Source organism: Cavia porcellus, unplaced genomic scaffold (genome assembly GCF_034190915.1).
Source record: "Cavia porcellus strain 051 isolate PalLab524CR breed Dunkin Hartley unplaced genomic scaffold, mCavPor4.1 scaffold_16, whole genome shotgun sequence".
Classification (NCBI taxonomy): Eukaryota; Metazoa; Chordata; class Mammalia; order Rodentia; family Caviidae; genus Cavia; species Cavia porcellus.
The window spans coordinates 30598561-30717129 of NW_026947499.1; the positions used below are offsets into that span (position 1 = coordinate 30598561).

At 41.7% G+C, this 118569-nt stretch overlaps 1 protein-coding gene and 2 non-coding genes across 3 annotated transcripts; all 3 read left to right on the forward strand.

Moving 5' to 3' along the window:
* The first annotated feature begins 1411 nt into the window (after window positions 1-1411).
* On the forward strand, window positions 1412-68047 carry Mroh9 (maestro heat like repeat family member 9). Its single transcript, XM_063227068.1, has 23 exons — window positions 1412-1462; window positions 4325-4371; window positions 14610-14689; window positions 15643-15778; window positions 16370-16456; window positions 22629-22733; window positions 25988-26123; window positions 28602-28720; window positions 31452-31601; window positions 35120-35274; window positions 38503-38668; window positions 39756-39898; window positions 40903-41040; window positions 43220-43340; window positions 44684-44821; window positions 50663-50839; window positions 52021-52170; window positions 52288-52404; window positions 53475-53577; window positions 64698-64760; window positions 66442-66634; window positions 67537-67596; window positions 67774-68047. Exons 2-22 carry the CDS (start codon window positions 4360-4362, stop codon window positions 67589-67591), a joined length of 2544 nt encoding a protein of 847 aa, XP_063083138.1. The 5' UTR covers window positions 1412-1462; window positions 4325-4359; the 3' UTR covers window positions 67592-67596; window positions 67774-68047.
* LOC111754063 (U6 spliceosomal RNA) lies at window positions 32779-32885 on the forward strand. The gene has a single exon (XR_002788791.1). It is a non-coding gene; the product is annotated as a U6 spliceosomal RNA (small nuclear RNA).
* Window positions 68048-82572: 14525 nt separating the features above from the next.
* On the forward strand, window positions 82573-82709 carry LOC111754013 (small nucleolar RNA SNORA2/SNORA34 family). The gene has a single exon (XR_002788750.1). It is a non-coding gene; the product is annotated as a small nucleolar RNA SNORA2/SNORA34 family (small nucleolar RNA).
* Window positions 82710-118569: the final 35860 nt, after the last annotated feature.

Genomic DNA, 118569 nt, shown 5'->3' on the forward strand with positions numbered 1-118569 from the left:
ACCTAATATCCCTTGCTTTCCTTCAAGTTCTATTTTTAAAAATGCCCACTTCTCTTTGCTCCCTACAGATGGCCTTTTTGCCCTCTGCCCGCAGTCAGGCACAATAAATTCCACACCGTGTTGCCTTTATGCAAGCTCAGTGGTCTCAGCTGGTCTCTGCCTCATGCCATTCATTATATTATCTGTCTTTTGTTGTTTGTGCTTTTGGTGTCATGCATTTCCTAGTTTCAGCTCTTTCATTTAAAGCTTGATCTATTTTGAGTTGGTTTTTCTATAGAGTGTGGGTTTGCAGATATTCTGAAGGTAGAGTCTCAGCTTTGGCGATGGTCGGGGACAGGAAGAGAGTGGGGAGACCCAGGGGCCTGGTGCCCACTGAGGGGTGGACCAGGTGGAGGAAGAGCGATTTTGGGAGAAGGAATACAGGATCCTTCTCTGGCTGTGAGATGGAGTATGAGTAGTATTGGGGTGTAGTGGGATTTCTTTAAAACACAAGAGGGGTGTCTTGAAGAGCGACCCCAGAGAGTGACATAGCCTGGAAAGGAAGCTCTGTGGCTGCCCAGAATGTGCGGGGAAGCTGAGAAGGAGCAGCCAAAGGAGGAGAAAAACTGAGGCGGCCTCGGGAAGAGGCTGTGAGGAAGGGGATTCGGTATCCAGTCTTGGGCTTCCTGACGCTGTGTGTTCTGCGGCAGGTACCTTCCCTCTCTGGGCCTTGTCTGGGCAGAGTGTGAATGAAGCTTGTGAAAATGGTGGAGTCCCGTGTTTACCAGCTGTGACTGTTTCCCCAGTTAATAGCTGAGTGGAAGAAGTGGCAGCCAGACTAGCGGATGCATCCCATCCTTGCACATTTCTCTATGTGTGAGTGTGCACAGGGGTTTGGGTGCAGGCAGAATGTTCCAAGTGAGATCACCGGGAATGATCACTGACAGAAATGAGGCTGGCTGACGTTTGTGGAGGCTCTTGCATGGCAGGGACTTTGGAGTAGGGTGAGTGGAGCCAGGATCCCCGGTGCAGGCCTGCCCCCTGCTGGCTGAACATGTCACCCAGCTCTGTATATTGTTGCCTTTGTGGCTCAAATCCTAGATTTGACCTCTAGCTCACCTAAATTCAGGCCTTGGGGCGCCTCGCCTTGGAATGGCCTCATGTTCTGATAAACTCAGAAGCTGAAAATACAAGTCAAAATGCATTCAATACACCTTTATAAAATAAGCTATGAAATTATGAATGATCTAACAGGGATATTTTAACATCACAGAGCAAAGTAGAATGCAGTGGTTTCCACTGGTCATGGGACAGAGTGTTACCTGATGAGGGTATGTCATGATTTAAACTGCACCCCCTGAACTCACTTGTCCCCGCTTTCTAGAGAGTGGGTTGGGGAGTGGCCCCTTTAAGAACCCCCGTGAGGGTGAACGTGGCAGTTGGAGCCTGGTGAAAGAAGGACCAGGTGGCAGGGATTCATCAGGTGTGTACAGGGTGTCATCAGTTGCACACAGGGAGTCATCAGGTGTGAGCAGGCCCTCAGCCATTGCCCCCTCAGGCCTGCAGGCGTTCCTGGGAGTTCACCCAGCCACAGGGGCCCTCTCTGAGAATGGATCACCCCTCTCACGTGTGCATGTACCGTAGAGCCTGGGACACATGGCAGCGGGCGAACGAAGCAGAGGGAGCATGCTAGGGAGGTTGGAGGGGCGTGAGGTCAAGCTGGCCACCCTGCTATACCTTGAGGAATAACGCAGTTAGAGGAGGGACCTGAGCAAACAAGATTTTCACCTTGTAAGAAGGTGGGAAGCCTGATGTTAATGGAGCAGAGAAATTGTTTTTTGCCTGGGTGTGTGAAATGATCAGGTGGGGAACAGGGAACAGGTGGCTAGGCGAGGTGACTAAGTCAACGCTGGAGCCCTGGAAGTTTGGGCCCTGGTTGACTATGTGGCCTGGAAAGTTCCCTTTAGCTGCAGAATGGGAGAGCTTGGAGGGGGCTGGACAGAAGGTCAGTCAGTTCTCCTGCTGAGGAAGAGTCCAGGCCCAGAGTGGAGAATGTAGAGGGGCAGCCTGCAGGTGAGGTAGGTGGCCTCAAAGCCTGACCTCACTGCCTGGTACACAGAAGGTTCTCAGTAGATACCATCTGTATGGTTGGTTGACTGAACGTTTTTTGTTTTTTGTTTTCCTGTACTAGAAATTTGAACCCAAGGCCTTGGGCATACTAAGCATGTGCTCTGAACCACTGAGCTGCACTTCCAGCCCCTAATAATTTTGAGAGGGCCCGAGTCCTTTGAGCTCCTTCCTGTACTCCTAGAACAATGGGGTACATGTGGATTTCTTGACTGTCAACTCAAGAAATACTATCCCTAAGAGTGCTTCTTGTATAAACTAATAGAAAAGGAAGTTTAACCCAGCAAGAATTGAAGGAGAAATCCTGGAATCTATTTGAACAGAGCACTCAGTGACCTTCCCTCTGGTTCCTGCCCTCCCCGCCTTGCCCAGGAGTAAGGTCCCTAGGAGTCCTGGTGAGTCCCTCAGAAGCTTCCTAACATTTCAAGCTGCCTTTTCAACTGACTCCACTTTGTGGCCTCCTCTGATGTTTTGCCAACATAACTATAAGACTGCTGGGTCCTCGTTGTCTCCCTTCATCTCCAGTTTGTCCTTTCCATCATGCCCACTTATCTGTTTCTTGCTGGAAGCAAATGTCCTTTCCCACACTGGCTGCTCTGCGTCAGGCCCTGAGCACAGTTCCCAGGGAAATATGACAAGACAACAGCCTGGCTCCTGACCGAACGAGGACTTAGGGCCTCCCCACAGACAGCAGAGGATTTCCCAGTGTATTAGTTTCTTTAATTTAAAAAGAAATGTATAGTGCTAAAGCATAAAAGACAGTAAAGTTGTATTAGTGAACTGAATGTAAATACTGTATAGTAAACCATGATTGATTTCTTCCGTGAAGCTAAAAGTCAAGGAAAGATACAGCCTGAAGCTTAGAACAGGATGAGAAATTATCCTCATGATTATGCTATGCATCATAGCAAGAGGGATTCTGCATCTGTAATCAAGATTGCTAATCAGCTGTCCTTGAGTTAATGGAGAGGCAAATCATCCAGTGGGACTTGATTCTTTTATGTGTTGATGTTGTTTTTTGTTCTGTTTTGTTTTTTGTTTTTCTGGCTTTTGAGACAGGGTCTCACTGTGTAGCTCAGGCTGGCCTTGAGCACACAGTGATCCTCTTTGCCTCAACCTCCTGAGTTCTGGGATTACAGGCGTGAGCTACCACACCCAGCAGATGGAGGTTTCTAAGCCATTGTTTGTGATAATTTGATAAATAGTAACAGAATATTAATGTAATCTCTATATCATATCATAGAATTGGAAGTGACAGAGCAACCAAAACTATTTTACATTTTTCTGTACTAATTCTTAATACTCTACTGTGGCATGTAGCTGACTTTAATTCACCTCTGTCAGGAGGGAAAGTCATAAAGAGATCCAGAAACAAGTAAGACTTTAGGACATGAAAGAGGGAGGGAGGGAAGGAGAGAGAGAGAGAGAGAGAGAGAGAGAGAGAGAGAGAGAGAGATGTGTGTCATGTGGAATTTCTATCTGTGAAAACAAATATATGTTTCACTTAGTATCCACAGAACAGTCACAAGGGTAGCGATACATTTGACTAGAAATTTTTGTATAGTCTAAGTAGAAATGACAGAATTATTCTCTGCTTTCAGTGCAAAGAAAAATAGAAACTAACAAGTTCAATATATGTGATTCTTATATTGAACTTCCACAGAGGCTGGATTTTCTGTTATCACATTAAGACATTAGTCATTGATTTATTAAAAATTGTTGGGCTGGGGATATAGCTCAGTGGCACCTGGTAAGTGCGAGGTCCTGCATTTGATTCCTGGTACCTAAATAAATAAATACACAGTAAAAAAATTTTATCAAGAATAGATTTTAAATCTTACCAAAATTTTTGCTTCAAAAATTATGTTAATTTTTCTTTCTAAGCAATTAATATTAAGACCTGTATCATGGGTTCTCTTTTTATTGAACTTCCCTCTATGTTCAGAATAAGTGACACGTTGTCATAGTGTGTTATTCTTTGGATGTGATGCCTTACTCTGTTGTTAATTTTTCTGCAATGCCTATAATGGATTTGTCTGGTTGTGTGTGTGTGTGTGTGTGTGTGTGTGTGTACGCGCGTCCTTGCTGGGCTATACTATCAAGGTCACCCTAGCTTCAGGTTTAGGGATAAGTTCTCAGTAAGGGGTAAGAGATTGTGTTCATATTGCTCTTAATTAGTTTCTTTCCTTTTTTTTTTTTTTTTTTTTTTCCTGCACAGTGATTTCTTCCCTGACACAGCAGTGCGGTTCAAAAATGGACAATATGGTATGTGATATTCTGTGAGGATGTTATAACTCAAGAGTCTCATGAAAACAAAGCAAAACAAATCCTGTTTACTGACTACTAAAAGAATATTCGCATTAACATTTAAAGTGTGTGTGTGGCCAAAGAGGAAAAAGGCAGCTTGGTGGAAAAGTGTCTTTACCTTGTTCCCCTGCTGCAGTCTTGTTCCTGCTCCTCCTCTTGTGCCCCTATAAATGATCTTAACACTTAATCAAAATGTTGAAGTCCCGCCACCTCAGCCTACTGTTTTTCCTACCCCTCTCTAACATCTGTGCAATCTCCTTGCTCCTGCCCTCCCCTCCTCCTCACCCAGCCTGTCGGAAGACATCATTTCCTTGCGTGAGAGCGTCGAGACTTTACATTTCATCTTCTCTCTGTTGCCAATCAGCTAAGAGTTCTTATGCTTGATTCCGGTGGAAATCATGAATTAGTAAAGTGTAGGTCTCCTAGCAGTCCTGATGCCACCAGATGATGCCAGATGATACTGGATGCAACAGCTGGCACAGCTGGCTGCTGGTCACTGCCACTGCTGGCTACCATCAGCTTGTAGGTTAATTCTGCTGAGTGCTATTCTATGCTGCTGGTCTTTGTTCACTGCTGATCTCTGAACTTCTTTAGGGCTAACAGATCTGAGTGTTTATTGCTCGCTCTTTTGAGATGATGGTTTGGCTCATGCCTGAATAAATGTACATGGGCTTTGGAGCCCACACTACCCTATAAATAAATCACAAGCAGCTTTCCAGGACTGCCAAAGCCAGTCTTTATTAGGACACTGGAGGGGGCCCCCCAGGCCAACTCAAGAAGATGTGAAGAATGCTGCTTATTTAGCAGCTGCACGCCTGTGATTGGACCAAGTGACTACAGGGCTCCAGGACAGCTACAGCTGCAGGGCAGAGGTTCAGTGAGTGTGTAGGATGACAAGTTGTTTGACTGACAGCTGTCACTCTCTGGGGAAAAATGATAGGGCTGAAACCAGGGCTAGCTGGTTCAGGGACATTTGAAATATTAACAATTTCCCCATATTTCTCCTTCCCTGATCTTAATCATGCCAGCGTGTCCCCCTTCTTCAAAGAGATGGCAGTGGCATGTGACATGGGAGCAGAGGAGGGGCACGACAGGTGAAAGTCCCTGTAGCACCATTCTGGAGGAGGATGATCCCTAAATAACCAGGGAGGACACCGAGGAAGTTGTCCCAGCCCCTTTGGCAGGGAGTGTGTGAGGGAAGTGGCAGTGGTGATGGGGAGACAGCCTCTGGTCAAACGTGGGCAAAGCAGACTCACCTTTATACTGCATTTTCTTCCTAGGACTTCAGCTAGTTTTACTTTCTTTAACCAGAGGGCAGACACTGAGTATGCTTCTTTAGTTTCTGCAGGGTGTAGCACAGTGCTGTCCTAGTGAGTATTCATCTGCCAAGTTGAGACAGGTTCTCACTGGTTTTAAACTCGCTCCACCCCAGGTTGGCCTTGAACTCACAGTGATCCTCCTGCCCCAACCTCCCAAGTGCTGGGACTCCAGGTGTGCACTACCACATCTGGCTGATGTGGCAGTTTTTAAAAAATTATATCAAAATCTTGCCAGGGTGTGGTGGTGCATAAGTATAATCTCAGCATTATGGAGACTGAAGCAAGAGGATTGCCTACTATCCTGTCACTGTTTTGTTTTGTCTCACTGTTCTGTTTTACTCCCTTTAAAATAAAAAACAAAAAAACAATTGCAATAGATAACCTGCGGTGGATTGACAACTGGTGGGCAACTTGTAACACCCAGCTGAACTGCATCAGTGTGGTGCTGAATGTGGGTGGCCCACCTGAGGATTATGCCCAGCAACATAAGAGATGAGCATGGGAGAGGAACAGTGTGTTGCTGCTGGTTCTCCTGTTGCCGTTGGTTCTCTTGGAAGAGCTTGCTGAGCATCTTCCCTGATATCAACTTGGCTGTTCTCATCATCGGAGGAGCTCAGGACCTTGATGTCACAGCTGAAGGTGACTATGGTTCTTTTTGGCGGAGTTCTGGTCCTTTACTTGAAGTGTTACTTCCTGGCTCCAGTGCAGATCCCTCAGCCTACTGGCCCAGGTTCTTTATCCTGCTGGCATAGACTTTCTAGCTTCCACCAACTGACCTTTGGGCCTTCCCTGTGCAGATTGATGAATTGGGCTCTAGGCCTCCAGTTGTGGGGGTGCATTGTCATGGTGCAAGTCTTCAGCTGGACTCATGCAGGACATTGCCAGAGATCGTGGCCCTCAGCTGGATTATTTGGGGTCTTTAGTGTATGGACAGATTTCCCACACTTTTTGTGTTTGACACTTTGGGTGACTATTATAAAATAATTCTGTGAATTATATGTCCTGTAGTAAATTGTTTTTCTTGCAAACCCTGACTACGATACAACCTAAGGGTAAACTTTCTAGTTTACTTTGTTTAAGAGCTATGCAGATTTATGGGCAGGCAGAGAGAACTGACCCTTGCTCAGATTCTACCAGGTGGCCCTCCTTTCCAGCCCCAAGGTCTATACTGGATCCGTGGGAGAATTCACTTATTCTGTTATGTCTCATCATTAGTTTAGTTCTTGCTATTTGGTATGGCTTCCTCTTACCTAATAGCTTTCTCTAAAAGTTCCTAGACCATTACCTTTATTCAAATGTCAATGTGGTCAGTAACTGAATTGGTATCTAACTTGAAATAGATGAAGAATTGATTTGGAGAGATTCCAATGGGATTCCTGGGAAATTAGAAGTTGGGAATAATTTTGGACTTTGTAGCTGATCCAACTTCTCAGTGACTTAGATGGGTAGAGGGGACCACCCTGCAACCAAAGGAATGCAAATATTAGTGTACAGCAAAAGCAATGGCATATTGTGCAGCTCTTTGTTCAAGTTAGGGACTTGTGCACATCACTAAATAAGACTGAATGCTTCACTTTCCCTGATTTAACACCTAGAGAGCTTAAGAAAAAGTGCTGATACGATCATTTTTCTAGACATGATCACCAAAAACATTGAGAAACTTCTCAGGAAAAGGTAATATGATATGTTTTGGGAATGGCTAGCAAGCTGGTTTGCAGACATCCTGACTAATGTTAAGCTTGGCTGCTTAGTGGTTTCCTAATCTTTACATTTCTTTTAGTAGACCTCCATGTGACTATGACTATATTACCAGACTAACCACAAAATTGAATCTCTTTGGATTAGACCATTTTGCCTCATACTGTAATCTTCACTTTCCATCGTACACCATACATCATACACCATAGTCTGATTGTTCATCAGACTATGAACAATAGGACTTAGATACTGTTGAACTTCTGTTTATTTATGATTGACTTGATTTGTGGATATGCCTTTTAAAGTGTATTTCTCTTAATTTTTTTGTATCATATTGTGGTCTCCAAGAGTTTAAAATGTCTGCATACTGATGTCAATCACATTATGATTGGAATAATAAAAATATAAGAGTTGCAAAGAAAGAAAGAAAAACAGAGAAAGATAGCCCCTGTTCCTGGATAGGCAGGACCAATATTGTTAAAATAGCCATACTCCCAAAACTAATCCACAGATTTAATGCAGTCCAAATCAAAATACCAATATAGAATTCCTCCTAGTACCAGAGAAAACAATCCTAAAATTCATATACATCATAAAAGACCCGAATAGAGAAAGTAATCCCGGAGAAAATGTAAATCAGGAGGCATCTCAATGCTAGATTTCAAGTTATATTACAAAACTACAGCAATTAAGAAAAAAAACCCACATTCAGCCATTTGATCTTTGACAAAGGGGCTGGAGGAAATATATCAGCTTTAACAAACAATGCTGGCTATATACATGCAGAAAACTGAATTTTTTTTTTTTTTTTTGAGACAGGATCTTACTATGTAGTTCAGGCTGGTCCTGAACTCACTACATAGCCTAGGCTAGCCTCAAACTCACAGCAATCCTCCTACCTCAACCTCCCAAGTGCTGAGATTACAGGCATGCAGAAGATTGAATGTAGATGCATATCTCTAACCATATATTAAGTTAAAATCAAAATGGATCAAAGAGATAAATTATTAAAACATAACAATCTACTAGAGAATAGGTAAAAGTCTTGAAGGCATAGACATAAGCAAAGATTTTCCCAGTTGCACAAGAAATAATGTCTAAAATCAGTAAATGGTATTATATCAGAGTGCTTTTGCATCACAAAAGAAACAACCAACAGAGTGAAGAAATAACCTACAGAATGAGAAAAATCTCTGCCAGCTTCTCTTCAGATAGAGGGCTAACATATATAAAGAAAGTTTAAAAGTTAGACACACCAAAAAAAGAGACTCAGTCAAAAACTAGGCATCTAAAATAATAGACATGGGCTGGGGATTTAGCTCAGCAGCATAAGTGTCTGCCTGGCAAGTGCAAGGTCATGAGTTCAATCCTCAGTACCAAAATAAAATAAAATAAAATAGAAGTGCAAATGGCCAATAAACATGTGAAAAAATATTCAACACTCTCTACCCATTAGAGAAATGCAAATTAAAACAATACTGGGATTCCATTTTATTCCAGAAAGAATGCCCATCACTAAGAAATAATAATAAGAAATGCTGGCGAGCCCATGTGGGCAAAGAAACCCTTCTACAATGATGGTGTAGATGTAAACTTGTGTAACCACTAGGAAATCAGTATGGAGAGTCCTCAAAAGCTAACACTAGAAGAAAGAAATAAGGAAAGAAGGAAGGAAGGAAGGAAGGAAGGAAGGAAGGAAGGAAGGAAGGAAGGGAGGAAGGAAGGTAGGGAGGAAGGAAAAGAAAGTTCAAATTGGTCAGTCCCTATTAAAACACTGAATCTGGGCCATGCGTGGGCTGCCGCCAAGTGGGAACAACCAGACCCAGGCCTTTGAGTCAGCGCCATTCACTGACTAGGGGGAGAGAGAAAATGGCCATACCAGGAAGCAAGCCCAGTCTGGGAACCAGTACCATGCGCAGGCTGCCACCAGACCCCAGCCCCTACCAGCATGCAGGCTGGCAAACAAGAAGTCCCAATCCCCCTCACCCCACCCCGTAAGCGACTTGCTTATCCAGAGAAACACAAGCTGTGATGATAGCTACCCAGGTGAAATGCAATGGATGCCTGTGGTGCTTTGGTGTTTGCTAACACTGCAGGTCCAGGGCCAGTGGGCTGATCATAGGTTCAGAGGATAGCGGTACACAGAGTGGCATCTAAGGATCCTCCTTCTGAGGGTGGTAGCCATTGTTGATTCCCTATGGTCTGGTTTTATAATTCTATATCATTTCCATTATTTTATTGGGTTGGGTTTTATTGTCTTTTGTTTCATTTGATTATGTTAAATTCAATGGCAGGAGCAGCTATTTCAAAAATAGCAAGATATCATAGCAATTTTGAATTTACTATTCACTTGTTTTGAAGTTTCTTTCCACTCTGTTTGATTTTTACTATGTCCAAAATTATCTGCAACTATTGTGAAGACATCAAAAGGCATTATTATATTGTTGATTTTGTAAAGTTTTGAAGTCTTGTATCACTTACACTGGTTTGTTTTGATTGGTTTTATCCTGTTTCATCCTCTTTAAAATAGAAAAAAAAAGCTAAAACTAGAAATTCCATTTGACTTGGCTATTTCCCTCCTACATATCTTCCTGAAAGGATTAAAAATCATATTACAGTAATATATACAGATCCATGTTTACATCAGCACAAGTCATAACAGCTAACTCTTGGAAGTGGCTTATATGTCCATCAACAGATGAATGGATAAAGAAATTGTGATATTTACACATACTGTTTTGCTATAAAGAAGGATGAATTTGACTCACTTGTAGAAAAATGAATGCACCTTGTGACCATGAGGTTAAATGAAATAAATCAGATACATAAGCTTAAATATCAAATGTTTTTAATATTAAAAACTCAAACTTTAAATAATGAGAAAAATGAAAGATAGATATAGGAAACAAGGAGATCTTTTGCAAAAGGAAAGGGGAGAGGTGAGGAAGGGGACATAAGAATTAAGATGTGTCACTTACATGTACCAACTCCCCAGAATGAATATAATCATTATGTGTTGCAGACATGTGCTAATAAAAATTCAAATATATATTTAATTTTTGAAGGCATAATATGCATTGTTTGCTGTTTAGTATGCCTTCCTTAAAAATTCTGATAGTGGTCTAAGTCTATGACTTTTATCATCTTATTTCTCTTTTTAGAAGACTTTCATCTTTGTCTTTAGCAAATTAAAATTTTGTAGCAATGTGTCTAGGTGTATTTTTACTCAAATATAGTATGTAAGATTTCAGACACTTCTCTCTCTTGCACTATAGACGGCATAGTGTTTCTGTCTGCATTTCCTCTGTTCTTTCTCGTGGACCCCCATTAGTTAGAAATTGAATTGTAACATCTGAAGAAATCCCACAATCTGATGGCTTTGAACAATGAGAAGCCTAATATCTGATACGTTGGAAAACAACCCGGAGAATCAGCTCAGCAGAGCTAGGTGTTTTTTGATGTGACTGCATTGAGATGTGTGTATTAGTAGACTGGCATAGCTAAATGTCAACTGAGAAGACCAGTGATGCTCCAGGAGGATTGTTCGGGAAGAGACTGATGCCTTGAGTTTTCATATGGTTGAAATGTAGCTGTGTGGTTCACTGTAAATTTTGCAATTCAATGTAATTGAATTTCCAATTGTAATCATTTTTTAAATGTGTGCTTATGAACAAAATCACTAGACCAGTACTAATCAGTACACACTATCTTGCCCTAAAGGGTCACTGGGCTATTGACTGGGATAGTTGTGGTTCTGCACACATCGGAGTTTCTAAGTCAATATTACCACCTCTCAACTGACCAGACAGCATTGGCTTACAGGTATAACAACACTGACTTTTTTTGCCCTTTAGAGATTTATAGGTTTAAACTAATACCAATACTAAATAGGGAAGCTATTTGGTAATATGCTCTACCTAAAATTTAGTACTATTATGTTGTCATTAATATAGACACTACATGAAAAGTGGAAAACTAGATTTCTAGATGAGCTGATTAAAGCTGACTTGAAAATGTCCCAAAATAAGTGCCAGAACCATAACCTGGGAGTAGAGATTCACTAAAAAACTTTGAGACAGAGAGACAGAGAGAGAAGGTTATTATAGATCAACTAAATGACAATGTATTGCTGTGCAAGAAGCTGCAGAATTGTGTAAATGATTTACTTAAAAAGGTGCTTCTTAAAATGGCAAGTGTGGTAGCATGTGCCTGTATTCCCAGCACTCAAAAGACTGAGGCAGGAGGATCACTGCGAGTTTGAGGCCAGCTTGGGCTGCAAAGTGAGTTCAAGCCCAGCCTAAACTGCATGGTGAAATCCTATCTAAAAAAGAAAAAAAAAAAAAACCTTAAAGAGTACTGATTCTGGGACCTCAAGACATCTCAGGAGGCACAGCTTTGCAACCAAAATCATTATTTTTCAGTCACTTGATATACTGTCAGCATCCACAAGTGATTTAGGACATTGTAAATATTACAAATTAATATGGAAGGATACAACTCAAATTAGAACCTACTTTTCACCTATGTGAAAAGCTCACTAAGCCAACAGCTTTGCACAGTTGTTACTTATATAAAGATAGAATATTGAGTTAGTTGCTGCTTGGAGAAATGGGAACTAGTAATTAGTGGCCAAATAAAATGGTAAGTAGAACAAAAATTAGACAAATTACTGCACAGTTTCATTTAACAGTGAGAGCTGTCTATCACATGGCAGATTTTATGTTCTCCAAATAGTAACATGTAATATGCTAATAAGCGACACAACAAAGAATCATTCTCCTAAGATTACATAAAATAATTGGTGTTGTAAGGAAGTGATAACAGACACAGGTATAAATATTTTAGAGAGAGGAGAATAATCTCTCTACAACACTCACCGTGAGTATAGCACAGTCAGGAAATGTTTAATGTGCTGTGCCCTAGAAAAGATATGCATCTCTCGTGGGAATGCCATTTTGTTAGCTTAGATCCTGATCAGGAAGCTTTCTATCTTGTTAGACAGGGAGCTCTATGCATAGAGATAGCTCTCACCACACAGAGGCAGAACACAGGTCCCGCAGCACCCAAGTCTGGAGACACGGAAGGAGCTGTGTACAGATGCAGAAAGGCTTTAGTAAGTGATTATCAGTAACCCTTGGTAGACATTTGCCTCTGCATTAAAGGGAAGAAGTCCTTTTAGAAACAGCATTCTCATACAGCATATTAAAGTTCTCGAAGGAAAAATTTTGAGCTATTTCAGAAGTAGAGACCAGGGGCTGGAGATTTAGCTCAGCGGCATAAGCGCCTGCACTACAAGCAGGCAGTCAGTCGTGAGTTCGATCCCTGGTACCGATAAAAAGGAAAAAGACAAAAAAGGAAAAAAAAAACCAGAAGTAGATACCAGGAATTTCAGTGAACAGCATTAGTGGCCCGAAACAAGAAAGTGACATTGCAAGAGTGGGACATGGAGGAGAAAAGTAACACCATTCCACAGTACACGTTCCATTTATTCAAGGCACACGTCATGATGATTCAGTATACATATACATTCTAAGTGGCTGCTGGGGTAAAATTCATTAACACATCCATCAACACACTTCATTAAAATTGTGTGTGTGGTGTGTGTACTCATAAGTGTGACAAGGACACTTCAGATCTACTCTCTGGAAATTTCAAGTAAAAATACAGCATCAACAGTACAGTCATGCAGATTAGCTATGGTAACCATGCAGTATGTTAGATTCCCGCAAATTCATCCAGTATCTATCCATTCCCCTCCTCCCACCACATCCCCAGATAACCACCATTCTGTTTTTGGTGTCAACAAGTTCAATATTTTTCAGATTTCACACGTTAAGTGAGGTTACGCAGTGCTAGATCTGTGGCTTAGTTCATTCAGCACAATAACCTCCAGGTTTATCCACACTGCTGAAAAATAGAGGATTTCCTTCTTTGTACGGCTGAATAATATCCAGCTCTAAAACTGTAGCACATTTTCTTTAGGCAGCCATCTATCAAGAGACGCTTAGCAGGGAGGTGGCACGTGTTTGTAATCACAGCACTCCAGAGGCTAAGGCAGGAGGATCGCTAAGTGTTTGAGGCCAGCCTGGGCTACAAAGTGAGTTCAAGGCTAACCTGAACTGTATAGTAAAACTATATATCAAAAAAGAAAACAAAAAAAAAAAAAGAAAGAGAAAGAAGAAAGATGGATAGAAAGAAAGAGAAAATTTTAACACCATAGCTAGACTATCGTTAGAAATGTTGCATACAACACAGGAGTGCAAACATCTCTCTGTAAGAGTCTGATTTCATTTCCTTCGAATATATAATCATAGGTGAGATTGTTGGATCATATATATGGTACTTCCACATGTAATTTCTTTAGGAATTCTCATCCTGTTTTCCCTCATGTCTGTACCATTTCAAACTACCACCAATGCTGTGCAAGAGTTCTCCTTTCTGCAAACCCTCAACATCTATTATTTCTTGTCTTAAGAATAAGCATCCCGGGCTGCAGATTTAGTGGCATAAATGCTTGCCTGGCAAGCATGAAGTCGTGAGTTCAATCCCCACTACCAAAAAAAAAAAAAAAGAATAAGTATCCTAACAGGTGTGAAGCGATGTCTTCCTGAGGTTTTGTTTGCTTTTCCCTGATGACATTTATTTTTTCACGTACTGATTGGCCTTATTTCTTTGTTGGAAAAGTGTCTATGTCAGTCCTTTGCCCATTTTTTGATCAATTGCCTTCTTTTTGTTATGGAATAAAGTTCCTTTTATATTTTAGATATTACCAGATAGATAGATGCTCCCATTTCACAGATCACCTTCTTTTTGCTTTCTTAACTGTTTCTTTCCTTTGCTGTGTAGAACCTTTTTAGTTTGATAGTCTCTCTTATTTTTGCTTTTAATTGGTTATGATTTTGATGTTACAACTCTAAAGATATCAAGATCAACATCAAGAAGTCATTCTTCAGTAGGGCCCGACTTGTCTGTAAAAGGTCACCATTGAGACCAGCATTCTATTATGAAATCATAGGGATTTTTTGTTTAGTCTCAACACTTCTATGAACTCTTGGGTTTAGTTTTCAGTCAGCTTTGGTCCCTTTTCTCTCTGTAAAAGGGAGGTACACGATGCATGAGTCTGGCCGGTCTGTAATCACTGATTCTTTTTTTTTTTTTTTTTTTTTTTTTGGTACGTAGGAGAATTTAGCTAAAAGCCTATGGGATGTGTATGCAGCACTGCTGTGTCATCAGTCCCTAATCCTGGCCATGAACTCAAGGTATGGAAACTGCAGTTTTCTCTTATTTCGCTCATTGAATATCTTGAAACTATTTTCAAAACATGCCTGTAATTCCAGCACTCAGAAGGCTGAGGCAGAAGATTGCTGTGAGTTTGAGGCCAACCTAGGCAACGCCGTCAATTCAAGGCTGCCCTAAGTGCTGAGGATTTAGATCAGTGGCACAGCCTCTGCTTGGCAAGTGTGAGGTCCTGAGTTTGATTCCCAAGTACAAAAAAAGAAAAAGAAAAAGGCTGCTCTAAACTGCACAGCAAGACCCAGTCTCAAACAAACAAACAAACAAAAAGACATAGTTGTGATAAACAAAAAATGACCCCAAATTCTACCATCTTAATTCAGCAACTATTATTTCTTTCTTCTGCTCTTGCTCAGCTTTCTGCATCACACAGATAAGCAGATTATCCTTCTAAGTAATGATGGGCAGGTTTACTTGCCATCAATTTGAAGATACATTCCGATATCAGAAACACTAAAATGCCAAAAAGCATGATTAGAGAAAGCGTGATGATAGTACAGTTCTACTGTCTAAGGCTTACTATGGGTTTGTGAACTTGATGGGAATGTAAGCACTTGTTACATTGTTATGTTTATGACTTCTAAATAACTGATTGTAGGTTATCCTTACAGAAGAACTCTTCATATTTAAAGCATCATTGTTCTTTTTTTTTTGAGACAGGGTCTTACTATGTAGCTCAGGCTGCCCTCAAACTCATGGGGATCCTCCTGCCTCAGCCTCCCAAAGTGCTGAAATTATAGATGCACGCCCAGCTCTTAAAGTATCATTGTTAAAAGAACATTTAAGACTCATGTGTCATAGCCAAAAACTGGACCACAATATCTAGTAAGCACTCCATAACCACTATGAAAAAAGGCCAGTAAAATTAGAATACATTTTAACTCTCAACAATTTAATAATGATATCTTTTTCTTGTCAGCTCTGTGGATCCCTTACCACAATATGAAACTCAGTTGGAGATAGTAAAGTCATCTTTTAAAATGGTATTTAACCTACCAAGTTTTGAAGGAGGAATGTATTGGACCACTGATGAAGAGGATGTCGACGACCTGGAGGTGTGATCTTTCTTGCTTATTCCTGAGGTGACGTTTGATACACTGAGGCCGACCCGCACGATGTGCCTTCATAAGCCATAGACTTTGCTTTCCTCCTTCACTTCATGTCTTCTCCCTCTCTTATCTTAGCTTTAGTGGATAAGTAGGATTTTTCAGTCCTGGCTCATGCCTTTGAGTTCCTTTGTGAATTCTATATGTGATGGCACATAATAAATTGCATAAGGTTCATAGGAACAAATAGGTGGAGATATATTTTGTCTAATTGACTTAGCAAAGGGCAAGAAGTATACTGGAAAGAAAAAAGAAAAAAAGGAGAGAAAAACTGACAGAGCAGAGCTGTAAGCAAGATTAGGGACATGTGTGATCTCTATTTCCTCAGCATTGCTACACAATGCACTTGGTCTATAAGCTGGAGGCGCAGAAAATCTATGGCATATGGTATTGGGTGAGGCATTACCATCATAGCCACCTTGCTTTTTTCTTACTTTTAGTACATGGGGAAAATTTAGGATACTGGAATGAAGAACTACACGTTAGGTAAAAGTTATTAAAGGCTGATAGGCTGGCTTTGCAAATATTTTTGTATTTCAGGTGTTATATAAAAGTATTTTAAGTCTGTTTGAAGACACGCTTCTGATCTTAGTGTCTAAAGACCTCTACAAACTACAGATCTTAAAGGTACAGTAAAGGGGAAACAAGCAGTGTTGTTTGTCCTAGATCTGAAGAGCTTGCTATGCTTCACTTGTTTCTAATTTGCCGCATATCAATGTTCCTTTAAGCATTTGGTAGGTGAAATCTTTTCTGTTTCCAGTGGAGTAGAATTACTTGCAAAACAGAATCACTTCCTCTATTTCAAATATCAAAACAGACTTTTAAGAAATCAGTGTTAGAGGCCATCAACAGACACTTGAGAAGATAAGTCTTGTGTGGCACAGACTGGATGCACACAGGATGGGGCAGCAAAGGATAGGGCTGGATGAACTACCTCCACGTCCACATGACAATGCTGTGCTGTGACAGTGTCTATGAGCACGCCTCCCTCCTCATCACCTTCGAAGCGGGGAGTCATCCGGACAGCCTGTCTTCGTGAACGCCACTTGCTGTGCTATGAATGTGTGCCCCAAAGTTCGTATGTTGGAATCTTAACCTCTAAAGCAACGGTGTGGAGAGGTGAGCTTGAAGAGTTGATTGGGGCCAGGCCTGCCGTCGTGAATGGAAGTGGGTTCTTAATTAAAGGGTGAATCTACCCCCGTCCCTTTGCTCTTCTTCTGTGCTGTTTTCACCCTGCCTTCTGCCATGGAAGGAGGTAGCAAGAAGACCCTTACCAGAGGAAAGTTCTTTGATCTTGGACTCACCAGCCTCCAGCAAGAGATAAATCTCTGTTCTTTATAAATTACTTGATTTTGGGCTGGAGGTTTAGCTCGTGGCCCAAGCACCTGCTTGACAGGTGCAAAGTGCTGAGTTTAATCCCCAGTACCAATCAATCAATCAATGATTCAATCTCGGGGCTGGGGATTTAGCTCAGCAGCATAAGCACCTGCCTTGCAAGCAGGCAGTCATGAGTTTGATCCCCAGTACTGATAAAATAAAAAAAAAATAATTCAGTCTCAGGTATTTTGTCATGACAATACAAATGAATAAATACAGAAAATCAGTACTAAAAAATGTGATTGTACCTATAATAGCAGAAAACGTGAAAGTGGTCTTGGAACTGAATAAGACGTTGAGAGAATTTGGAAGCACAGGTTAAAAAAAACTTAAGATTGCTATGGATAGAATACTAAAGGCTATTGTATTAGTCAGCTTGCCTGTTGATGGGACCAAACATGTAAAGTCACAATTTACAAGAAGAGGTTTCAGCCCTTGGTCAGCTGGCTCCAAGGCCCAAACTTCACAACAGAGGGCATCCCACAGCAAAGCTGCTCAGGGCACGACGGCCAGGAAGCAGAGCAGAAGGCATCAGAGATGGTGTGTGTGTGTGTGTGTGTGTGTGTGTGTGTGTGTGTGTGTATGTGTGTGTGTGTGTTCCTAGGCAATCAAGTTGACAGTGATGGTTAATCATGGCACCCCATCCCTTGTCAGCTTGACACCTAAACATATCTCCTTAAACAATACTTAATTTCCAAATAAGTATGATAACAAGTTAATAATTCTGCCTAACATGATGTAGTTATCTTGCATTCAACAAAGCATTAATGGGCCAGAGATGGTGACACACACCTGTGATTTCAGTACCCCGGAGGGTGAAGAAAGAGGATCACTGCAAGTTTGAAACCAACCTGGGCTACAAAGTGAGTTCAAGGCCAGCCTGAACTGCATAGTGAAACCTTATCTCAAAAAGAAAAAGAAAAGAAGCATAAATAATGCTATTATCCTCTCTCCAAAGTCTCAACAGTTCCAATATTGCTCAGTAGTTCATGTCCAGGCTGTTCTCTGGAACTCAAAGAAACTCTTAGCTGTGGATCCCTATAAACAACCAAAAGTCAGTTACATTATTCCAGCATACAATAGCACAGAGTAAAATTCCCATTCTACAAGTAAGTAATGGAGCCTAGAAAATAATCAGATGAAAGCAAGACTTAAGGGCTGTGTATGTCCAACATCTGGAGTACACAGTGATAAGATGTGAATTTCAGGGATCTTGGGCATCTCCACCCCTGTGGCCTTAAGGTTGAAGCCCATACAGCCTCTCTCTTGGACTGCAGCTTTCCTTGACAGACAGCCCATGTCCTTAGCATCTCCAATATCGTGGGTTCTCCATTGCATTTTTGGCTTTATTCCCACAGCTTCATGTAGGGTCTCCTTGCCTAGCCTCCTAGGTCTTCCTTTGAATTCTGGGTGGAAGCCTCCCTAACCCCACAACTTTTATACTTTGCATGCCTATAAAGTTGGCATAATCATGCCAAAGCCTGCCATGAGCTTGAGCAGTAGCCACACCACCTTGGACTGTGGCTGTAGTGGGTGGCTTCTGAGTACCTGGCTTCTGAACATTATAAAATGAATCCCAGGGAACCAGTTCTTTAGGTGGCCCTCCTTGAGCAGGGGGCTCAGGGGTTCTCTTCTGAAGTACAAGGTTTATGCTTTTGTACCCTAGAACCTGTGGTGGGTGCAGTCATACTGATTCCTTAAATCCACTCAAAGTATCTTTATTCTTATCTCTGATCAAAGTACTTGGTTTCTTTTGAATGCCATTAATCTCAACAACCAAACTTCCTTTGATCCCAGTTTTATACAAGGTTCTCTGATACCAACTTCAATGTTTCTGCTCTGCTTTTTGCTCCTGATTTTCACTATAAACCTTGTCAGACTGTAGGTGATAGTGCACATCTGTAATCCCAGTATTCTGAAATTCTGAGGCAGGATTGAAAATTTGAACCTAGACACGGTAGTTTAGCAATTTAGCAAGACCTGGTCTCAAGATTAAAAGAGAGAGAGAGAAAAGGTCTGAGAATGTAGCTTAATGCAAAGGCTCTGGGGTAACACACACGCATGTACACATCCACACACACGCTTGTGCACATATCCAGACACTTCTGGTCAAAAGCAGCTACCACGCCACAGCCTGAATGTTGGGCTCTCTTGAAACTTCCTCTCTCAGATAAGTTTATCACCCTTAAACCCAACAACACTTTGCCTGTATCTCGAGATTCCAAGTCTCCTGACATGAGAAACATGCAAACCATTTTTTTTTTTGCCAGAGTGTAACATCCATAGCCCCTTCCCAACAGAGTCCTCACTCCCAACTGGAAACTCATGAGCTTAACCTTTACTGTCCTCATTCATATCACCCTTCTGGTTCACTGGACTCTGACTGAAATCACCCTTTCGGCTCTGTTTAACCAGTCTAGAGCTCCTCTAGCCCACTTGTACAAACTTCCAGACAATTCAAAATCCACAATCCAGTTCCAAAATCTAAACCATCTGGTCAAGTAGTTATAGCAATAACCCTGCTTCTGAAGTATCTGTTTTCTATTAGTCAACTTTCCTGTTGCTGAGACTAAATATACAACACTCCCAATTTAAAAGGGAAAAATATTTTATTTGGTTCACAGTTTCAGAAGGTTCAGTCTATTATTGACTGGCTCCAAGACAGAACATCATGGGGTAAGGGCAGGAAAGAATAAAACTGCTCAATTCATTACAGCTGGGAAGCAGACCGGAGAACAGTACCAGAGAAGAAGGACCCAAAGACGAGATATTATTACCCCAGGTCACCTTTCCATCCTGACCCATCCTGACATACCCAAAAGTGTACTTTACTATCCCAAGGTAGCTCCCAGCAGATCAAAATGACAATAAACATCAGTATCCAAAATCTTCTTAGGGATTACTTAAGTGGTCGTGATCAGAGTGGTGGTAGAAAAATGGAAAATAAAGACCATTCATGGGATCTTGAATGAAATGAGGAAGCAGATAGATAAACTGGAATAAAGGCCATCTTTGTTACACAGTTGTAAAAACACAGAGGAATTTGTGTTCTAACATCTTCAGAGTGATGCACTAGGACATGTGGCAGATGAAATCGCTGAGCAGTAAAATGTTCAAAGTGCTGCACAGTTTCTTTCTGGCTGTTCACAGTAAAGAGAGGAGAGAAACCATTTAAAAGTGAAATTTATGAAGAAAAGGGAAGCAGAGTGGAAATACTTGGATGTGTGAAAAATAAAGTGGAGAGTAAAGAAAGATGTGGTCAAGCAACTCTGTGCTAGAAAGGTTAATACAGAGAGAAGACAGTAGGAGAAAGACCTTCAAGGTCATTTTGGAGACAAGCTAGGACCTGAAGGACAAGGTTTCCAGAGAGATGCCCACAGGACCTCAGCATGCTATTCCCTACCGACTGGGAACTCTGTTCCCTGAATTCCTGTACAGCTCCTGCACTATCCAGGCTAAGACTCAAGGAGGCCCACATGTGACTCAACCCACCCTTCTGGAAGGTACAAGCTTCTGCAGGCACACACAGTACAAGAGCTGTGGTGCCATGGTGGCCTTTGCCTGTATTTCAAAAGATGTCACATATCCTGGAGATGCAGGGAAAGACTTGTCACCGGGGCAGATGCACCGCAGAGAGCTCCTGCTAGGGCAGTGCAGAGTGTGGCCACAGCAATAGGTGGCCCCAAGACCACAGAGTGTGTGGCCATCAATGTGAAACTCCAGCCAGGGAGAGTCACAGGCACGAGACTCAACCTGTGTGAGTTCCTGGGTGATCTCGGGCCAACAAAACAATAGGACGGGGCTGCCTGATGTCCTGGGGACCCCATTACCACCTCAGTGTGACACTACACATCAAAGGAAGGCCAGACTAACCAAAACCCTTCTTCTCACAACCAAGAGCTCACTGCATTTTAAATGTCCCAGCCAAAGACAAGGATAGCAGTGATGTCTTAAGTTCTTAATTTTGCATTCCTAACATGATAGCACCAGAAACACTAAGAAAACAGATCCATTTATCTTCCCCGAGAATCCACGGGGTATGCAGATATATCCAAGCAAAGATGGACAGGTGTCCTTGAAAATAAGAAAGAATTTGAAGGACAACAAAAATGTGGAATGTGGCCAAATGGAGCCAGATGTTCTTTGTTAATTTAAAGAATGCTATCCTCAAAACCCTTTAAAATGATATTTTTTCTCCCTCTCTCTCTCTCTCTTCCCCTGCATTCTCTATCAACCACCTTCTGCTGCTATCAAAATAGCTCTCACTTTTTGAGCATTTTTTGTCAGGCACTAAGATGAATATATCAGGTTATCTCATTTAGTCTCTAAAATGTTCCTATGATGAAGTTGCCAGTATTTCTCTCATTTTGGAGTTAGGAAAACAGAAAGAGGAGCAATAATATGTGCCATGCTAATATTATGCGAAGGAAACTGTGTAACTTGGGAGTCTTATTTAACCACTTTGTTTTCCTAACTGCCAAGCCTAAGAAAGCTTGGTTCTCACAGAGAGCTGAAATCACTCCCTGAGAAGACAGAAGTGGGCCTTCGGAGATGCAGGCAGGCTTCCTCCTTGAGAAATGTAGTTCAAAACAGTATGCCAAACAGGAGCAGATGAAGCGGATGAGAGCTGTCCACTGTTGGCATAGATACAATGGACTCCATGGTCTGCCTGAAGAAGCCATGGTTGACATATGGACCATGCGCAGTCGTATTCCCTCCCCAACATAACGTATGTGCCTGTGTGTAGTGTTGAGAACAATATAATGAACAGAAAGATTTGAATCAAAATTAGAAGAAAGTTTCTAACTAAGCTGTGTCCAGTAATGTACTCTCTATCCAAGAGTCAGGATATTTCGGGGATGGGATCGTGGTGAATGTGCAGAAGAATTCTGAGATAGGATGACATTTTAATCTCTTTTAAAGCTGCAAAGCAGACTCTATGATTTTTTTTTAAGACAGTGTCTCACTATGTAATGCAGGCTGACCTTAAACTCACTTATGTAGCCCAAACTGGCCTTAAACACACAGCCTCAGCCTCCCGAGCGCTGGGATTATAGGCATGCGCCACCACACTGGCTCTACGATTTTTAAAAAAGGAGACTATGTACTTAAGAAAAAGAAAAGTGGAGCAGCTGATTACCACATCATAGCCTCGTACTAAACTTTCCATGAGGCCTGACAAAGTGACTGTACTGGATGTGAATAATTTAGATAAAATAAATAAAATAAAACCCAGGTGAAGTTACTATTGTAGGTGAGATAGTACACCAGCTGCTTGTTGTCTGTATGTTTGAGATAAGATTAGGCTAAGTATGAATAAATGAGGAGACCAGAGGGACCCCTGAAATGAAGGTGGAGGGTAGGAGGAGGAGGCCTGAGGACATGGAGCACCATGGCTCTAATATGACTGCCTTTTCAACAGGAAATGACTGTGTGGATGAGTGAAGACAAATCGTACCTGCAAGAAAGAGTACTGGTGATCATCAAAAGGGTGTTAAGATTTGCATCCAAGAAAGCCATGGAATATGTAAGTCACAGAGCTCAGTAATGCCACCTGAGTCTGAACTTCTATGGTGCTGCTTGCCACGCCTTAGGCCTTAAGGGTGCTAGATACCTGCTTGTTATTACTGTGCCGGAAGTTAGGGTATCTGGAATGGAATCAGTATCCTACCCCCAGTAGGAGTCAATCCGAGAGAGATTTCTCAAAGAATTGGTTAAGACGCACTGTCCTGCACAGAAACAGGATGAGTGTGTTAAAATCAGGTTTACAGTGACTCTCTAGACTGTCCTCTGTGGCCCACAATCAGTGTCATTTGTAACCTTATAATTTTTTCCATTTTAATCTTCCTATGTTTTTCTTTTTTCTGAGACTTTTTAAATCGTTGTTTGTTTTAAATTTATACAAGCAGTTCTCAAGAACTTTCGCTGTAAAACATTAGAGCGTAAGTCTATCTTTACTTTTTTGTTTTCACGCTGCCCCAGCCCTGTCAATGTGATGTGGTCAGCCAAGCCCCTGCTGTTTATACACCCACATGTACACACACACTCACACACATGCACACACACACACACACACACACACACACACACACACACAGACATATGGCTTTATTGCCTTGTATTTCTTTATAAAAGTCATATCATAGCTATAGATAGTTCTACAGTTAATATTTTCACTGAACGCTGATGATTTCATCTTAAAGTCTGTAGATTATTTCATTCTTTCAGACACATTATACATCCCATAGTCATTATGCATTAGCATCTGCTTAAGTACATTTCAGTTGATGAATAATAATTTGAAATTTAATTTTCTCTACTTCAAACAATAAAAATGACCATCTTTGTGAAAGTATATGAGTGTGTACTCAGAAATGCTTAGAAAGATAATGGGCAGGTCAAAAAGTGTGAGAAGTTTAGTAATGCTAACTGTCCTTCAATTTGTACTCTTGTGACTATTGTGATGCCTTCCACAACTTCACAAATATTGGGGTATTATAAGGTTCTTTAAATGTTGACTTCTATATGGAGAACAAGTAGGTGTGTACCGAGGTTTTCTGAACTTTGGCATCATTCTGCTTTCTCAGAAGCCTCACATTATGTGTATATTTGATATTACCATCTGCTTCCAACTCACCCTTCAAGGGATGTTAAAACATACTCTACTAATTGCATGTGTGGTTACTTGAGTAACTTCAGAAGTAGTTATGTATACAGGGGGTCACAAATAAGCATTTGTTATGCTGCCTTCGCATACTGCTATATCATGTATCTAGATGTTCCCCTAAAGGCTCAGATATTCAGAGCTGGTTGGATCTAGGGTGTATGATACTAAATTAGCCTGCTGATTGGTTTGGCATAGTTCTGAGTATGGATAATGGGAGGGTCCATGATGGGTGTAGATAGCACCAACCAAAACACTTGTAGCCTGGATGGAATAAAAGGGAAAGGGAGGCTTGCTGCATGTTTGCTGCCTCCTGCCTGCTGTGCCAGGGACTATTTCTCCTCTGTGATGCCCCTCTTCCATGCCACCTTGCCTTAGACCCAGCTGACTGCTAACTGAAACATCTATAAATTCTGAGCTAAAATAAACCTTTTCTTCTCTAACATTGGGTGTTGTATATTTTGTCTCAGAAATGAAACAGCTACTAAGACAATATCCATTCTCCTTGTACAAGTAGATACCAGATATATAAGACAATAAATCTAGATCAGAGAGCTAGCAGTGTAGCTCAGTGGTAGAGTACTTGCCTAGCATATGTGAGGCCCTGGCTTTAGATCTTAGCAGTGCAATGACAAAAAAGATGTAAATCAACCTTTTAAATTTTCTCTTCATTTTGCTACCAACACTTGCTCTCAAGCACCAAGCTACCTACCTAGGAAAAGTAACCATTCATGTTAGAGATAAAAGCACCCTGCAGGCCATGCCACCAGTTTTCTACAACTGCGTGGAGAGAGGCAATTGCTGTTTATAAACATGCAGGAGAAAATTGGTAAGGATATCCATAGCTCCACAGATGTGGCTTTCTCCTTGATCTTTCCTCTTTTTCTTTCCATCTCTCTTTCATTGTTCCCCTCTTTCTTTCTATCTGCATTTCCTTCTCTAATTACATTTGACCTGACCAGACATGTCTGTCAAGATAAAAGTCCTAAATATTTGAGCAGCCTATGTGTCAAACAAGTGGTCAGAAGAAATACATAAATGCTGTGGTAGTAGTTTTTACATCAGGAGCAAGTGCTTTGAATTTTTAAGAAAATGAATTTCTTTGGAAAAAGTCAGGTGAACTCCAGGAAAAAAAATCATATTTGTACTGCAACATACAGAGTCACCTAAAGTGTTTCATATGTGAAAAGGGAACATTAAAGATTTTGGAACCAGGCATGGTGGTGCATGCCTGTAATCCCAGCACTTGGAAGCCTAAGGCAGGAAAATTGACATGAGTTCACAGCCAGTCTGGACTGCATAGTGATTGAAGGCCAGGCTGAACTACACAGTGAAATACTTTCGAAGAAGATGAAGACAAAGACGAAGGCGAAGATGAAGAAGAAGACGAAGAAAAAGAAGATGATTTTGGAAACCCACGCACTACACTACTCCACAGCTGTTGCTGTGAGCCAGTGTAGCTCTCAATGTTCCCGGGGGATGGACAGTGAGAGGACGGGAAGATAAAGAAAAGAGAAAAACTGAGGTCAGGTGGAGCCCTCTCTCCTGATGGGAGAAAAGGAACTGCCCAACCACTGTATGCACTCAGGGGGAGGATGTCAACTTCAACCCTTTTGCCTAGCAACTTGTTAGCCTGGTGGGCCTCGGCCTTGTGCCTTCTTGGAGCTGGAACAGCTTGGTCATGTGGCTTGCTTTGGGCTCTCCACGTTCTCAGGGCTGGCCTTTCTTAGGTGCTAAATGTATGATCGATCTCCAGCTTCTGCTGCTCCCTATAATCTGTACCTACAAATTGCTACCTGCTTTATGGAATATAAACTAACACTAGTTGATTACTATTGTTTTCAGCACTTTTCTAGGACTGTGTCATAAATGTTACCCCTTTGTCCCCTCAGGAACTGTTACAAGGTGGCATTTGTTTGCCTTCATTTTACAGATGAGAAAATTGAAGTTCAGTAACAGAACTAGGATTTGAATACTGACTTTAAAACTCTGAGGTTTCCCCTGTAATCCTATTCTGAAAACTAGGAGATCAGATGTAGACATTCACTGTGGATTGTGCATAACAAATGAATTTTCTCTTTTGTTTCTATAGACAATTTTTAAATTTTTTTTTATAGATAAGTGTTGATGCTCCATGTGTAGGTATCCTGGCAGCAGAGCTGTCTCTTTCATATTCCCATGGTGATTTTGCAATTGTACATCAAGCAGCCCTGGCAATGTATTACCTCCTCTCCATTGCAAAACGTCAGATGGGTAAGAATGGGTCACCATCTTTTCTACAGGTCGCTACAAATCTGTCTCTAATTCTTGTATTCGTAAGTACCTGGAAGGCTCTGTGTCTATGAATTTCTAAATCCTGCCTTACCATAGCTTTGCTTCCTAGGGTTTTGGTTTTGTTTTTTTTTGAGTCTGTGTGTATGTATGTGTGTGTTTTGGTTTGGTTTGGTTTTAGTTTTTTGAGGCAGGATCTCACTATGTAGTTCAAGCTGGCCTTGAACTCACAATGTAGCCCACGCTGACCTCAAATTTGGTTTTTGTTTTTGAGGTGTTTTTTTGTTGTTTGTTTTTGTTTTGGGGGTTTTTGTTTGGTTTTTTGTTTTTGGTGCTAGGAATTGAACTCATGACCTCATGCTTGCCAGGCAGTTACGGCCACTGAGCTGTATCCCCAGCCTCTAACTTGTCATCCTCCTGTTGAGTAGTGAGATTACAGACATGTACTACCATGCCCAGTGCTCACTGTTGTTGTTTTGAGACAGTCTTGCTTTGTAACTGAGGCCTCAAACTCATTATGTAGCCTAGGCTGGCCTCAAACTCCCAGCCATCTTTCTGCCTTAGCTTCCCAAGTGCTGGGGTTACAGATGTGCACCACCATGCCTGGTTACAGCTTCACTTTCTAAAGTGTTATTTCTTAAAGTTTTTTTTTAGCACACTACTTATGTAAAAAAGTAATCAGTTATTTCTACTGCATGGGAGACAGTATTAGTAGGTAAGGCAGGGACTAGAAGAAAATACTTGCAATTACATAGCTGATAAGCTATGTCCAGAGTTTAAAAAGAACATTCAAAATTCAGTAAGAAAAGGGGCTGGGGATTTAGTTCAGCGGCATAAGTGCTTGCCTTGCAAGCAGGCAGTCGTGAGTTCGATCCCCGGTACGGATAAAAAGCAAAAAGACAAAAAAAAAAAAAAAAAAAATCAGTAAGAAAAAAGATGGCCAAACCAAAAAATCATAACTGAAGTCATTTCACCAAAGGAATGCAGGTGGCAAAGGCACATCAAATGATGTTCAACAAACTGTATAGTCTTTAAATATAAGTAAATTAAAGCTACAGTGAGACACTGTTATTAATGCATTAGAATGTCTAAAATTGAAACCATACAGTGTATTATTTAGGATATGTTACTAAGGATGTGCTATTGAAGAAGTATAGCATACACTGTGTTGCTAAGTATGTATAACAACTGCAGCTCAAATACTTCCACATTGCTGATGGAAACTAAGTTAGCACTGTCCTAAAAAGTCAAACAAAAACTACCATATTATCTATTCATTCCACTACGTGGTATGTCCCTGAGAAAATGAAGGCAAATATTCATACAAACGGGGGCTGGGGATTTAGCTCAGGGACATAAGCACCTGCCTGGCAAGTGCAAGGTTGTGAATTCGATCCCCGATACCAAAAAATAATAATAATACTCATACAAACATTTGCATTTCAATGTTTGTTGTACCTTAATGTGTAACAGCCCCAAATAGGAAACAACACAAATGTCTATCCACAGGTGAATGTATAAGGAGGTTGTGACATAGAGAGGAGTATTCATTGGTTAAAAAAAAAAGGAATGAGTTCCTGATACATACGATGATATGGGTCAATCTCAATAGCTGTGATGAGTGAAAGGGGTCAAAAAGAGCACATGATTTACGACTTCACTTACATAAGATCGGTGAACCCAACCTTGGCTGCCCTGGAGTGAGGGGGCAGGTTGGAGGAAAAGGTTTGAAGAAGTACAGGGCAGGAAGAATGCTGGGGGCAAGAGACATGTTCATGTTTTGACTGTGACAATGTGTTCAGTTGGGTGCATATAAACACAGAACTTACTGAGTTGTGTATTTTAATTGTTGTATGTCAATTAGATCTCTGTACAGCTCTTAAAAAACAAAAGTCTTTGAAACCCACCTTTATTGGAACTAAAAACATCAGTAATCTGAAGCTTTTACTGAGAATTTCTGACTTTCCTGGGATATCATTCCTCAGCTCTTTTCAAAATGTCTCTGACTTTGTACATGGTGTGGTAAAGCATGGCTGTAATCCCAGTATTTGGGAGGCTGAGGCAGGAGGATCACCAGGAATTGGAGACCAACCAGGAGAATGCATAGTGAGACCTTGTCTCAAAACAAATAAACAAACAGCCTCCAGCTTTGCTCTCTGATGAATAATTTGGCAACAGTTTTTTCTAGTGCACTGAAGTCTACTGCGTTTGATGTTTAAATGTATATGGTATCAGTGAATCCATTAAAATTATTTATGTCCTTCATGCATATTTCACATGGCTTCCTTTAAATAGTTTATAAATTCTGGCTCCGTGCCATCATGATATTTTATGCGACTAAACTATCTGAACAGTCAAACATCTGAAAACTTCAGATCTCTAGAATTGGGCAGGAAAGAGAAGTTGGAAATAGCGATGTCATTATCAAATGAAAACCTGCAACCCTTTTCCTTAGTACAGAAGACTTCCAGAAATACAAAGCTACAATGCAATATGAGTGTGGAAATTACTGCTCCCTGATTTCTGATTCTGAATTCCGACAGGCAGTCTTGAAACACGACCAAACTAAACTTGCTCAGGTATCTCGGCCTCCACGTTATCCCATGGCTTTTCTTTCACGTTATTATTCTTAGAGGCAACCTCTTTCAACATAGTTTATGTTTTTCATAAATATTTTTTCATTTTAAAAATATAGTTGAGGCGAAGGGTAAATAATATACAGAGCACTTGGTTTCCTGATTTTTATCCCTATTAATAACAACAGTGCCTATTTTTCTCAAATATAACCATTTATATTATTTAGTGGTTGTACAACACTAATGAGTAGGTGTTTCATAGTTACATTTCTTTCTGTTTCACTAAAGCTGGGGAAATTCTGATTATTTAGCAAAATTAATGGAGTCACCAATCAAGAAGCTTTTCAAAACTATAGTAATTTATTTAGCAAAAATCAAAATGATACTTTGACTTAGATTTTAATTTAAAAGAACTACAAGAGTTCAAAACATGATAATTTACAGTCAAATCTTAGTGTCAGGTGGATGATTTCTACACTGTTGTATTCCCTATGCCCATGAAACTGTTCTGAACCCTCTCTCTCCCCGAGATCGATCCACAGGCTGAGATATCATGGAGCAAGGCCCAAGCCTGCTGTCAGTGGGTGGGGAGCTCCTTCAAGTTAGCTCATTTTATGGGGTGGGAGGGTCTAGGGGCTTCTCCTAAAACTCCATATATGTCAAGTAATGTTTCTCTTCCCATACTGAAGTGGTAGAAATTGTGGGAGGTTGAGAATTTGCTGAAGCAATGATACTTCATGGTACCAGCAGGTGGAACCCAGGACCTTTGTACTGAACTGCATCCCAAGTTTTTTTTATTTTTTATTTTTTTTTTAAGATTGGGTCTCCCTAAATTGCTATATTACCTAGGCAGGCAAATTTCCAGAGTACTGGGATTGTAAGGGTGTGCCAACACATCTGGCTCAGTCCTTGTGTTCTTAGTGAAGGTAGTAAGCCAACACACACACAAAAAAAGCTTTGTAGAAGTGAGAGAACTTACTACAAAAAGGAAGTGAGCCAGAACATACACCCTCATGGGAGAGGGCAAGCAAGTGCCAAGATGGCAATTGCTCCAAATAAAGGCTCAGGCTCCATTTATCTGATTCAGTAGACCTGCAGGGAACATCATTCCCTCCTTCCACAGTCATTATTCTGTTATAAGGACAAATGGGTTTATTTTGATTCACCTTAAAGAACCAGAAAGCTGTGTAGGTGGAATATTTCCATTTAATCATTTTGAATCCTGGCACTGGATCTTTTTTTTTTTCTTTAAAAACTATAATTTTTTATTAAGACTACAGACAAATAGATCAGATATTTATGTGTGATTTATAAAAATGCAAAAAAATTTTAGTATAATGGCACTGGATCTTATCAGCATGCTCAGAGAAGGGTATGTTCTTTTGGACATAGGTTAAAACTAAAAACTTGTTTGGATTATTTATAACTAATAATTAGGAGGGAAAATCCCATCTTCTTTGCTTTTCATGTAGTCTCCTCTTGTAATCTGCTGATGTCTAATTTCCTGCCTAACATTCCCTTCAACAAGAGTTCAGACCCTAAAATCACTTAGAGCACTAGAACGCTGTGTCTTTTTGTCTACCTCCTGCTAAGGAGAAGGAGTTAAGGTCCCTACTCTTTATTTTATTTTATTTTATTGTCTTTTTGAGACAGGGTCTCTCTATGCAGTTCAGGCTGGCCTTGAGCTTACTTTGTAGCCTGGGCTGGTTTCAAACTTGCAATGATCCTCCTGCCTCAGCCTCCCGAGTGCTGGGATTACAGGCAAGAGCCACCACACCTGGCTAAGGTCCCCACTCTTGCTGACTGTCATGCCTGGAGGGTCTATCACAGAGCTCCAGGTTTATATAAAGGTGAATCTTTGGGACATTGTGCCATGTGAAGATGAATAAATTGAACACGTAACTGTAAATCTCCTCAGGTTTCTCCTCTTGTTGATTGTCAGGACTTCATCATCCTTCTCCAGTAGGTCAGTGTAGAGGCCCTGTGAGGATGACTGAGATTTGGGATGTATTGACAGCTTGATATCCTTGAGAAAGTCTCATTTGTAGGGGTTTTTTGGTCTCAATTTTGGGTGATATAAATTTAACAAAGAGGTTAAGCAGGCCAAGAATACAGCTCAGCGGCACTTGCCTGGCAAGTGCAAGGTCATGAGTTTGTCCTCAGGATATCCCCCCTCTCAGTCTATCGGTGTGAATCACCACCCAGGAGTGTCCCTGAGTATCACTGTGCAGAGTTTTTGTTGGGCTGTTCTGACCTCAGCGCATGACTAAGTCATCGAGTATTCAGCCAGACTCCTCCTCCAGCACTCTGGCTGCTGTCACGTAGCCCAAAGCCCCAACACTCAGATCCCATAGTTGCTCTTTCTGGTACAGCCAGGTCCCATTCTGAAGCCAGTTAAGTGCCTCCATGAGTTGCCATCTTAGCATAAATTCGGAAGCCACCAAGAAGAGCAAAGAGTTTCATCTTGCCTCAGCCTCAGAGAGCTTTGGGTTTTAAAGGGTATGCCACCATGCCCAGCACACTTGTTTCTGATTTAGCAAATTTATTTTCAAAAGTGAAGAAGTTTACCACAATGCTTGAACAGTTGAGTTGTTTTAAAACCATGAGAAAAAAATTAAATCATTTTTAGATTGAAATCATCTTTATACTAACACTTGTAAAAGGGACCCACATAGCCCATGAAAATTTTGTGCTGTCCACAGGCCAAAAGTCACCTTTGTCTTCTTGGTTTTAGATTCTAGGACAAATTTTATTGCCCTCCATGCTGACAGACTTTGTGTTGCATCTCCTGACGAAACTCTCAACATCTGATCAAGATACGACAATCAGAGCAGCAGTGATACTGAAACTGACTCTGAAATGCCATGCACAAAAGATCACCAGGGTAAGGTGCTTGACAAAGTACTTGACATTTCCAAAGTGCATCTATCTCTTAAGCATTTTACTTCCCCTCCCTCTTTCTGTCTTCCCTTTCCCCCGTTCCAGGTCCCCTTCCCATCTCCAGAAATTTTACCTCCATTTTCTATCCATTTATTGCTCTTAATCATTTAAATTTGGGTTCCTCATATAGGAGAAACCATGTGATATTGAACCTTTCATTCTTGCTTATTTCGCTTAGCATTATGGTCTCAGGATGTACCCATTTTCCTAAAATGACTCAAATGTTTCCTTTTTATGGCTGAGTGGTACACCATTATAAATGAATATCACATTTCTTTATCTGTTCATTTGTTGATGGGCATACAGACCGTTTTGAAAATTTAGCTGTAGTGTAGTTTTGACTTTGTTACATGTCTATTTCTTTTCACACACATTTGTCATTGTTTGTTATGTCACTTTTATAAAATGAGGTTTTTTGTGAAATATTTCAAGCATGCAGGAAATTCTAGGGACTAATTTTCTTTTTTGTTTTTTGTCTTTTTTGTTTTTATCGGTACCGGGGATCGAACTCACGACTGCTTACAAGGCAGGCACTTATGCTGCTGAGCTAAATCCCCAGCCCCTAGGGACTAATTTTTACCTGCCAACCATACTAAAGTATAATATTTTATTATATTTGATTTAGTTTTTTTTTAAATAAATGTGCTAGTAACAATAACACAGCAGAGTCATGATTAAACCTCCTGGATAGCCCTTGAGTTTCAAGGACCTTCACCTTGATGCAGGGTGACTGGTTTGTGAGACTTAGTACAGAATGAAATATGGGACTGTGCCCTCATAATGTAGGGAGAACTGTCATCGAATGGCTAAGCTTGTGAAGTTCTCTCTCTCTTTATCCTCACTCAAGTCATCAAGGACTTCTTGTTTGCCATTTAATGTCTTTATAAATAAAAAAAAGAATAATTAAAATTTTAAATTACTAGTACAGATTTGCTATCCATGTTGTATTATCTAGTGCTAGTTGTAAATGTAAATGCAAGAGCATTTAGGTGGATGTGATGGTGCACTCCTGTAGTCCTAGTACTTTGTATCGCTCAGGCAAGAGGATCATGAATTTGAGCTCAGCTTGGACAACTTAGTGATTCAGCAAGACACTTTCTCAAAATAAAAAAATAAGAAGGGCACTCATTTCAGCAGCATATATCCTAAAATTGGAACAATGCAGAGAAGATTAGCATGGCCCCTGCACAGGGATGACAGATAAATTTGTAAAGCAGTCCATATTTTTTCACAAACATGAGCTAAATAGTAATAACAACAATAATAATGATAGTGAAGAACATAGGAGAAAAGGATCCAGAGCGGGAAAGAGAATCAAGGTCTGCTGAGAACATATATTTACTCCCTATAAATGTAAACAACATATACAGTAAACATGTACTAATAAAAACAGAACATTGATGTTAAAAACATAAAAAGATAAAATTAAAAGAGCTGAGGATATAGCTCAGTGCAAAGGATCTGGGCTCAATTCCCAGTACAAATAAATAAATAAGCGCATTTAACTCACGTATACAATCGCTAAAATAATGCAACTGATATTTCATACATGTGTATGGATTTCATTCTCTCCAGAAGCAGAAAAATAGAACACTACACAAAACTAACTCAGTTGCCAGGTATGGTGGCACACGCCTGTAATCCCAGCCCTTGGGAAGCGGAGGCAAATCTGAGGCCAGCCTGAGTTACATAGTGAATCCAAAGCCAGCTTGAACCACATAGTGAAACTTCCGTCTCAAAAAAACCAAAACAAAAAACAAAAAAAGCCTGACTCAGCTGTTTTTATTTCACTTCTTGTCATTCACATATTCTGTTAAAATTGTTTACCTCATTGGTGTGCTAGGAAAGACCCCAAAGCATGATTGCTGTTTGTGTTGCTGTCATCATGTGTAAACTGTAATGAGCAGAGATTGACGCATTTGCACTGCTGCAAATGGGGAAGAACGCTTCTTGATACAGCAAGAGAAAGGGCAGAGCAGAGAGGAGGGAGCCACTCTCCTCCTTTTAAGAAGAACCTCCCCTTCCAGTAACTAACCTACTTTTGTAATAACCACATTAATCTGGGCAGGCGGGGATTCAGGAGAGGGTACTGGGAGTTCAGCCTCCTGTCCCCATCAGGGTGTGCTCCTGGGCCTGCGTCCTGTACATTGCACAGGGCTCCAAGTCAGATCCCCTCAACTTTGTTTAGGGTTCTGTGGTTGCCATCTTGAAAGTTTTAATGATTTTTTTTCTTGGGGTTTGTGTTTTATAAGCTAAGCCCATGGGACAATGGAGCTTAGAATACACTTGCAATAGTAGAGTCTTCTGTGGCTCTTGTGGCCCCCGTCATTAGAGCGCTCATGACGACTCATGCACCTGGAATTCAGTGAGGTGTCAGAAAGCTCCACCAGGACGGCCACTTAGCTGAAACAGTGATGGCACAGAAGGCCAGAGAATGATAAAATGCCATGAACCGTATGTGCCCTCCAGGCCTCAACACTTGCTTTGTGGATGAAGTTCCTGACACATGAGAGGACTGGGTGTGGGGCCCTGGCCGCCTGCCCAGATTAATGTGGTTAATCGACTTAAATGATCACCACAGCTCTCACAAACAGTGAAACTACTGAATAAAGTATATTCCTAAAAGGAGTTAAAGTCGGTTATAAGGAAAAATTGCATTTGGTTAAAAATGTCCTGAACGTCTCCTAAATTTTACAAACAACACATAGGCTTACAATCGTTAAGTAAATCTAGTGCATTAAGTCTTTCTTTGGGAATTCAAACAAACCACCCTTCCTGTAGTTGAGCACACAGTGACAGAGCTTGTTTAGAGATTTCCTACATCTAAAATAGGAGAACAACCAGGAAGGCCTAGAAGTGAAGAGGTCCTGGGAGCACCTCACACCTCAGTGATTTTTCTTTTGTTTTATTGATGTAAGACAGAGTCCATGCCGAGGTAGAATTCTCTTTGTTCAAGAGTATACAAATGGGAAAAAAATTTTTAAAAAGTTAGCGTGGGACTTGTGAGTAGAGCATGCGAGACTACAGTTCAAAGGTTCAGTGTTTCACCATTCCCTCCTTCGCCTGTCCTTGGCTCAGTACATGCGTGACTTCAAACAGTCTTTACTTTTTACAAAGTTGTTTTGGCATAAATTCTTTCATTGCTATTCTACTCAATTGTTTTGAGTTTCTTCTTAAAGGATTTGGACTAGGTATGCATTTTCTATTACTAATCTACTTCTTATATAATGAAGACTAGCCTCTTGAAACAAGTATCCCAATATCCATAACTACACAGCTTAATTCTTCATTTAAATAAGCGTTTTGCATCATGTAAGTAAATATACTTTCTGCTTGTATTTCTTGTGTATTAATTGCTATTATGCTCATACCAAGAGAGACTGGACTGTTACACCCAAGAAATGGCTTGATATCAAAGTGACCACAAAGCAGACTTGTTGACCTGCAAACTTTCTCTTTCAGGTGTCTCAGATGGTGAACACTATTCATAAGCAACTGAATGGAAATCCTTCTTACTTTGTAAAGGACGTCCTGTTGGAGGTTGTCACCTTGTTAACACAAATATCACCCAAAGGTGTCATCTTTCAGCTCGTGGACTATCCAGTCCCAGCAGACAGGTATGGCCTCCCTCACCCTTGTCATGTTTGTTCACCAGCTCACAGGCAGAGTGACATGGGCTCAAGTCTTGGGCTGTCTGGTTTCTTTTTTGAGATCTATTTTTGTGCCATATAGATGATTGTAAGACTTAGATACTGATAGAGGGAAAATGCTAGATGTCAAATACACTGAGTTCATGCTCCCCCAAGTCGAAGAATGAATTCTAAGGAACAATGGAGGTTAAGAGTAGGAAAATTTATCGAAGAAAAGAATGCAGAATAGGAATAGCTCCTGAGAGACAGGAGGGGTCCTGAATGAGCCTGCTTCTCAAAGGAGGTTTTGTAGAGCAAAATCATGAGTCGAGTACAACATGGGTCAAAATTATGATCAACCAATAAGACTGCAAGTAATCACTTAGGTCATATTGATCGAGTTATAGCAAGGACATATGGATGACATCATTAACCTTGGATGGTAATCTAGTTTTAGCTTTGTCTTTAGTTTTGTCTCCCCCGCGCCTTGGTACCAGGGATCAAACTCATGACCTCACGCTTGCCAGGTAGGTGCCTATGCCACTGAGTTAAATCCCCAGCTCCAGTCTTAGTTGTCAAAGGCTTTTAGTCTTAGTCTTAGTCATGTAAGAGAGGATAGCTGCCCCTAACGAGACAATTGGGAACTCTCAAAACGGTGATACCAATAATTGCAAACCTTCATTCATCCTTTAGGAAAGTATGTAAATCTAGCCATTGTAACTTTAATCTTCTTCAGGTGTACCTCCAGCCACAGTTTCCATGTATTCTCATCTTCTGCACTGACTTCTGAGGGCCCAGCCCTGTCCAACTGCCTACAACATTTCTACCTAACTTAGCTGTTTATAATAACACAATCACAAATGCTATTCATGCTTTGGCTAATAACTAGCACATAGTGGGCCCTCAAGACATGATCAGTGTCATCTTTAACTGAGGCTTTTGATTATGTTCTGTTGCATATCCTCCAGGAACAAACCTGTCCTCAAAGTGAGAATAGATTTTTTTTCCCATTTGGTGAATTTACTCTTTTTTTCTAAAGGAAAACAAAATCCACACATAGAGTGGTTTCTTTTCTTGTTTATTAAGAGTAGACATAAAAGATTTCTATCCACCAATAAAAAGTGAGACATTAAAAATTGCCAAATATAATTGGAAGTCTCCTGTCCCTTGATTGTTCATCTGAAATTCGTGGTCCAGGATCATAAGAAATATTTACCAAAAAAATGCTAATGTGAGCCAGTGGAACAGTATGACTCTAATGGATACAGTGCATTAGAACTTCAAAAACCACATCCCTCTACTTCTTGCTCATGTACTGGGAAGATATAACTTCCTATGCAACAGTGCTTGCCACAGGACAGCCAATATTCAGAAGAGAGCCTGAGTGTGGTGGTGCATATCTGTAATCCCAGTACTTGGGAGGCTGAGGCAAGAGGGTTGCCAGGAGTTCAAGGCCAGCCTGGGCTACACAGTGAGTTCAAGGCCAGCCAGAACTGCATAATGAGGACTTGTTTCAAAAAACAAACAAAAAAAGTTAGACAGAAGGGAGACTTGATAGGATGAAAATCAATCAGGTTTTATTCCAAATGGCCAGGCTCTTATCCTAATAATCATTTCAAAGAATTCAGAATACAAAGAGTCTTTCTGGGCAGGACAACAGGGCAATAGACTGTGTTCCGAGTTGATTATCCAACCTCTGGAGAGTCATCTTTGTCACTCAAGGGATGTTTTCCTTTCTTTTAGTTAGAAAATCCCTGTGATTACAGATGGTTTTTCCTCTCCTTGGCAAATCCTGTAATCCTTTAGATTAACACCTTATTCTTATGCAAATTAAACATTACTCTTCTTTTGATTAGAAAACAGGATAAGCAAGACCTTCTAGCCCTCATTTTGATGTTATTTGAAAAACACCAGGGAGGCAGGGGTATGGGGAGGTGTATTGTGGAACTTGCCTGTAATCCCAGCACTGGCTCACAAGGCCGAGGCCCAGTTTGAGGCCAGCCTGGACTACAAAGTAAATTCGATGTCATCCTGAACTACATAGTGACATCCTGTCTCAAGGAGGGGGCTGGGAGCCAAGATTTGGAGTTTAAGCTAAACTACAGAAAAGAATGGAAAATCTGACCAGCCACAGGAAGTGAGAAAATGAGACCCAGCAAATGAAACTTGGTGTCCACGTGGTTCTCAGCATGAGTCCTGCAGGAAGGACTAGCTGGGTACTAGGTTCTACAGAGCTGGGTATATCCATGTTCTGAAGGACAAAGCACTCCTGTTAGGAGCCCAACTACAAAAAGACTGAATGGTGGATCAGTGTGGTTTCATAAGACATCAAGATTCTACTGACACCAAGATGTGAAGCAGTTTAAAATGATCAATAGTCAGTCTACTCACGAAGTGAAGCGTGGCCATGTGGGAAAGGAAGGAGGGGACCAGAAATCCTTACATCAGAGCTCCAAGCACCTGGTGTTACTCATTAAACATGTGGCCTTTGGCAATATGCTGTATGCCTCGGAGCTCAGGTTTTCTTTTGTTGTTGTTTATTTAGGTTTTATATAAATTTATCTGTATATTGATGATTAATTCATATTCACATATCAATCTTTAAATATATCACTATTCCTGGACAAGCAGGCTCGCCTGGTGGAGGAGCAGAGTACAACATGCAGAAAATTGACCAGTTTTTGACATTTAGTTAGATATAAATTTAAATCTCAGCAAGAAATGAACTCACAGACTTTCAGACTGTATTTACCACATGCTGTCACTGAAAATCTTGGTCTGTTTTTTTCATTTGTTTGTTTGGGGTACTAGGGATCAAACTCACAACCTCGTGCTTGCCAGACAGGTTCTTGTGCAGCTCAGCTAGATCCTCGGTCCCTATTTTTAAATCCCCAGCCCCTGTTTCTCTGTTTTTGAGGCTAAGACACTTAGGAAATCATTTGTACATGAGGATCTCAGCTCATTTTGGACTTGTCTGTACTGTTTTTGCTCTATTAAAAATAAGATACATGTCACTGTGTTTAGAATGGTCTATAAAAATGTGATCCGTGGCGTGGGGCTGGGGATTTAGCTCAGAGCATAAGCGCCTGCCTTGCAAGTGCGCGGTCTTGAGTTCAGTCCTCGGTACCGATAAAAAATAAATGTGATCCATGTCACTGAAGTAGAGAATGATCAACTTAGACTCTGCTTGAGTTCACAGCACTTTGTGTTTTGCAGGGCTCTGATGATGATGTGGCAGGCAGTGGGCATCAAGCCACAAGTTGCCCCGCAAGTGCTGAAAGCAATCCTCTTGGTGTTGAAAGACAAGCCTTGGGAAGTGGTGGACAGCCTGCAGGAAGAGAAATACTTCGTTCTGGATACCACCAACATGATGCCTCTGGCGGTGATGACCACAATGAGTGTTTCTTCCCAGTGTTGTTTTCCTCCCTTGCTGATCCTATTTGTGCAGACTTAGTCTTTCCCCTACATAGTTTGCCCTCATCTGTCCACTCATTCAGCACAAACCTGTTGTGTGCCACGCCCTGACCATAGGGCTTACATTCTGCTAAGAGACAGAGACGAGAAAGACATGTGTGTGTCAGATGTCAAAAGAAATCTAAGACAGTGTGGAGGGAAAGAAACTGACAGGGATGGTATAGGTGTCTTGGTTGGGTGTCCAGCCTCCCTGATGAGGTGACATCTAATCGGACACCTGCATCAGGCGAGAGTGATCCTTGGATATACCCAAGAGACAGGAAGGAGACCAAAAGCCCCGTGGGAAGGGAGGTCAGTGAAGGCATGTGGCCTGCAGAACAGGTAAGCTGAGCAAGGGAAAAGTAGAAGCCATGACGCCAACGAGGCAGTGGCTAGCTGTCTTATACAGTTTTATAGAGTGTGAAGGCCTAATTTCACTTCTGTCCATCATTATGTGTCTCCCAAAGACCCAAATCATCATGCCTAGCAGTAAATTCAGGTCTTACAGAAATATAATAGAACAACCTGGTAGGGTGGAGCACACTACAATTCCTCACTCAGGAGGCTGACGCAGGAGGATTGGTGAGACTTCCAGGTCAGCCTGCACTACAAAAAAAGACCCTGTCTCCAAAAAAAGAAAAAGCAGTCAGTATACCAAAGGATCTGTGGACAGCCTGGCCCTCCTCCCCTCCCCTTACCTGCCCTACTTCCCTGGATCCTTTGAGAACAGAAAGGGCTATTCTTCATGTCCACTTATGAAGGGAAACTTAGGATGTATATCCTCTTGGGGACCAGGTTGTTTCTCCCTGGTCTGGCAGCCAGGGACATTCAGTTGTGCTCTGGAAGGAAACACCTTGCCTGAGAGCGCTTTGCATGGTTCTGGAGCACAGCTGGCTTAGTAACTCAATGAGAGAATATGTGAGGAAGGTTACAGGGTCCCAGTCTTCCTTTCCTTGGTAAGAGTGGGTTTACAGGGATAAGCTTCCCTCTTTAATACCCTTTTCCTTCCCTTGCAGGCATCCCAGGCCCTGTGCATACTTTTGCCTATAAAGTCATATAAGCAAACAGTGGCCCAGTTTTTTCCTGAACTCTTGGTAGCCCTCATGCTTCAACTCCTCCACATCCATCAGCTGAGAGTGCAGACAAAGGACAGGCCTCTGTGAGAGCACTGGTTAATTCAGATCCCGTGTGAGAGGAGCCGCTCCTTTGCGTTCATGTGGGGTTTGTGCACTCCTGGGTGTGGTGCATTCAAACATAATGTTCTGTCTTCTGAAAGACAGATGTCTTCAGAAAACTAACCATCCCGAGGACCTGGATGTCACATAGCATGTCCCTTGTGTGTGTACACAGCATAGAATGAACCACAACTATAAAACATTGTTCATTCTTTTTTTTTCATCAGCCGTAAAATGTGTAACATTGTTCATTCTTACTATGTTCCCTGTCCCATCTATAAAGGAGGAGCGTTAGGTCACAAACCACACTCTCTCTCTGACGGCAACCTCCCAAAGCTATTGTACATATAAATCAAGGTGCACAAATGTGTGTTGGGGACTCAAAAGCTGTTTCATGGTTGAGAATGGGATGTGAGGACTTACAACATGAGTCCTCTGTCCTTATGGGGAAAAGTTTAGGATTCCCTTTTGCCCAAGAGAACAAGTTGCTTGCGCTGCCCTCCAGAAGACACTCAATGCAACTGTCAGCTAATTGCCTTGCCTGATGTGGACATTGAAGCCTGACAGAGCTCTAAAACATGGTTTTATTAAGATACAGAATCTACTCCTCATGCTTTAAGAAGATATATATACACGTAATCACTCTGAGTAGAGGAGAACATGTCCTATGCATTAAAGGCATTCTTTGAAAGAAAACTGACACCTTTTGCAAGTTACTATTTTTTGAAATCTATTGCAAATAAGCTAATAAATTAGTAATGTACTCTGTGATTAATCCTAGCTTTTATGAGCTATAATTTTAATTTTTAAAAAATCTTTAATTTAACCACCTGTCCCATGTACTACTAATCAAGGGAGATGAAAGCTTTTGGTCATCTCCTCACTCTGGAATATCCCATTTCTCAAAATCGGTACTGTAGAAAGCATATGTACTTGGGTATGTGAAAGTCATTGTCCCAGGATGATGCTCTTTTTTGGGTCCTTACAGCTACGCCCAGGAGGCACTGAGACTTCTGCTAAATTGTTCTGGACTGCAAAAGGTGGATATTACTCTAAAGAAAAGTTTCTACTGGAGTCAAGCTTCCCTCACATATGCTTACTATGAAGGGGTCCATCTCATTGTCAGGTAAGAAAGAGGGCTCTGGGTGAGATTCTTGGTCTCTCCATCTTCCCTCAAGTAAGACCCCCAGGAACACAGGATCTATTTCAATTTTTAAATGTCTTAATTATTTAAATTACCATTTGATTTCTACACCTTCACATATTTAAAGAGGTTTTGTTTTGTTGAACCCATGACCTCGTGCTTGTCAGGCAGGCATTTAAGGCCCTTCAAGAGGCTTTATTGAGGGCTGGGGATTTAGCTTAGCAGCATAAGTGCTTGCCTGGCAAATATGAGGTTGTGAGTTTGATCCCTGGTACCCCCCCCCCAAAAAAAGAGGTTTCATTTGAGAATATTTCCCCAATATTTTCCTTCCCTGTTACTTGATGACCTAATTACTCTCATACTATAGAACACATTTGTCTTCTTGATACAGGACTCAAGGTGAATCTGGATTTCTTCCCTTCTAGAATTTAGCTGACATCAGATAGTTCTGCAGCCTTGTTTAAAAGAGTCCCAGTAAAGACCTGTGTTCAATGAACCAAACAAATTCAGGGAGCTAGAGAAAAAAGAATTTTATGTTTTCTTTTACCGGAAATGGGAGTTTTTTCACTTGTCCTTTAATGAATAGCAAGCTTCTCCAATTGTAGGGATCAAATTTTCTGATTAAGAATTAAGATATAAACCTGGCATGATGGCAGGCATGTAATCCTGTAATCCCAGCACTCGGGAAGCTGAGGCAGGATTGTTGCCAGTTCAAGACCAGCCTGGGCTCAAAGACCAGCCTGAACTACACAGTGACATCCCATCTCAAAAAAGGCAAAAAAAAATTAAGATACAATGACTTGTCAGCATGACATACTGTTACATTGTAACTTTATGGTTCATGGGTTCCTGGTGCTTCTAAAAATGGCATTTTTCTGAGTGTGGTGGTACACACCTATAATCTTAGCACTCGGGAGGCTGAAGGAGGAAAATCACTGTGAGTTCGAGGCCAAACTGTGTTACACAGGGAGTTGAAGGCCAGCCAGGACATACAAGACCCTGTCTCAAAAACAAAACAAAAAAGTCATCTCATTTGTACTTGTGTTTCCTAAACACATCTCACTGTGTAAAAGTGTGTGCATCTGCATGCCACAAGTGGTCACTAGCTCAGTGTCCACTCTGTACTTGGGACCTTCAGATCTTCTTAACCAAAGTTTGATCTATAAAGCAGCAAAGCCCCATCCAGGGGTTGATTAAGAGCATGGTGTTAGGGCTGGGGATTTAGCTCAGTGGCATAAGTGCCTGCCTTGCAAGCAGGAAGTCATGAGTTTGATCCCTGGTAGGGATATTAAAGCTCTTGAAGTCCCTCCTGAAGCCTTGAAATGGAAATTTTGCCACATCATCCTTCCCAATTGCACTTTGCCAATCTGATTCAGGTCTGTGTCGGGACAGCTCTGAGCCTGACCTCTGTGTGTGTGTGTGTGTGTGTGTGTATGTGTGTGTGTGTGTGTGCACGCGCGCGTGATGTAATGAATCAGCCCTCACAGCCTCTTGTAAGTTTTTTGTGGTACTTAGTCCCAGACTCTCTTTGTCATTGTATTACTCACAAGAGGAATGAGATCAAACTGCAAAGGTGACCTGCATAGATAGCTATTGCAAGTTGACCTTTAGCTATTTACTACTTCTCCGTCTGGTCAAGGATTGATGGGAGATTGTACCCAAATAGGACCTTTGGCTGTGTGGGAAGGGATGTAAGACACAGGAAAGGGAAGTGACACTAAGGAAAGAAATGTGGGCAGAGGTCCAGGTATATATAATCCCCCAAAGATGGAGTAGAATTCATGGTGAGGCTGTCGTTTACCTTGGATTAGGAAATACTAGGAATATCTTCTTTTTTTATTCTGGGAGGTGAAAACTATGAGGCTAGTGTTCATCTTTTTTTTTTTTTAGAGCTAAGAATTAAACCTTGAACCTAGGGCCTTCACACTGAGATATGTCCCCATATATGTATTTTTAAAATTTTTTTTAAATTTTGAGACAAGGTCTCACTAAGCTGTCAAGCTAGGTTTGAACTTGCAGTGCTCTTGCCTGAGGCACCCAGAGTGTTGGAATTACAGGCGTGCACCATCACGCCCGGGTTATCTCTGCATCATCATCAGTGTTTGCTGACACAGCGCATGTTTTCTTCTTTGCTAATTCAGTGCCTCCTTCTCCTTTACAGAACTCTCTGTGATTATAACTTCCCACAGTTTCTAGAAACCTTGTATTATCTCCACAAGGTCTTAGTGCAAGGCCCTAGGAGGCCAGAAGAGCATATCATCATAGTAATATTCTTCATCAAAGTAAGTTTTAATAGGAAACTATGAATAACACAACTGTCATTTTCTTTTCTTACCTAAGTTTAACACTCTAGCATCTTGTCTCCCCTTCAGAATATCTGTTTTGACCAAAGTTTAAAAGAGAATGAAAAGATACCTGAGGATGGGGAGGGAGTAATGGGATGAGTTACACCTGGATTATGGGAGAGATGCCCCTTTAGTTTGCTGTAGAAGTTGGCTTTTTTCTTCTAGAGAGTGTGGATTTGCACAAACATTATTTTTATAGTGTCAATTCATATATTTTGCATGTCTGCTAAAGCATAGCAAGGGTAACTGGGTTTTCCAAAGGTAGTAAGTGACATCTGGGCCTACATGATAATTCACTCTTTTAGGAATAAATAGGAACTGTCCAAACAACTGGATAAAATTAAGATGTGGAGGCATAATAATTTGAATATAAATAGTAAATTACATACTATAATGTCATAGTGAAATCAAGCATATTGAGGAAGTCCTTTGGTTTATAAAACAAGGTTGCATAAATTGAAATTATCTAATTCAAATGAAATTATCTAATTCAAATTTTTCTATAAAAGTCATATTGTAGAGGTGTGATGCCCAACATTTTTTTTAAAAATATGAAATGATTTCAAACAATATAGCAAAATAGTTTATTAAAGTTCTTACACACTAAATGGTGTACCTCTAAAGTTTTCCGAAGTGTGTGTGAGTCAACTTAACACCTCACTTTCTCCAACGGGCTTAATCTTTTTGCCTCTCATTAGTTTTATTTTGTAACTCAATATTTTCATTGTAGTCACATTTAAGTAACTATTAAATAGTCCTAAAGTGGACAGAAATCAAGTCGCCTATAAAATGATATATTCAAAAGTAATTTACAGCTGGGTGTGGTGGCTCACACCTGTAATCCCAGCACTCGGGGGGCTGAGGCAGGAGGATCATTGCGAGTTCGAGACCAGCCTAGGCTACAAAGTGAGCTCAAGGCCAGCCTGAACTGCACAGCGAGACCCTGTCTCAAAAAGACAAAAAAAAAAAAAAAAAAAAAAGTAATTTACAAACTAAATAAGATTTATATTGGCATCATCAATGATAGTTTAAAGAGGGTCATTTAGTTTCCAATGATGTAAAGAAACTATCAAAACAAGAACAAAGCAAAGCATCTTTTCCTTATCTGAGTGCTGTGTGCCCCACCTCTGCGTGCCCAAGGTTATATGCAGGAATGCATGTAAGTACTTGGGAGGTTTGTGTGACTCGGAATACAGTCCCAACTTCCATGACGGACAGAAACTGTGCCCTTTGGCCTGACTCCACTCATTAACTGGCTTTGTTTTGTTTTGTTTTGTCAGATTCTGGATAAGTTCTTCAAGGACCCACTTCCAGAATTATTTTTGATCTTCCTCAGAAACTGGATCAGTGATTCCAACCCTGAAATTAGCATATTAAGCCTTCAGAAAATCACCAGCATGGCCCCAGTTATCAATAAGGTATATGGGTGGAATTTGTGTCTGGCAGCACTTTTGAAGTCATAACCTGCATTTTAATATTGCTCGGTGTCTTTATAATAAAACATTGGTTTTTCTTTAGTTTCTATATAGTCAAAACCATCTCATGTTTTTGTGGTAAGAAAACTGTTGAATGGAGAGGATGTAAGCCACTGTAGTGGCTTCATTATCTTTCTTATAATTTTTTCCATAAAGTCATTTATTGTATTCAGAATTCACTTATTATCATGGCCCTACATAAACACTTTCCTTACAGACCAAACCAAGAGTAAATGAGTTTATTTCCCAGCCACCATACACAGCGTACTCATCGATTCCCATCTCCACAGCCCGGCTCTAGTCTTTTTCCTTTGCTCATAGCACTTCTCCCTGTCACCAGTTCAAGCTCACATTTTTCTCTTTCTTCAGTAATGATTCCTAGGGGACTCACTCCTTCAGAGCCATGCCAATTTATTTGTTATATTTTATATTGATGACCTTCTTGACCACCAGTATCAACATCAGCTGGACACCTAGACCTGCAGCTGTTGGCCCACTGCCCCCAGAGTCAGGGGTTCTGTACTGGAGCCCACTAGTCTGTGTTTTAAAAGGTCCTCAGGTGACTCTAATGCCAATTCAAGTCAAGAATCAACATCTTACATCATTTCTTTCTGAATCATGTGATTACTTTCTATTTTTCCAAATCGATTAAATATAATCACATCACTACATTGTGTTATTGTTGCTTGGGGTTTCTTAAATTTGTTTTGTTTTGCTTTTTTGAGACAAGGTCTTACTTTGTAGTGCAGGCTGGCCTCAAATTCACTAGGAAGCACAGGTGGGTATCAAACTCTTGGCGATCCTCCCACTTCAGCCTCCCAAGTGCCCTGCCACACCTGGCTACCTCTATTGAATTCCAAATTCCAAAATATCTTGCACAATGCTGCAATTTTAGACACTCCATAAATCATTGCTGATTTAATGATAATTCCCTGCCTCTCCCTTGAGCATAGTCTCTGAGACCTGAAAGCCTGTCCGTAGATCTCATTTTACACTGAAATAGACCTCACCTATGGCTCTTTTGCCTTAAGTGAGTCATACAAGTCCTGGGATTATTAGTAGTGTACAGTCTTTCAGGAAGCAGTAAGTGATTTATTGCTTTGTCCAGTGGTCTTTCCAATGCTGTTAACAACTGGAAGGGAGATTCTGTGTCCAGGACGGCTACAAGCGAGAGAGAAGTATTGGGGTGACCTGGACTGAGGTTTTGCTACTGAGCAGCCAGACACACGTAGCCACCAGCACTGAGAGAGGCCTGAACTCCGTTTTATCTCCTTAAAGCTACTATATTGGCAAATAATGAGTGATGTGAACGCAAGACTGAGTGGGCACCCGTGTGCCGGCTCCTCAGGGGTGTGAGGCCTGAGCACAGCCCTAGGACTGAGGCCATGCAGGGGCAGGGCACCTCCATAGCACTTCCTTCCATCAGTCCATCTTTGGCTACACGACTGGTTAGAGAGATCTGAAACCTTCAAAAGGGCATGAACTTCTTGCTAAAGTGAACACCCTTCTGCCATGTGGAAAAAGAAATACATGCAAAATTCATTTGTGACATGGACTTCAACTGGCAGGCTCAGGTCTTGTTGGCATTTCAAGGAACTGTGGGAGACCACTGAGTCGTGCTCTTCTGAGAAATGAAGCCCTTGCCTCAATCCTTTCCTGACCTCTCCTTCATCTCTGTTCACTGAGACATGCAGAGCTGACTATATTAAAACAAGTGTTCCCTTAACTGGGTAAAAAAAAAAAACGTGATCAAATCTGACTGAGATGCCAACTTACCTCATTGCACCACACGGGGAAGAATTGACCCCTGCTGAGGCTGGAATAGGGGCTTGAGCAGGAGGCTGTGTGAGATCTCTTAGCTGAGGCCATGGGATTCAATAAGAATTACACCTCCCTGGCAGTAAAGGTGCCAGCCTTGCATACATCAAACTATTCAGTGCATGGCTAATTGGAGAGCCTTTATGCCTGGTACCATTGCTCTGTTTCTCCTTACAGTCAATCCCTGCAAAGTTTTTTTTCCCTAGCACTCTGCCAAGACCCCCACTCACCTCCCTGATCGATACCAATAAAAGTCATAAGTTTTTGGACTCATGACCTTTTGTTCCACAGACAACGTTGGCCATCCCAGAGCACCTCATCTGCACAATTTTCCCTTTGTCTTTACTTGCGTCCATGTGCCATATTGCTGGGTGGGAGACCTGAACCTCCACAGGGGTTTGGGTAAGGAACAACAGAAACCTCTTTAGTTCACCTCCTTGAGGATGGATGCCTCCTTACACACTGCCAACTCCTCTCTTCACCAGGACCTGCAGCCAGCAGCTGAGACTACAGTCCTTCAATGGGCACTTGGACTCTGGAGCCACCACTAGATCCAGTGGCATGTGAGATGCTTCTTGGACTCTGCTGCCTCTGAGCAGTATGTGCCTGTTGCTTTTGAAATTTTCTTTATGAAGAAGGCTGCATGGCTTTGCTCTATAAGAGGTGTCACATGGGACAGCCAGTATAGCCACAAAGACCTGAAAAGTATTTACAGATAAAAGAATGTCATCACTTTTAGTTTGTGAATTATTCATAAGACTGTTTAAGGATTTTGAAGAATCAAATTGAAGACATAGGGGTAGGTAGAGAATTCATGAACAGGAATCTAACCACGGGAACTACTTCCCAGAATCAATAGCTGGGATCACATCTTATTATTAAAAAGTTTCTGCATGTCAAAAGAAATCTCCAGCATAGTGAAAAGAAAACCCACAAACTGGGAAAAAATCTTAGTGAACTGTCCCTCAGACAAAGGACTTCTGTCTAAAACATATGAAGAATTTTTAAAAATCAGACCCCCAAAATTCAAGGACCCCATCCAAAAATGGGCATCTGAGATGAATACACAGATCTCAGATGAAGAAATACAAATGGCAAATAAGTACATGAAAAAATGTTCATCATCATTAGTCATTAGAGAAATGGAAATTAAAACAACACTGAGATTCCATCTGACTCCAGAAAGAATGGCCAGGATCAAGAAAACTACCAACAATAAATGCAGGAGAGGGTATGGGGGAAAAGGAACTCTCCTGGACTGTTGGCAGGAGTGTAGATGGGCACAACCACTGTGGAGGTCACTCCAGAGATTCCTTAAAAAGCTGGGATTGGAAGTCTTATTTGTTCCAACTATTCCACTTCTAGGCATATTCCCAGAAGAACTGAAAACATCATACCACAGTGATATATGTGCACCCATGTTTATAGCAGCACAATTTGTAATAGCCAGATCTTGGAAACAACCTAAATGTCCATCAACTGAGGAATGGATAAAAAAGTTGTGGTATTTTTATACAGTAGAGTACTACTCAGCTATAAATAAAGAAGAAAGAAGATATTTATAAATAAATGGGGGGGCTGGGGATTTAGCTCAGTGGCATAAGCACCTGCCTTGCAAGCAGGCGGTCGTGAGTTTGATCCCCAGTACCGATAAAAAGCAGCAAATAAATAAATGGGCACAACTCGAGATCATACTCATAAGTGAAATAAATCAAACTCACATGTATAAATATCGTATAGTCTCCCTAGTGTAAGAAATGATAAGAGTACATAAGAGTTTATGGTAATCATGATTTCCCATCACATTGCTTTGAAGCCTTATAATGTTTTCATTCATTAGTTGGAATGGTTTTAATCTGTTTTGTTTGATTTTATTATCTGTGATGGTATGAACAGCTATTTTGAAGAAAACAAGTCATTATAATAGCCAATGCTGATTTAATATTATCTTACTCTGAAGTCCTACCACGCTTCTGCTCTTCTGTTTCCTTTGGTTCTATCATGTTGTATCTTATGCAATTGTATTATGTGTGATAGTTTAAACAAATTTTCTGTGGAAAATGAGATAATATAGTAACCATTGTTCGTTTTCTGTTATTTGGTTCTGAATGCCCTGTAATACTTTCATTCTCTTTAATGGTTTTATACTATCTTGTTATATTTGATACTATTATATATGAAGTTATGTTCAACTATTACAAAGAAAGAGACATTATGGTAGCCACTGTTAATTACCGGTTGTCTTCTGGTGAAATACTGTGTTGCTTACATTATTCTGTTCTGATCTGCTTTGTTATGTCCTGTTTTGTCTTAATCTCATTAAAATAAAAAAAGATTTAAAAAAGAATCAAATGTACTGTGTTAAGACAGAAGACTATTTACTTCTTATTTTAGATCTCTGTCTTTTTTTTTTTTTTTTCCTATATGTGCCAGGGATTGAACTCATAACCCTGAGCTTTCCAGGCAGGCACTTATGCCTGCTGAGCTAAATCACTGGCCTCATCTTGTTTTAAATCTTTTTGTAGTATAATCATTTTTTAGCAAATGTAAATTTTTACTTTTATTTAAAATACAAGGGAAAAGTATCAGCACATTGCAATTAGTTGCATGGGATGGCTGGCCAGGCACTTCTAGCATACAGATATATTCCTTTGGATTAATTTTATCATTAGCACTTATCAATAAATGTGTGCTTTTTCAAAACAAGAAGAGTGTGGTGGCATACATCTGTAATCCCAGCACTCAGGAGGCTGAGGCAGGACGATCACCATGAGTTTGAAGCCAGCCCAGTCTACATAGTGAGTTCAAGGCAAGTCTCCACTCTACAGTGAGATCCTATTTCATAGAAAAACAAAACAAATAAATAAAACCCTGAGGTGAAGAACAGAAGAATCTTTTTTGTTTGTTTTCTTTTCTTTGTGCTGGGATCAGTCAGAGGGCCTTGTGCCTTATGCATGCTAAACGTATGCTTCGCCATGAAACTACAGCCCGTGCCTGAAATGAAAAAAAAAGTCTTTAAATCTTTGATTTCTCCTAGTAAATTATGATCAAAATATTAAAATCATTCAGAAATCCTGATTCATAGAACTTAACATTTTATGTTTAACTGTGAATCACAGAAGATGTATCATATCAGTCCAGAACTTTAAAGTGCTCTTTCAATGTTTTTACACATATTTTTATACCTTCTTTTGGAGAAATAATAAAAATAATTCTTTAATGAAAAAAATTAAATGAAATTAATATTGTAGCATACAGAGATTATATTGTATTTTTGTATCTTAACATTGAGTCCTTTGGGTTCTATCCCCAGAAGTGTCAAAAACATGTTTAAAAGGCTGAACTTTAAATTCCTCTTTTGTACAGTTGGTAAATAGCCACAATTTTAAAAAAGAAAATTGAAGCATGTGATTTTGCTTCTGATGGTGCAGAGATGGGCAGTGGATGAAAACTTTGCCCTTCTGCTATCACTGAAAGCAGTTTAAGAGATTTCCAGAGCAAGGGGCAATGCCGTGCCAGAGATGTGAGAAGTGTGTCTGGGGAAAACGAGCAGTGAATGCAGACTAGGAGTAACGATGTTAGTCAACTAAATTCAGCGGCAAACCAAAGGGAAGCAATGAGTTTTATGGTTTATCAATTTATTATTTATTTTTGTCTTTTTGAGACAGGGTCTCACTATGCAGTTCAGGCTGATTTGGGCTCACTTTATAGCCCAGGCTGGTCTCGAACTTGCAACGATCCACCGGCCTCCCCAGTGCTGGGATTACAGTAGTGCACCACCAGGCCCGGCTGGTTTAAGAAATGTAAATCCTTTGGATAAACTTCTTTTTCGACATCAGGTCATATTTACATGCGGATGTTCACCCAAAGCTTTCTATCCATAAATATATCTAAAAGAAAACTAAATGCCAACTCAAGTCTCCTTCCAGTTCCAAATCCCCATCATTTTCCTCCGCTTACATGCAGATAGAAAATGTCTCCATCTTACTAACATCCATCGTGAATGCCTTCGTATCCAAAGACAAGACTGTTGTACTTCAGGCCTTGCTCACCCTCCGAAGACTGATAGAAAAACTGGACAAGGTGACCTACTCCTCACTGTGCCCTGGAATTGCTTCCAGCTACTTCCGTCTGATGGATCACGTGAGTCACACTGTTACATGTGTGAGATCCTTAGGTCTGAGGGTTCAACAGAAGCCCAGTTGCGGCAATGATCTTACATCCTAAAATAAGTTCACAGAGGCCAGATGTTTTCTTCAGTCACTACTGTTTTCCAGAGATGCTAATATAGGAGGCCCTTTTTAAAAAATGACATTAACAGTCTGAAAAAAATCTGTTGATAAGGAAATAGGATGAAAAAACAACTCCTGTGCTTGGATGAGAGAGAAATCACAGCTTGGTGGCTACATATTGATCGGCCCTGGATCTGGACTCTGTAGGTTCATGTCCCTATTCTACTCTTATGAGCTGTGATGTCATAAGAAAGTCCTTTCTATGGGCCAGGGATTTAGCTTAGCGGCATAAGTGCCTGCTTGGCAAGTACAAGGTCATGCGTTCGATCCCTAGTACCAAAAAAAAAAAAAAAAAAAAAAACTTGGTGCATCAGTTTCCCTATCTGTAAAACAGACAGCAGGGTGTGCAGGCATTTTGATGTTTTGGTGTATGAGTACATCATGAAATTATAGACTCAACTAATTAATATATCCATCATCTTAGTCATCATTTTTATAGTGATAACATTTAAGATCTAATTTCCTAGTAATTTTCAAGTACATACTATATTACTCCTAATTATAGTCACCATGCTATACATGCTAGATCTCCAAAACTTAAATCAACTACTAAAACTGTACATCCTGAAATCAACCTCTCCGATATCCCTCCAACCCCAGCCTCTGGAAAACATGGTTCTACTCTGTCCTTCTACCAGTTCAATTTAAAAAAAAATTGTGCATATAAGTTAGATTATGCAGTATTTGTCTTTCTGTGCTTGCTGATTTTACTAACCATAATGCCTTCCACTTAGCATAAAATCTCCCCTGGGATTTTCTTCTTTATTATGATCAGAAGTATGTTTGTGTGTGTATTCTTCACCCATTCTTACACTAATGAGCACTTAGGTCAATTCTATGTCTTTCCTATTATGAATAATGGATAAGCAAGTATGCTAAAAGCAAAACAAGAACTGACTACGTAAGCCCAATGTCTTCTAAAAAATGATCATTTCACACATATGTGTATATAGACATATGCAGCATATATATTTATATTTTATATACATACTAATATTCTCATACGAGGTCTTTTTCTTTCCTACATTGCAGTTTTATGGAAATATTCGGAACTTGGCCATCAGGCACTTGGCAGCGTTACTCAAGGATACGAGCCATCAGACATCAACTTTGAAACATATCCTAGGAGGCTTCACACCCCTCATCCTCTGTTTAGAGGACAGGGATGGCACAGTAGTGAGTGTAAGTGTGAGTAAGTGAAAGGAAGGCCTTTGTATATTTCTTAATTTTGCAGAAAAGCACAATATTTTATGGTACAGCATATAAACAGACCCTCACTGCCCTTATTCTCTCTCTCAGGCATGTAAATATGCATTAGCAATCTGTGACTCCCAGCTAGAATGGTCAATATCCAATCTGCTTAAAGATGAAGACTATAATTTTGAGGTGGTGGTTTTCCACATCTGTAACCGTCTTGTAAGTAGCCCTTGAGTATTTACTACTAAGAATTTTTTAAAGATTTTTTAAAAATTTTATTTAAAAGGAAAAAGAGAAAAAAAACAAAACAAAACAAAGCAGTGTAAGGGTACAAGTAATACAGAACTACAAAAAAAAAAAAACAGAAATCACCAGTTAATAGATTACATATTATTATCTTAGACATAGTTGCTCAAATCACAGTATCAGAGCATACAAAGTGGACATTCAAACAGTGAGACTGCAAACAGTTGTGTTCAATGATCCAACCAAAAACATTAATATGGTCAGCTATTTAACACCCCTAAACACACTTGCAGTTGTATCCTTTAGAGCTCTTTTTTTCTCTCTCTTTTTTACAACAAAATTTACACATTTTGGGTTTTCTTACTCCTTAGTTCTTATTACTTTTTTGGGGGGGAGAGAATAAAGTCAAATATGGCAAAACAAAGCTGTCAGTCCAAACCAAGGATAGACATAGCACATGGTGTAGAACAGAGTACAAGGTTATAAAGTTGAACAAAACAGTAGAGAACAAGACCAATAAAACTTAGGCATTGTAAACATTACAGGACTTCCAGAGGAGACAATAGTCAAACCAGAATGGGCATCTTAGTTACTACGAAGAATTAAAGACAAAACGTAAAGGGCATCTGAAGTGACAAAAGGTGGGGGGAGGAGGGGGAAGGGGAAGACTGATCTTGAGGAAAGAATGTGAATAAGACATGAAATTACAGCTAGAGATTGAGATGAGAAAAAATCAGAATTCGCTACTTCTTCATCTACTTTGATGAGCCAGCTTACCCTCTTCCACCAAAACACAAGGATGAAAGAAGGCATGCTGACTGCAAGTTGAAACCAAAGTTGAATTGGAAAGGCAAAGCTGAGTCTGGGAATAACAAATAACAGCTGCAAGTAGGTAGAAAGAGAAGATTTCATGCATAAAAATCCCCAAAGCTTTTATTGGTCCTGATTTTGTATAAGCGGTCAGGTTATTTGGTCTTGCAGCTTTTCTGGAGAGCTCATGCGCTTTTTCACCAATTTAAAGAGGCATTTTCTTTTTATCCCAGCTCCTTTCCCATGGGGCCGGCATTACATCTTTAGTGTGTGACACCTTGAAGTTCCTGGGGAGTTCCCAAGTGCATCTGAGAAGAGCAGCAGTTATTTTACTAGGTAAATACATTTAACCCTTACTTAATTTATCTTTAAAGGTACAGAACAGTTAGCTTGGAGTCTTCATTAAAAATGTATAGAGCTAGGCGAGGTGGCGGACACTTGTAATCCCAGCACTCAGGAGGCTGAAGCAAGTGGATCACACAGAGTTCGAGGACAGTCTAGGCTACAGAGCGAGTCCAGGCCACTGAACTACACAGCAAGATCCTGCCTCAAAATAAGTAAATTAATAAATAAATAGTTTTTGTTCATGATGATGGATATCACCTGTCATGAATACCTGTGATGAGAATAGAATTCTATTTTATAATATGAAGTAAGCTTATCTGAAAGACATAAATTATTACCCAAAATGTGCTTAACAGGATGGATCTCTAATTAACATGTCACAGTTCATCTTTCCCCTTCACGTCTTAAAAATCACTATCTAAGGAATAAAACAGCTTACATACAAACATCTTCTTCAACAAAAAGTGGAAAATCTGTGACCATAAACTACAGTACACAAACAAATGAAGAAGAGGTACAAAATCCATTTTTAAAAAATGTAGAGCCCAGAGCAGTCAAGGAAGCCTAAGGGAAGGCAACTAAAGGCACGATCCCCACCTCACATAATCCTGATAATAGTATTTTTTCCAATGAGCTCACTGTGCAGATCAATGCTAATAATCCCTTAGGTTAGGCCGGGGACATAGCTCAGTGGCATAGAGAGCCTGGTGAGAATAAGGTCATGAGTTTGATACCCGGTACCCAAAACTCCGTATGTGGGCGTTCCCAGCTGAGTAGCAGGCTCTTCCCGGATTCTGTCCAGCACCACGGACTAAGGACAAGGAGAGTGGGCACCAGGGCTCATGACCTGTGTTTGTGGAGGGGATCAAAGATTCATACGTGCACAGACAGAGAGAAAAGCCCTGTTCATGAGCACTTTACTCCAGACCAGTAAGAATTCCTGTTGTCTTGAACGCTACCCTGCAACTTTTCTGAATATAACAACTATGAGATCTAAAATTAAGTGATTTTTTTTAAACAAAGGAAATGCATTTTCTCTCTATAGAGATACTTTGGGGGCTCAGGCAAAGAAAAAAGAAAAATAAAGTTCAGAAAATGTTTCTACAGAGCACAGGAACTTCATCCTAACTATCTGCCATGAATCCAAGCCTTTGAGAAAAAAAAAGATGGTACGCATTAGTGACAAACCTGTGGCATGAGTGCCAAGCAGCCGGCCAGCCTCTACCACTGAAAGCTCTAAAAGGTTCACCATCGCTGATCTAAAGCATGTGCGAGACCTCGGGGAGTATGTGACAGGGCAGTGGGGGCCCAGGAGAATGAGCTCCCAAAGTAGAGTGGAAGGGGTGAGACTGGGAGAAATGTGGAGCCAGCACAGGAAAGGACAACCACATTGCAACCAGAAAAAGAGACAAGCAATACAAAAGCGAGAAACTTTTTTTAGCATTACTGGGGATTGAACCCAGGACCTTCACTACATAGCCAGCCTCTGTGGTTGTTGGGGTGTTTGTTGTGTTGGTATGATCTCACTAAATCACCTCATTGCCTAGGCTGGGCTTGAAGTTTTTTTTTTTTTTTTTTTTTAAACCGGTACCGGGGATCGAACTCACAACCATGCACTTGTAAGGCAGGCGCTTATGCCGCTGAGCTAAATCCCCAGCCCGGACTTGAACTTTCAATCCTCCTGCCTCAGCCTCCCAGAGTAAGGGCATTACAAATGTCCACCACCACACTTGACAAAGGTGAGACATATTAGCAAAGAGAAATGAAAAATCAGTTTTACAAATTAACCAGTAATAGTAGAGAGATGACATGAGAGAACGGGCATCAACGATACAACTGCTGAAGAAGAGAAATAATTACAACTAGAAAGTACTCAAAGATATAATGTCACAAATGAGAAAAGCCATAAATTGAGATGAAAAATGATTTTTTACAGATCATTTATACAGAAGGAAACATAAGGCATTTCCTAATTGTTTTGAGCATCTTGGTAGTGAAGTAGGTAACTATAAATTTTAAAAAGTAAGTTTGGCACTAGACTCCAATTGAATATTCAATGTAGAATAAAATAAAACAGGGTCAACAAAATCGTGACTGGAGAGAAAATTGTGACTTAGGGTCACAATTCAGCAAAATTATAGCCAACTATGAAGAGACTATAAAAATATTTTCAAAAACGTAAGAGCTCAAAAAAATACGATTCCTTGGTAAAGAAATTATTAAAGGATAGAATTCATCCAGTTAAAGAGTAAATGAATGGGGGCTGGGGATTTAGCTCAGTGGCATAAGCACCTGCCTTGCAAGCAGGCAGTCATGAGTTCGATCCCTGGTACCGATAAAAACGAAAAAGACAAAAAAAAAATTTAAAAAAAAAAAAAAAGAGTAAATGAATGAACTATTATAAAAAGACATGTGGGTACTTAAATGTAAGACGCAGCCTATTCTCCATTTTGGTTTTTTGTTTTGATTTGTGCTTTTCTCTCTGCCTGGTGGCCTCCACACCTGAAGCCCCACTGCCATCTTGCCTTCAGCAGGGGGCAGCACTTAATGATTATCAAGGCGTTCACCAGGCAAGGGCAGGAGGAGATATCCTTGGGGGAGAATGGGAAAGTAGCTACTAATTCCACCACATATAAAAATTTAATATCTAGCTACAGAATTTTAGACAGTCTGTTACTCAAGGAAAGACAAGCAGACCTGTGGAAAAGTATAGGCCTAGAAACAAACCCGCCCATATATGTAAAGTATAATCAGAACTAAAGGGATCTGTCAGATCAAAAAATGACAGACTTTAGGGCCAAGGATTTAGCTCAGCAGCATAAGCGCCTGCTTGGCAAGCATGAGGTCACGAGTTTAAGCCCCAGTGGGGGGGGGGGGACAGACTTAGCTGAGCATGTTGGTACACATCTGTAATCCTAGCACTCAGGAGGCGAAATCTTGTCTCTAAAAGACAAAAAAAAGAAAATGGACTGGCTAATAAAAAGTTGCCAGAACTAGGAACACACATGAGCACCACACACACACACACACACATGCATGCCCACATGCATAGATTCCTGAGAGTCTACTCAAAAGTTAACTCCAGGAATAGCAATGTAATATAAAGCACAAATATTTAAAATGTTTAGAAAACATAGGATGATATCTTTATAACCAAAAGTAGGCAAAATATTTTTTAAAAACATGAAAAGCAATAAGCTAGGGTAAATATTTGTAACATAAGCCACTATAACATTAATATTCAAAGCATATTAAATACAAGAACTCAAGAAAAGGATAAAAATCCAATACACTAAAAAATTAAAAGCATAAAATGTATGAAAATAAAAACCTTTAAGAGGATTTCATAGAACAGACACAAGAACAAATAACCATATGAAAAGATGTTTAGCAACATTTATCATCAAAGGCATGCAAATTAAAGCAGGAATACCCTATTAAACAACCAAGAAAAGGGCACGATTCTTTAAATGGAAGACAAGAAAAACAAAGTTTAAAATTGAACCTTGGGGCTGGGGATTTAGCTCAGTGGCATAAGTAAAGTACCTACCTGGCAAGCACAAGGTCATGAGTTTGATCCCCAGTATCAAAAAAAAGTTACATTGAAGATGGAGGGGCTTTTTCGTTTTTTTTTTGTTTGTTTGTTTGTTTTTTTGTTTTTGTTTTTTTTTTTTTTTGGTGCCAGGAATCGAACTCATAATCTTGTGTTGCCAAGCAGGCATTATGCCGCAGAGCTAAACCCCTAACCCAGGGCTGGAGATTTAGGTCAGCGGCATAAGTGGCTGCCTGGCAAGCACAAGGTTGTGAGTTTGATCCCCAGTACCCAAAAAAAAATAAATATATAAAATAAAATTGAACTTTATCAAACAATGGAAAGTAACTACCAAATGGAAGAAGATACTCGTATCTTGTGTATCTTGACAAAGAATCATATCAGAATAAAGAATTTATGCAAATTAATAAGATCACCCAGTTTTTAAAAAAAAAAAGGGTGGTGGCTGGCATGACATATCTCAGAAAAGGATATCCAAAAGGCCAATAAACATTTTAAGAGGTATTTGACTCCATCAGTTACTATGAAAAGGTAAAGTAAAACCATTATGAATTCAACAGAATTCTAGAATAGACACTGACAGCACTAAGTGTTATCAAAGATTTGGGGCAATCAGAACTCTCTTACATGTGTTAAAAGTGAAAATCAAAAGCCACTCTGGAAAACAACTGTATCTGTTAGAGCTGATACACACATATCGTGCCTCAGGAATTTTGCATGAAAGCTAACAGAAATGTGTGTTCACAAAGACTACATACCATAATATGCAAAGTACCACTGTTAATCATACTTCAACCCTGCAGATAACAATTAGATGACTATATTGTATGTAATAGGCTCACACGGTGAAGAACCCTACAGCAGTGAAGGAGAAAAACTTACAAACACTTGGCACTGATGTGAATGAGCCTTACAGACAATTGTTGAACAAGCAAGCCACTTACCCAGCGGAGGTTTAGCTCAGCAGCACAGGGGCCTGCCTGGCAAGCACGAGGTTATGAGTTTGATTCCCAGTACCAAGACAAAAACAAAATCCAAAAACTGTGTATGTTGTATGATTCTATGGACATAAAATACAAAAATAGTAGAACTAATGAGTGGTATTACTACTCAAGGTAGAGGTTATTCACATTTGTGGAGAGATGGGCAGGATGCCTCAGAGGGGATTTCTGGGTTACTGGTAATATTTTGTGTCTGTACTTTAGCCGTGGTTAATATCTGAACATTCTAAGAACTGTAAATTTATCGAATATGTACTTTATGTATGTGATCTCAAGATCTTTTTTCCAAATTCATTTTATTTCAAGGAGATCCCTAGATTTTAATTAATTAAAATTATGTCCACATGTACTTAAAACAAGGACCAAAAAAGATATGGAATGTTAACCATAGTGGTAGTAGAAAATGATACAGGAGCCAGGGATTTAGTTCAGCAGCGCAAGTGCCTGCCTGGCAGGCGCAAGGTCCAGAGTTTGAGTCCTAGTTTAAAAAAAAATGACACAAACATTTGGAAATAATTTTATATAATTTTCTAAACTGACATTGAGCATAATATTCCTGTGACTCAGAAATTTTAAAGTATATACTGTAGAGAAGCTCTTGCAGAGACACGTAAAACAAAACTTGTTATAATTTGTAATGACAGATAATTTGAAACAAAATGCCCATTACAAGTACAGCAGATGAATAATTTTTGTATGGTCCCAAGTGAAACATTAGGTAACAAGTTTATTTTTAAAAAAAAAAAAAAAAACCACTGTAGCTCTATTCACCAAAATAGATAAATAACAAAAATCAAATTTTGAGTAATGCAGAATATAACCATTTAAGTATAAGTCAAAGTAACCACAACCAAAAGTACATTATTTGGAAATTTATATTAATTTGCCTGAAAACTATATGGAAAAGCAAGGACACTGTCCACACAAATTCAACATAACTCACCTGGAAGGAAGTAGAAAAAAACTGTGTTTGTGGAAGAACACACAGAAGATGCCAAGGCTCCAGTATTTTCAAATCTGAAATCCATCCAGGGAATATGAGTGTTCAATTTAACATAATTCTTTAAAATACACTTCTATTATGTGCACTGTTTTGTGCATACAGTTTTAATTTAAAATACGTGTTTCAAATTTCTAACAATGATTTCCTTTTACAAAAAATAACTGAGCCATTAGAAAATATACAAGAGAAGAAATTCCAGTTAGATAAAAAAGAAGGAAAGAGAATGAGGAAAGAGATAGGAAGGAAGAAAGGCAGGCAGGGAGGGAGGGAGGCCCTCGGCAGAGGGAGGCATGAATATGAGAGAGGGAAGGAAAGAAGGATGGACAGAAGGGAGGAGGAAAGATAAAATAAGCTTTGAAATGTAGGCAACATTATCTACAAAGAAAATTTGCAAATAGTACTGAAGGACACAAGTCTGAACAAAGACAATGCTATAAAGTATTCTGGTAAAGACAGACTTGAAACGACAACAAGTTGTTCTTAAATCTATATATGCAATATGATTTTTTATCAATATGATTTGTTTTTCAAATCGACACATTGATCGTAAAGTTAATGTGGAAAAGTTACCATGCAAGAATACTGGACATTCTAACCATGGTGAACCATCCCTGCGTCCCTGGGATGAATCTCACTGGATCATGGTGTACAGTCTTCATGACGATTTGCTGCAGTCTGTGTGCCAATTCTAACCAAAAAGGACGAGTGAGGACTGTCCCTATTAGATATAGCATAGCTACAGTAATTAAAATCGCATGGAATGAACAGAGATATATGGAAGGAAACATCTAGAAGTCACCTCTAAGATATGCAATGGTTTAGAAAGTAAATCTTGGGCTTTTAACTAGCAACGCTGAAAATATGGAATCCTCTTTAAACAGTACAGGGATACTGAGGAAGGCATCTGGAATTTTTTATTAAAAGTTATTCCCTTTTTAAAAAACTCCTCACATAAGGTAAATTCCAAATGTTCAAAGATTCAAATGCTAAAAAAATGAAACCATAATTATCAATAAAATAACGTGGAAATTTTATCTTATAATCATGAAATAGAAAAGACCTTTATAGATAAAATAAAAATCCAGTACCATAAAAGAAAGACTGACATCCATGTAAAAATAAAACATTTTTGAAGGTAAAACACCTATAAACAAAGTTAAAAACCAAACTGAGTTGAAATATCTACACTTATCACTAATAGAAGGCTGAATTCTCATCACCTAAAGAATCCTTACAAATATGCAACACAGTGATCAACCCAGAAGAAAAGTGCAAAACATGAAAAAAATATTTGTTTCTTAAATATAGAATTTTCGCTACTTCACGTAAAAAGCGATGCAAATTAAAACGCTGCAGCGTTCCTGCCTGGCCTCCTTTGGCTCGGAGCTCGCACCTCTGCGAAGCCACCGCACAGCCACTGGGTCTTTGCTCCCCGCGGCCGCAGGCAGCTGAGCACCGCGGCCACCGCAGGGCCAGCGGGGAGTGGCCTGGGTTTTCCCCTGAGCTGCCGCCGAACAGGTCTACAGAGAAGTCCAGGAGGTACAAGAAACTGCCTGACGAGTCACGATTTCCCAGGGAGGTCGCGCCGTAGGGAAGAGGCTTGGAAGATGGGAAATAACACTAAAGGAATCTGTCTCTGAGAAGTCGGCTGCTCCAGGATGCGCTCGGATCCTGGCCGGGCCGGGCGAGGGCTGAGGACACACCGCGCGGCGAGGAGACCCCACACACAGCGCCGCCTGCAGGAGGGACCGGGAGCTGCCCTCCGCGCCCTCCCCGCCAGCCTGGAACCTGCGGCTGGGAGACCCCGCTGGGAGATGCTTGGCTTTTGCAAAGAGCTGCGCCGCCTGTGGAGCTTCCAGACCATCCGTACCTCTGCTCACTCCTCTCGGGTACAGAAATCTCTTGCTTCTCTGGCGGGGGAGTACATAACTGACTCAGGTTGTGACTCAGGAATCTAGATCTAGGTGGATCTTAAAAGGCGTATACAATCAGGGCAGGGAGGTTTGTATCATTCTTAGGATGTGCCTAGCTGTTTTTTGTTTTTGCTTTTGAGACCCAGTCTCATTTGGTAGTTCAGGGCTGCCCTCGAATTCACAGCTCCTCCTGCCTCAGGCTCCCAAATGCTGGGATTAAAGGAGTGCACCACATGTAGTATTTCCTCCACTCCTTTCTTTGAATAACACTCAAGAGTGTTTCAACACTGTCAGGCAGGCTGCAGTCCATGGAGAGAACAACTTCTCTCATGGTAAACCCTAAGATGCCTTAACTAAAGCAAACATAGTGGAGATTTACAGAAAGAAGATGTTTCTGGCAGCGCCTCTTCTGGTGAGGGAGGCACCTGCATCCCTCACACGCTTTCATCACATTTGTTCAGTTGTGGCCATGTTCCCTACCTTGGGTTGAACTTCTGAGCAGATACTAATGCTACAGCTTGCAGCGAGGAGCCTGGCACAAAGTATCTGCTTAGGCAAGGTGTGATGGCACAGGTCTCTAATCCCAGCATTTGTAAGGTTGAGGCAGAGGGATTGCTGCAAATTCGAAGCCAGCCTAGGCTACCTAGTGAGTCCAAAGTTAGCCTGAATTACACAGCAAGACTTAGTCTTTTTTTAAAAAAAAGGTGTTTAATACATATTTATCCAAGTAAATGTACTTTTAAAAAAGATGAAATGTTTCTGTCCATGCAGTTGATGAACATCAAAAGATTTACACTGTACAGTGCTGATCAGGTTGCAGGAAGAGGACAATTGCATTAATGGTGACACTCTCAATTGTTGCTCTTCATAAGAGGCACAGTTTGGTCACATGCATCCAAATGTGAAATGCGTGTTTTTGACTCAGCAATTTCCTCTCGAGGAATTGCTACATTATCCTCAGACACACTGCACATATGAGAAATGCAGCATCAATGGACGTGCACACTGCCCAGCTGCGCAGAGCCATCTGTCCTGAGCCTGTGGCTGTTACACTCATTCGTTTTTTCTTTAGAAAGAAAGGAAATAAAAAGCAAAGGGCAGTACTCTCAGCATTCTGGGAAGCTGAGGCAGGAGGATCATGAGTTAACCTGGACGACTTAATGAGACCCTGTCTCTAACTATGTAAAAAGTAAAAGGCTAGGGACGTAGCTCAGTGCAAAGGCCTTGAGTTCAATCCCCATTACCAAAAGACCAAAACAAAGAGTAAAGGCAAAATTGTATGTTTTCTAATTGGGCTTTATGAAGCTCTCTTTGAAGTCCCAAAAAGTGATTTATCTTTCAGACCCAGTATCACCATTTGTCCTGGAGTTGCTTGAAAGTATGGTTTTTCACATGGGCCAAAAGAAGCAGTGATATTGGAGTGACAATTAACAGAACATAGCAATTGTCAACATTTAAAATTTGAGAGCTTACATCTAGTATCTGGGGTCTCAGTTATTTATTTTGGGAGGATATAAATGGGACTTGCACTACTCTGAACCCACACTTACACCTGCTGGCAAGAGGGTGACCCTCCGATCTGCAAGTAGGTGGAACTGCCCCTCCATGCCGGCCAGTCTGTGCTTTTCCTCCCACTGGGGTTACTTGCTGACCTCCTGGACATCTGTGACATTTGTTTGGAGTTCATTTCTGATTTTGAAAAACACAAGTTGAGTAGAATTAATTTGGGGTATTTTGTCTAATTTTTTCGTCAGTTTTTTTTGTTGTTGTTGGTAATATTATGCTTATAAAAAAAGTTCCTGCGGTGATTAGAAAGTGTGTTTTGTTTGAATTTAAGGAAGGCTTAATTAATACAGGGCAACTCACAAAGATGGGAGCAGAGGAGGGGACCCCAAGGGCAGAGCAGGTACCCTCAGGTAGAAACAGACCCCTAAGGGAGGTGATTAGAGAAACAGTCTAGAGGGAGGAAGTGACCTTAGGAACAGGGAAGGAGCCAGGCTGCAGCGACCCCACACACGTCCCTGACCCCTTTTCTCTCCCTTCCACTCTTGACACTGTCCACACAGAAGTGTCCCAGAGCAGGGCCAAGAAGGTTATAGATGAATCCGAGGGGCAGAGACTCCTGATGCGGTCATCGCTGCAGCGTGGGAAGCCAGGACGCTGCCCTCTTCCTGCATGGTTAGGCTGGGCCGTTCTCCCACGTGTACTTCTCCCATCTGAACCTTTGCTGCCTGCTTGCCTTACTGTGGGTCTGCAGGGGGACAACTGGCAGGATTCTGATCCTGGCTGTGAGTTCCCTCCTAGGGATCTGTGCAATCCGTAACCCCCACTTCACTTCCAGGGCAAACCAGGGCCAAGGGCAGAAGGCTGGGCCAGATCCTATGATGTTCCTGAGAATCCTCCATTAGGACAGCACGAGCAGCCAGGACAGCACTGGACAGCAACCTTTTTACCTGCAGGACTTTGGGCCCATCCCTGGTGACAAGTCCTTTGTCCAGCACCTGCTCTGTGCCACATCTTGAGGGTGTAGGAGCCTATGCAGGAATGACTTAACCTTGAGTTTGACTTAGCCTTATGTGGTAGAGGGAATGATCCACTTTCTCTCATGACCCCAATAGTTACAGCCTGAGAGTCCAGTCTGACCCTTCTCCTGGACAGCTTGCTTCTCCCTGCTGCTGAGGACACTCCACCTGTGTGTCTCCTCCCTGGTCACCTGTCCATGGTGTGAGTGTGAGTCAGCACTTGGAGCCTTGTTCCCAATGAGTTTAGCTCATCTCTGCCTGGGGGTACCCACTCCCCATTCAGGTGTGTGAATTGGTGAAGCTGAAGCAGACTAGCTAGTTGAGAAGAGGAATGTAGAATTTCTCAGTTTGGGTCTTTGGGGGGGTGTTTGTTTTTGTGGTGTTTTTTGTTTTTGTTTTTTTGTGGGGGATTGTTTTGTTTTTGAGGGTTTTTTTTGTTTTGTTTTGTTTTGTTTTGTTTGGTCTTTTTGAGACAGGGTCTCGCTATGCAGCTCAGGCTGGCCTTGAGCTCACCTTGTAGCCCAGGCTGGTCTTGAACTTACAATGATCCTCCTGCCTCAGCTTCACAGGTGCTGGGATTACAGGGATGTCTCAAAGTTTATTAATCACTGAATGCACCTTTGAAAGTTATTAAATGGATTTCCTCCCTTGAAGAAAAATGTAACTATTATCTTAAGCAGTAAATCCTAGCCTTGTCCAGATGTATGTTGTGACCCTTCTGATAAATTTTCCCCCCTGCTGGCTTCCTAAGGTTGGCACCAACCCCCTGACATTATTCATAAAGAGCTGAGTCCTTTCACATTACTCTGTAACAAGATCTACCCGCATCCTCCCTAAATTCTGACACGTCTCATACCCCAGATTAGACCAGATTGTGATTAGACCAGATAATTTACCCACACCTGGCAAGACTCTGTGTGCCAGCCAAGATAAGCATACTCCAAACCACCTTCCGTCTGTGCTCGTGTGTATGTTGCAAGACTGTGCAGAGGCACGTTCTCCAGAAAAGCCTGCTTAGCTCTGCCACTGAAGAACCCGCCTCTGAGAGAGAGAGAGGGTTTATGTGAACATATTTTCATGCTATGTTTTGTAGTAACTTTAGTTTTACTTTGTATACAGGTTACTTGGCACAATTAGGTGGACATTTATTATTCAAAAATGAAATTGAAGTTATGGCTGAAGGTAAGTCTCAAAGTTATAATAAAATCTTTATGCAGAGGAGGGAATTGAAGAAGGGTAATATTCTAGGAAGATGTTTGGATTTTAGGGTTCTCTGTCTCTCTGTCTCTCTCTGTCTCTCTGTCTCTCTCTCTCTCTCTCTCTCTCTCCCTCCCTCCCTCCCTCCCTCCCTCTCTCCCTCCTTCCCTCCCTTTGTTCACTATCTCAGCAGAGTCAGAATTCCGAGAAGAGAGCCAGGTGTGGTGGCACACACTTGTAATCCCAGCACTCAGGCTGAGGCAGGGGGATCACAGTGAGTTCGAGGCCAGCCTGGGCTACATAGTGAGCTCAAGGCCAGCCTGAATTGTGAGACCTTGCTCAAAAACAAAAAACAACCAAACAAAAAAAAACAGAATTCCAAAAAATGAGATGAAAAATAGGGTGCCTTACTCCCTTCTGGTGGTGGTGGGGGGTGTTTGTTTGTTTTTTCCGCTTAACTAGACTTTTGCTGAGCAGTTTGGGTTCACAGCAAGAGGGCGCTGGAGGTAAAGACTCCGTAGATTCCCTCCCCACCTCCTGCCTCGCCTTCTCCACGTCAGCATCTTCCTCCAAAGGCAGATGCCTTCAAGCCTGCGCCGCCGGTCAGCGCCTGCTTCCTGCTGCTCCCATTCGTTCACTGGCATTCACTGCCTGTCAGACCCTGAGAGCTACAGTTTTCCAAGATTTTTTTTTTTTTGCCTTTTCTTCTCTTCCTCCTGTTCTTTCTCCTTTTTCTTTTCTAAATGCCCTCTTTATCTTCTCTATTTCTCTCATGAAGAAATAAAATAATTTTTCATGGCCCATTATTTGGATATGATACTAGCATTGTATTATCTCAGATTTTTCAAAAGAATAGAGGCTACTACATATTTATCATATAAATACGGTCTCGTATGTAGTTCAGGCCGAATCTGAACTCACTATGTAGCCCAGGCTAGCCTCAAACTTATGGCAGTCCTACTGCCTCAGCCTCTCAAGTGCTGGGATTACAGGTATACACCACCACGCCTGGCCATATTTGTCTTTTTAAATGATCATCACCATTTCATAACTTTTTCACCTCCTCATATGTCATAAATATCTTTCTATGCCAAGGACTGTATCTATCTCATTATATTAAAAAAAAAGTGTGTACTATTTCATTTCATAACGAGGATTGAACCCAGTGCCTTCATCCTGAGCTAATCCCCAACCCTTCCATATATATATATATAATTTTTTTTTTGAGACAAGGTCTCACTAAATTGCCCAGGCTGGGCTCAAACATGCAATCTTTGTGCCTCAGCCTTCCAGGATGCTGGGGTTACAGGAAACCATCATCACATCCAACTATAATGTTAATTTTTAAGCAGTTTTCTGTTGATAAGAAGACCAGTTCCAACTTTTTATTATTATGACCAAAATGTGTGTATGTTTGTAAATGTTTTTATGAATATATGTTTATGCTACTGAGGATAATGCTCAGCACGTAAGAGGTACTGGGTAAATGTTCAGTGAATACTTCCTTTCTTTTAATGGGATGCCTTTCATCAAAATAAAGAAATCAGCAGGGATAGTGAGAGAGGGAGGTGGCAGGGAGGACTCTGTGATGGGGCTGCTTGGAGCAAGATCTTCTGGGACTCTGAGGCAGATCCACCTCCAGCTAAGGGCCTCTCTACTGTCACAGCTATTGAACGAATGCTCTTGGATGAAGACCATATGATTCAGAAGTTGGCAAAAATAACCCACGAAGTTTTAAAGCAAATAGCCAGTAGATCAAGATCCACGGCTATTAAACTTGCTATCCAGAGATTCTTTAAGTTCACTTACAGCAAGGAATTGAAGCTTCTTTATAACTGGAATAACATGCAGTTGACCGTGTAAGTTTCCCATCTTGACAACCTGAGTCTCTTTGTAGATGCTTTTCTAAAAGATGGAATGACCTTTTAGTTTAGCTTAGTTTAGTTTAGTTTGGTTTTTTGATACTGGAGATCGAACTCCTGACCTCGTGCTTGCCAGGCAGGCACTTAGGTCATTGAGCTAAATCCCTGGCCTACTATGAACTTTCAAATTCTCTATTAAAATGTATAAATCCAGCTACTAAAAACTCTGGTGCCTCTCTGGTGTCTGGTAATGAGCAGAAACTCTACATCATTCAACCCCACTAAGTCAACTGAAATGACCTAAGTCATTGCTCAGGACTAGGGGAGATTAAGTTCTGGGACTCCAACAGATCCAAAACCTGGGACCCTTCAAGTCCCTTATGCAAAATGGCACAGTATTTACACATAATATACATATATCTTCCCATATATTTTATGTATTAGATTATTCATAATGCCTAATACAATGTGCATGTGATATGAGTAACCATTATATGACCAAAATGTATACAAATTTAGTGTACAGACACATGTATTCTAATTTTTTCCATTCATGGTTGGTTGAATCCATAGATATAGAGTCCACAAATATGGCTTATAGCCAACTCTATCAGCACAGTTTGGGTGAGGGGCTCTTGAAAACTGGCTCAGTAAGCCTGTACCAAGCACCTTCTACGAGCCACATGTGTTCGAGACAGTGAGGATGTTTGGGTGAGATAGACAAGGTTTCCACCCTAGATAAGGGTGGGCAATCCAGAGACAAGCAGTGTGTCATCTCCATCTCACTGGGAGCTGAATGCCCCTTTTCAAGCCCATTATGATGTGGTGTTTCTGTAATGTGTCAACTTGCAGTTCATGTGGCTTTTTATTTCTCCTTTATTTCTTCACAAATGAAATAGAGACGAGACAGAGGATCAGCAGTCACTCCTGTCCTCTGTAGCTTCTGACTACTGAGCCAGGTGGGTTGACTTCCGTGGGAAAGGATGCCGCCTCCTCCCCCAGGAACCCCGTGTGATGAGCCTCTGTGGTGGAGGCAGAAACCTCCGCACACTCTTGTGCTCATGGGATGTCCCTTGTCCTTCCTTCCTCCACTTCACACATACCTCCCCGCCCACTGCCTGCCTCGCTGATTTCAGGCTCCAGAGTCAAATGAGGATGATAACCTGCAGAGACTACTGGCTCAGCTCCCCCAGCTGCATGAATTCGGGGCCTTGGTTCTGCTTCTCTGATAGGCCCATGCACACAGTATCTGGGATAGACTTTCATACCTTCTTGCTTCAGGTTGGGCAGATGTTGCTCCTATGATTTGTCTTAATGCCCTGTGACTGTACCTTTCATTACATTTATCAGACTGCAATAAAATGAGTTATTTTCCATCTGATCCACAGAAATAAAGTTTCTTGAAAGCAACTGTCATATTTTATACTTAGTTGTATACTTTGGAACTAATGCCTAATTAGGTGCCTGACATCTAATGTATGCTTGATGAATATTTGCCAAATTAGTAAAGTACTAACAACATATTCTTCTCATACTTTAATAAAATGTTTCACTTATTTTTAAGTGCTATTTAGTGGAAACACTGAAATAATGTATCCTTTTCATTTATCCCTTACCCCATGTCATTTTATATTTCTTAGAAGTTTCAGGCTCACCATTCAAAATCTGGGCAAATTTCCATTTCCAGCTACTAAACTAGCAGGCTGCCTAGTGAATCAGGTTAAATAATGAGCTCCTCAAGGATAATCAATTCCTACTCCCCAGAACCCCTGAATATATTGCTTTATAAGGCAAAAGAACCGTGTTCCTATTCAACCCTCAAGCAAAGTCATGGTAATAATAGTTGATCAAACTTGGTTGGCTATTGTATGTCAGATACTGGTTTTGCTTAGTATCTCAGCTGTCAGCCATCATTCCCGTGCCCACTGGACAGACAAGTAATCTGAGCTGGAGTTTAGCGATGGGGCAAGGGATGGATGTATTTGTACTCAGGGACTCCAGAACCAGGGTGCTTAATCCCTCCACCATTGTATTTGCCTTATATGAATCAGGTTTTTCCCCTGAGTAGCACACTACAATCATTTGGATTTTTTAAAAATACCAATAAACAGACTTTACTCTAGATCACTTATATGAGAATCTTTGGGCATGAGGCTCAGGAATTCATGTGTTTCAAGAATATAGGTGAGGGCTGGGGATTTAGCTCAGCGGCATAAGCACCTGCCTTGCAAGCAGGCAGTCGTGAGTTCGATCCCCGGTACCGATAAAAAGGAAAAAGACAAAAAAAAAAAAAAAAAAAAAAGAAAAAGAATACAGGTGAACCCAGGCATAGTGGCACATGCCTGTAATCTAAGCATTCAGAAAGCTGAATGGGAGTTCAAGTATTCAGGAGGATTGCTGTGAATTCAAGGCCAGCCTGAGATACACAGTAAATTAAGATCAACCTGAACTCAGACAGAGTCTCTATCAAAAAAAATTTCACAGGTGGGGCTATAGAACACAATATTGTGAGTCAATGTATTAGTCTTTGAGATTGGATTGCACCTAGTACTGTGCTTGGCATGGAAGGAAAAAACTTCAAAAAATTATGTACAGTTTATTCTACATAATCACTTGTTGTCCATTTCCAAGTGGCAAGTAGTAGGAGCCAGACATTTATATATTTATACACAAGCATTTATTTAGTGCTAAGCATAAGCAAGGCAACACACTAGGAAATACAGGTATAAATTAAATGTTTTCAAATGTATACTTCAAATAAGGTATTGACTGTGCGTTCTTTCAAATTAGGGTAACGTTTGGAGAAGAGGCTGTTTCCATATAATTAAAAAAAAAAAAACACGGCTGGGAGTAAAGCGTCCATGTTTGAGTGCATGCTTAGCATATGTGAGATGCTGGGCTCAACCCCAACACCAAAAGGAAGACAAAGAAGAACTAAATTCTAAAGACAGTCACTGTTTAGGCTTACAGATTGCCAAGCATAGGACAAAGATGCATGATTTGCATCTTAATTTGTTTACTTTTCAGCATATTTTACTTTTTTGCAGTGTTTAAATAAACATTGGTGCCAGGATGAAAAATGGTGAATTGTGTCCCTTACAGTGTTCACATGGATAAAACAGAGGCCAACTGGTAGATGGCTTTCTGGCAGGACAGTGTCCTATAGTCTTGTAGCAACAAATGAGGAACACTGGCTCCACACAGAGACCACTGCTATAACAGTCCTTAGCACCTAGCTTGGAAGAGCCACTGGTTTAAATCCTGGCCTTTCTGCTTCCTAGCTGGGAGGCTTATATGATTCCTTATGCGGTTCTCTCACTGTGATATGGAATTAGTGTCCCCTACAGCAGACCCAGGATATTAGCAAGCTTTCCTGTGATAATTATACAAAGATGGTTTATTTGTTTATTTATGGTACCGGGGATCAAACTCAGGACCGCGCGCTTGCAAGGCAGGAGCGTATGTCGCTGAGCTAAGTTCTCGACCCGATTTATAAAATATTGGAGATGTAAACACGAATCGTAGCCGTTGAGTCGGGGAAGGTCCTGCCTCTCAGCTACCCACCTTCCTCATTTGGCCCCCTGATTCAGCCGGCAAGAGGTGCCGGGAGCCTCTCCTCCCGAAGCGCCTTCTCCGCGGGCTCCTTCCTTCTACCCGCAGCCCAGCGGGGCAAGCTTCCCGCGCACCGCCTGTCTTGCTGGTTTGCGCACCGCATCTCATGACTCCGAGGCTCATTGTGTTCCCAGACACCCCGGGAGAAACCTGGGCGCGGCACTCTCATGATTGTAGTGCGCTCTTTCTCCAATAGGAGAGACCCAAACTAACATAAAGAGCAAAATTTAAAAAGCACCAAAAGAAACAAGCAGATGGACTCTGTAGAGATGGGCAGGAGCTCTAGGAAAGCAGACAAAGAGGAGGGTGGAGGAAAAATGACCAAGATGCAATGTTTATACGTATCAGTCCCCCACTATGCTATGTGCAAAAATGGAACACTAAAAGAAACTGTTAGAAATTCTGTTTAGAGTGGCACACCTTGTATCTTTCAGTCCTGCTTACCTTTCTAGATTCATGATCTCAACTCTTGCCGCCGACGCCCTTCCATAGAAGAATCACTTGCAGTTGCGCAAGCATAGAGTGTGTGTGATTTGGATCCAGGCAGCCTGGATTTCCAACACACACACACACACACACACACACACACACACACCCGCCCCACACACGCTGGCGCGTCCAGTCTGAGCATCAGCTTCCTCTTCAAATATCGGATCAGTGATGGTTTTCAACTCAGAATCGTTTGGAGCTCCGTTATTTTCGATGATTTAGAAAGTTGTGCTGAGAGGGCCCGCGAGAGCGCGGCGAGCCTGGGCGGGCTCGCTTCCCCCGGCGCGGTCCGCTGCATCTGGAGCGCGGCTTCCCGCCCGGGGAGCGCGGCCGCCGGCAGATGGCGCCCTCCTGCAGATGACTGCGAAAGCGCCCTCGCAGACTACCGTGCGTCTGGCGACGACTCGCTCCTCTGGGTCAAAAGCCAGAGACAAAAGTGAACAGAGAAAAGAGCGAGGAGCTGCACCCTGCCGCCATCGGAGGTGCCCGGCGAACCGAGGCGCTCATGCGAGGGCGCGGACATTAACGTCAAGGACTTTGCAGGCCGGACGGTGCGATGTGAGGCGTGTCACCGGGACTGCTGAGATGTCGCCAAGTAGCTGCTAGCTTTAGGTGCAGAGGTGACTAAATGCCTTCGGACGATGCCAGCACAGGTCACTACAAGGCTGGCAGCTCCCCACATCCCTCCCACCACTGCTCTACCCTCTAACTGGGGGACCGTCTTGCAGCTCTGGCTTCCTACATCCTAGCAAGCCTTCCTATTTTCTGGGTATCAAGAGAAGAGTTATTCCGCCTCTGCCTTGAAGGCCCTTCTGTCCGTTCCTAACTTCCACTCCATGGTGAGCACTTCGACAATCTCCCACCGTTCTGAGTACAGCACCGCCGGTAGCACATTACAGACCCTCCTCTGCCAGATGAGTCTGCTAGACTTAGCAGGTGAATGATGGCCCCCAAGAGGAAGGGCAGCAGCACACTGTCGTCACTGTGGTACTGTTTGATTTGGAAGGCAGGTCCAAAAGCCTGGAAAAATGAAAAAGCTGAGCGATATAGCCAACGCACAGCATGACAGAATAGAGCCTAGATGTGTGACTAGCCCAGGAGCTCAACCTCTTGGGAAAATGGCTGCCTCCAGGTCTGAAGCAAGGGACACATGGCCTGCATGTACCACCCATAGCTGCTGGACAGCAGGTTGCAGAGATGACTGGAGTCTCACTAACATCATTTTCAGAGTCCTTGTGAGATGCCCCAGCCACAGACCAAGCAGTCTGCACGTGGTGAGGATGATGGTCTTGTCTATCCATTCAGAGTCCCCTTGCCTGAACATGCTTGGATGGTGCCAGGAACCACAGTGTCCAGGACCTGACAACACAGCTTCAAACAGGGAATTTCTCAAAGGGAACAGAAGTCACAAAACAGGAGCTCAGAATTAAAAGATTTCTAGCTGGAGATTATAGCTCAGCAACATAAGTGCCTGCCTGGCAAGTGCAAGATCCTGAGTTTGATTCCCAGTACAAAAAAAAAAAAATTCTTAAACAGCCAGGAAAATCTGAGACTAATTACATATTTGATAAGAACTGATAAGTTTTTGGATGGCATAATAGCATTATGGTTTGTTTTAAAGGGGCCTTTCTAGAGAAATGTACCGAAAGAATTTATCAGTGTCTCCTGTTTGCTTGAAAAACATCTGAGGAGTGGACAGCTATGAGTGAAGTTAGGCTGGCAGTGAGCTTCGGGTGATAGAGCTGAAGGTGTCTTCATGTTGATCACTATACTTTGTCACCATCAGTTCTAACTTTCATCATGTAAAACTCAAAGGCCGTGAAGACAGTGAGTGAGCCGGATAGAGGCTCCCCATGGGGAAGTAGTCCAGGTTGGTCTGTGTTGTGGATTAGATGGAGATCGTGCTCCCAAAGCCTCGTGTGTGTGAAGGCAGGGTTTTCCAGAAGTGACTGGGTCATGGGGCTGCAGAGCTGGCTTGCTGACAGGAAGTGGGGCCTGACTGGAGGTTGGTCACTGGAGGCATAACCTGGGAGGGTGCATCTCCCTCCCTGCCTCCTGTCCTCTCTCTGCCTCCTGGCCACCATGATGTGAGCAACTTTCCTCCAGCCAGGCCCTGCCACCATACTGCTTCTGCAGTGGAGCCAGTGACCTTGGACGGTAATCATCAGCCAAAGTAATCTTGTCCTTTAAATTATGGCTATCGGGGATTGTGTCTCAGTGATATGAAAAGTGACTTAAGGCAGTCTGGCCAGGCTGACAAGTGACAGAAAAGACAGGAGGGCTTGGAGGCCTGAGTTCTACCAACCCCATGATGAAGAAAGAAAGGATTCTACTTTGCCAGTGAGATTGATTCCTTCTGAAGTGTGGCACTGGGTTGTGATGATTTGTCACAGCTGCAAGAAACTCATACACATAACCACTCTGCTGGTGACACACAAACACACGAGATGGAATAACCTTGGTGGAGGCAGACTGTAGGTGACAACAGTTTACATTAAACTTTCCTTCAGACAGGATTGAAGTTGAGGATAGATTAAACATTAGCATTTGAGTTCAGAAATTTGCTGCTGAATTACAGCCTGTTGGTGTCAAATATTTGAACAGTGCTGTTGAAATGTCCACCTGGAATGTTTCCATCACACACATAAACATCCTTATTTATGCATGTAAAATCCACAAGGAAAAGGTCATCTTATTTTCTAATGTAAGTGAAAATAAAACATATTGCAGAAAAAAATTGTTCTGAAATACTAAGTATAGAACACTTAAGCCCACTGTCTTCATATTTAGTCAGTTTTTTTAAAACATTCCATCACACTGGGGATTTAGCCTGTCTGGCAAATGCAAGGTTCTGAATTCAATCCCCGGTACAAAAAAAAAAAAAAAATTCCATTACTATTATTTCTAATGTTATTATTGTTCCCCATACAGTCCTCTTTTTCCTCCTTCGTTTCTGATAATGACACCAGGAATTCCCATTCATCATAAACCTACTTACTTCTAGGGGCCGCTTCCAGAAACTTTCAATGATACCATTGAACTAAAAAAATTTTAAAAAAAGAAGGAAAGGAAAGGAAAAAAATAGGCATGGGGTGCACATCCATAATCTCAGCAGTTGGGAGGCTGAGGCAGAAGGATCATCATGAGTTCGAGGCCAACCTGGGCTACATAGTGAGTCAAAGTCCAACCTGAACTACAGAACAAAACTCTGTCTCAAAACAAACAAAAAATTTGTATGTTTTATTTCTTACTATTACACCAATAGTTCCTTCACTTTACAAATGTAAAACTACAGCTCAGAAAAATCAAGGGAGTTCAGGCCTGCTTGTTTGGACTCTATTTTTACTAATCCAAGGCCCACTTGATTTAGTGAGTAAACATTCTTTGCCATCCAAGACCAGTGGAGGTATGCCTGTCTGTCTATGCTTACATATTAATCAGAACACTGATCCCAGTGGAATTTTTATTTATTTACTTACTTACTTATTTTTATTTTGAAGCAGGGTCTTGTTAAATTGCTAACCTGCTTAGGCTGGGCTCAAAACAGATCTTTGTCTCAGCTTCCCAGTATTCTGGGATCACAGTGTGGCCCACCAGGCCCAGCGGGCCTCAGTGTATTTTAAGTGTTCATTTCTGGCCTGTCTTCTCCACTGGATGAGCACTCCTAGACTCTCATTCATTGTGCTCCCAGAGGAGTTCCCGGTTCAAGGAAAGAGTGAACAGAAAATAAATTAATGAGACACAATGTCAGCTCTGAGGAAAGGGTTCAGCCAAAGGGATTTGTGAGCAGCCAGTGCCAATTTGAAATCAAAAGAAGTTTTTTAGAGGATGTGACGGCAGTAATTTCTGCCAATCAGATACACCTGGCTGAGCAATTGGGCCAACAATTGACAGCTAGGCTCAGAAATGCATGGTGAGCTAATCCTAAGAGATCTTCTGTCTTGGCAGCCTGTCTTTTCTTGAAAGTATATTCTAAGGCTTGGTACATCTGAAGAGAAACTGACAAGTACAAAGCGTATTAGTCACTGTGCAAGTTATTTCGTGTAAGTTTTACCATTTGTAATTTTCATGACAATGTTTTGAGCTGAATCGTATTTTCCAAGGCTGAAAACCACTGTTAAAATCTGACAGAATGGAGAGCAAGTGCTGGGCTGTGAGGATGGACACACTGCTCTGCTGAGTCCCACAGAACTAGGGGCATAACCTGGACAGTGTAGGGGTCTCTCTGGTCTCTTCCTGTAACAGTGTGACATATTTTCCCAAGAGACTACACTACAAAAAAACTTAGTGTTAGACAGCCAAGCCAATGATATCTGATTTCTGGGATTTTAAGAAAATCATTAAGGGCTGGGGGTTTAGCTCAGCAGCTTAAGTGCCTGCTTGGCAAATGTGAGGTTGTAAGTTCAATCCTCAGTGCAAAAAAAAAAAAAAAATCATTATATGACAGCATCTTTTTCAGGAATGATTTTTTAAAAAGATGAAAACAACCCCAAATGTCTATCAGCAGATGAATGCATAAACTAAAAGCATAAACACAACATCTCTATGCTGTGCAATATTACTTGGCATAAAAATGAAGTACAAATACATGAACCTTTGAAAACATTGTGCTAAAAGAAAACAGGGTATTTGCTGGTTGTATATGCATAAAATGTCCTCAATGGCTAAATCCACAAGTGACTGGACAGACTAGTGGTTGTCAGGACTATGAGGTAGCAGGGAGGAGAATGGCAGTAAGTGCTTGGTATGTGCAGGGTTTCCTTTGAAGTAATGAAAATAACCTCCCTGCTCAAAAGGAAATCACATGCCTTAGACATTGATTTATCCTTTCCTGCTGGGTGGAACCCGGGTGCGAAAATCCAGCTTCATCTTCAGTGTACTGATAGGAGACCCCTGCCCAGTCCAAGGCAGAAAACTGATCCAGAGCCAAGCTGAGGTCAGCTTCAGCCTTTTTTGCTTAAATCTTCAACCACAGGTGGGTTTCTTTGTTTGCTTGCTTGTTTGTTTTAATAGGTTCAGTCTAGGTGAGCCTTACACTCACAATCCTCTTGCCTCAGTCTCCCAGGAGTACAGGGCCTGCACCACCATTCCCTACTTGTTTGATCATGTTTTGGAAGAAAAAATGGGTGTCAAGAATGAAGGAGAGGGGGCTGGGGATTTAGCTCAGCGGCATAAGCGCCTGCCTTGCAAGCAGGCAGTCGTGAGTTCGATCCCTGGTACCGATAAAAAAAGGAAAAAGACAGAAAAAAAAAAGAATGAGAGGGAAAAAAAGAATGAAGGAGAGGAAATTAAAAAATAAGAATAAAATCACACAGAGAGAGAAAAGTGAGGGGACTGTGGTTGGTCCTGGTAGCAGTGCAGCAGTCTGTGCTCTCAGCAGGGTTCTGGGAGTTTCTCTTCCAACCCCACCAGAAGGGGAGGTCTCCCCACCTCACCCCCACTAGTTACCTGCGCTCAGTGCCAGTGTGCACTACTCTGTCACTTCCCCATCATCCTGAGTACCAGTGTTAGTAGGATTTGCCCTGTCACTGGCCCACTCCAGCTGCATCCAGTTCTGCGTGGTGGTTGCCCTGTCTTGTCCTGCAGCCCTGGCCTGTGGGCAGCTTCTCTGTGCTGTTGGCCATTAGCCACTCAGCCTTCACCCTGACCTAGCGGCTTTCTGATGGAATATTTACATTTTCTGTGTTTAAACATCATGTCATCTGCAAGCACTGATAGTTCTTTTCAGTAAACAGTGCAGTGAAGTTGAGTATACATTTGCAGGAGGATGAAACGATCCTTTCCTCTCACTATGCACAGAAATCAGCTCAAAATGGATCAAAGATTTCCCATGTTAAACCCGTAGTAGCAACCATGACGTTACTACAAGAAACACAGAGAAGATGCTGAAAAATATCTATACAGGCAGGGATTTTTTTTGTTTAGATAGGACCCCAAAGGCACAACCAACAGAAAGAAAAGTAGGCAAATGAGATTATATCAAACTAAGCTTCCACACAGCAAAAGCAATAATCAACAGAATTATGAAAAACCTACAGAATGGGAGAAAATATTTGCAAATCACTCATTTGAAAAGGAATTGATATCCAGCATATATAAGGAATTTTAAAAGTTATACACACACACACACACACACACACACACAGCAATATAATTAGAAAGCAGAGCCAGGGATTATATTGCTATGTATAAGTGCCTGGCTGGCAAGCACAAGATCATAAGTTTGATCCCCGGCATCCAAAATAAACAAAGAAAGTGGACTTAAAGAACTAAACAGACTCAAAAAAAAAAAAAAAAGGTATGAAGTCTAATAAAAAAATATGATGAATGTTCAAATTTTTAACCATTATTATGGTAAAATACTCACTGCCATTAATCCTACTCTCAAAACACCCTCCACCCACTTTGAATGCACGGTGCCACTGTCCTTGTCTCTCTCTTGGCCTCACCTCTGTCTTGGCCTCATTTGCACTGCCCTGCCTGCCGCTGTGGCTGCCTCAATTCAAAGCGTTTACCTTTCATGATCACTTTGACTTTGGGAAAGAATGGATGTTTCTCAGTGTCAGACCCAGTGAGCGCAGTGAGTGAGGACGCCCTAATGTTCTGAGGAGCGGCCTCCGCTGAGGGCGCCCGGCGACAGCAGCATTCAGTGTAGCTTTTTAATCACATTGCTTCAGAAGGGCAAGAACAATGGGAAAGGATGTCCAAAGTGAGGAGGAACATTTTGAGGGGACTAATGTCAACATGTTTTTCAATGTAATAAATTTTATATTTTAGGACTCACTAGGTAGTTCAGGCTGAACTTGAACTCACTGTGTAGCCCAGGTTGGCCTCAAACTTATGCCAATCCACGTGCCTCAGCCTGCCAAGTGTTGGGATTACAGGCATGAGTCTCCATGCCTGACTTTTTTCTTTCTCCTGGCTTAATAAATGTTCTAATTTAAACATTCACAGTATATTTTGATCAACCCTTGTGTATGGGTATAAGGATATAACATATGTGTATAAAAGCATATGATATGTAAGCATATATGTATATCACATATGAGTAAGAAGATATATGATGTACAAGTATATAAAAATATAGGGTACAGAATATCTATATACATATGCAAAAAAGTACATGGATATGGAGAAGTATATTACAACAGCAAGCAGACATGCTGAAATGACACCCAGAATTTGGAGGCAGATTTATGGATCAGACTCATTCCCAGAATATCAGGCCCTGATCTCTGGGGGTCTAGGGCTCATATGGGACAAGCAAACAGGAAATACAGAGATAGAATGACTTGTCAGTTGGGGACTGGTTTATACAATATGCTTCATTAGTGACCAGTTATATATCACAGTGACTGGACATTTCTAAGAGACAGAAGCAACTGGAACGGGAACACGAAATTACCTGGACAACCAAGAAACTGAAGTATACTGGGTGGGTAAGGGGCACTTTCTGTTATGAGAAATGGATAGAGAGTGGGTAATGAGGAGAAAATGCTGAGGCTGTGTTTGGGAGGTGCAGCTCACACTTCTGGTGGAAGTGGATGACAGCAGCGTCCTGTGGGCCAGCCCTCCCTTATTTCAATCCTGGGCCCTGCTCACCTCTGAAACATCACACCTTTGTATATGTAAGGTGGGCAGAAATCAGGAAGAATCAGTGAAGTGTATTTTTCTAATCTTGATTTTATTTGTAGTGAAAGTTTTGCTAAAATTGAATCTCAGTTATTAAGGATTATGTTTTTTCTGCAAGTGATAAAAATTTAAAGTATCAAGTTAGAAGTATATTTAACTCAAGCCAGGCATGGTGGCACATGTCTGTAATCCCAGCATTCTGAGAGGGTAAGGCAGGACAATCAAAAGCAACCTGGGAAACTTAGCATCTTCCCAAGAACCTTTCTCAAATTTTTTTAAGTATAAAAAAGGCCTGGGGAGGTAGGTTAGTATGAAGGCCCTGAGATCAATTCCTAGTACCACAAAAAAAAAAAAAAAAGAAAGAAAAGAAAAGAAAGAGTGTATTGTTCTCTCAGGAGAACAAAACTCAGTGAGTAGGAGTAGGGGAGGCCATACCAGGAGTCCTTGGTCATCCAGGCCCACAGAACAAGGTTCCTACATCACTGTCTGCTCCATCACAGCCCTCAGCTCCTCGTTACAAGCAATAGGAGGAAGAGAAAACAGAGCAAGCCTCTCCACTTCAAGAAGCTTCCGAGAGCTTGCACATGAAGCGTGTTCAAGAGGCTGGAAGTGGAGTCTTTACTCCAAGCAGACATCTACAACACAGAGGAATGAGATGTCCACATGGGGGCTGTGGGAAATGACTCAAAGGTGTTTAAGGACACCTGAGGACATGACCCCGCTTGTCTAGCGCCGGTGCACAGTGGGATATAGTTATGTAACCATGGCTTAGCACAACTCAACACGTGTGCACTGGTTTGGCACTATGTAGGAAGGTAAATATGAGACAACAACCTGTATAAGAATTACACAATAGCTGGGCGTGGTGGCTCACACTTGTAATCCCAGCACTTGAGAGGCTGAGGCAGGAGGATCATTGCAAATTCGAGACCAGCCTGGGTTACAAAGTGAGCCCAAGGCCAGCCTGAACTGCATAAAGAGATCTGCCTCAAAAAGACAAAAAAAAAAAAAAAAAAAAGAACCCTACAATAAAAGTAAAGGCAGCTCTCTTGCTCTTGCGCTCTTGTGCTTTGGCTCTCTGCTCTGCTCCACGCTGCCTGCTGTTGTCACTGATTTCTCGCACATGTGTGTTCTTTAATTGTGGGAACGCCCCCTCAAAAATCTCCCTTGGACCCCCTGAGTGGGCCCACAAGGGCTTTAAAAAAATCTCAGCTAGAAATTGGAGTTTCTGCCAGACATAATTCAGTAATACCAGCGCTTGAGAGGCTGAGGCAAAAGGATCACCTCGAGTTCGAGGCCGACACAGTGAGTTTAAGGCAAGCCTGAACTACACAGTGAGAAACTGTCTCAAAGAAATAAAAAATAAATAAACAATAAAAATTTGAGATTGTGTTTCCACAAAAAAGGAGGAAACTATACAGCATTTAATAAATTACCTTTGTTAAAGATATTACAAGTTTATTGGGAATGGTGATGCACACGGTGATCCCAGCCCTTGGGAGGAGAAAGGCAAGTTTAAGGTCATGCTGGGAGTCTAGTGACTTCCAGGCCAGCCTACACAATGAGACCCTGTCTCAAGGAGGAGAAGGAGAAGCAGAAGAAAGAAAAGAGGAGGAGGGGAGGAAGGGGAAGGAAAGAAATGAGGACGGGGAAGGAAGGGAGATGATGAAAAAGAACAAACAGGAGGAGAGAAGAGGAAGGAGGAAGAACAAGAGATCAACAGGGAAAAAATGCTGGTTTGCGTCTTGGGATTTACAAACAAATATTCCTAGCAAAGACCTCAGAATGCCTTAAAATCATCGCTCAGAGAAAGAAACGCCACTGGTCTGTCATCCATTCTTCTCTTTCCTCTCCAGCTTTTTAGGGAGCAAGGAGGACTGAGCAGGCCTGACCCCTTCTGGGTGAGGGAAGAGCTGTGATTCTGAGTAAAATAAATTATATTAGTGTATAGCACCATGATGCAGGAGAAATATAACTCTCAACCTGCTAGCTTTCAAGTGTGCTAACTTCATGGTCCCATAACATCGAGGAATGAAATCATGAACAAAAGGAAGAAGTTAGGAGAGTTTTATTGGAAATAAGAAGAGAAGAAAAGCAGGGATCCCGAATGAGGCGGCCACCAAGGCCCTTCTTCAGGGCTATGTGATAACAGCAAAGTGACAACATGGATATAACTTGGGTCAACCTAAAATCAACCTGTGAGATTACAGATGGAGCCCCTTAGCTAACAGTGATCCAATAGGGAAATGAGTCACATAGCTAGGGTACATGGGAAGAACAAAGGCATTTTCAGGAAGAGATGGATCCCATAATCTGGTCAGTCCCATCTGGGCAACTGAGGCCTAGCTGGAGTTCCTGGGCCAGATGGTGCCCAGGAATTACAGTGTAATTCCAAGTTATCGTTTATGCCTTAGGGAAGCATGGAGGTCTGGCCATTATACCTTTATCTTGAGGCCTGGTCTCCTCAGATGCTACTCCAGGCACCATTCTGATGTCTTAATTTTTGGCTAACTTTCTTGAGAATCCAGCCACTCTCTGACTGTATGTTAATTTCTATCTAACATAGCTTCCTATAAGAGCTAGATAGTTAAAACTGCTAAATCACAGTCAATGAGCATATTAAAGTGACTATAGGACTTATAAGTGACAAAAAATCAGAAATACCATGGGTGTCCCTGCGGGTTTAATATAGGGGCAACAAAAGCAAAATTTAAAAGCATAGTACAAAATAAAGTTGAAGCTAAATTTGTGATTACATCCCATGAATATTACATCGACAAAGCAAAAGTCATAATAATACCTCGCATGACATTCGGTGATTATGATTTTTAAAAACAGCCAGAGAGCCGGGTGTGGTGGTGCATACCTGTAATCCTAGCATTCAAAAGGCTGAGGCAGGAGGATCACTGCAAATTCAAGACCAGCCTGGTCTACAATGTGAGCTGGAGGCCAGCCATAGAGAGAGAGATACTGTGTCAAAAAAAAAAAAAAAAAAAACAATGAAGCCACACTGAGCTAAGTGTGATGCCACATGCCTGTAATCCCGGCACTCAGAGGCTAGGGCAGGAGAACTGTTGCAAGTTCAAGACCAGCCTGAGCTACAAAGTAAGTCCAAAGCCTGCCCAAATTGCATAGTAAGACCCTGTTTTAAAAAGACAAAAAAAAAAAAAAAAAAGCCAGGCTTCATGGCTCTTGCTTGTGATTCCAACACGAGAAGGCTGATGCAGAAGGATCCAGAGTTCCAGCTCAGCCTGGACAATTAAGTGACTTAACAAGACTCTGTCTCAAAAATTTTTTAATCTATTGTCTTTGGTACATTTTAGGTAAACATTATGATCACAGTCATCGTAGGAAATTTGTACCTGTGTGCTACACAAGTTTATTCTTTTTTTTCCCAGTCCTCTACCCTGCCTTCCACTGAGCTCTATCCCTGGCCCCTACCCCTCATTATTTATGAAATTTTGCTTCCATTTTTTCTTTTTCTCGTTTTTTCTTTTCCCTTCCTTCCTTTTCCCCTCTCCCCTGCTTAGTTCCCCTTCCCATTGGAACATTTTCTTCCTCTTTCACAATTATCTATTATATATTTTGGTCCTTACTTCACTTTTGGTTTCTCCCATCAGAGAAACAATGCAAAATTTTACACATATGTGCCCAATATCATTTAAGAGTAAGGTTTCAGGCCACACGGGGCTGGGAAGAGAAATAATTCAATTCATGCTTCCGTCGAGCCAGCCTGCACGTGAGTTGGAGACAAGAAAAGCCCCCTAACTCCTAAGTAACTGACTGATTCAGACACTCATAGGCTGAATTGATAGCAACTAAGATACAAAAACAACTTAATGCTTGTATTGTTTGATTGATCTGCAGCCTAAAGTTGGTAGTCTGAGCATTTATTCAGAGGACAACAATATGCAATATAGTAACTATAGGGGATTTCCTTCTGTCTTGTTTTTACAAGCCAACATTATTCTCACTATTTTATTTCACTTTATTGTTTTTTCTTCAATGTTCTGTTTTGATTGTTTTTATTATGTCTGATGGTATGGGCAGCAATTTTGAAGCTAACAAAAAACATTATGGTAATCATTGTTGATTTCCTATCATCCTGTTTTGAAATTCTATATCACTTTCACTGTTTTGTTTTGATTGTTTTATTCTGTTTTATTTTGTTTAGTTTTATTCTCTTCAAAGTAAAATTTTAACTGTCCATGAATCAAGGCCAGCAGCTTCTTGACGCTGTTGGTTTCAAGCAGGAGCCTAAAGAGATGTCTTTCTGTGGTCTGTTGGCCATTTCAGAACTTGAGCAGTGAAATGGTCAATTCATTAGAAAGAAACAGCTTGAAGCAACCCCTCTCCTGCTCCCCACGAGCAGCTGTGAGCATGGCAGGCTTTGGTGGCCCAGGACAGGAGCCACTGGAGTTTCCTGGGACCCACCCCATGCTGGGACCTGGAGCACCGGGAAACCAAGCAACCCCTCCCCCTCTGCCTGTTTTGTTTTGTTGAACTTCAATATACATGAAAATATGGATAGCTATTTTGAAGAGAATGAGAGACTCTCTGACAGCCATTAGTGACTTCCCTATTGTCTGGTTTTGAAGGCCTAAAACACCTTCCTCATTTTGTTCAGATCAGTTTTATACTATATTGTTTTGTATGAATTCTCTGTATGCAAAGACATGGACAACTATTTGGAAGAAAACAAGAGACAATATGATAGCAAAGATCTCAGGTTATCTAGCTTTAAATTTATATCTCTTACATTACTTTCTTATGTCCTATTTTGTTGTGTTTAATTTTATCCCCTTTAAAATAAAAATAAAAATAAAATGTAAAAAAGAGTACAGTTTCAAGGTACATCCATTTAGCTAGAAATGTCTCAAATTTATGCTAACTATGGTTGAAGAGTACTCCTTTGTATATTTTTAAAAATCATCTTTATCGGGGCTGGAGATTTAGCTCAGCAGCATAAGCGCCTGCCTTGCAAGCAGGCAGTCATGGGTTCAATCCCTGGTACCGATGAAAAGGAAAAAGACCAAAAAAAAAATCATCTTTATCCATTTATCAATTGATGGGTATTTGAGCTGTTGCCAAGATTTAGCTATTACAAAGTGTGCCCCTACAATCATGGATGTGCATATATCACTGTGACATGATGCCTTTAGTTCTTTCTGGGAGATACCAAAAAGGGAAAGAAAAAATAAAACAACATTTCATAACAAAATAATAGAAGAGTTGTTTTACTTTATCCTATAAAATAAAAGAAAAATAAGATGAGATCTCAGTTGTTGATTCTTTGTGATAGTTCCTGGGTGGAGTTTTATTCATAAAGCTTTTGCCGACACCAATGTCATTAAGAGTTCTACCTATTCTATCTTCCAGCAGATTGTGTGCTTCTGTTTCACTAGTTAGATCTTTGATCCACTTCTAATTTAGTTTAGAGGGTGGGGAAGATATGGGTCTAATTAAAACTTTGGCATGTGGAGAGCCAGTTTTCCCAGCACCATTTATTAAAGACGCCAGCTTTCTTCCAGTGAAGGTGTTTGGCCTCTTTGTCAAAGATAAGGTGGCTGAATATATCTGGAGTTGTTTCTGCATCTTCTCATCTGTTCCACTGATCCTCAGATCTGTTTTTGTTTTGTTTTTGTTCTTTCATTTTGTTTTGTTTTGGTTTGGGTTTGGGCTTTTTGCCACTACCATGCTGATTTTAATCATAGTGCTTTGTAGTATAATTTCAAGTCAGAGACTGTGAATCCCCTTTCCTTGCCTTTGTTGGCTGGATTTGCCTTTGCTTTCTCAGTCTCTTCTGGTTTCAAATTAATTTTAGGATTGTTTTCTCTAATTCTGTGAGATATACTATTGGAATTTTGATTGGGATTGCATTAAATCTGTATAACAATTTTGGGAGGATGGCCATGTTCACTATATAGGTTCTTCTCACCTAAGACAAGATATATCATTCCATTTACAGATATTCTTTTCAATCTCCTTTTTCAGAGAACTGTAGTTTTCTTCTTTTTTCTAATCCATTTTATTTTAAAGAGAAATAAAATAAAATAAAAACAATTTCAAAACATGAAAATTAGGAGGTAACAATGTTACATACTTTGCATGTTGTTATCTTTAACCAATTACTTGAAGTAGAAGATATCTGCATTTTATTGTCTCAACAATACTAGCATAAACTTTTCTCTTTAATGAACTCAGAGAAATCAGTAGTATAACTATCTTAATTATCACATATATTGTTTCTTCCAGCTTCTTACACTAGTGAGACAATATGATATTTACATACACATGTCTTATTTACTTCACTTATGAGTATGGTCTCAAATTGCATCCATTTACCAATAAAAGTCTCAAGCTTATTCTTCTTTATGGCCAAGTAGTATTCCACTGTATTAAAAATATCACATTGTTTTTATCCATTCTTCAGTTGATGGGCATTTGGGTTGTTTCTAAGATCTAGCTAATATAAACTGTGCTGCTACATACATGGATCATGTATCTAGCACATGTATCATTGTTGTATGATGTTTTTAATTCTTTTGGGAAGATACCCAGAAGGGAAATAGCCAGGTCAAATGGGACCTCCAATCCTAGTTTTTTTGAGGCATCCCCACACTGATTTCCACAGTGGATGCACCAGTCTGCACTCCAAAAATAGTGGAGAATTATTCCTTTATTCCCACAGTGCCTCCAGCATTTTCATTTCTTGATTTCATGATAATAGCCATTCTTTTCGGGTGAGGTAGAATCTCAGTTTTAACTTGCATCTCTCAAATGACCAGTGATGTTGAACATTTTTTCATGTATTTATTGCCACATGTATTTTTTCATTGAGAAGTGTGTATGCATCTCATAATCCCATTTTTGGATTGGGTCTCTAAGTCTGGGAGGACTGACATTTTTAGTTTTTATATGTTCTTGATAATAATCCTTGTCTGAGGAACAGCTGGTAAACGTTTCCCACAGTGTGGGTTGTCTCTTCACTCTGTGGTTTCTCTTGCTGTGAATAAGCTTTTCAATAAGTAGAGATCCCAGTTGTTGATTCTTTTTGATAGATCCTGTGTGACGGGGGTTTTGTTCAGTCTCTGCCTACACCAATGTCATCAAGAGTTTTAACTACTGTACTGTCCAGATGATTTAAAGTTTCTGTTTTAATATTTAGATCTTTGATCCATTCTGAATTTAGTTTGGTTCATAGTGAAAGATATAGGTTCAACTTTAATGTTAGACATATACAGAGCTAGTTTTCCCAGCACCATTTATTAAAGAGGCTATCTTTCTCCCAGTGAATGAATTTGGCACCTTTGTCAAAGATGTCTAGTGTGTCTGGAGTTGTTTTTGCAGCTTCTAATCTGTCCCATTGATCTTTAGGTTTAGGTTTTTTTTGTTTTTTGTGGGGTTTTTTTTGCCATGCTGTTTTTATCATAGTAGCTTTATAGTACAATTTGAAGTCAAGAATTGTGAGGCCTCCCTCCCTTGTTTTTGTTGCCCAGGATTGCCTTTGCTTTTCTAGATCTCTTGGGTTCCATATGAACTTTAAGATTGTTTTCTCTAATTCTATAAGATATGCTATTGGAAATTTGGTCTTACATTGAATGTGTGTAACAATTTTGGAAGTATGGTCATTTTTACTATATTGGTTCTTCCTACCCAAAAACATAGAATATCTCTCCATTTTCTAATATCTTCTTCAATTTCCTTCTTCAAAGTACTCTATGTATTGATCCTTTACTTCCTTTATTGATTGATACCTAAGCATTTCATTTTTTGAATGATATTGATAAGGCTGTCATTTTCCTAATTTCTCTCTTAGTAAGTCTGTTATTTGTGCACAGAAGGGCTATTGATTTTTGATTATTGACTTTGTATCCAGCTCCACTACTGAATGTGGTTATTAAATCTAGAAGTCCTTCGGTAAAGCTAATTTTTTTGTACTGGTGATTGAACTCATGACCTCGTGCTTGCCAAACAGACACTTATACCACTGAGCTAAACCCCCAAGCCTTGGTGGAGTTTTTGCGGTCTTCTAAGTAGAATATCACACCACCTGCAAATAACAATAGTTTAACATCTTTCTTCCCTATCTTTATTCTTTTTATTTCTTTCTCTTGTCTAATTGCACTGGCTAAAGTTTCCAGGACTACGTTGAATAAGAGTGGAGACAATGAACATCCTTTTCTTGTTCCTGATTTTAGATTTTAGTGTGGAAGCTTTCAAATTTTGTCCATTTAGTATGATGTTGGCTGTTGGTTTGTCATAGATGGCATTTATCAGATTGAGATAAAGACCTTCTAGTACAGTTTTCTGAAGGATTTTTATCATGAATGGGTGCTAGACTTGGTCAAAAGTTTTTTCTGCATCTTTTGAGATGATCATATGTTCATATGATTTTTGTCTTTGGCTTCATTAATATGGGTGTATTACATTTATTGTTTGCATATAATGAGCCATCCCTGCATCCCTAAGATGAATCTCACTTGATCACAGCATATAATCTTCTTGATGATTTACTACATTCTGTTTTCCAGTATCTTATTGAGGATTTTTGCATCTATGCAATTGCATGTATGTTCATTAGGGAGATTGGCCTGCAATTCTCTTTCTTAGTTGGATCCATTTCTTGTTTTGCTATCAGAGTAACACTTGCTTCCAGGAATGAAAATGGGAGTATTGCTTCCCATTCAATTTCATTAAAGAGTTTAAGAAGTAGTGGTGTTAGTTCTTCTCTGTATTTCTGTTTGTTTGTTTGTTTGTCTTTGTACTAGGAATCAAACTCATGACCTCTGCTTGCCAAGCAGGCACTTATGCCACTGAGCTAAATCTCTGGCCTGTCTCTATATTTGTTGTAGAATTCAGCAATGAACCCATCAGGGCCTTTGTTGATAGGTTTGTTATTACATCTTTGATTTCATTGATTGATATTGATATTTTACATCTTCTTGATTCAGCCTTGGTAATTCATATGCATCTAGGGATCTGTCCATTTCTTCTCTATTAGCATCTTTTTTTTTTTTTTTGTCTTTTTCATTTTTATCGGTACCAGGGATTGAACTCACGACCGCCTGCTTGCAAGGCAGGTGCTTATGCCGCTAAGCTAAATCCCCAGCCCCTCTACTAGCATCTTATTAGAACAAGTTTTTGGGCTGAGGATTTAGCTCAGTGGTGTAAGCGCCTGTCTGGAAAGCACAAAGTTGTGAGTTCAATTCACCAAAAAAAAAAAAAAAAAAAGCCCTGGCTTTGCCAGGGTTTTAGCTCAGCAATGTAAGGGCCAAACTAACAAACACTAAGTCCTGAGTTCAATTCCCAATACCAAAAAAAAGAAAAAGAATACAAGTTTTCAACGTAGGTATAGATGAGCTTCTGGATTTTTGTAGGGTTTGTTGTGATTTTATCCTTTTTATTCCTAATTGCATGAATCTGAGTTTTCTTTCCCTTTTTGATAAGGTTGGATAAGGATTTGTCAATTTTATTCGATCTTTCAAAGAACTAACTCTTCGATTCATTGCTTATTTGTATTGGTTTTTTTAGTGTCCAGTGCATTAATTTGTGCTCTGACCTTTAAAAGTTCCACCATTGTACAAGTTTTTGACTTCGCGTACTCTTTTTCTAGAAGTTTGAAGTTCACCATTTAAGTTGTTTATATGCGATTGCTTCGTTTTCCTGATATGGATATTTACTGCTACAAATTTCCCTCTTAAGGCTGCTTTTATTGTGTCCCATAAATTCCAGTATGTTGTATCGTCAATATCTTTTTTTTTTCTTGGTACCAGGGATTGAACTCACAACCTCACACTTACCAAGCAAGCACTTGCACTGCTGAGCTAAATACCTGGCCCTCATCATTATCATTTTAACTGTAAAAACTTTCTAATTTCTTCTTTAATTTTATCTTTCATTGGTTGTTTAGGAGGGTGCTATTTATTTTCCATTTGTTTATGAAGTTCCCATAGTTTCTTTTGCTATGGAGTTCCAATTTCATTGCACTGTGGTCTGATAGTCTGCATGGGATAATTTGAATTCCTTTGCATTTACTTAAGCATATTCTATGGGTTAGTATGTGATTTGTTTGAAGAATGTCCTATGTGCAGCTGAGAAGAAAGCGGATTCTGATGATGTGGAGTGGAACACTATAGACATCTACTAAGTCTATTTGTTCAAAAGTTTGATTTAGTTCTAATATTTTATTATTGATTTTTTGTCTAGTCAATGTGTTTTTTCTTTTTGTGACAGTGGGGTATTGAGCTCTCCCAATACAATTGTATTAGGACTTATCTCATTTTTCATGTCTGTTAGTATTTGTTTTATATAGTTGGGTGCAGTGGTATTTGTCGCATATGTATTTATGGTTACTGTGTCTTCCTCTTGAATTGTTCCCATTACGATGACGTAGTGACCTTCTTTATCTCTCTTAATCAGTCTTGGCTTGAAATTCACTTTGTCTGCAAATAGAATAGCTACCTCTGATTTTTTTCTGGGTTCTTGTCACATGGAGTATTGCTTTCTGTCCTTTGAGTTTCAGACTATGAATTTCTTTTCAAATCAAATGTGGTTATTGTATGCAGCATATTGTTGGATCTTGCTTCTTGATCCATTCTGCCAGTTTGTTTCTTCTGATTGGTGAAATAAAAGCATTAACATTGATTCTTAAAACTAATAGGTATTGACTTATCCTTGTTATGTTATTTTCCTGTTTTTGCCTCCCTTTTTCCCCCCTCTGTTGAATTCCTTTCCTTGCCTGGTGGATTCATTCTGTCAAGGTTCACAGAATTGTAATCCTTATTCCCTCTTTCTACTGAAGCATTTGATAAAGAGGATCCTGAACAGAGCCACTCAGACATGGAGTAGGAGAAAAGGGTGTCTTTACTTACTTACATCTCCATGGGGGATTTGTGTCCTCCGGGGGCACTTCCAGAGCTTTACTTTTACTTTTATATTGTTTCTACAGGGCAGTTTCTCAGGGCTCAGCAACACCAAGCAAAATGACCAGCAGAAGCAGAGCAGCAGTTAGGGTGAGGGGGAAACTCTGGAGGACATTCCAGGGCTGATATGCTCCACTGACATTACAGTATAGCTGGACCTGTACATAGCTGTGGTCATAACCACCAACATCTCAGGAAGCTCAGCTGTACAGTTAATCCATCGTTGTCCAATTTCACCCCAGGAGGTGGTTTTCTCTCTCACTAGAATGTCTGTCAGAACATTTTGGAGGGCTGGTTTGCTGTTCACAAATTTCCTCTAGTGTTCTTTGTCATGGAAGTATCTTATTTCTCCATCAGTTTTGAAAGATAGTTTTGTGGGATACATCAATCTTGGTTGGAAGTTGTTTTCTTTCAGGACTTAAAATACTTCACTCCAAGCTCTCTGTGACTTGAGGGTTTGTGCTGAGAAGTCTGCTGTGATTCTGATGGGCTTCCCTTTATAGGTAATCTGTTTCTTTTCTCTAACAGCTTTTTTTTTTTTGTACTGGGAATCGAACTCAGGACCTTGTTCTTGTCAGGCAGGCACTGTGCTGTGGAGCTATATCCCTGGTTCTCTAACAGCTTTTAATACTCTGTTCTTGTGTTGAATTTCTGGAATCTTGACTTTTATATGCCTTGATGTGGTTTTTTTTTTCTTTTGATCATGGCTAATTGGAATTCTTTTTTTTTTTAAAGAGAAAAAAGTAAACACAGATAAATCAAGAAGCAAACATATAAAAACAACAAAAGCAAAACAATGATAGTAACAATAACAAAAACAAGCTAACTGAAATTCTATATGCCTCACTTATCTGAATATTAAATTATTTTCCCTTGTGTAGGAGGTTTTCTTCCATGACTTCTATCAACAAGTGGTTTTTTTATCATTTGTGCTATTTCCTGCATTTCCATTGACTTGACCAATTTTTTCCTCCTCCTCCATCTCTTCCTCTTCCTTCTCCTTCTCCTCCTCTTCCTCCTTCTTCTCCTTCTTCGTCTTCTTCTTCCTTGAGACAGGGTCTCTCTATGGCCTTGAACTTGCAGTGTAACCCAGGATGACCTCAAACTCAGCCTCCCGAAGGTTGAGGTTACAGGTGTGTATCGTTACTCCCCAGTTAATCCTACATTATTCTTCTTTGTGTTATCCAACAGCTGTTGATCCCTTGCTATTTTTAAGAAATCTTTCTTTTCATGATCACTAACCACAACCCTGTCTCTGTGTCTAAGATTCTATCCTTATATTGACTTTTTCTGCTTCATATACTTTCAATGGAGTTATTAATCTCTTGGATATCTGCTCAAATCTGTTTCATGGGTTCCATTTATTTTATAGTTTCCATCATCTTCCTAAACTCCTTTATTTTTTATCTGTATCTGCTCTAGAGTCACTAAGCGTGACTTTCATTATGATCATCATCTTTGAGGTTATCTAAGAAACTATTTTTTTATTTGGTTTTCTTCTGGAGCTTCTTTCATCTACTCTGTTACCTCTATTGTTAGCACTTCAGAGAGGCCAGGTGAATGGCTTTCAGATTGTTCATCTCATTCCCCCTGAGTTTGCTTTTGGTGAGTTGGCAGTCTGAGATTGCATATTGCTTAAATGTCTTCTCATTTTCTTTCTTTTTTGTTTTTTGTTTGTTGTTTTGTTTTTGGTATGGGGAACTGAACTCAGGACCTTGCATTTGCCAGGCAGGCTCTTATGCTGCTGAGCTATATCCCTGGCCCTTTTGTTTTGTTTTTTTTGTTTGTTTGTTTTAGTTTAATTCCTGAGTTGATGCTTGTAAATTGCTTATAGTGAATAGCTTTATTGTCAGTATTAAGAACACTTAGAAAATTACTACTCAGAGTTGTCTTCCGGTTGTAGCTGGTTTTGGGTTTTTGAGTCTGTTGTAAGACCCTATCTCTTCAATTTATTAAGGATGTGAAGTTCCTGTCTGCTTGACCCAGCCCCTGGTTCTTTGACACTGACCTATACATAATATTTTTATGAACTTTGGCAATCTCAATCTTGGCATAGGAAGAGCAACTGATTAGAACAATTATGTCACCTGGGCTAAAGTGGTATAATTAGCAACAAATATAGACTAAAATATAGCCTAGGAAATGTCCAACTGTGGTAACTATTAATTTGCCACTTTTAACCATATGCACTAGATTTGTGGTTATATAACAAAATCTAATATGAGCCAGAAAATCACATGCAGTAAATAAGCCCTCAGTGTGGTGATTTTGCCCTCAGGGAAGAAAATTTCATGGGGCAGAGGAGGAATAGGAAAAAAGGAGAAGGAGAAGAAGAAGATATTAGAAGTAAGACTAGAGGGCAAAGGAAGATCACAGAAATGTTGGGGAACTGGTAAAGACAGGAAGGAAAAAGAGAAGAAATAAAATCAAGAACAGAACAACAAAAAACTGGACACCATGTTCACACTCCTATAAAAATAAGAGCAATCAAGAAACAAAACAAAAAAGAGAGCGGAAAAAAGAAAAAAAAATTTAAAATGCCTACTTCAAGGTATCTGTGCTGTCATTGGTAGACAACATGGGCAGACAGAGTCCAGATCCAAAAAGATTAGTCCCAGAAATCCAGCTGCAGTAGATGATCCCACCAAGCCCACGTGTTCAGTTGCACTGAAGTCAGGTTGGTTTTGACTGTGAGACTGCAGCCAGAGTTGTTTGCCCTGCAGCAGCCCATGGGGCTCCTGCTGACTTGAATGGCATGTCTGACCCTGACACTGGGACCCGCTAGGCAGAGCTCACAACTGTTCTGAGTTCTCAGCTCAGTTGGCCCCTCTCCAGGATGGCTACCGGCCATCACCCTCTCCCGGGAATCTGAACCTGAATAACTCAGCAAGCACTGCAGTTGGCAGCATCCACTGCTTTATTCTACTGGCGCATTTCTCTACATAGGCCTCCGGGGTTGCCAGTAGTCATGGTGCATCTGCAGGTTCAAGTCACCCCCTCCCACACAGTGAGTTGGGGCTCGGAGAGAAAGAGCCACCTGCCACCTCCTTCTTCTTCTATGAAGTCTTTGTCTTCGCTCTCCTCATGGACTTTAATTCTTACTTCAGACCTTTCCTGGATGCCAGGGAACCAATTCCGTCCTTCTCTTTCTCAAGCTGTTATATTCCAGGGTCTGGACATCAAATCTTAAAGAGGCTCTTTCTCTGCTGCTCACCCCTCTACTGTCTCCTCAGAAGTCCCTTGTCTCACAATTTAAAAATTTATTTTGTTTGGGACAGGGTGTTGCTATGTACTTCAGACTGGCCTTAGACTCGCTGTGCAACCCAGGTGGGCCTCAAACTCACAGCAGCTCTCCTGCCTCGGCTTTATAAGTGTGCTGACATGCACCATCATATCCTCCATCAAAATTTTAAAATTTTAAAAAGCTCTGTGGATGTAGCTCAGTGGAAAAGGCCTGGGTTCAATCCCCAGTGCTGCAAAATAAGGAGCAAAGATCAGAAAGCAATGGAGAGCAAGGGACAGAAGAACTATGTCAGTGTCAGTTTCCTCCCCTTGATTCATCCTACTCATTGAACAAATATTTATTGAACTCATACTATTTACTAATTTCAGTTTTCAGAAAATATAAAAATCATAGTAAATCATAGCAATCATAGAAATGGACCTGCTTTAAAGTCCCCCATCTATAAAAGAATGCAAATGACCTGGCTCGTTATCACCTGTGGCTGAGCTGGCATTTTAGACACAACTCCCAGGAGAGGCCCTGCACAATGGAGGCTTAGAGGTGCACACCCATCTTACTGACAATCATCACTGTGACTCTCTTCTTTTAGGTCTCACTATGTTGTTCAGGTTGGTCTCAAACTCACTTTGTAACCCAGGGTGGCCTCGAACTCACAGCAATCCACCTGTCTCAGCTTCTCAAGGGCTGGAATTACAGATGTGTGCCACCACACCCAGATCTCTTCCTGAACTGTATGGCTTTATTTAATTATTTTTCTGTCAAAAGCCAATTCCAGGCACTACACAATTTGACACAGGGCATCTGAAGCCATCTCCTGGAGCCTGAAAGAGGCCACTTTGCATGGTGCCATGTGAGGATACAAATTCCTTCTCCATTCACATGGTAAAGTTACCATTATTATTATGAAATCACTTTCTTTTTTTTTTTGTTTTGTTTTTGTTTTTTTGTTTTTGTTTTTGTTTTTGTTTTTTTATTTAAGGAGAAAAGAAAAGAAAAAAAGGGCTGGGGATTTAGCTCAGCGGCATAAGCGCCTGCCTTGCAAGCAGGCAGTCATGAGTTCGATCCCTGGTACCAATAAAAACGAAAAAGACAAAAAAAAAAAAAAAAAGAAAAGAAAAAAAACAGTGAAGGGGTACAAGTTATACAGATTTACAGAAGAAAAAAATGTGCAGTAGGAAATCACTAGTTAATGGATTACATATTGCCATCTTAGAAATAATTGTTCAAGTCACAAAATTAAAGCTTGTAGAGTGGACATTCCAACAATGATACTGCAAACAGTTCTGTTCACTGATCCAATAAAACTCTGTGATATCATTTTCTATCTTATACATTTAAATATACATGCAGTTATATAGTTTAGAGCACTTTCTTTTCCTCTCTTTTGTACAGTGACTATTACACATTTTGGGTTTCATTGCTCCCACAGTTCTTATTGCTTTTTTGGAAGAGAGTAAAACCAAATGTGACATAACAGAACCGAATCGGTCAAGTCAAAAGGGTGGATATAATAGATAACATAAAAACATAATACAAGGTGATCAACAATGGTTACCATAATGCCTCCCGCTATTTCTAATAGAATTGCCTATATCATTAGTTGTAATACAATTGAACAAAACAGTAAAGAATAAAACCGACAAAACCAAAACATTGGAGATATTGTAGGTCTTCAAAAGTAGATAAAAGTCAACGAGAATGGGCGTTATAATGAATCTCATTATCTTCTCAGCTGATGCCTAAACTTTCGAACCTGATACTATCCAGCAAAACAGAATAGAGGAACCTCAGTCAAAAACAAGATGGTGAGAGTAATACAGGGCTTCAAATCGAGATAATAGAAAGTCAAAGTGGGTTACTATATTATATCCTGCTATTTTTTCCCTTTAATTAAACGGATAAAAATAAAAAAGTAAATAATGGAGTGGAGATTGAGAAAAAAAGAGGGCATAACAGCGAAACAGGGCAGATCAAAACATAACCATTTAAGCAAAATAGTGTTTCACCACCAGATATTTCCGACCCAAAAGTAATTACCATATTGACTCTTTCCTTGAAGTCCTTGAGTACAACTTCGTATACTGTAGCATTAAGTATATCAAAACAATGTAAAACCATTTAAGAGAATGACAGCATTATAGAGTATTTAGAATCGACTAACAGAAAATGAACAATGGTTTCTGTATAATCTCCTTGTCTTTAAAAGGTTTTTGCTTATACTATCGTACATAATAAAATCCAATAAGATACAACCTGTTTAGACCATTGGAGACAGAAGAACAAAAGCTAGATGAGACTTCAAAACAAGATGGTACTAAATCAGTATTACCTATTAAGATGTCATTTTCTCCAAAATAGCTGTTCCTATCATCCAATCGTCTCTGTCTCATTTCTGTTGAGCTCTTTTTCTGTCAGTAGCTGTCAGTTTGTCTTCTTCATTTTGTTCTCTGCTCCATTCGTTGTAGCCTCCCCGCCACCATTTCTGGGTTCTTTGTATTTTTCTTTTTTTAGAATATCCTGCAATACTTTCTGTAGGGTTGAATTGGTGGTTGCAAATTCCCCCAGTTCCTCTTTATCCTGGAAGCACCTCGTTTTTCCATCAATTTCCAGGGACAGTTGTGCAGGATATCTCAATCTTGGCTGGAGATTATTATCTTTCAAAGCTTGAATTATTTCCCCCCATGCTCTTCGTGATTTGATGGTTTGTGAAGAGAAATCTGCTGTAATTCTGATGGGTGTTCCCTTGTAAGTAGTCTGTTTCTTGTCCCTTACAGCTTTTAATATTCTGTTCTTGTATTGAATTTCTGGAATTTTTATTATTATATGCCTGGGTGTTTCTCTGTTAGGGTTGTAGGTAGCTGGGGTCCTGTATGCCTCATACATCTGAGTATCTTTACCTTTTGCTAAATTAGGAAAATTCTCCTGGATTATTTCTGTGAGTAGCTTTTGTAGTTCACTTGTTTGTGTCCCTACTTCTTCTTTTATGTTCTTAATCCTTAAGTTATGGCTCCTCTTATCATCTTCTTGTCTTTGTATTATTGCTGTTTGTTTCTTTGTTATTTTTAAGAAGTTTTTCATTTCATTCTCCCATATTACAAGTCTGCCCTCCAGTTCAGATAGTCTGTCCTTAGTTTCTTTCAAGCTGTTATGCCAGTCTTGGATAGACTTCTTAATTTCTTGATAGTCCCTTTGAACCTGCTTCACATACTCAATGTTTTCTCTGTTTTCTCCATCAAGCAATTCTCCCCTCTTTTTCTGTTCTTCCATTCCACCATCTGTTTTTTCCTGGGTGGTGCTTAGCATTTCTCTAACTATTCTGCATACTTCTAGCTTCAGGTCGTTGATAACTTCATTCCTGAATTGGTCTATGAGGCTCTCTATATGGCGCTTAATGTATATTGGTGCAGTGTCCACTATTGCCTGTTTCTCAGGATTGGGGGCCGAGGAGCCTTTTTTGTTGCTTCCCTTCCCCATATTTTCTGTTCCTTATAAAATGCAAGCTTACATAGGAGGCCCGGCTTCCCTGCCTGTCAGCCACAGCCTGATCAAATTGCGCTGGCTAGTTGTTCCCGCCCACCGCTGCGCACCAGGGAGTTGCAGAGGAGGCAGCCTACGCGGGAGTCGGTCGCTCCTCCAGGCCACCATCAGGCTCTGGGATCTGGGTTAGGCCAGCCTAGGGAGTCCGCCCGCAGCGTCATGCAGGCCAGGCACTTTTTGCCAATCCCGTCCGAGAGGGGAATGTGTGGCTGGAGTTGCCACCGCGCCCTGCTTTTACAGGACTGCCTGAGCCCAGAAAGTCCTCCGCTGGAGTCAAACTGTGGTAGGGGGTCAGTTTCTCTCTCACCTCGCCACCAGTCAGTTTTCGTGTACGCTTCCTTGTCCGTCCTGTTTCCGACTCCGTTCGCAGACTCCCGTTCCCAAGCTTCTGTGCGTCTCTCCTTGCCGAGCCGCTGTGGCGAAATCACTTTCCTTCCCCCTTTAAAATCTCAGATACAATGCCAGAAAATTAGTTTTTTGTTTGTTTGTTTGTTTTGTTTTGAGACAGGGTCTCACTGTGTAGCTCAGGCCAGCCTTGACCTCACTATGTAACCCAGCCTAGCCTGGGCAATCGGCCTGTCTCAATCTCCCAAGTGCTGGCATTACAGGCAAGTACCACCAGGCCCACTTTAGCAAATTTAATTTTGAGTGCCACCTAGTGGCTTCATGTCAAAATGAGAACCCTAACGGTTTTGCTGGTTGATGCTCCGCTAAGCCAGGCTTGTGTTCATAATCTTCACCCTGGCTGATTAGTTACATGAGAAAAATGACTTCATAACCTGACAAAAACATTGCTCACTTCCTACATGTCAGAGAACCGAAAGGCTGTGGAGGAAAAAGGAATCCTTTTACACTGTTGATGGGAATGTAAACTAGTACAACCCAATGAAAATCAGTATTGAGAGTCCTCATAAAACTAAAAATAAAATTTCCAGTCAACTCAACTCTTGCCCTCCTATGTGTCTTCCCAAAAGAATTAATAACATCATATTATAGCGATCTCATGATCATATTATAGTGATGATGACACCATCATCATAGTGATCACCATGTTTATAGCAGCACAGCTCATAGTAGCTAAGCCCATATACCCATTAATGAATAGAGAAAATATAGTACTAACACAATGGAGTACAGTTCTTTAAAGAAGGATAAAGCTGAGAAATTTGTAGGCAGATGGATGCCTGAAGACCATAATGTTAAATGAAAAAAAAATTAGATACGTGAGCTTAAATATTAGTATGGTTTCTCTTACATAAGAAACCCAAAGTATAAGTAAATCAAAGAGTAAAATAAGCCACATGTGTAATCTCAGCACACAGGAGGCTGAGGCAGAAGGATTGCCTTGAGTTCAAGGCCAGCCTGGGCTACATAAGCAAGTTTAAGGGCAGTCTGAACTATATATTAAGACCCTGTCTCAAAAAAAATTTTAAGAGCAAAATAAAAGATAATAGGAAATGGGGAGACATGTCTTTTGCAAATAGAAAGAGAACCAGGAGGCAGAGAAAGAAGAGAAGAAAAGGAAGTAAAAAGAATTAAAATGTGTTAGGTACATGTACCAACTTCCCATAGTGAACATAATCACTATATATGGCAAACATGCACTAATAAAAATTTAAAAACTCAAAATACATTGACAAGTATCTCTAAAAATAAAGAGAATTTTAAAAGATGCAAGTGAAGGGCAACTTCTCAGTATAAGTCATCATCAATAAAACCAACATCTGATTTATTATCAGAAACCATGGAGACCCAAGGCAGTAGGTTGACATATTCAAAGGACTGGGGCAGGGTGTTATTTTAGTTACTTATCTCATTGCTGACATAAAAATACACTAAACTCTAAGTTAAAGAAGGAAAGTTTTATTTGGCTCAAAGTGTGTAGAGGTTCAGTTCATAGTTAGCTGGCTACAAGGCATGGTGACAGGACAGAGGGTCTTCATAGCAAAGAAACAGTTCATGACAGGCAGAAGGCAGCAAGCAGCAAGATACAAGTGAAAAGCAACAACAGCAGCCCCCTTTCTGTCTGTAGGGTGGGCAGCACTCACATTCTTGATCCTGGCATTGAACCACATCGATTCAGCCACTTCCAAAAAGCCCTACCTATGACCGCATAAGGCTTTGGGGGACGTCTAGATACAAGTCATAACACATGTAAACCTGCTGGAGACCACTACCCAGTGGCTCTGAGCAGGATTTAAAATGAACTAATTGGCTTTCTATGTTTATCTGTGAGTATGTCCTAAGCCTAGGCCCCTTGCCTGGTGACAGGCACTGATTCGTAGTAAGCGAACCTCTGTGAATCACTGGCCCTGGTGGAGGCCTACAGTGGCCTGTGAGACCAGAGATACCTCAAAAAACAATCTAAAGCCACAGCTGCGGACACTGGCTCAAACATCAATTAAATAGATAGAGACCGCAGCTGCAGGAATTATTCCTACAGTCTCACTCCTACCATGTCTTCATGATAAGACAGTTCTACTGAACTGACTTGATTCATGACTTGGAGACATCCTTGAAGTGACTCCCAAAGTCCTGCTCATTGCCTGCAATTTCCTCAGTTTCCCCGCTCCTTGTTGGTCCTCATAAAAGTGGGCTGGTCCAGAGTAGTCTTTGTCTTAGCCCGCAGAGTCTTGAGCTCAGCTAAAGGGTTTTGACCCTCCTGGAGCCCTAAAATCATATCACTTGTCTCATTTTATTTAAACCTCCACCGTACACTCATTTGGGAGATCAGGGATCTAGGTCAGGACCCAATATAAACCAAGAATAATAAATCTACCAAAACTATCCTTCAAAAATGAAGGAAAAGATTGAGGGTATTGCTCAGACCTGGTTGTCTATAGCATCTCAGCTCTTTCCCATAATACTGGCCTGCCCCATAGTCCAGGAGTCATGACACTTGGAAAGACGGCCTCAGGGAGCTTTGCAGACCTGCGGGGAGGGACTCAGATGGGCCACTTTCCCTTCCTGTCAAGGTGGGACCTTAGCTGCAGCTCTCTGAACCTCAGTTCCCTCTTCTGTGACCTGGGAATATACATCAGTCCTCCTTCAGATGAGAGGTCAGTGTGACCATGCTCAGCCCATGGATCCATTTCAGCCCCCTGCTTTTTTTCCCCTGGGGCTCAATTTATTCTCTGGGAATAGAGACAGCATTAGCTAACTTCCAGCACTGTGATTTGTATTAGAACATAAAGTGCTGTGTGAACTTTCAGGCACCAGGCCCTCCATGGTGTCAAGCAGGAATCCCAGAGACAGCAGCCTACTGTGGGCACCTGTGATGATGACACAGTGGTGGGACCTAGAGAAAAGCCCAGCCAAGTGTCTGTGGCCTCACTTTCCTTCCTCTGACTCAGATGCTGTTTTCCTCTGCTTGGGCAACCTAGGGACTTCCACATAGGAAAGGGCACAGGATGCATGCATGGATGGATCCTGGCCCCTCCAGACCTCAGTTTACCAGCTAGGAAATGGGCATTCATCATCCTGACGACATTTCAAAGACTGGGCAATAGCTGGCAACAAGGTATCAGAAAATCCATTCCCAAGACCAGGTCTCTGTGGAGTCCTGGGAAGTCTGAGTTCTCAAACCTGCGGTGTCCTGACTCTCTGGGCCTCATCGCCAAGAGGCTGCCATGTATTGATCACTTACTGTTCTAGATACCATACTGAACTCTTGAATTACAGCTGTTAAGCCTCTAGACAGCTCTTTGGGGTGGGAGCTATTGTTTATTGTTTAATTTAAAGCATGAATGTACAAAACACCAAATAATTCTAAAGGTGGGTTAACCCTTCCCAGGTGGTAGTAATTATTACTTTCATCTTACAGATGAGGAAACTAAGCACCACAGAAAAAAACCTGTTTTCCTCTTACTCTCTCGGTGTGTCTCCTTCCCAGCCCACTCTGGATCATGTCTTTCCTTCACTTGTACTGCAGCCCAGCATCTCTCCTGCTCACAGACAGCTGCAGATACACTCTAGGTGCTCAGCAATAACAGTAATCACAGCTAACACTGATTGAAGGCTTACTATGTATTGGCCCCTGGGCTAAATACCTGTGAGTCTGGCCTCATTTGTCTCAATTACTTGTTGAATGAATAATTAATGATTGAGAAATGGAAGAACTGAGATGCCTTTCCTTTAGTTTTTTTTTGTTTGTTTGTTTTTTTTTTTGTTTGTCTTTTTCCTTTTTATCGGTACCAGGGATCAAACTCACGACTGCCTGCTTGCAAGGCAGGTGCTTATGCCGCTGAGCTAAATCCCCAGCTCCTCCTTTAGTTCTTTTATTGTTCTTTTACTGTTGTTTTTCCATCTCTTTCAGTCTTTGTTTGCCCTGGTATGTAATCAATAAATTACAAACGGATGGGCAAGTGGGCAGATTGATAGATGGATGGGTGAGCCACTCAGGCTTGCATAGCCAGAAGCCTGGCGCTAGGGCTTCCCTTTCCCCTCAGCCTCCCCCCTTGAGCCAGGGAGCCCCAGAAGAGCACTAGACAGGTCCTGTGTGTCCTTTGCCTTGTTACTTAACCTCTCTAGGCCTTTACTACCTCCCCTTCCTCATTCATTCAGTCCTTCCTTATGAAAAGATCAGTGGAGCAGATAAACAGTCTCCCACATGGCTTTGAGTCCCAAACCTACCACTTTTTTTTTTTCAGTCTCATCATGTAGCTCAGGCTGGCCTTGAACTTGCTGTGATTCCCTTGCCTCAGCCTCCCCAGTGCAGGGATTACAAAGTGTGGACCGCTGCTTTAAGGTGGCCCTGAAGCTACCACTTAAGGGCCAGGTGCTTTCTGAGTTTCAGTGTCCTCATCTATATACTAGGTAACAAAAAATAGCATAGTCCTGGCCTCTGAGGAAAGAGTGTTCTATAAAGTGCCAGGCACAAGACAACAGGCCCTGCTCCCTCTCAGAGGGTTGGGAGTGGGCAGAGTACCTGGGCAGGGAGCCCAGCTCCCATTTCTGGATCTGCCCCACTTCCACCCCTGGGCATCCCAGCTCAGGATGAGGCTCTGCTCACATTTCCTGCTCTTCCCACAGCCCAGAGGAACAGCCATGTTGTGATGCAAAAGATCTCATTTATAAATACCCACATCTACGGCCTGACCAAGCCCTCTCCTGGCACACTCCACAGGCCTCTTCTATACCCTAAAAATAATCATGGGGAAAGAAAACTGCAGAGGGACATTGGCAAGCATTTAGTGAAAGGGGATGGCCATCAGTTGTTCCAAGGACACAATGACCTCATGAGAGGTTAGCAGTGGATGAGACCCTCGGGGTTACTGCTGTACCTGCAGAACCCCAGACCAATTCCCATCCTTCCAAGGGAACTTGCCATCCTCTGGGCACTTGGTCCTCACAGTGAGGAACACTGCCCACTCTGCTCTCCTCTGGGGACTAACATAAATATCTCATGGGGCAAAGGATTCTATTTTTCACTAGATGAGCACAAGCTGCCTCGTGTAGTGTGCTTTAGAGGCCCATAATGCCTGTTGGCACACTAAGGACTAAGAAATTCTGAGCTAAAGAGGTATGTTTGACTTTGTGGAGGTTTTTTCCTACCCTTCCCCCATCCTCAGGAAGCTGGAGGTGGAACCCAGGATCCCTGTGTTAGGTAAGTGCTCTACCACTGTACCATCAGCCTGGGCGACTTTAAATCCTATATTCCTATTTGATTACAATGTTCTTTTAAAAATTCTCCCAGAAAAGGTTAATTAAAATAAAGAACAATCTATAGACTATGGCATCCCACATTTCAAAACGTTTCTACTCCCATCACAGGCAGATAAGAGTGGTCATATATCCCTATCAGACAGACAGGAAAAAGATTTAGAAAGCCACCATGTCAGTGAGTCCTGGGTCCAGGTCACTCTAACTCTCTGCCCAGCAGCCAAGAGCTGAGCCTCATCCTGTATGTCCATTCCCCAGGGCTGTCCCCAGGGAAGACCTGCCTGCCCAAGGCCCTGCCAAACCTGAGCAACAACCGAAAGATACCACCCCTGGGCTGCTGGACATGGCCAAAGGCAGCGGCAACGTGCTCACTTCACCATCTCAACCTTCCTTGACATCTTGCTACCAAAGTGGGCTCCAGGCAGGCAGGAAGGGGTACAGGGTGGTAGTAGAGATCCCATCCTTGCTATACAGGGTAGCACATGCCTGTAACCCCAGCACTCAGGAGGCTGAGGCAAGAAGATCATTGTGAATTCGAGACCAGCCTGGGCTACAAAGTGAACTCAAGGCCAGCCTGAATTGCATAGCGAGATCCTGTCTCAAAAAGAACAAAAAGAAAAAGATTTTAAAAAGAGATCCCATCCTTGCCAGTCTGACCTCTTAAGTGTCAGCATGCGCCAGGAGTTGATGTTGAATGGATGGAGGGATGGACGATAGATGGATAGATAAATGAAAAATAATTCCTCCTTCTACTTTGATATTCTGAGCTTTGGAGCCTAAGATTTCAAGACTTGGAGATACAGAGAACCTAGTGATCTGAGAATCAGACTTGTGCAGTGATGCGCCCTGATGCTGAGAATCTAACATGGATGATGCATCTGAACCAGGAGTGTCAGGAGCAAAGGCAGCACGCACCCAAGCTCGCAGGCTCCCAGTTCTGAGAGTATAGATCAAAGCTGGCCTCTCAGACTCCTAGATATAAAGATTCCAAGACCATGAACTTTATAGCCCAAAGCCAAAATCCTGTGCAGCTCAGATGCCCTTGTTTCCTCTCAAACTAAAGCAGCTTGTACATCTAAAAAGTTCTTGCCTTTAGGATACCCATGAGTTGAATATCCCTTGAATTTAAAATTCTGCTTCTTCAGCATGGCAGGTCTAAGGTTTCATGAACCCCAGGTTTCACATCCTGAAACTTGGTGCTGCCTTCTGTTGCTGACCAAGACTCTGGCCCTCTCCCATTTCTACATTCTGTACCTAACTGTACTCCAAGTGAGCCCGGCTGTGTCTCTACCTTGTAGGTCCCTGGATGACTGTCACCTCTTCCCCAGGCCAGACCACCCACACATCACCAAGGAGCTGATGCCCCTCTACATGGAACCTCTGGTGGCCCAGGAAGCCCTGAGTACACACAGACTTTGGAATTTCTTCTGGCCCAAGGAGAAGGCACAAATTTAAGGTCTGAAGCTCTGACCATGCCACACACAGCAGCACTGACCCCACAGCCTTGCCTGCCACAGCTTTGCTTCTGAGAGATGTACTTGGAGGCATGGACCTGGGTGCAAGTGCTCACCCTGCTATTTCTTAACCACATAACCTCACATTGCCTCAGTTTCTCCATCTGTATCGTATGGATCATGAAACCCTGGGGGTGTGATGGAATACCAACAACTAGCATCTTGCTTTTTGCATCTTTTAATACAAATTTTGCTAGGGTGGTGGGTATGGTGATACACACTTATAATCCCAGCACTCAGGAGGCCGAGGCTGGAGGATCACCAAGAGTTTGAGGCCAGCCTGAACTACATAATGAATTCAAAGGTAACCAGAATTACAGAATGAGACTCTGAGGCCAGGGATATGGCTCAGTGACATAAGCACCTTCCTGACATGTGCAAGGTCATGAGTTCAATTTCTGGTACTTAAAAAAAAAAATGACAGAATGAGACTTTGTCTCAAAAGAAAAGTAAAAGCAAATTATGCTAGGGTCCAGCTTATAAGAATTCCCCCACACCCTCCAATTCCCTTGGCCATGCCCCAAATGACAATGCCACCAAAGGCCACAGCCTGAATGGCCACACCCTGGATATGTCTATCCTTTGAATAGTCCTGCCCCAGGGGCCTGGCTCGTTGTAACCACGCCCCCTCCCTGCATCCGGACCTGCTGGTGTAGTCTCTGCAGTACACTTCCACAGGTTGTAGCTGCTGCATCAGTGGCTGCCAGGTGCAGAGATCACCTCGTCTGTCCCTGAGTGTCTTCAGGCCCTGACCCAGACCCCCACCCTCTGCACACTCCCCAGTCCCACAGGAAAGCTGACCTGTCAGTGACTGCCTGCACCAGCCAGTCATGAGTCATCAGAAATCTGGCAAAGACCCCACGAGGCCGACATGCAGTGGCTCCAACAACACCAATATGTACAACCTGCTGCTGCTCAAATACGCTCGCTCTTCCCCTATAGCAACCACTGTCCTTCAGATGGCTGTGAAGATGCAGACGGGGGGTGAGAAGATGTGGGTGGATGAGGGTACCCCTACCCTCCATGCACACAGGAGGGGCTGCTGCTGGCATTGGTTACCAATACCGGCTTCCTAGTGTCTAGCCACGCTACTCAGCTTCATTTTGGAACCTCTCAGCACAGTCCACCTCACTGGATGCTGACCTCCCAACTCCCACCAGCCAGGTTTGGCCACTGATTTAAAGCGGAGCCCCTCAGCCCAGCCTTGCAGTCCCTCCAGCCTCTAACCTGCTGAGTGCTGAACAGCCCTGCACAGTGTTTCCCCTTCTGGACCTTACAGCGCAGGACCTAGAGCAGTTTCTCATCCTCAGCACTACCGACATTTGGGGCTAGACAGGTCTTTGCCATGGGGCTATTCAGTGCATTGCAGGAAGTTCAGCCACATCCTGGCTTTGGCCTTCTAGATGCCAACAGCACCCTCCACACACACACAACCTTTTGAGGGCAAACAGGTCTACAGACATTGCCAAGTGTTCCACTGGGGGGCACCATCACCCTGACTGAGAGCCAGATCTGAACCACACCTGAATTGAACCCTACCTCAGCCTCTTTCTCATGTGTGGCCTCAGGCCTCCTACCTCACTCTCTCTAAGCCTCAGTTTCCTTGTCTATAAAATGGAGCCAACTTCCCTGGGCAAGAGGAATCCACCAAGAACTTCTGGAACTGTGGCCTCAAAAGCCAAAGAGACATGTGCAGTGGTTGGAACAACATGCAAGTACTGAGCACAAGAACTAGGGATGGCACCATCACCTCTGTGGCCAGAGCCTACATAGCTCTAGTCCCCACAACCTGAGCCAGCCACTGCTGCCTGGAGGGAGGGACGCCTCAGCCAGGTTTGCTGTCTGCAGCGTGTCCTGCACAGAGACCAAAACCTCAGTGACCACCTCACATTCCTCAACACCTGCCTCTGTGATAGCCACTGACTCTGAGTCCCAGATCTCACTGACCCTGATGATCACTCCACATGACAGACCTTGTTGGCTGTTGGAATATGTTGTCATCAGCAAGAAATGAAGTGGGATGGGAAGCATTCAAGCTCTCATCCCAGCCTCCCTGCAACTTGCCATCTGTGTTCTCGGTGGAGATAGTGTGCCATTCTCTGCACAGATAGCCCGGGTGAGCTGCTTCCTCTGTGGCTAGCCTGGTACGTATGCTAAGCCAGCCCTTCTCCGTGTAGACCACCAGCACCCCCATCTCCGTGAGTCAGCAGACTATCAAATGTGCCCAGCCAGGTTGGCTGCTGCTTGCCCTTACAGTCTCCCCTCTCCTCTTGTGATGAATCGTGGACTGAGGAGGAGGACCCCTCTCTCCCATACAGCTCCTTGAGCCTCAATTCAACCCTCAGTGGGTGACACTGATTGATCCCTTGGGGACTGAGTAGGCAAAAAGCAGTACTCAGGACTCTCTCTTCAGCCCCCTGCTCCAACTTGTTATGATCCTCAGAAACAATAGGAAAGAAGCTACTGCTTTATAAAACACCATAATAATAAAAATAAATAAATAGATCTTCAAAAAAAGGGAGAGTAGCTGGGTGTGGTGGCACACACCTGTAATCCCAGCACTCAAGAGGCTGAAGCAAGAGGATTACCATGAATTGGAAACCAGCCTGGTGAGCTCAAGTCCAGCCTGAACTGCATAATGAGACCCTGTTTTAAAAAGAAAAAAAAAATCTGTGTGTATCTATAGCAAAACTTACTAAAATCACAGTTATACTAGGTCTGAGTCAAAATAATTTTAGCCTCTTACACTAATGATTGTTAATATACGCCTGCACAAACACAGCTGAGAATGGGAGGCTGTGTCTGAATTGAGGACAATCAGCAGCATTGGCCAAGGTTTCTCAGTAGGAAACATGTATGATTGCTCAGTGCGGTGGTGCACAACTGTAATCCCTGAACTCTGGGAGCCTGAGGCAGGATCACAAGCTTGAGCTCAGCCCAGGCAACTCAATGACTCAGTGAGACCCTGTCTCAAAGTAAATAATTACAGGAAGTAGAGAGAGTGCCTCAGAACAAATCCCCAGTATGTACTGCAAAAAGACAGAGACGGACAGATAAAGGAAGATACAGAGGTAGAGAAAGAAAGAGAGGCAGAGACACAGAGACAGAGAGCTGATTAACAATGTCTGTCTGCTGCATAAAGCACAAGAAAATAGATCTTTTCCTTTCCCTTAGAATGACAGAACAATGAAATTCCCTTAGTCACAGAGTGCCCTCTGAAGACCACTGAATCTTCCTCTTGCAATTTCAAAGGGCGTCACTTTGGGAGTATGTAGGCCCGCCAATAAACACACTGGAATTGCTCTCTAATTAGATGAATGTTCCGGTTAATGGAAGGTTGAGGAACCCAGTTAACCCACTCTGATTTTCTCTTCTGTAGTTTGGAAGGCAACAGGATGTCCTGTACTCTGGAGGGCCCCAGGACATGACTCCTGTAAAGGCCCCACGTCCCCTCTCCTCTCTGGCCCTACTGCAGTCTCTACTTCCCTGTAGCTTCTTCCTCCACCTTGCATTGGTGATGGTCTTCACAGGCCTCCACCTGGCAGGGATCAAGGCCCACCTGGCATGAAGGTCTTTGTTCTGATCCCTGGCTGGATGTGTGACCTCTACTTTGCCATTCACTGAGGCCAATATGAACTGCAGAATCAGGATCTAGAAGGTAAGAGCCTTGGGCCCTCTGGACTTGGGTGTCCCTATCGGGAGCCACACAACATGTGCATGTCCCACCGACCTATAATGCTGATGAAGCAAGGTGCTGTGGAGCAGCAGGCATGGTCTGGGCACAAGGGAGGGGCCACACTGGAGCTGAAAAGAAGGTTGGAATGGAGGGAAGGGAAGCAAGAAACAAGGGATCTCTTTTAGGCCTCCATGATTGCACTGGGGGGTTTAAATTCTTTTTTCTTTTTTGTGTAAGCGGTGACAAAGTTTAAATGAACAAGTAAAAGTGAAGAGTGAGAGAGAACCTGGCTCTGCAGAGTGAGCTTGGGTCAACTAAAAGGAAAAGAGGATAAAAGTATTGTGAGGAAAGTCATAATTCCTAGATTCTTTCTGTTGTTGTTTGTTTGTTCATTGAGACAGGGTCTCACATTGTGGTGCCAGCTGGCCTTGAACTTGCTTACGTTGCCCAGGCTGGCCTTGAACTCACTGCAATCTTCCTGCCTCAGCCTCCTGAGTGCTGGGATTACAGGTGTGCACCATCATGCCTGGCTATCACAGATTCTTGTCAAAGACCTTTTCTCTTTCTTGCTTGTCCATTTGCTCTTTGTGATCAGCTATGTTTGAGATGAGTCCCAGGTGGGGTTGATAGGGTGGGGAAGGATGAGGCCTAGAATGGGACTGAGGATAACAGACAGCAGGCAGGGTCATGGCTGGGAAGAGCTGAATGAAGTTTCAAAGATTTAGCAGCAGTTTGGAATTCAGGCTAGCGTTCTAGCCCTAGTATAGTCCTAAGTATAGGAACAGGCTAAAATGGCACCTTAGCACTCAGCTTGGTCCCAAGACTTGTCCTGCTAGGGTACACTAGATCATAAGTCTGAGGCTGACATAACAAATGGGGCACACATGTTGCTGTTTTCTATTTTTGTGCCTATGGCAGACATGACTAATGGGTCACAGAACTATCTGATGCATCTAGATCATGTGTCAAAATTAAATAGCATTAGCATATGAATTGTAAGCTGCTTCCTTCTCTCCCTGACTGCAGGCAGGATGGCATTCTGCACCCCACTGACTGCAGATGTGGAGCCTCCTTTGTTCCTTGTCTGGGCTGGTGGCGCAGTTTCTTGCTGCTGAGCTGTTTCAAGGACTCCAAAGGCTTCTCTGGCATTCACTAGGAAGGAAGAGTGCCCAGGTCAGATTGTAATGTCAGAAAGAGGCCCTTCAAGAGCATAGCTGCTGGGACAGTGAGGATTGTTCCCTGGTCCCAGTTTCACCATTCCTCTGTGAGTTGGTGCAGTTGGGAAAACAGGAGTCTGAGTGAACCTATGCCCGAAGTGTGCTCCCACAACCTTTGTGAATCATTGGAGCCTAGACACTGACACTACTGACATTTGGAGATTGACTGTTTTTGTGGTGGGGACTGTCTTGTGTACCATGGGATGCTGAGCAGCATTCCTGGCCTGTGTGAAGGGGACAGGGCACAGGAAGGCATCCTGGAGGGCGTCAATGCTGGACTTATATCTATGCCCTGTTGGTGTAGCTTTATAGCATCTTCCATCAAGAGCACCCCACAAGACCATTCACAGACTGTGGGGGAAGAGAACAAGAAGTCATTAAGAAGCAAACCTTCCCTGAGAATTGGCTCCACATGTGGACCACCGTAGGGAGAGTCAGATGCCAGCCCCTTCTGGAGCATGGGCTGGGAAACAAGAGGAGCTAACCACCATACCCCATCCCATCCTCACCATAAATGACCAGCTGATCTGGAGAAATACAGCCTGCAATGACAGCTGTTGAGGTAAAATTCAATTTAATGCTTGTCGTGTTTAGTGTTTCACTGACTTTGCAGGTCTAAAGTCAGTAGTCTGATCATCTATTTAGAGGATAACAATACTCAATGTAGCATCTATGGAGGATCTTCTTCTGAAGGTAGCCATTGTTGATTGCCTATTATCTCTTTTGAAGTCCAGTATCATTTTCAGTGTTTTGTTGAGTTGGGTTTTATTCTGTTTGATTTGATTTTATTATGTCTGATGGCACAAGCATCTATGTCAAAGATAATGAAATATATTACAGTAGCCATTTTGGACTTATTTTTTTTTTCTTGTTTTGAAGTTCTTTATTGCGTTCATTGTTTTGTTTTGTTGGTTCTATTCTGTTCTGTTTTGTTTGATTTTTACTATGTCTGAAGGTATCTGCAGCTATTTTGAAGACAGCAAGAGGCATTCTGGTAACCATTGTTGATTTCCTATGGTTTTGAAGTCCTGTGTCACTTGCACTGGGTTTTTTGGGTTTTTTTGTTTTTGTTTTTGTTTTTGTTTTATTGGCTTTATTCTATTCTATATTGCCTGGTTTTCTTCTTTTTAAAATAAAACCAAAATTTTTTTAAAAACCACCATCACTGTGACAGACAACTGTGTCTCTAGACAGTGCCAGATGTCCCCTGGGGGAAACTGCACCTGACTTTAGAATCTGAAGGACCCCTTCCTCTCAGCTTGGTGACATAGGGCTGTCCTCTCCCTTCCCCAACCTCAACTCTCCCTTCCGCCAAATGGGAATGTTCCCAGCCTCTCAGCTTGTGTTTCCAACTCAACAAAGCCACCCTTGTCTTTCTTCCTCCTGAACACTTGCGCCAATGTGCAGGTGTGTAAAGAGGACTAGCCTGACTGTACTGTGCCCGTGATGCCCACATGTACCCTCTTTGGGACTTTCTTTGAGCTGGCCATTGGCATGGGTGATGTGAGGAAGCTGACACCAGGCATCCTCAGGTCACCACCACTAGGCCTTATGTACATCATCATACCTTTGTGCTCTTGGTCAACATGCTCATTAGCCCGATGGGGAAAACAGTGGCCAGGTCTCTATTTTAGTTATTTGCTCATTACTGAGACCCAATGCCTGACACCCACATCTGCAAGGGGGAAAGGTTTATTTCAGCTCGAAATTTGTAAGGGTTTCAGTCCCTAGTCAGCAGGCTCCATAGCAGGATGGGCTGGCAGAGAGGGACAGCAGAGGCACAGCTCATGACATGGCAGTGAGAAATAGAGAGATTAAGGGTTCAGGGAGAGAGACACACCCTTCCAGGCCACACCCCCAGTGTCCCACTTCCTCCCACTAGGCTCCCACCAATACTGTCTTTAGCTATAACTTCATCAGTGGACTAATCCACTAACAAGTGCCATGCCCCATGACCTGGTAACCTCCCCAAAGCCCCACCTGTGAGCATATAAGGCTCTGGATGAATCTTATATCCAGATATAAACCAAGAAGAATCAAGCTGAAAGCTGCAGGTGAAGCTAGACCGCATACACACACACACACACACACACACACACACACACACACACACACAACGCCACCACCACCACCACCATCTTTGTCTTTCTGAGGTTGGTAACTGGGAAGATAGCTAAATCTTCCACTCTGGGTCCCACAGCATTTCATTCTGCCTCCACTTCCTTGTCTGTGAAATGGGCAGCAAAGTCCATTCCCTTTGTTCCAGAACCAACTAGTAAATTTCAAAGGATTGTTTGTTTGTCTGTTTGTTTCTTTGTTTGTTGAGGCAGGGTCTTGCTATGTTGTCCAGTCCAGACTTGATTGAACTCATGATGTAACCCAGGCTGGTTTCAAACTTGCACTAATCCTCTTGCCTCAGCCTCTCAGGTGTTGAAATTATATGCACGCAGAAATGCAAAGGACTTACTTTTTAAAAATTAAATTAAAATTTTTTTATTAGTACATTTGAGACACATAATGAAAAAATTCATTATGAGAAGTTGATATATATGTCACATCTCAATCTTTTCAATTTCTCTTTTTCCTCCTCTTCCTAAGTTCCTGCCCTATCTGCATAAATCCTTCTTCCCTCTTTCTTTTATTTTGCTCTTTAACTTATTTATATTTTGAGTTTCTCATGTCAGACAAACCATGTGCAAGGCATATTGTGGCACACCTGCAATCTCAGCACTTGGGAGGCTGAGGCAAGAGGATCATGATGAATTCAAGGTCAGCCTAGACTACATAGTGAGCTCAAGGATAACCAAAACTACAAAATGATGGGATGGAGAGAAAGAGAGAGAGACCATGTCATATTTGACCTTGTGTGTGATTTATTTCATTTAGTATTATAATCTCAAGGTGCAGCCATTCTCCTACAAATGACTCAGATTTATCCTTCTGTGTGGCTAAGTAGTCCTGCATTGGGTATAAACAACACATTTTCTTTTTTTTTTTTTTTTTTTTTTTGTCTTTTTCTTTTTTTATCAGTACCAGGGATCGAACTCACGACCACATACTTGCAAGGCTGGCACTTATGCCACTGAGCTAAATCTCCAGCCCCAACACCACATTTTCTTTACCCACTCATCTATGGATGGACATACAGGCCTTTTCTAAGAATTAGCTCTTAGGAGCAGTACTGCTATAAACATCTGTATGCATGTATCACTGTTCAAGGGACTCCTTGCCTAACCGCTAGCAGTGGTCTCAATGTCACCTGTGATCCAGCTCGTAGGACCCAGTTGGCTTCATCCAACATGACTGAGTGACCTTTAGTTGCACAGCAAATACTAAGTCCATTTTCTGTTGCCACAACAAAATACCTAAGACCGGATGATTTATAAAGAACAGATTTTTAATTGCCTCGCAGTGTTGGAGGCTGGGAAACCCAAAGCAGGGCTCTGCAACTGGTGAGGGCCTCCTTACTACTTCATTAAATGGCAGAGGGTATCCTATGGCAAGAAAGCAATTGTGCCAGCTCAATTCTCTCTTCTTCCTCTTATAAAATGACTAATCCCACCAGAGGTGACCCCACCCTCATGACCTCAGGTCACTCTGATTACTTCCCAGGGTCTCAGCCCCAAGGCCATCTGCATATGCCTTTGGGAAGTGTGTTTCCAACCCAAGAACTTTTGGGAGACACATTCAAACCGCAGCAGAAAGCACTGGCCTTTCAGCCCAGTTTTCAGGCAGAGCCCAGGGGCAGCTCCCATGCCCACCTTGACTCAGGAGTGAGGCTGGTGTAGTGTAGGCAGCCAGCTGTGGGAGGCATCAACACTTCCCCAGGATGACTTTTACCTGTTCAAGTGGATCTTCCAGACTGCACTGCCCAACCATGTTTGGGCACCAAGAAGCACCCATGTGGATGCCAGCTTCCCACGCACAAGAGGCTGCTGTGTTCACTTCCCAAAGTGATTCTTTGCAGTGCTGGAATGCAGCAGTCTCCTGGGCCAGCCTGGCACAATTATCAACCTGGACATTCACTGTACACAGTACCACCACTAGGTCCAGTAACATAGCACCTATGCATATCTTGACCTGCTGCATTTGAAGTAAGTGGCACAGCAAAAAACTCAAGGTCATCTTCTAAGGTCTGCTCAGGACTTTTCTTAATATTTACCCAATATTGCTCCAATCCCTGAGCCTCAGTTTCCCTGTTGAACATATAAATCACAAGGTGCAAACTGGCAGCCTGACCAACTGGCTCCAACCAGCAAAGATTAATTTATCCCAGACAGTTCTACTTTTTAAAAATGGAATACAAATTTTAAAAAGAGCTCCTTATAAAAGTCCAAATTTCTGAGTTTCTATGAAAAGTTAGAAGTCTATCTGGGTGTGGTGGCACACACCTGTGATCCCATCACTTGGGAGGTTGAAGCAGGAGGATCACCATGAATTTGAGGCTAGTTTGGCCTACATAGTGAGTTCAAGTTTAGTCTGAACTACATAGTGAGATGCTGTCTTAAAAAAAAAAGTAAAAGTTGAAAGTCCAGCAATGCAGAACCCACCTTCCTGCCTGGCAGGGTGAGAGGGAGATGGCCACTCTCATTGAACATTCTCATTGGTCAGTGGCAAGGGTACAGGGTGACTGAAGACTGTAGACAAGTGTGCTTCTCTCAGGCCTGGCTTCCAGAAGACTCACAGTGATGGATCCCCCCTGGGACTCTAAATCCCAGATGGTTAGAAGGTCTGGGTGGGTAGTCAACATGCCTCCTTTTCCCTTAACTTCACTAGGGGGAAAACGCTTCTACTTAGTCTATTGCACTGGGTTCTTTACCTGGGTTGATTAGAAGATGAGATGGTTGTCTAGGCTTTCCTTATTGTTGTTCATTGTAGGGCTGTGAAAAGATTATTTTTCTAGGGCCGTATGGAATGTGCCTGCCCACAAAATCAGAATACTCTCCCCACTTCAGGGGAATCTAGCTTTGAAGATGGGGATACTGAAGACTGAACCCAGGGCTTTTTGTGCTGAGCTACTTTCCCAGTCTTTTTTTTTCCCCTTAGACAAAGGCCTCCCTAAACTGTTAAATTAACTAGGCCAGTCTTACAAACTTGTGATTCTCCTGCCTGTTTCTTAGAATGTTCAGATTATAGCATATAACCACCAAGTCTGGTTTCTCACTTTTTTTTTTTTTTTTTTTTGTCTTTTTGAGACAGGGTTTCACTATGCATTTCAGGCTGGCCTTGAACTTGCAATAATCTTCCTGCTTCAGCCTCCCAAGTGCTAGGATTACAGGTGTGCACCACACACCTACTTGGTTCCTGACTTCTTGAGGTATTAATTCATTTATTATTTTTTATGTGTGTGATAAGGGGAGGCCCATTTTGCCTTGGTTATCCTTGAGGCAGGGATAGTGAGACATGTGACATATAGGGAAAGGTCCTAAAAAGTTGTGCAATTGGAGACAAGAGCTAGATTCCAGCCTTACTCAGTTTCTTCATCTATAAAATGGTCTTATAAAGATCAAGTGATTCCCTGGGCCTTTTGAAGAGACAGGATTGTGAGCACAGAGCTCATATGGAGTTATATGATTTGGAGCAAATACTATAATACTTACACTGGCTAAATGCAAAAAGAATATTTGTGGTTTCAGATGGCAGGACATTTCAAGTTAGGGAGGGAATTAAGACATGTTAATTCAGGATTCTGGTAGAGCATCAATGGCCTGGTTCTGCCACTCATTTATCCCTTCAGCATCTCTGTGTTAGATTCCAAGTATGCACAAAGCATTGTGCTAGGCAATAAATTCTTGCCCAGGTGTAACTGCTTATTCCTCACATTGGTTTCCTGCAAGAAAAAAAAGATGGTACCACAGATCCAGCCAGCACATCTGTAGGAAAAAGGGAAAAGAATCTTCTTGTGTCTTCTTTTATGTGAGCAAACCTTCCCCTGAAGTCTCTCAGCTTGCTTTCCTTCCTGTATTATTGGCTGGAACTGAATCACGTGCCAATCACTAGACAGAAAGCAGCAACTAGCCTAAACAAGCAAATGGCCAAGTGGAAGAAGGAAATTATCCCAGTCTTTCATGAGAAAGAAAGATGGGAGAATCCATATTGCCTAGGCCACTAGAAGCATCTGCTGTGGTTCCTCCCCCAGATGTCTATCTTCCACCCTCAAAGATGTCTACAAGAATGGCTGTCTCACTTGCAGTGCTATGAAGATCACTTTTCTAAGCATCTATGGGATGCACCTGTCTCCACTGCAGAGACCTGGCATCTTGATGAAGATGTCCTGGGTGGCTCCATGGGCCTGGAGGATGCTGCTGAACTCCCCTGTGGCCAGCTTCAAGGCACCCCCTGCCCAACATGGAAACAGCCACTTCCTTATCCTCTGTGGTTTCTATTGCTGGCTCCTGGTGACCTCAGACTTTCAGAGTGAGGTCCAGGCATGGATAGGGCATCTGGAGAGCAGGGCCCCAAGCAATGCAGTAATGGTGCCAGGGAGGTATATTTGGCTCGTTTACCTTTCAAGTAAGCCCATCTGTGACTTCTGTCTGCCTCTCCCTCCCTCCCTCCGTCTCTCTCTTATGTAGTAATGGAGATTGAATCCAAGACCTTCTTCTCTTTGAGCTATATCTTCAAGGTTTTTTTTTTTTTTTTTGGTTGGTTTAATCTTTGTTTCATTTCAAAACAAGCTCTTGCTAAGCTGCCCAAATTGTTTAAAACTAGTGATTCTTTTGGGTCAGTCTCTAGATGTTGGGATTCTAAGCATGTACCACTCCAGGCTGTGATTCGGCTTTTAAAGTTTTTCATGACCCTGTTGGTGCCCGATAAGGGCCTGATCTCTGGTACCTCACTGTCTCTCCAACCACAGTAAACTTACAGCCAGACTACTCCACCCCAGTCTTTGTATGCAGTATTTTCTTCTTGGGACACTGCCACCACTGCATCTGGCCAAACTGCTAGTAGTACCATGTGCCCTTTCCTAGGTAGTGCTGACATGGAGGTCTCTGAACAATGTCCTCCTGAATACTGGAGGAGAAACTAGGGTGTCCACAGGGTTAGGGTAAGTGAATGAGCTTAGACTGTCTTGAGCAAGGCCTCAGCACAGTGAAGACCACTAGTGTCTCTTTTTATTCCCCTTGTTGTCATCCAACTGACTCTGGCATAGTCCTCTAGGATCCAAGGTCAGGAAGCATGTCAGTGGTTTCTCTTCATCAACAAGCCACACAACATACATATGCAAATGTTTGGGGACCCTCTAAGGTGACTTGGACACATAGCCTATGACACAGAAGCCAGCAATGATAACCCTTCAGTGCTGGTCCTAATCTCATGCAAGGGAAACTCATGAAGGGTGATCATCTTTGTCACCTGTGGCCAGAAAGAGGAACTGAAATGAACTAGATTAATCCTAGTATCATTTGGGCCAAGCTTTCCCTGATTTCTGTGGTCAACAGCCTGAGGAGAGGCCACAGGGCAGGCTCAAGGAACCTGTGGTCTTGTCCTACAGCCTGGCCACACAGCTGGGTTCTCAGCAATGCCCAGGGTTTCCTTATGGCTGGATAGCTCTGCCTTCCACACCATAGAGGCTGTTCAGTGTGGAAGACATCTGGATTCCCAGGGGAAGGTAGATGTAGTACCGGCATCCATGACTGTCCTGAGGATCAGACCCTCAATACTACCTGGTCCTGAGGAGCCCTTGTCCTGAAGCCCTAGCTGCACCTCCCCTTCTTTCCCCAAACCTGAACCCCACTTTAATCCCTCTCTGTGCAGCTTTCTGCTACTTCCAGGCAGTCAGCTCCTTGCATCCCAGGCCTAGAACTGAGAGAAGGTCCAGGATAGCCGGGGTAGGGAAAAGACAGGAAGAATTAGATATCCAGTCCAAAGGGCCACAGGACCATGGTCCAGCCCTCTTGAGCTTAGGTCTTATGTGTTCACATGTACCTAGATTCTGGAAGGAGATCAGTATAGACACCACATATTACCTAATTATGTATGGAAGAGGAAACAGCCCACCAACAGTCACTTTATCAATACCTAAGAACTTTTAGTGATGCTGCCTGGATTTGACCAAGTTGTCTTAGCAAAGAGTCATTCAATGCTTCCTTCTATTTTTGCTGTGCAGCTCAGTAAATATCCTCTTAAAGAAACCTACAAGAAACATTTCTGAAATGTTTAGCATCAGTGACACTTCAGCAGGTGGGAATATGGAAGCAACCTCTATTTGACTCTTCCCAAGGATTGGGAATGCAGCTCAGTGGCTTCCATCACCATACAGCAAGGAAGCATACACTTGGAAGCTGAGCCAGGATTGTCACAAGTTTGAGGCCAGCCTGGGCTACAAAATGAGTTCAAGGCCAGCTGGAACTATTTGGTGAGACCCTGTCTGGGAGGGAAAAAATGCTTCTAATCCCAGGACTTGGGAGGCTAAGGCAGGAGCACTGCCATATGTTCAAGACCAATCTGAAACAACAGTAAGATTTTCTTAAAAAAAGAAAACATCAAACAATTAAAATTCCCTTAGAAACTACATCCCTGGGGCTGGGGATTTAGCTCAGCAACATAACAGCCTGCCTTGCAAGCGTGCAGTTGTGAGTTCAATCCCTGGTACCAATTAAAAAAAAGAAAGAAAGAAACATATCCCTTCAAAAAAAAAGTTATTAAGAAACATCCAGAAAATAAAGCTCTTGGAAACAAAAGATGCTTTGAAAGTTAGTAAGAGTTTACACAAGGAACTGAGCCTCTGTCATAAAACCAACCCTTCAAGTGCCAGCTCAATTAGTGGAGAGGCCATGTAAACCAAACTAAAGACTCCAAAAGCTTCCAGAAACTGAACTTAACAGAAAATTGCAAGGGTGTAATACCTCGAAAATTCAGAGGAAAAGGTTATCCAACCTACCACTTCAATAACCAGACCAACTATCAAGTCCACCTAGCTTACAAACATTTTTAGCACTCAAAGTCACACAAAACTTATTTCCAGTGTACTCTCAGGACAGTAAAGGAAACCTGCTACCAAAGGAAGACTGTAATCCAGGAGAACATATGAAACCCTTAAGACAGGGTATTACTGCAGGAGAGAGGTCACATCTCTGCAAGACACTAGCAGACTTCAGGAAAAAAGAAATACACGCACAAAACCAGAATAAATGATATCTGTGTGAAAAGTTGTGCTCAAGGTCTATCAGAGTTAGGTGGAGGAAGACAGACTCTAATCACAGTGAGGGCACACAGCTGTAGTCCCATCACTGAAAGGGGCTGAGACAGAAAGGTAAATTTGAGTTCCAACCTAGGGAAATATTTCAGCAGCACAGTACCTGCCTAGCAAATGTCTAGTACCAAAAAATGATAATGTCTGAGTCTCATCTGGACAACTCAAGAAAGACCCTGTTTCAAAATTCTAAAAATAAAGGCCGACTGAGGGTGTAACTCAGTGGTAGTATCTCAGAGTTCTATTTGTAGTACAAAAAAAAAAGGGGGGGAGCAAGAGAGGGGGAGGAAAAAGGGGGGAATAAAGGGAGGCGAGGAGAAAGAAGCCAAATAACCAGCACTGGGCATGTAGTTCCACCTAGCATGTTGATGACATGAGTTTGATACCCAGTACTACAAAATAAAGACAAAAAAGCAATTAAAAAATATCTTATTGAACCCAAGAAAAATGAGCTGTACTTTAAAAATGAAATGAAGACCCAAAATACCATGTAGCTCAGCACTAAACAAAATCACATGTGACAGTGAACATCAATTGGCAAATTACATCACCAGGCTTAACAGTATTTAAGAAATGCATATAAATGTACAAGGAATTAAAATCCATTAAATGATTTAAATGTGGCTGGCTTTACAAAATGGGATGGGCTGTGAAGACATAGAATGTGTTCAGCCTAATTGGGAACCATTTGGTTATGTTCAGAAAAAATTTTGATAAAGCTAAAAAATTATTATAAACTGACTACAGCCTACCAAGATTTTTTTTTTCCTTTTTATCGGTACTGGGGATCAAACTCACGACTGCCTGCTTGCAAGGCAGGCGCTTATGCCGCTGAGCTAAATCCCCAGCCCCCTACCAAGATTTTTTAGTATTTTTTTGTCTCTTTTTTTTGAGATGGGTTCTTGCTATGCAGTTCAGGATGGCCTTGAGCTCACTTTGTAGCCCAGACTGGTCTCGAACTCGCAAGGATCTTCCCACCTCAGCCTCCCGAGTGAGCCACCACACCCGGCTGGGTTTGCCAAGATTTAAAGCTTACCAAAATCTGAGTTGAAAGGCTCATTAGATACAGAAGAGTGGTCAGCAGTCCTGTCAGAGGAGTCTAAGCTGCAGTTACTCTCCTGGTTCATCTGCACTCCCTGTCCTGGGTCTTTACTCATTCTGGGATTCCCAATCCCACCCACCACTCCACAGATGAACAAAGATCCTTAGCCTTCCTTCCTTCTCTTAGG

Excerpts from the sequence above, each read along its gene's own strand:
- Mroh9 (XM_063227068.1), top strand. Across the intron at positions 16,457-22,628 it reads ACAAACTACAGATCTTAAAG|GAAATGACTGTGTGGATGAG; the intron begins GTACAGTAAAGG and ends CCTTTTCAACAG. Across the intron at positions 52,405-53,474 it reads TCCACATCTGTAACCGTCTT|CTCCTTTCCCATGGGGCCGG; the intron begins GTAAGTAGCCCT and ends TTTTTATCCCAG.